The 137,998-nt window shown below is 51.9% G+C and overlaps 7 protein-coding genes across 14 annotated transcripts; 3 read left to right on the top strand and 4 right to left on the bottom strand.

Moving 5' to 3' along the window:
• Positions 1–1,954: 1,954 nt before the first annotated feature.
• On the bottom strand, positions 1,955–14,408 carry RAB44 (RAB44, member RAS oncogene family). Its single transcript, XM_051639178.1, has 16 exons — positions 14,196–14,408; positions 13,984–14,095; positions 13,548–13,719; positions 13,110–13,253; positions 12,666–12,756; positions 12,446–12,541; positions 11,947–12,134; positions 11,368–11,416; positions 11,006–11,091; positions 9,988–10,370; positions 5,935–6,507; positions 5,374–5,455; positions 4,469–4,583; positions 3,336–3,437; positions 2,493–2,569; positions 1,955–2,042 (listed from the first exon to the last, which is right to left on the bottom strand). Exons 1-16 carry the CDS (start codon positions 14,406–14,408, stop codon positions 1,955–1,957), a joined length of 2,571 nt encoding a protein of 856 aa, XP_051495138.1.
• A 5,182-nt stretch (positions 14,409–19,590) lies between these two features.
• On the bottom strand, positions 19,591–24,218 carry CDKN1A (cyclin dependent kinase inhibitor 1A). 2 transcript variants are annotated; one of them, XM_051639309.1, is made up of 3 exons: positions 24,188–24,218; positions 21,492–21,902; positions 19,591–20,962 (listed from the first exon to the last, which is right to left on the bottom strand). In XM_051639309.1, the coding sequence occupies exons 2-3, from the start codon at positions 21,892–21,894 to the stop codon at positions 20,898–20,900; spliced, it is 468 nt and encodes a 155-aa protein (XP_051495269.1). In that variant the 5' UTR covers positions 21,895–21,902; positions 24,188–24,218; the 3' UTR covers positions 19,591–20,897. The 2 variants fall into 2 exon arrangements, with proteins under 2 accessions (XP_051495269.1, XP_051495268.1); XM_051639308.1 differs by lacking the exon at positions 24,188–24,218 and adding an exon at positions 23,559–23,711.
• An 11,116-nt stretch (positions 24,219–35,334) lies between these two features.
• Positions 35,335–41,480, bottom strand: SRSF3 (serine and arginine rich splicing factor 3). Of its 2 annotated transcripts, none has more exons than XM_051639303.1 (6): positions 41,363–41,480; positions 40,338–40,545; positions 39,623–39,757; positions 37,314–37,352; positions 36,464–36,550; positions 35,335–36,196 (listed from the first exon to the last, which is right to left on the bottom strand). In XM_051639303.1, exons 2-6 carry the CDS (start codon positions 40,541–40,543, stop codon positions 36,169–36,171), a joined length of 495 nt encoding a protein of 164 aa, XP_051495263.1. In that variant the 5' UTR covers positions 40,544–40,545; positions 41,363–41,480; the 3' UTR covers positions 35,335–36,168. The 2 variants fall into 2 exon arrangements, with proteins under 2 accessions (XP_051495263.1, XP_051495265.1); XM_051639305.1 differs by lacking the exon at positions 41,363–41,480 and adding an exon at positions 41,116–41,311.
• Positions 41,481–53,491: 12,011 nt separating this feature from the next.
• On the top strand, positions 53,492–70,751 carry STK38 (serine/threonine kinase 38). Of its 4 annotated transcripts, XM_051639230.1 has the most exons (14): positions 53,492–53,624; positions 55,366–55,498; positions 58,863–58,914; positions 59,520–59,642; positions 60,870–60,953; positions 61,156–61,279; positions 62,090–62,244; positions 63,286–63,388; positions 64,057–64,118; positions 64,615–64,732; positions 65,332–65,455; positions 66,186–66,281; positions 66,535–66,629; positions 67,491–70,751. In XM_051639230.1, exons 2-14 carry the CDS (start codon positions 55,368–55,370, stop codon positions 67,619–67,621), a joined length of 1,398 nt encoding a protein of 465 aa, XP_051495190.1. In that variant the 5' UTR covers positions 53,492–53,624; positions 55,366–55,367; the 3' UTR covers positions 67,622–70,751. The 4 variants fall into 4 exon arrangements, with proteins under 4 accessions (XP_051495190.1, XP_051495192.1, XP_051495193.1 ...); XM_051639232.1 differs by lacking the exon at positions 60,870–60,953; XM_051639233.1 differs by lacking the exon at positions 66,186–66,281.
• A 274-nt stretch (positions 70,752–71,025) lies between these two features.
• KCTD20 (potassium channel tetramerization domain containing 20) lies at positions 71,026–99,530 on the bottom strand. Of its 3 annotated transcripts, none has more exons than XM_051639252.1 (8): positions 99,492–99,530; positions 80,411–80,607; positions 79,445–79,712; positions 78,249–78,351; positions 77,584–77,704; positions 76,171–76,368; positions 75,263–75,373; positions 71,026–74,377 (listed from the first exon to the last, which is right to left on the bottom strand). In XM_051639252.1, the coding sequence occupies exons 2-8, from the start codon at positions 80,556–80,558 to the stop codon at positions 74,085–74,087; spliced, it is 1,242 nt and encodes a 413-aa protein (XP_051495212.1). In that variant the 5' UTR covers positions 80,559–80,607; positions 99,492–99,530; the 3' UTR covers positions 71,026–74,084. The 3 variants fall into 3 exon arrangements, with proteins under 3 accessions (XP_051495212.1, XP_051495211.1, XP_051495213.1); XM_051639251.1 differs by lacking the exon at positions 99,492–99,530 and adding an exon at positions 87,651–87,773; XM_051639253.1 differs by lacking the exon at positions 99,492–99,530 and adding an exon at positions 86,999–87,020.
• Positions 99,531–100,141: 611 nt separating this feature from the next.
• Positions 100,142–106,848, top strand: ETV7 (ETS variant transcription factor 7). Its single transcript, XM_051639281.1, has 8 exons — positions 100,142–100,208; positions 102,154–102,271; positions 102,545–102,709; positions 102,980–103,087; positions 103,979–104,170; positions 104,981–105,123; positions 105,273–105,373; positions 106,120–106,848. The coding sequence occupies exons 1-8, from the start codon at positions 100,203–100,205 to the stop codon at positions 106,223–106,225; spliced, it is 939 nt and encodes a 312-aa protein (XP_051495241.1). The 5' UTR covers positions 100,142–100,202; the 3' UTR covers positions 106,226–106,848.
• Positions 106,849–120,193: 13,345 nt separating this feature from the next.
• PNPLA1 (patatin like phospholipase domain containing 1) lies at positions 120,194–126,650 on the top strand. Its single transcript, XM_051639322.1, has 6 exons — positions 120,194–120,395; positions 123,462–123,694; positions 124,757–124,822; positions 125,461–125,673; positions 126,364–126,424; positions 126,511–126,650. Exons 1-6 carry the CDS (start codon positions 120,194–120,196, stop codon positions 126,648–126,650), a joined length of 915 nt encoding a protein of 304 aa, XP_051495282.1.
• Positions 126,651–137,998: the final 11,348 nt, after the last annotated feature.

The raw sequence follows: 137,998 nt of genomic DNA, 5'->3' as shown, positions 1-137,998 counted from the left end.
TGCTTGGATTTATATGATTTTAAGATAAAATAGGAAAGAAGAAATAGTGAGGGTGAGGCCAAACAAATAAATCTTGTTGTTAGATACCCTAAATACAGGCACAGCTCTGAACTCAGACACATAAACTCTTCCCAAGGAGCTACAGTCTCCAGGCTTATCCCACTGCCCCACCAGTAAAACCATTTTATAAGGAGATATGGTGAAGAGGGATCAGCATGGAATGGGAATATAAAAGTATTGCATTAAGAAAAGAAAGCCTTTTAAGGATAGACTCAAGGGAGGGTGGCTTGTGGCAGGGGAAGACATGCAAGGAGTTGTAGGACAGAGGTGCTGGAGCACTGAGGTTGGGGTGGGCAGGGGAGATAATTCATACCCCAAAGGCTTGGAAATTCCTGTGTCATTTGCAACCTCCAGCTGAAAAATCAACATCCTTGCCCCCTGTCCCAGTTCAGGGGGGTAAATCTGGGAGCAGCAGAAGTGAGAAAGCTCTTGCCTGGCTCTGGGCCTTGCAGGGCTCTCCAGGGGAGATTTGTCGTTGCCTGATAAAAATGAAACTGCAGTTTTTCCACCAGTAGAGATGTTAATCAGCCTCAGTTAATTAGGCCTTTCTTCATAAAGAAGTCACAATGTAGCTTTGCAGTTGTTATCAGGGACTGAAAAACCTTTGGACACCAAAAAGATGGATTTTTCCAAACAGGAAAAGAGGGAACAGATACATAGACATGGGCACCAGGAGCTCTTAAACCTTTTTTCTTTGGAAAGCTGAGCTGGAACAGTCAGAAACACTCAGAACTATATACTTTTTAAAAAATACATAGTGTTTATTAGAAAGCCAACCCTTCTTGTCACTGTATTTTTGTAAAGCAGAGACTGGCTACTATTATGCTTTGCCATAATATACATATAAATAATAATGGCAGCAAAAAAGTAAACCTGTCTGAGCAAAATTATTCCCAAAAACCTGCTTGTAAGCACAGTCTATAAGTGCATCTGTTGAGCTGCTGGGGGATGAGGCAAGGAGTGTCATATATTAAAATACTACAAAACAAGACTTGTATTCTTATTTATTTAGCCTGTAGGTTTTTCTCTGCAAAAATATAGTTCTCAAGCTGTAGACAGGGAAAGAAAAAAAACAACCACCTTTGAAGTTGTGACATGTGCTTGGTTGGATGTTTCAGGCTGGGTTTTAGAACCAAGCCAGAGCTTCCTAAGGAAGCTGTGGAGGTTGCAGGAGGCAGGAGCCTGCCCATCCCTGCTCCATCCCAAGATGTGCTGCAATAGTGCAAAAAATCAGCAATGGATTGAAAAGGGCTCTTTATCTGATGGTATATCCCACCTCCCAGGTGCTCCTTCTATGATCCTGGGCTTTGGGATTTCTTTTGGGCTGGCTTGAGTAGCTTTCTGTGGAGAACCACTCCTGCACAGGAACCCAGGGAAGAGAACAACCTTTATCTTGCCTCAGTAGAGATTGTTAAGAAGAACATTTAGGATATGCTGCAGATTTCTTTCTTCCAGATCAGACTGTAAAGCCAGAGCAAAAAGTCACCACTGCACAGCAGCCCTGATGGCCCTAAACCCCCTTGGTTTTACATCAGCCTTTGGGCAATCCCTGGATTTCATTTCTTTTATCCCAAGACTCAGTTTTGCTCCCTGCTCCATCCAGCATCCAGTCAGATTCCTTTTCTGCCTCTTTCCTGAGCCTGCCACAGAAGAAAGTGAAGTTTCCCAGCAGGTATTTTTTGGAGGGCTCACGTGCTGGGGGGTCAGGGCAGCAGAAGGGCAGGAAGGGGCTGGGTGGCAGCCAGCTCCTCCCCAGCAACTTTTGCCCTCAGGATCTGAGGAATATCACCAAGGCAGAGACACAGGGAGCAGAGGTGGTGCCCAAGGGTTATTTGGATGCTTTTCTGGCTGTCACTGCAGTTTCAGCTCACAAAGGGTGATGAGGTTCTGTCCATCACCAGCAGCAGCCCTTTTTCTTCTGGGGTGGCTTTGGTACCTCTGCTGCCTTATTTTTCAATTCATCCTCACGAACTTTGAGCAACCTGGGAGAAAAGGAAGCAAATTAAACCAGTGTTTTCCCCCACATATCTTTTATTGCTTTGCTATTTGTCCTGACCAGCCTTGGGGAAAGGAGGCTCAGCTGAAAGGAGTGAGGAGCCTCCCCAAGCTCAGTGTGATTTGAGAACCACGGGCTGCTAAAAAACCATCAACCTAAATCAAATCACAGCCAGAATTGATTTCTGTCAACCCAGGTAGGAATCCACAGCATCCCGAGAGGGGTTTTATTCATCTCCTTGCAATCCTAAATATTCAGGAGACATCTTACAGCACTTGGGCTCATCCCACCCATGCACGTGCTGCTCTGAGTTTTCCCTGACGTTTGGGCACGTGGAGCCTCTGGTGACAGCAACACTCCAGCCCTGGGGGTTAAAAAGCAGGGAGGGAGCCCAAGAAATTCAGGATGGCTGGGAAAATCCAAACACATTTCTCACCTGACTAAGCTGACCATGGCCTCAGAGACGTTGTGGCCCGAGGCAGCGCTGCACTCCAAGAACATGAGCTGATGCTCCTGGAAGAGCCAGAGCACGACACAAATGTCACATTCTTGCACTGGAATAGCTTCACATGGGAGTAAATTGCCAAGGGACAGTCAGGACCAAGGGGAAGCAAGGAGGGATGCAAGGAAACAGGAACTTAGGGACTTGTTTACTGGGATATGAGGGTGAAATCCAGCTTTTCTGGGAGCTACAACACGATGGACTCTGGTTAGTGGAGCAAAGAAAGACATAACTGATGTTCCCAGGTCTTTCACACCTGCCAGGGACCGGTTTGTAGGACCAAAAAAAAAAGCATATAACCCCTTTCCTTGCTATTTCTATTCATAAAACTGGCCTAAATCCCTACATTTTGAAATTAGGTTGGTAAAGGTGAGATTCTTCCCACCTGGTTTTTATTAGCCATCTACATTTGAAGATATTAACTGTACTTGCAGCATTTCAGTATCTCTGAAACAGGGTAGGGCTTGGTGCTTTGATTGTTTATATGATTCTGGGAACATGCACAGGAAAGATAAGCAGAGCTGAAATGGTTTTCTTTTACAGATCCAGCTTCATAAATTGTTTTACTGGGGCACGAGGCTGAGTCAAAACTTGAAGGGCAAAGGGAAACCGAGGCAGGGGGTGGTGGAGGATGAGCTCAGAGGTCACTTTGCCACCCACTGGTGCAGGAAGGGTAAGTTCAGGGCTTTCAGCTGGTGGTCCTCAGGCTGGTGGCATCCAGCCTTGGCTGTCCTTGCCCTGGGTGGGCAGGACAATTGAGCAGGGCCATGTACCCACCTTGGCCAGGAGTTCCCCTTCCGAGGTCGGGACCCGTCTCTCGGCAGCACGGTCGGTTTTGTTCCCCAGCAGCAGGACAGCAGCTCCATCTCCTGCTGCCTCCTGGGCAGTGAAAGAGGGGAGCATCAGGGAGAACATGCCTGGGTCTCCCTTGAATCACAGCTGCCCACGCTGCCCAGACACATCCTGGAGCACCAGGAAGGATGTCGAGGGATTTGGGCTGATAACAAAGCTTTCAGTTCTTAAACTAGCTTAAAATAACTTAAAATAGGTGTTGGAATTGTTTGGTTTGGGTTTTTTCCCCCCCTTAAATAATCCATCCTGGTCTATTAACAGGGCAGAGAACTGGCCAAATTACCCTTCTAGTGAATTCACTTTGTGTTTGACTTCAGCAGCTCAGCAGCAGGTGCCCTGCTTGGGATTTACAGGCACATCCCATTTCCTTCCAGTGTTTTCAAATCCTGATGTTCCCCTCAGCTGGAAATCTCTGACAAGAACTTTTTAATAGGATGTGAGCTACCTTCCTTTTCCCAGGACTCAAAGGGGACTATTCGTGATCTAAACACGTTCTCAGAAGTACTTTTAATGTCTCCCATTCATCTGTATTTGTTTTTAATTAAAAAAAAAACTCAAAGTGATAATTATAACGATGCTACCAACAAATAACCTCAGGAAACACTGCAAATAAAAGTGAAAATGATCAGTATCTGAATTTAAACCCTCCACGAAAAATTATTTCCTCACCTAAAGGAAGAATCATGGGATGGTTTGGGGGAGAAGGGACCATAAAGATCATTTAGATCCAACCCCCTGCATGGGCAGGGACACCTCCCACCAGCCCAGGCTGCTCCAAGCCCCATCCAACCTGCCCTTCAACACTGCCAGGGATGGGGCAGCCACAGCTTCCCTGGGCAACCTGGGCCAGGCTCTCACCCCCCTCACAGCCAAGACTTTCCTCCTCATCTCCAACCTAAATTTCTCCTCTTCCAGAACACCCACCACAAGGTGCTTGGCCACCCTTAGACGTCCATCCCCGACCGGTGGCAGCGCCCAGGTGAGAAAATGCTGCCTTTTTCTTTTTTTAGAGCCAGTTCTTGGACCTCAGGGACAGAAGGACATCCTGCTTCACCCACCTGGATGCAGCTCAGCCAGTACCTCACGTCTGAGAAGGAATACTCCGAGGTGATGTCGTACATCAGCACCACCCCGTCCGCCTTCCGGAAGAACTGCTTGGTGACGCTGCGGTACCTGCGGGGGGTTGCAACGGTCACTCTCAACAGGATGGACAACAACCAGGATACCAGGGCAGCCAAGCTGGGGGGAAGGCTCTGGAAAACAAACCTGACAAGGAGCAGCTAATGGGAAGCTGGAGAAAAGGAGGCTGAGGGGAGACCTGACTCACTGCAACTCCCCAGATGGAGGTGGAGTCAAGGGGGGGGGATTCGGTTTCTTCTTCCAAGGAACAAGCAATAGAACAAGAGGACATGGGCTCAAGTTGCAGCAGGGGAGGTTTAAATTGGATGTTAGGAGAAACTTCTTCACTGGAAGGGTGATTAAACACTGGCCCAGGCTGCTCAGGGAGGTGGTTGAACCCTCATCCCTGGAGGTGTTTCAAAGCCACGCAGATGTGGTGCTGAGGGACCTGGTTTAGCTCTGGACTGGGTAGAGTTGGGTTAAGGGTTGGACTGGATGATCTGAAAGGTCTTTCCCCAGCCTGAACGATTCTATGGTTCTATGATCCGAGGAGGTTTCCCCAGAAGGGATGTGAAATCCCCATGGGAATGCATGCCTGTAAAAAAGACAAGCCCCAGATTTTGCTCCTGCCCTGGTGGCACAGGCCATAGAAGCAGCCCCAGTGCTTATTTTTATCTGAATGACTTCCTTTATTGCCCTTTATCAGGCCACGCACTGTACAGAGTCCCTCCTCAAACAGCCCCTCCTTTGCTTAGCAGAGCCAAGAACATTCATTTCCACCAAACCAGCAGGAAAAGAGGGAAGCACGGGTTGTTCTGCTTCAGGAGGGAGCTCCACACCTCACCTTTCTTGCCCAGCTGAGTCCCACAGGCGCAGAGCAAAGCACTTGTTGTCCACCACGAGGTTCTTGACCTGATAATCCAGCCCTAGGAGACACAGCAAGGAGTAATTGGGTACTGTTGAGTCCATCCCTGTGACAGGATGGATGGAGCTGGTGAAGGTGTGGTCTGAAGAAGCAGCTCAAAGGGGCTGAGTGAACCTCTGGCTTTTAGATCTTTAATGGCTGGATTTTTGGGAAGGTCTCTGAACTCATGATGGATAAAACCAGGATGGTTAAGAGAGGAGGATAGGGCTGAAAGGCAAAATAAAGAGGAAAACACCAGGGCCATTGATATAGGTGTGCTGGAGAGGGTGAGGGGGACCAGCAGTGCCTGCTCAGGACCGTCCAGGTGTGTGAAGCTGGTGGCCCCATTTGGTCCTTGGTGACAGGTTGTCCTGCCTGCTCGGTGGGAGCTGTAAGATGCAGGTAAAGACCAGCAGCAGCTGGTGGGGAAGAAGGAAAAAGATGCAGGGGTCACCCTGGGGGGTGCAGAGCTGTGCTGGAGAGGAGCTGGAGGAGACCTACCTACGGTGGCAGCGAGGTGAGGGTTGAAGGTGTCGGCGCGCAGCCGGTGCAGGAAGGATGTTTTTCCCACGTCTGAGTCCCCAACAAACAGCACGTTGTAGAGATGGTCTGGGTCCAGGCAGGCTTCAGGAGGACCCCTTGGGGCAGCTCCTGCCCCAACCACAGCTCCTGGCTCTCCTGGGCTGGATTTGCCTTCCCGGCTCATTTTCTGCCCGACCTCTTGCTTCTTCTCCCCTTGGCCAACATTGGGGTCTTCTCCCAGGAGCTGCTGTTGGGGCTGCACGTTGCTGTTGGCTGCACCCCCCAGGGAGCTGCCTCCAAGGACTGTCCCCAACTGATCATTCCCAGCATCTTCCTCCTGCTGGACGCTCACGTGAAGGGCTGAAGCTGGTGGCACCTCTTGTTTTGGAGGTTCAGCAGATCCAACAGCTACCTGCTCTGTTTCCATCACACGTGGTGGCTTCTCCTCCAGCTGCTGGGAAGCAGCATGAAGCCTCACCTCATCTGCCTGTGCTGAGACCTGCCCCTGAAGATCACTTTGGGCTGCCTGTGCAGAAGAGCCTAGGCACACATCTGGAATGAGAACATCCTCCTGCATCATGGTTTCCAGCTCTAACGTGTTGATTTGTAATGTTACCCTGGAGGCTGGGGGGGCCATCACAGATGCACCATCATCGTGGTTCTGCTTTCTCCCTAGACTCTGAGTTTCAACTAAATTCCTCCCCCCTGCCTCCACCCTTCCTCCCTGCACCACTTCCAGACCTTGAGCCCCATCCAAAGGTCCCTTCTCTGCATCCATCTTCACTCCCTGCATTATTTCCAGGGTCTGGGTATTCTCCAGGATCTGCCCATCTGGACCAGTAAGAGCTCCCAGCAGTGCTTCCAGACCAGGACCCTTAGTGGCCATGGCATGCTCAGAGTGCCAAGAGGCCTGAGCAGGAGGGGACACGTGAGCCCCAGCTGCCTCATCCCACACGTCTGTGGTGGGAGCTGCACACAGACCTGCCTCCAAACTCTGCCTCTGCTCCCCTTCCCACAACCCAGCTGCACCCAGGGCTGCCAGACCTGCCTCTGTGCTCCCTCCTGGGGCCAATTTCAGCTCCTCCACCTCTGTCATCATCTGCACACTTCCACCAGAGCTCTGGTCCTCCAGCAGGTCCAGGACCACAGCCTCCTCCCATGGCTGCAAACCTGCTCCCACCTCTCCTCTCTGGGGGGCTTCTGGGCTGAGATCCCCTCTGAGACCCATGTCTGCCTGAGCACCCTCTGTCTCCAATTCCCCCAGCCCTGGTTTATCCACCCAATCCAGGGGCTGCACATCTGGAGCCACACTCCCTCCCTGCTCTGCATCCAGGGACCTGACCTCACTCAGGGGCTGCAGATCTGCCTCTGTGCCCCTTCCTTTGAGCTCCTCCACCTCTGCCCTCAGCTGCACGTTTCCACCAGTGCCCTGCTCCTCCAGCGCATCCAGGATCACAGTCTCCTCCTCGAGCTTCACACCAGCTCCAGCCCCCTCTCCCTGCCCAGCTCCTGCTCCCTGCAGATCGAGCAGGGGCTCCTGTGGCAGCTCCTGCTCACCCTGGCCTTGTGCCCCATCCTCAGCCTCCTCCAGGAGCTGAACAGCTGCCTGGCTCTCCTCTCCCTGGGGGGTTTCTGGGCTGAGACCCTCAAGCAGCTCCGTGTCTTTCTGCTCATCCTCTAGCTCCAAATCCACTAACTCCTGGTTATCAGTGGGATCCAGGGGTTGCACATCTGGAGCCACACTCCCTCCCTGCTCCATTGCCGGGGAACCAGCCTCACTCAGGGGCTGCAGACCTGCCTCTATGCCCCTTCCTTTGAGCTCCTCCACCTCTGCCCTCAGCTGCACGTTTCCACCAGTGCCCTGCTCCTCCAGCACATCCAGGATCACAGTCTCCTCCTCGAGCTTCACACCAGCTCCAGCCCCCTCTCCCTGCCCAGCTCCTGCTCCCTGCAGATCGAGCAGGGGCTCCTGTGGCAGCTCCTGCTCACCCTGGCCTTGTGCCCCATCCTCAGCCTCCTCCAGGAGCTGAGGGGCTGCTCCATCCTCCCCTTGCTGAGGGGTTTCTGGGCTGACACTCCCAAGCAGCTCCATCCCTGCCCAGGAGTCCTCTGCCCGCACCAGTTCCAGTCCCTGAGCCTCAACTGGGAACATCCCACACAGCTCTGGGCTCCCCACAGGGGTTTCTGCTGGGGACAGACCCTCCCTGTGCACCAGCCCAGCAGCACCTGCTCCCTGCCCTGGCCCTAACCCTGGTTTATCCTCCTCCTCATCCTCCTCCAGGGGTTGCACATCTGGAGCCACACTCCCTCCCTGCTCCATCCCCGGGGAACCAGCCTCACTCAGGGGCTGCAGATCTGCTTCTGTGCCCCCTCCCTTGAGCTCCTCCACCTCTGCCCTCAGCTGCACGTTTCCACCAGAGCTCTGGTCCTCCAGCAGGTCCAGGATCACAGTCTCCACCTCAAGCTGCACACCAGGTCTACCCTCTCCTCCCCATGGGATTTCTGGGCTGGCACCCCCAAGCAGCTCCCTGTCTTTCTCTTCATCCTCTAGCTCCAAATCCACTAACTCCTGGTTATCAGTGGGATCCAGGGGCTGCACATCTGGAGCCACACTCCCTCCCTGCTCTGCATCCAGGGAGCTGACCTCACTCGGGGGCTGCAGACCTGCTTCTGTGCCCCCTCCAGGGATCAATTTGAGCTCCTCCACCTCTGCCCTCAGCTGCACGTTTCCACCAGTGCCCTGCTCCTCCAACACATCTAGGATCACAGTCTCCACCTCAAGCTGCACACCAGCTCCAGCCCCCTCTCCCTGCCCAGACCCCTCTCCCTGCAGATCGAGCAGGGGCTCCTGTGGCAGCTCCTGCTCACCCTGGCCTTGTGCCCCATCCTCAGCCTCCTCCAGGAGCTGAACAGCTGCCTGGCTCTCCTCTCCCTGGGGGGTTTCTGGGCTGAGATCCCCACCGAGACCCATGTCTGCCTGAGCACCCTCTGTCTCCAATTCCCCCAGCCCTGGTTTATCCACCCAATCCAGGGGCTGCACATCTGGAGCCACACTCCCTCCCTGCTCTGCATCCAGGGACCTGACCTCACTCAGGGGCTGCAGATCTGCCTCTGTGCCCCCTCCTTTGAGCTCCTCCACCTCTGCCCTCAGCTGCACATTTCCACCAGTGCCCTGCTCCTCCAGCACATCCAGGATCACAGTCTCCACCTCGAGCTTCACACCAGCTCCAGCCCCCTCTCCCTGCCCAGCTCCTGCTCCCTGCAGATCGAGCAGGGGCTCCTGTGGCAGCTCCTGCTCACCCTGGCCTTGTGCCCCATCCTCAGCCTCCTCCAGGAGCTGAACAGCTGCCTGGCTCTCCTCTCCCTGGGGGGTTTCTGGGCTGAGACCCCCACACAGCTCCATGTCTTTCTGCTCATCCTCTACCTCCAATCCCACTAACTCTGATTTATCAGCCTGGTCCAGGGGTTGCACATCTGGATCCACACTCCCCCCCTGCTCCTTCCCCTGGGATTCCACCTCCCTGGGGGGCTGCAGACCTGCCTCCACCTCTGCAAGCAGCTGCTGGTTGGCATCGCTGCTCTGGGGCTCCAGAGGTTGCACATCTGTCCCTGCTCCACCTTCCTGCACCTCAGCGTGTGGCACAGTCACTGCTACCCCCACAGTCCCCCCCAAAACCATCTCTCCCCTCACAGACCCATCACCCGAGGCCTCTCCCCAGGGATTCACCTCCAGACCTCCCTGCTCCTCCTCCAGCATCCCGGGGCCAGGAGCCACCATCACCTTGGGGAGAACACTGTCCCCCTGGGCTGCTCCCCTTTCTGCTTCGCCCAGGGATGGTGGCTCTGGCTCCAGGGGCTCCCCAGGCTTTATTTCAAGTTTCTGGGGGACCCCCAGTGCTGGGTCAGCCTCTCCCCCCAGCCCCATGTGCTCTCCTAGAGCTGCAGCCAGGCCAAGCCCACCCATGGGTACCTGCCCTCCCTGCTCTCCCCCTGGCTCCTGAGCCCTGTGGTTCCAGGATCCCAAGGACCCACCAGCCTGTGTCACATCTGGAATATGGAGCTTGGCCATGGCTGGTCTCTCTTCCAGGTCTCCTTCCAACAGCTCGTGACCGAGGTGGGTCCCTGGCAGGACCCCAGGGGTTGTGCCACGGGCTGTGGCTGCCTCCAGCCCCCTTTGGGGCTCAGCATCATCCTGGGGGTGCTGGGCAGTGTCTGGGGGTGCTAGGGGTGTCCCCAGTGCCTGCGACTGCAGCTGTTTGCTCAGAGCTGCAATTGCATCATTCATCTCTCTTAGCAAAGAGCTTTGGTCAGAGGAGTGTTCCTCTTTCAGAGGTGGGAAGGGGTCCTCTTCCATGGAGCTCACTCTTGGCCGGTCTCCCAAATGGCTTGTTTCTGCTGGCAGCATCTCCCAGACCCTGGAAATGGCAGAAAATTGGGGGGGTGGGAGGTCAGCCCAGTCCCCAGGCTGAGCTCCAGCTCCATCCCATCCACCCGGGCCAGCACCAGAGGGTCTCTGGTCTGCCAACCTCAGCCCTCCACCCCTCACCCCTTTCCCCTCTGGGTGTCCTGGGGGTTCACATGGGCAGTGATGGGGACAGGGGATGCACAACTTGGGGCCATATCATGGAATCATGGAATGGTTTGGGTTGGAAGGAACCTTAAAGATCATCTAGTCCAGATCATCTAGTCCAGATCATCTAGTCCCAAACCCCCAGCCCGGACAAGGACACCTCCCACTAGACCAGGTTGCTCCAAATCCTGCCTGGCAAGCAAGTGTGCTCCTTCCCAGGCTCCATCTTCACCTTATTGGAGATGAAAAGAGACAAGTCCTGGTCAGGAATGGTGAGGGTCTGAGGGAAGGATGCAGGACAACGAGCTGGACTGGGAGATCTGATCTCCAGGATGAGAGATGGGTGGGTAGGAAAGGAGCACTGAAAGGACTAAATAACTTGTTTTGCTTGGGGAAGGTGGAAGATTTGGGTGCTTGGCCCCAGCTTGCAGACCTCGGGGGCACCAGCTGAAGCAGCAGCTGTTGCCCAGGAGCCCTTACACTTGGTGGGAGCCCTTGGCCTGGGGCTCTCTGCTCCGGGACCCCAGCCTGATCCGCATCTCCGAGCGGTGCCTCTCTGGACTCATCTGCAGCCAACAGGGTGGGAAGAGCAGAGGGAAAAGGACTTGGTGAGGGAGTGGATCCAGCTGGAATGAAGCTGAGCTCTCCAGCAGGTATCTAGAATTATCCCCCGGAAATCCTGGAGGTGCCAGAACTCAGGTGCTGCTATCCCTGCCCCCCTCTCCCTTCCCAGGTGCCTGTGAGGCACCACGAGCACCCGGTTTGGGAAAGCTTCCCCAGCAGTCCCAAACCACATGGAGCATGGACACCCTGTCCTCTCCCCAGCCACCCAGCTGAAGTACCTGTGGGGACGTGGGCACCTCACCGGGAAGCTCTGCCACTGCTCTGTCCCTGCAAACACAGAGCACAGGGGTCAACGTGGCAAGTGCATCCTCTTCTTCACCTCCAGCCCTGCCCCAGGGTTGTCTCCAGCTCCAGAGGCAGCAGGACAGCAAAACCCACAGCCCTTGGACCAGTCACACAGTGGGTCAGGGTTGGAAGGGACCTCTGAAGATCATCCAGTCCAACCCACCTGCTAGAGCAGGGTCACCTACAGCAGATCACACAGGAACAGGTCCAGGTGGGTTTGGAAAGTCTCCAGAGAAGGAGCCTCCACAACCTCTCTGGGCAGCCTGTCCCAACTCAAGCCAATCCTGGCTGAGTCCTTCTGGGTGAAGGATGTCCCCCTCTCTGCTGGGGACACACCCAGTGCAGGGTGCTGACAGCCCTGGCCTTTTTTTCCCCCCCCCCTAATGCTTTTCACCCCAAACCAAGATCCATCCACCCCACGGAACCCACCGGCGGCCGAGACCCACCAAACTGATCCCCCAGGAGGGAACCACGCAGGCGCAGCGGGAGGCGCGGGTCCCTCAGCTGCTCACCCGGGTTCCTCCCTGTGCTCCCAGGCTACCGAGGCCCTGGTGGTCCGCAGGTACCCTTGGGTCTGCTGGAGCTGCTGGTGGAGATGCTGCAGGTGGTTCTCCAGCGCCCGGTTGCTCTCCTCCAGCTGCCGGTTCTCGGCGCTGGCCGCTCGCTGGGCGCTGCGGAGGCTGCGGCATCGCCTCTCCAGCTGTGGGGCAGCAACCAGGGCACTCACACCCCGCCTGGAACCCCAGGAGACAGACCCATGCCCGAGAAGGGTGGAGAAGCTTCTCCTGTATAGCCACCGGGCTGACCGTCCACCCTCCCCTGCAGGGGATGGGTGGGGAAACTCCACTGGGGTGGGTCTGGAGATGGAGGGGAGCACAGGGACGGGGGTGGCAAAGGAGGGTCCAATGTGACCACCTACACCAAGGGCTGGTGGGGACAGACCTGGGGGTACCACAGGGTGTTCCTGCCACAGGCAAAGCCCCCGAACAGGGGGTGATGGGGCCAGCTCACCTCCAGCTGTGCCGTCACCAGGCGCTGCACCTCCCTCTCGCTGGCATCCAGGGCTTGCTGCAGCTCCACGCTCTGCTGGTGGCTCCGGGCCACGCTCTGGGGTGACAACAAGGACATCAACACCCCCTCACCCACCCGGGAGCTGCCACTGAGAGGTTTGGGGGATGGGGGGGGGGGCTTGGGTCTCCTCCCAAGGGGAGGGAAGCAGCTGGTGACCCACCTCCCGCTCCAGCCGCTGCTTTTCCTGCTGGATCTGCTGCTCCAGGGCCTGGCAGAGCTGCTGCACCTCCTTCTCGTGCTCAGCCACACGTCTGCTGGGGGCAGCGAGGCCAGGGGGGTGCTCAGACCACCCTGCAGTGGGTGCAGGTCCCTGGGACCCCGCGTTGCCCACGGGACCTGCAGGCTGCAGCCGGGTTTGCCCAGAGGGCTTCTTCCCCCAGCCAGGACGTGCCCGGCAGTCCCAGCACTTTTGCCACCCCACGTGTGACTGTGGAGGGAGCCCCAAAGGTCCCGGTGGAACCTCTGCTCCCACCACTGCTGGAGGTGCTGGAGCTCTCTGGTTTCTCCCTCCTTGGGTGCATCTCCATGCCTGGCGTTGAGCAGGAGCCTTAGCCCTGTCCTCATCCTTCCCATCCCTTTCCACTGCCCTGGGGGGGGGACTCACTTATTCAGGGTCACCTCCAAAGCCTCCTTCTTGCTCCTGGCTTCTTGGATACGGTGCCTCATCTTGGCCAGGAAGTCCTCCAGGTTGCCCAGGAGCTGGGGTTCATCCTGCCGGAGCTTCACCCAGAGCTGCCAGATCTCCTGCCTGCTGGCAGAGGAGGGTGCTTGGTGGGGAACACCCCCCCCAGAACCCCCCAAAGCTCGACCAGAGATGGGGCCCCGGGTCATTTAGCTCACACCATTCAGGACAGGTGGTCCCGGGGGATGGAGGAGCGTTGGGGTGACCACGATCCTGTCCCTGCACTTGGGATAAAGGCACTTCCAAACCATTTCTGGCTGCCTTGAGGGCAACACCCTGCCCTGCCCCAAGCCTTTCTCCCTTGGGCAGCTCTACCCCACCCCTCAGGACACCCATGGGTGCTAATCAGGGTGGCCTTACTCTTCAGAGGCGTCGTCTGTGCCCAGCTGGTCCAAGAAGGCTGTGAAGTGTCTCTGCTCCTCACTGTCCACCCCTTCCAGCACCGGGCTGGGCAGGACCAAGCGGACCCTCCTCGAGGCCGTTTTCCGCCGGTGCTGGACCCTGGCAGCTTTCTGGGAGCTCAGGAACTGCCCTGGTGACAGATGCCCCAGACCCTCAGTGCCCAACCAGGGTGACAGCAAAGCCCAAACCCTGATGCTTCCCCCCCCCCCCACGACTTCCACCGGTTCAGCACAACAAGGACCCCTCTCCAGGGGCTGAGACCTGGGCTTGGGGACACTTCTTGGGCCATCATGTGCCACCCAGCAAGGGCACCATTCCAGGTCCCCCTGGGACAGCACCGAGGCCACGTCCAGGATCAGCCCAGGGGGCTGGGATGCAGCGAGCCAGGACTTACGGAGCCCAGCAGTGAACTCCTCAGGGCTCAACTGCCCAGTCCTGGTGGTGTCCAGCCCATCAAACAGGAGCTCCAGCTCCTCCGTGCTGCACGGGATGTCCTTCTGCAATTTCTGAGGACAAAAACAAACCAAGGAATAAAGACCTCCTCCATCACCCAGTCCCCAGCCACCCCGGTGGGGCTGGACCCGGGAAGACATCCCCGTCCCTTACCTGCATATCCGAGCGGGTGACAAACCCCGCCCGGTCCTTTTCCTGCTCCCTGAAGAATTCCTGCACCCTCTGCACTATTTCTGATGCCCATTCCAGCTCCTCACCGGGCCCAGGAGCTGGTGCCAGTGCTGGTGTCTCCCCGGAGCCCTCCCGGAGCTGCTTGCGGCGGCTGGAGCCCAAACGCCGGCCCTTGGCTGCCCGGCGCTCGGCCATGGCCCCAGCTCCTGCAGGGACCCCTGCTGGGGGCCTTCCTTGCTGGGAACCTTTGCTGCAGTGGGAGGTGGTGGAGGAGGACCCAGCTGGAAAGGAGGTTTTGGTGGGGGGTGAACGGGTTTGGCAATAGGAAGGGGAGATGCTGAGCCCCGATCGCGGGGCACGAGAGGAGACTTGACAGCAGCAGCAGCTCCTCCTGCCTCCAGCCAAGCCCAAGTGTCCTGCCCAAGCCCCCAGCCCAAATCTCCAGCCAAGACCTGATCCTAAATCTCCTGCCCAAGCCCCCGGCCCAAGTGTCCTTCCCATTCTTGGCAGCTGGGAGAGTTGGGGTGTTCAGCCTGGAGAAGAGAAGGCTCCAGGGAGACCTTAGAGCACCTTCCAGTGCCTGAAGGGGCTCCAGGAAAGCTGGGGAGGGACTTGGGACAAGGGCAGGGAGGGATGGGATGAGGGGGATGGATGAAAACTGGAAGAGGGAGATGGAGGTTGGACATGAGGAGGAAATTCTTTGGTGTGAGGGTGGTGAGAGCCTGGCCCAGGTTGCCCAGGGAAGCTGTGGCTGCCCCATCCCTGGCAGTGTTGAAGGGCAGGTTGGATGGGGCTTGGAGCAGCCTGGGCTGGTGGGAGGTGTCCCTGCCCATGCAGGGGGTTGGATCTAGATGAGCTTTAAGGTCCCTTCCAACCCAAACCATTCTGTGATTCTCTGAATCACTCCAGTCAGTGCACACACGGATCTCCTACCAAGACCAACCAGTGGCCCATGTCCTCCTGGTCACCCTCCACCTGTTCAGCTGGAGAGGAGGAGACTGAGGGGAAATCTCATCAACCCTTGGCCCAAATGTCCTGCCCAAGTCCCCAGCCCAAATCTCCTGCCCAAATCCCTCCACACTCCAGCCTGGCCATGGGAGGATGCACAGAGCCCCAACACGACTCCAGGGCCACCCAGGAGGTGACACTGGCAAAGGGCCAGTCCAGATGATGCTGGAGGCCTGAGCAAACTCTGGTGGTTCCACCTGCTTTCTGGGAGCTCAGCAGCAGATTTTAAAATTCCTCCCCCAGGTTTCACAGCCCTGAGTCACCTCCTGGGAGGTTTGCAGCACACCTACGTGCTGGCTGGTGGGTTCTGAGCTCAGGACCCCTTGCCCTGCTCCCCTCTCCCCATGCTGGGTGGGTGGCAGTGTCACCCACAGCCACCAGACCATCTCCAGGAGGTTCTTCTCCACGTGGCAAAGCCAAAAAAAAAATTAGTGAAGGGAACCACAGCCGTGGAGAGCTGGGACTACACCCCAGCCCTGTTTGCCTGCCTGCCCATCCATCCATCCTCCTGCCTCTGGTCACATAAAAAGGTGGCTCTGCCAAACCCCAGGGTGCCCCAGAACATGGGAACAGACCCCCAGAACATCCCCTGAAAGCAACAGGGTTTGTGGAGCTGCTGATGTCCCACAGGACACAGGGACTGGGAGTAGAAACCAGGTGCCTTGATGGGGGTCCCAGCCTCTGAGACAGCAGAAGATGGAGTTTGGGGAGGGGGCTGAGGAGGCATTTCAGGCATGAGGAAGCCCCCAGTGACCTGCCCCGGGGGGGGGAGCTGAGCCCACCACACAAAAGAAGGGCAGAACAAGGTGGGGGGGGATGAGATGGGATCCCCGCCACCCCCAGACCCCCTGACCAGGGCCTCCCCACCCCATCACTGACTCCCCCCCACCCTGCCTCCCCTCCCAATCCCCCCACCCAGCAGAAAAAGCCCCTCCCAGCTCACCAACAACAAGACACCCCCCCCCCCTTATTTTCCATGCTCTTCTACCTTGCCAAGGTGACCCAAGAACCATCCCCGGAGCAGCACAACTTACCTGTCCCGTCTGCCCAAGAGGGACCCTCAGTTTCAGGGGGTCCAGGAGGGGTTTGGGGGGTTCTGGAGGGATGTGGGTCCCCACTCTCCTGGGGCTGCCCTGTGCCCCAGCTCCCTTTTCTCTCTTGCTCAAGGCAACTTCCCGCTGCGGGTGAGACTCAACCGCCGGCGCTCGCACGTTTCCTGTTTGCCACGTTACAAGTGGGGTGCAGGGAGGGCCCATCCGGGGGGTCACTGCCCCCAGAAAGCCTCCCCCAGACCCCAAAAGCAAGGCCACCCACCTCCCTTCCTCATTCATAACGCTCCAGCCAAGGCTGGATGGGGTTTGAGGTCTGTGGGGCAGGGGGGGGGAACATCAGAGAAATGGGAAATGTTATTTTTAGAGTCTAAAGAACCCAAAATACACAACTATGTGTGACACACAGATGAGAACAGCCTACCAAAGGCAGAACAAACCTGCAACCCTCCCCCCCTCTGTGGAAGCCTCTTTGGCCCTCCAAAGGTTGGAGATCCCACCCTCCATCCTGCTCTGCTCACACTGATGGTTTTCCTGAGGCTCCTGCTTGAGTTATTAGCTTTAAAGGCAGCCCCAAACCCACCAGCTGCTCCTGATCTGCTCCCACCCTGATTGCAAGGGGCTTTGGGAATTGGATGGGCCATGGAGATTTGATGGGCTTTGGGAACTGGATGGGCCACGGGGACTGGATGGGCCACATACAATTTTTTTGCCCCATTTCAACTGCAAAATGGGTAGAGATCCCAAGGAAAAGGAAACCCCAAACTCTTCTCTCCAGGTTCTAACTAGAATGAACCCCCAGAGGCTCCCAGCGTGGGCTGGAGCCCCAGGTCCTGGGGCAGGAGCTGTGGGTGGAGGTTGGTGCCCAGCCTGGCTCTCCCCAGGTTAAGTCACTGGTGGGAACTGGCTGTGCTGGTGCCCTGCCCTGTCACACCCACCCACAGCCCAGCCCTGCTCGTTTGCTAATTAACCTAATGAAGCAGCAGCCAGCTCAGGTGCAGCCTGGGGGGGCAGGTCCAGGATCTGCTGCTGCTCCTCTGCTCTCCCCCCTTTGCTGAAACCCCCCCTGAGATGACTTTTGTCACCACTCCTCAGCACCCCCAGGACTGTTGGCTGCTGCCTGCAGAAGGCTTTGCCTTCCCCTGGGGGTGTTTTTGGGTGGGAGATGCTAAATATTCCCAGGAGAGCCCATGGACTGATCCCTCTGCCCAGCAGGGCTCCAGCTGCAGCCTGTCCTGGGCTCAGCACCAGCACCAGGAGGGCACCATCCAGCCCCACAGCACCAAGGGCCATTTCCAGTCCTGAGACGGTGCTGGGCAGGACTGGGCAAAATGGGATTGAAGATGGAATGATTGAATTGGTTCTGGTTGGAAAAGAGCTTTGAGATCCTCCAGTCCAACCCATTCTCCCAGCCCTGCCAGGGCCACCCCTGCCCCATGTCCCTCAGCACCATCTCCAGGGCTTAGAAACCCCTCCAGGGATGGGGACTCCACCCTGGGCAGCCTGGGCCAGGGCCTGACAACCCTTTCCAGGAAGGAATTATTCCCAAGATCCAATCAAAACCTCATCTGGAGCAACTTGAGGCTGTTCCCTCTTGTCCCATCCCTTGTTCCTGGGGAGCAGAACACGACCACCCTGGCTCCAACCTCCTCTCAGGCAGCTGCAGAGCCAGCAGGTCTCCCCTCAAGCTCCTTGTCTCCAGGCTGAACATCCTCAGCTGCTCCTCAGAGGTTCTCCAGACCCTCCTCCTGGTGCTCCAGCCCCCTCCCCAGCTGATGCAGGGAGGGATGTGGGGGGAGCACCCACCCCCTGCCCCAGCCCCTCTCAGCTGCCCTGGAAGGTCCAACCCCAGGACCCTGTGCTGAGGCCAGGCTGGGATGGGAGAGCAGCAGAACAGCCCCTGGGCTGAAAGCACCAGGTTTCCATCCCTCCCTCAGCTGCTGGAAACCCACCACCACTTGGGTGTCCCCAAAGCTGGAGGGGGGACACCATCCTCCCCCTGCCTGGATGAGGTGGGTGTGGGGCTCCCAGGGGGTGCCAACCCCCTCCCTGGCTGCCTCAGCACCCCCAACACAGGGACGAGAAGAGGAAAGAGAAATATGCTGATGTATTTCTCACTTCCTCCACGGCCACCACTCCTGACAAGCAGGAGGTGACAGGAGGAGGTGACAGCAGGAGGGAGCAGCTGGCACCAGCTGAGGGGGCTGGAAGGGCTGACGTGAGGGGCAAGATTAAAAGGGCTAAATCTGGAGGGCTTGACTCAGCAGCAGCTAAAAGGCTGGGTGATGGTGCCCTGAAGGCATTTCGAGGGACACCAGGGTGTGCTGGTGTCACCCAACACCACAGGGATGGGCAGATGCTTTAGGGGTCCTCAGCTGAAGGCTGGCACCACCAGGTTGTGCCCATCAGGACCTGCTGGGTGCTCTGTCACTCGGGGCACCCGTCACGTTGCCCATAACTTGAGCTCAGCCCTTGGAGGTGGCAGCTGGTGGTGGAGACATCCCTGATTCCCAGGGGATCTCAGCCCTGGCACGAGGCAGCTCCAGGCTCAGACTTGCTGCTCCATCTTTTCATCACCACGTGCCCTTACGTGTCCCTGCCCCACAACACGGGTCACCCCCTCTGGCCCGGGCACCCAGGACCCCATTAAAGAAGGGGTGGGAGATGGGACCAGCTTGCCCCTGGTCAATGGCCACCAGCTCCACAAAGCTCCAGGGCTGACAGAGGGGCAGGGACACAGCAGGGGAGGGGGAAGCACGTGGGGAGCAGAGGAACTAGGTGTGGGAAGAAACTTCTTCACTGAAAGGGTCATTAAAGAGTGGCCCAGGGTGGTGGTTGAAGCCCCATCCCTGAGGTGTTTCAAAGCCATGCAGATGTGGGGCTGAGGGACAGGGCTTAGCTCTGGACTTGGTAGAGCTGAGTTAATGGATGGACTGGATGATCTTAAAAGACCTTTTCCAACCAGAAGGATGCTGTGAATTCACACAGTGAAGGTGGGCAGGGGACACCAATCCTGCACCCATGGCTGCAGCAGACACCTGCCCCAAGGGACAGGGGCAGGTTTTGCCCCTCTCTGCCCCCCCAGGCCCCTCCTTGGACATCTCAGGCTGCAGAGGAGTCACCCAGGGCTGCACCAGCCCCTTCCCACACCAGGAGTTGTGCTGCACGCCCAGATTGACCCCCCCTGAGCAGCTCCAGCTCAGGGCTGCACCCCCAGAGTGACCCCCAAGCCAGGCAGGGACCCAGAACCTCCTTCCCCCCCCAACCAGAACCTGCTCCCAGCCCAGTGGTTCCCATTAACCCAGAGACACCAGGTCCCCTTCCACCAGACAAGGGTTTATTCAGAATTAACACTTAAGGACAAACAGGAATTTCCTCCTCCCCTCCCCCTACATTTAATAGCATTATTATCTCTTTTATAAATAAACATTTAGTGCTGGGAACTCTGCCAGCTTCACTGACAGCAAAGTGCTTCGTGGTGCAAGGTGGGAGGTTGACCCCATCCCTTTTCTGCCCAGGACCATCTTGCACCAGTTTCCAGATTCCAAATCCAGCAGAGCAGCAGATGAACCCCATGAAAGTGCTGAGATCAGACAGAGTCACATCCCTGGAGAGCAGGGACTCATCCTTCAGTGCTGGGACCAAGGAGCCTGCACTCCAGGACATCCCTCTGTCCCAGAGTTGACCCAAAGCCCCTGGTTCTGCAGAGCCAGTTGAGGGTCCTCCCCTCTCCTCCCAGCCCCAAAGGAAAAAAAAAAAACAAGAAGTCCAGGAAAAAAAGCTACCATCTCATCCTTCAGTGTCATCCTTGCTGGGCAGCAGGACTCCTTCCTTCCCAGGGCAGCCCAACGTGGCCAAGAACAGGCAGGTCCCCAGCCTGGAGTTGGTGTTGAAGGAGACGAAAATCTGGGGGCAACCACCACCCAACAAGCCAACAAGGAGGTGAGAAGGTGGGGTTGGGGGGCAGCAGGGTCCCCAAGCCTCCCAGGCAGCGTTGGTCCCACAAGGAGCTCGGTGCTGGGGATCTGCAGTGGGTTTGTCCCCATCTGCAGCCTGTGCAGGGGGGGTGGCACCAGCGAGTCACCCCAAGGAAGGGCTGTCCCAGCAGCAGCTTCCTTTCCCAGCCCCTGGGACCCTCTGCTTCCAGGCGTGGATGAAGATGATGCCACTGCTGGGACAAGAGCCACCACCACCGTGTGCCAGCAACCGGGCTCTACAATCCATGTTGGTGACCCTTTCTTAGGGATATCTGGTGCCAGCAGGTGGCTGGGACACAAGTGTCCTCCGTGGCCAGGCAGGAGAAGGACCAGGATGGTGCAAGGAAGATGCAGATGCTTGGCCCCACCAGCACAGGGCAGAGGACACTTCTCTGCAGGCAGAGCAAAACCTTAGTCCCACCTCAGTTCTCCTCCTTCCCCTCCGTGGGGCTGGAAGCCTCAACGTGGGCTACTCCTACACATTGCACACCATGAAGGTCCCTCAGGACCTGGGAGCTACTCATAAATAGGGAACTACAGACTATTTTGCTTCATACAGGCAGCTTACACAGTACAGGGTGGGGGAAAGGGCCACAGACACCCCCAGGGGACACCAGCAGCTGTCCCCATGGCAGAGGAGCTGAGCCACATCATGGCTTGGGCTTGTCAGGCTTGAGCTTGTCATGGACAATCCTCCTCTTGGAGCTGTAGAAGTCTGGAGGGCAGAGAAAGAGGGTTGGAAAGTGCCTTCAGCCTGCTGGGAGCAGTGGGGCAGGAAGAGGGAGGTGTCCCCAGGAAGGCACCTCAAAACCCAGCCCAGGTGAGCTCCATCTCACACCCACCCACCCAAGGTTCCTGCAAGGAAGAGCATGTAGGTCTTCACCATCCCTTCCATTCTGTTTCACCTCAGTTTCCAGCCCAGGCCCTGCTCCTAGAGGACCTCAGGCCATGGGAACTGAGGGTGATGAATTGTCTTGGGTCATCTTCAGCTAGAAGACCCAGAAGCCTGATGTGAACCTCCTGCCTAAGCCTCAGCAACTAAAAGGCACCCAGTGTGTGGCCTTTTCCCCTTGGAAGATGGGCTCTGCTCCTCCAGGAGAGAGATGCATGGAGGGTGGTCCTCTCCTCACATCCAGGCAGGGCTCCTGCACCCAAGTCCCCTCCATCTGGCCCTGCCAGGAGAGCCAGGACACCAGCAATGCCACCAAGCACACATGGAGTGGCACCAAAGCTCCAGCACTCACCTTTGAGGGTGGTCTGCCCACGTTTCAAGCCCTGGGGAGAACCAGCCCTGTAAACATCTGAGCTCTGCCGAGACCCCTCGGGGCAAATCCTGTCAAGATGGTCCATGGAGGGGACCTTGTGGACCAAGGAGCTCCTGTTCTCACTGGCACTGGCCCTGACCAGGCTGTGGACCTCCTGGGCTGGCTGCTCAGCCAGGAAGACCCTCTCCCACGTGAAGGGTCCTTCCAGGGGAGTCTCCGTCTCAAAGTCGAAGTTCCAGCGCTGCTGAGCTTCCTCCAGGTGCTGCCTCAACAAGTCCTCCAGGTCATTCTGGAGCTGCTGATGGTCCACGGGGCCGAAGAGGTTCCTGCACACTTTGCTGCTGCACGGTGTCTGCCCAGCCCTGCTCTGAGACAGGGGCATCGTGGTGGCTGGGAGGAAAGCAGAGGGTTACTGGGGTGTTGGGCAACCTCTGAGCAAGCCCCAGGGCCAGGACCATTTGCTACCAGGACCAAGCACATGGTAGCCAAGCTGGGACAAGCTGGGTTGGCCCAAGGGGACCTCCATCTGCAGGGCAGCAACACCTGGGTTGGGAGTGGTGGCTTGGGCAGAGGCTTGAGCACGAGCGAGGTCAAACCCAGCCTGGTGTGACACAGAAAGACGAGGAAGGTGCAAAATGTTGACGTTCCTCATCCCTCCTCCAGCAGGTAGAGCATCCAGCTGCCACCAGCTCATCCACAGCCACCCAGGCATGAGGGGGAGTGAAGCAACGGGATGTTTTGGTTTTTTTTCTGGCCAGTTTCTTCACCTCGAGCACCCAGGCCCAGTGGCAAGGAAAGCACTGAAGCAACTGCAAGAACATGCCACAAGCTCCACCACCGAGCCAACCACCCCGTGAGCTGCAAGAAGCTGTTGGGAAACCAGAGATGAGCCCCTGTTTTGTTTGTTTAGTTTCAAATCGGTGCCCAAAGCCTTGACCAAAGGCTCTTCCTTCCCCACAGGCACGTGTGGGGCAACTGGATCCCTCCACCACCCCTGGTGAGGAGGAACCTCCTTATCAGAGCAGAGCAAACAACTCTCTGGGATTTGGTGGCTTTTCAGAGCCAAGGTTTGACCCTGCCTGAATCACCAGGCTCCTAAAAACCTGCTTCAAAAATAATCCCCAGAAATCAACCCCCTGCCTGCAGGGCAGCTGTGTCCCTGCCCACCCACTCTGGGACCCCCCCCCCCCCCCCAAAACCAGGGACCACAACAGATCCCCAGCCTCCTACCCCCCAAAACACCCCCAGGACGTGGGGTGTTCAGCCTCCTGCAGGGAGCATTTCTCCCCCAAAATTCAGGCCCCTCAGCCCTCCTGGATCTGTTGTGCCAGGTTACCGGGTGCACCTCGGGCACGGGGTGCCGAGTGTGGGGGGGGGGGAGGCCACGCTGTGCCCCCGGGGACACCCCCACCCTCTGCTCTGCTCCCAGCCCAGACTGAGCATCCTCGAGTAAAAATAGCAACCCAGCTTCCTATCTCCTGGCACTGGGAGCGCTGAAACAGGGTGACCTCATCACCAGGCAAGTCCCAGCATGTCCAGGCAAGCCCCGGCAGGTAGAGGTTGCAACACCCTGACTGGACACCCCCTCCACGCCCCCCAAACCCACCCACCCAGCCCCTGTCAGGCACAAATCACCCCCCCCGGGCCCCACCTCCCCATCCTCGAGCCGCCAGCACAGCCCGGGGGCCGCCCGGAGCCCCACACCTCGAGAGAAGAGCTGCGCCCTGACCCCTCGGCTGCAAATCGGCACCAGAAGGGGAAGGGGCAGGGCCGGGGTCCCCCCCCCTCCCCCGCGGGGCCGGCGACACTTCTGGCCCCGCCAAAGCTTCCAGGTCTCCTGCCACCCACAGGAGACCCCCCCCCCAACCCCCGAGACTTGAGCAAAGAGCCCGAGAGACTTGGATTGAAGGCGCTGCCGGGGACACGCACCCCCCGCAGGCACCTGCGGCACCCGGGACCAGTTACACCAGTTGGGGGAAGAGCAGGAGGGGCCGGGATCCGGGAGCACACACACACACACATACACACACACACACACACACACACCCGTCAGGGGCGGCTGGAGCCGCTGGGACCCCGCGCAGAGAACGGCCGGTTCATCACACCCGTGAAGCTCTTCAAGCTGCGGGGGCTGCTCCGGAGCCCTCGATCCCAGAGACAGGTGGGATGTGCCGGCCCAGCCCCCCCGGGCACGCAGGGATGGAGGGAAGGAGGGACAGGAGAGAGGGCAGGAGGGGCAGGAGACGGACAGAGGGACGGACAGAGGGACGGACAGAGGGACGGACAGAGGGACGGACAGAGGGACCGGGGCTCCCGGCCGCGCCCCGCACCACGTCCCGCCGCCACCGGGGGGCGAGCGCAGCCCGGACCGGAGCCCCGAGTCCTCCCGGGGGGCTCCCCCGGGGCGGTGGGGGGTGGGGGGTGTTCCCCATTGCCCACCCCCGCTCCCAGACCCCCCCCCCCCCGCCCCGCTCCTTCAGGGACGCGACCACCGGGGCGGAGCCGCCTCCCGTTCCCCGCCCCGAGCCCCGCACCGGCCGCGCCGCACCCGGGAACCCCCGCAGCCCCGGGAACACCCCCGGGAACACCCCTGGGAACCCCCACCCCGGGTGACACCCCCCGGGCAGGGCAGGACCGGCCCGGCCGGACCCCCCTCCCGGTGCCGCCGCACTCACCGGTCGCGTCGCTTCTCCCGGTGCCCGTCGCGTTTCGCCGCCCTTTATACCGGGGGGGGGGGGGGGGCGGGGCCTCCCCGCTGCTCCCCGTTTCGCCGGGGTTTCCCTCCCTCCCGCCCCGGCCCGGCCCCCCCGGAGCCGCCGGGGTCCTCTCAGACCCCCCATCCCCGTCACCGGGCCCGGGAGTGCGGGTGGGCGCAGTGGGACCCCCCCCCAACCGGGTGCGGGGACCCCGTTCCCAGGGGGGTGCAGGGTTCCTGTGTCAGGGGATGCGGGCACCCCCTTCTTAAGGGGGTGCAGGGACCCCCCCCCCGAGTGGGTGATGAGGGCATCTCCACATCAGGGGGTGCAGGGGCCCCGCTGTGAGGGGATAAAGGGACCCCCCATCAGGGGATATGGGGATATTTCCCCAATTAGGGGATACAGGGACCACCTTCCTAGGGGGGTGCAGGGATCCCCACTTCAGGGGGTACAGGGAACCCTCCTAGCACAAGCTGGAGGGATCCCCCATCAGGGGATACACAGACCCCCCCATCACGGGATACAGGGGTGCCCCCTCCCCCTGGGGCTGCAGGGACCTTAGGCAGGGGGTCTTTAGCTGGCTGGAGGGGGGGGGGGGGGTTGTCCCCATCCCAGCCAAGCTTTCCTGCCCACGGGGTGACTAGTGAAGAGGATTCTAGTGGGAAAGGGGGATAATGGGTTCAGGAAGGGGTGACTTCCTCTCCCCCCACCCAAGGGTGCCCACCTCAGAGCCACCCCAGGATGATGCCCCCTGGTCCCCAGGCACTGCCCGACCCCATCCTGGGCTGCACAGGCCACCCCTGGCTGCTCCTGCTGGATTTTTCTCCCGGGGATCTGGCTCTGCTGGGTCAGCTGAACCCCCAGCACCCAGAGAAAAGCCTTTGGGGAAGGATCTGCTGGCCTGAGTCCTGCAGGATCCTGGGCAGCGATGAGGAGGAGGAACAAGCCCGTGCATGTCCTGCATGGAGAAGGTTTGGAGGGATCTCTGGCATATCTGGAAAACACACCCAAGTCCACAGGCAGGAAAGGTTTGAACCCAGGGCAGCTTCTGCCGGGGTCAAACTGCCAGGCTGGGGGCACAGAACACCCCCCCCCCCCATGCCTGGGTGGTGGGTCTGTCCCTGCCCCACCAGTGAGAGCTGGTGTCCAAAAAATAACCGACAACATGGGGGGTCAGTTCTCCCCCACCCTCGGGGGGCTGCAGCACCCCCAGCCTGGCACCTGCTGCCTGGGTAGTGTGGGCATCCCAGCCAGGATGGGAGCACGGGGGGTGCCTGTGGGCCACAAGAAGGTGACAGCAAGTGACAAAGACCAAATTAAAGCAGTCCCTTGGGAGCAGCAGGCACCCTCCAAGACCCCTGGAGCTGGTGGGGGGTGCTGAGCAAGACCCTCGGGGGGCAAAACATCCCTGCACTTCCCGGCTGGACCAGCAGCTTCTCAGCAGCCCGAGCAGCTGGAGAATATGTTTGGGCATGTTGGGCTGGAGGCTGCCACGTCCTGTCCCCTCCCCACGGGGAGAAGAAGCTTCTCTTTGGGTCATTGTCACCCCCTCGGCTCCCTCTGGACCAGCAGGGTGGGATGAGGAGCAGGAAAGGGGTGAAAGGAGGATGGGGAATGTGAGAGCATCCTCCATCAACACCACACGCTGCGGGAAACCCATCCTGGCAAAGCCAGGGATGCTCCCGAATTCAGCCTGTCTTTCCATTCGTAATACTCAGGGAGGGGGCGAGCTGGAACAGGGCAGCTGGCCCTGCTGTTTCCGTGCGGGAATGGTTTTTCCTCCTGGTTACCAAGCAGAGCTGGCGGAGCCGCGCTGCGGAGGGTGGGTGCGTGGTGCCTCCTTTCCTCCCCTCCTGCTCCGGCTGCAGGTTGTTGGTTCCCTCCCTCTGGATGCAGGGAAGTTGGTTCCTTCCCTCTGGATGCAGGTTGTTGGTTCCCTCCCTCTGGATGCAGGGAATTGGTTCCTTCCCTCTGGATGCAGGTTGTTGGTTCCCTCCCTCTGGATGCAGGGAATTGGTTCCTTCCCTCTGGATGCAGGGAAGTTGGTTCCTTCCCTCTGGATGCAGGTTGTTGGTTCCCTCCCTCTGGATGCAGGGAAGTTGGTTCATTCCCTCTGGCTGCAGGTTGTTGGTTCCTTCCCTCTGGATGCAGGGAAATTGGTTCCCTCCCTCTGGATGCAGGGAAGATGCCAGCGGCACCAGAGGGAAGACACACACCCTGGGCATCCCCCCCGGGATCATCCTGCTGGGATGAAGCAGCATTTTCTGAGGGGACGTTCACTGCTGAAATCAGCTGCTTTCCACCCCCCACCCCCCCACCCCACCCCCTTTATTCCCATTCAAGCCCCCCGAGGACACAAAAGGGAATGGGAATGTCAAAACCGGCGGGGGAAGGAGCTTGGGGGAAGGAGCTTGTGCAACCGCAGCCAAACTCCAGGAGCTGCTGATGCAAGAGAGAGGGATTGAAATAGCAAAGTGATGCGAGATAAGGAACCAGCCCTGCTTGAGAGAGTCACCCAGTCACCCCCTTCCAGGGCAAAACCAGCTGGAAAAGAAATCAGACATGGATTTTTATTGTTAGCAAAGTAATTCTAGGATGATCTCTGTGATTTTTTTGGTGGGGTAGGGGTTTGGTGCCTGTGTCCTGGAACGGGAGAGGGGGCAGGTTTTTTGGCTGCTGCAAACTCTGTTCCTGCTCCCCTTCCCCTGGAGCTCAGCACTGGAGGAGACCTCAGCAAAGCGGGTTACTGGAAATGGGAAGTGGGGAGAGGAATGGCAGGCAGGGGCTGGGTCAGACAGTCCATGGTCAAGTCTGCATCACCAGAAAGAAGAGAAAAAAAAAAGGGGTGGGGGGGAAAGTGTGATTAATTCAGAAGGCGGGACAGGAACTGCAAGAAAAAAAAAAAAATCCCAAAGGTGACTCATGAAGTTCAGCCCCAACAACACGGAGGAAGAGGAGGAGGAAGAGGAGGAGGAGGTTGGAGGCACTGGGGCTGGGGACCGGTTTCCTTCTCACCATTTATAGCCACACTGTGGGAGTCACCACCTCTCCCATCCCCAAGGGATGTCCCAAACCCTTGCCCAGGAGGGGTGGGATGGTGGGAGAATCAGCCCTTTGAATCTGCTTGGAAAAACCCAATCCTAATGCCTGGGAAAAACAAGCAAATCAAGGGAATATCTTCAATGACTGCACGTGTTGTAGCCTTCATAGTGACCTTCTTCCCAGCACCAGGGGCACCTCAATCCTGGGGCCTCTTGGGAGTATTTAATTCCTGGTGGATCTTTCCAGGTGGGTCCTGCAGATGCTGAGAGGGAGAAGAATCCAGTGCAGACGTGGATGCAAATAGGTTATTCATGGTGGGCAGAGCTGGGGTGTGAGTCAGCCCAGCCTCAGTGCCAGCACGGCCGGGGTTTCGTCAGGGGAACCTGCCCGGGCATATCCCCTCTGACACCAAGTTTCATCCTCTCCAAGGACACTGGGAGCAGCACCCTGAAAATCCAAGGAGATGTGGGTGGCAGCTTCAGGGTGGAGCAGGGGGTGGTTTGGGTTGGGTGGAGAAATCAGGGTTTGGGTGCCCCAGCCTTGGGGGAGAAGGTGGAGAAGGGGGAAAAGTGGCTTCGTGGAGCCACAGGACATGATCCTGATCCCAAAGGGAAGAGCCAAACGTGGTGCCAAGGAAGGATCTCAGCATGTTTGATGGGACTTGTTTGCTGAGGTCCAGCCCGTGCTCATAACAACTATTTTAATTACCCTTGACCACCTACATGGAAGGACTTTATAAAGGCTGAACACAGAATGTCGTTCATATATAAGCACAGGATTCACCTGGGAATGTTTTCCCAGACCAAAACCTGCCAGAACTGACCTCAGAAATGAAGTGATCCACGTGGTTCCTCAGCCAACCCTCCCTGGCAGCCAGCAAGGTTGGAAATTTGGTGGGTGAAGATGTAGGTGAAGTGGGTTGGTTTTTTTGGGGGGAAGATGTAATATTCCTGTTAGATCAACCAGTGTAGGAGGATGAAACAGCAAAGTGTTGGGCAAAGGGGCATCCTTCAGGGCTTTTGGGGTGGAGCTGGGAAAGATCAGGCCCCACTGTGTTGTTTTTCACGGTGGGGTAAATGTCAGCTCTGCAAAAATCTGAATTTCTGCCCAGGGAAACAACCTGAGAATGGGGGAATTACTGGGACCTCCATCCCACGGGGAGTGGGGATGTGGAAATGGGGTTTGGAGTTCAGTCCTACAGCCCAAAGGTGAGGCCTGGGGCTGTCACCCACCTCCCCTGGGTGACTCCTTCCCTCCTGGAACAGCCTTTTCTGGTAGGAACACCCCAGGCAGGTCTGGAACCTCAGGAAAAGCAGGTTGACAGGCACTGGCTGGAGGTGGAAGAGGCTCTGCTGGAGACCCAGCCTCCAAACAAAACCCTGCAGATTCAGGCAATAAAACCCCTCTTCAGCAAGATTCAAATCTCCAAGATTTTTTTTATTCCTTTTTTTTTAATTATCTCTCCTAACAAGCTTTTTTTTTCTTTTAAGTGGGAAACGTGAAGGCTCTTAATGAAACACTCACGCTCCAGCAGAGCCTAAATGAACCCAGTGTTCGGCTGAACGGGCGTTTATATCCCAGCAAAGACTGTTTTCCCATCAGCTCTTTGAAGTGCCCAATTAAGTGATTTTCTCCTAATAGGATTTTCCCAGGAAAGAAAGACAAGAATGACAAAACGCTGAATGCTTGATTAACTCTGCCCCTAAAAGAACTCAGATCGTGTTAATTGACTGTTTCCCTGCCATATACAGCCCTTGTTTGCTCCATTTATGAAGGCATTTTGATGAGACACCAGGCCCAGCAGAGTGGAAACATGAATCCCACCAGGCACAAATGGGGGATGAGACAGTTCCTCAAACAAGGCCTTTGCTTACTGGAAATATTCCTGGATGGGGGAATCGGTCGCTTCATTCGGCCCCTCACTCATTTTCATCCAAGATTGTTTTTTAGCCCCATTCATGGTCATTAACGTAATTGCTCCACTGACTTTCCATGAGCAGCTTGGAAGCTTCGGGGCTGGTTGGTTTGTGGGATTTTTTTTGTGTTGGTTGTGGTGGTTTGTTTTATTTATTTCCCTGGCAGCAAAGGACCTCATTGTTGGGAGCCCGGCGAGGATGGCAGGGAGTACCTGGGGCTTCCAACCTCCCTCTGCCTGTTTATTATTTACTTGTTGCTCCACCTCGTTGCCCACGACCCAGGAGCAAGGCAGGATCGTGCAGATGGGTGGTAACCACAGAGCAGGCACAGATGTCCCACTGGGAATTGGGGCAAATGGCTCCAGGCTTTTTGCAGGCTCCTCATGGGGAGTATGACCCATCTGAGATATCCACAGGTTGGTTGGTTTTCTTGCAGTCAGGTCTTCCCCCCGGGGCTTCTTGGCTTCATGCTTCTCATGGAGGTGGCAGTGGGCAGGGGGAGGACAGGGATGGTTTTAGGACCACCAGGATTCAAGGCAGGATTCACCAGGTGGGTGGGGATAAGCAAGTGGAGTTGGGGTTTGTGCAGCCTGGTCTAGTAAGAGGTGTCCCTGCTCATAGCAGGGAGGTTGGAATCATGGAATCATAGACTTGTTTGAGTTGGAAAGGACCTGAAATGTCATCTAGATCCAAACCCCTGCATGGGCAGGGACACCTCCCACCAGCCCAGGTTGCTCCAAGCCCCATCCAACCTGCCCTTCAACACTGCCAGGGATGGGGAGCCTGATGATCTTTGGGGTCCCTTCCAACCTTAACCACTCCATGATTCTCTGAGGGGCAGAATCGCTCCTGGGGGTTGGGACTGGATGATCTTCAAGGTCCCTTCCAATCCAAAACACTCTGGGATTCTGTGTTTCTATGACCCCAAACCCCAAACCTGTGGCTCTGGGAGACACATGCCCACCCACTTGCCCATCCCAGCACCTGCCAGCACTGCCAGGGAATTGCTCAGTGTGTGTCAACATCCCATGGGATTTCCCCACTCATGTTTTGGGAATCCCATCACCCCGGGGTGAGGTGGCTGCAGGGTCATGATTCACTTCACCCTGTGCTGGGGTGGGGAGCAGGGCCTGGCCTGGGGCAGAGGGAAGGGACAGAGGCAGGATCAGCCCCAGGGCACCAGGGGGAAGGGATGCCTGGAATGGCACCTGGAGAGGGGCAGCAGCCCGGGCAGGACACACAAAGGCAGGGGGACAGCCACCTTGCACAGTGACTCAGGCTGCTGCACGGTCCTGTGTGGGGCAGAGGTAATGGGAGGGGACAGCTGTGTGTACAGCTGCCAGTAAAGCCATGGGTGACAATGTGACAACGTGACAGCCGCCACCTCCACGCCGGGGTAAGGGTCGATCACACTTTCCTAAGTGTCGGGCAGGGAGAGGAGGATTTCCTGGAGCTGGGGGGAAGGAGCAGCTTTCACCCCACCCTGAACCTCCCCTGGCCTTGACACCTGGCGAAGGGTCCACACGCTGTGGTGGAGCTCTGCTGGGTTCCACCAAACGGGAGCTGAGTTGTTCCTGGTGCCCATAAAAACCTTTCCTCTTTGGGTTTTGGCCACCCTGGCTGCTTTGTCTGCCTCACCCAGAAGAATCCACATTGCACCATGGAAAGGAAACTGCTGAATCTTGGAGGTGCTGTCCATGGGCTGCAAACAGGTTAAACATGTCCCAGGTGTCACCCACCAGCAGTGACCCTTCCCACCTCCCATAACCAACCTGTCAAAACAACAGAAGATTCCTAGATGATCAACTGCAACATGCCATGAAGAGAGCAGGAAGGAGGCAAAAAGGAGAAGGAGGTTGTGGACCATGAAAACCTGAAAATGTAAAAAAACACCCCACTGCTCCCTACCAAACTGACCCTGTGCGGGGGGAACTCAACTCCAAATCTGGTGAACATTCAACCACGGGTTTCTGAGCAGGACGTGTCAACCAGGCGGTGAGAAGAATTGCTATTGGCAGGAGAGGCTGAGTACCACGCCTGGAGCTTATCTCTGCAGCTGGGGCAACCTCCTCCCCAAAAGCTTATAATAGTCAGGCATGAAAAGCTGATCAATCCCCCGTTTGCTGGCACCAGGAAGCACAGCACCCAGTCCAGCCAAGGGTGCTCAGCAGTGAGGGAAAGTGTTTTAATGTGATGGCAAATACCGTTGGTGTTGGTCAGGAATGAGTGGCTGCAAAATATTTCATAGCAGAGACGAAGGGGGAGTGGAGGAGCAGCTGGGCAGGGGGGCTGCCTCCTCCCCAGGACACTGCTGGATATTGCTGAATATTCATGGGCAAAGCAGCCCTGCACGTGGTGGAGATAAAAGCTTCTGGCTCACAGCTGGTGGCAGAGATCTTCCAGCCAGCTCCAAAGTGACACCCAGGGTGACACGGCGCCTCGCCCTGATACGGCTGCTCCGCCCTGATAGCCCAGGGAGGGCTGCAGCTTGCCCAGGGCACGTCGCTGGGCTGCTCTGTGGGTGCTGTGGGGACACCCCAACCTGTCAGCGTGGGCCTGTGGTGTCCAGTGATGTCCCCAAGGATGGGACAGTCTGACTGGAGCAGGAGGAATCCCAGGATACCACAGGGAGGCTGGGGATTAGCACCACTGCAAGTGGTGGCAGAATCCAGCTGGGGAGGAGTGACATTTCACTTTCCCAGTTGGGATTACTCCCACAGAAAATCTGAAATTCTTTGGAGGACCAAGCAGAGACACCACTCGAATCAATGTGCAGATTTGTTCAACCAAGAGTTATGTCAGCTCCTAAATTATTAAATAATAGATGACTGAATCATCGGGGAACATTGCGTTCCTCTCGCATCGTCTCTTTTCTGTTTGTCTGGACCTCGTGTTTATTTTAGTCCACAACAGTGTTTGTTTGAAGGGCACTGAGAGAACGTAACTACTGGCAGATTGTAACTCATGAAGGGAAACTTCAGAAATGAATGAGGAAACACAGAGGGTGACAGTGTTTCTAGGAAGCCAGGGTGCTCCTCGCGTGGGCTGGCAGGCCGGGACGCTGCTCCAGCAGCCGCTTTGCCGAGCGGCTGCGAAGGTTGCCAAGAGAAAATGGTCTTTATTTTGCCTCTTTGTGGCAGGCTGGGGTGTGAAACGGGAGGCAGCTGCGTTTCAGCACCAGGGTAGATGAGACCCCGCCTCTTTCAGGCAGGTCTCGGGTGCCGTGAGGGATCCAAGGTCGAATCGGAGCTGCTGGAATTGCACCCCTGCCCTCGGGCCTCTTGTTTGCAAAAGGGGCTGATGCTCCAGTTTTTCCTTTCCTCGCCAAGCAACGCTGCCCTGCATCAGCACCAGAGGACAGCTCAGGATGGGGACTGTCACTCAGGTTTTGGAACAGTGTTTCTGTGGTGGGATTTGAACACGGTTTACAGGGACTAAAACCAGCAAAAACGGGGGGAAAGTTTGTCTGACGTTCAGATGATCCGTGGATCTTCGTGTCAGGAGATATTGTGACATCTTGTGGTGATGGGAGCATCAGGAAAAGCACAACTGGGAACTGCAAAGAGGTGATGCAGCAAAGGAAGAAACTCCGCCCTCCCCGGGCTGAATCCTGCTGGCAGGTCCCCCTGAGCATGGAAATGGTCAGGGAGAATAGGCATAAGGTGCTGGCTGCTGCAGGGAGACCTCAGGGCCTGGCTGAAGGTGGGTGGAAAACACCCCAGTGACAGAAAGAACGTATTTCACCTCTCCAAGTAGGAGTTACATTCTTCAAGTGATGGTCTCTGCCAAAGAGCAGCATGTACATAAAAAGAAGAAAAAACCCAGCCATTCTTCACAAACCCATTTGCACACAATGCTGTCCCCAGGGGGAGTGTGAGAAAAGAACAAACCACACAGGAAGAGGGTAGTTATGTCAGTCATCTAACTGGTGTGTGACGCTGCTGCAGTGGGTGTCTGAGGACCTCGGGTGCTGTTGCCCTCAGGCTGCTTCTGCTGGGCAAACACCCGGTGCAGCCAAACCCATCCCCAAAAGGGAAAGGCAGCTGAACGTGTGAGCACCATAAACCCAGCCCTGCAACAATGAGGAAGTAGCAGCCAGCAGAAAGTCCCATCAGCTGGGACTCTTGGGGTCAGGGCTGTCACTGAGGACAGGGTGTGAGCCACCTGGCTCTGCCACAGGACCTGCTGGCTGGCGTCCCTCTGTCCCCATCAGGCCACAACAGGTTGCTCAGCAGCTCTTCCTGCTTTAAGAATCTTTAGGGAGAGGTGAAGGATGCTCCCAGCTTTAAGAGGGTCCATGCAAACACTTCCTGGTGGTTTTAATTTCAGAGTAGACTTTTTCAACACCAGCTACAAGGCTCTACCTTGTCAGCTGGGCTCCCAGGCTGGTCACCCACTGGCAGGAGCAAGCTGGAAGCCTGAAAGCCATGAATGTGTTGCTGCATTAAAAATAACACTGCTAATTATACCCTGGGAGAAGGGCTGCTCAGTCAGTAGTTGCACATTTCCCATCCTTCACTACAGGTTCCTAACTTTGTTCCCCATCAAAACCTCACCTCATGATGTAAACCCAGCAGTCTGCAGTGAAGCAGCAGTTCTGATCCAGACAACTTCTTCATTCCACCGACTACACCACAAAGTCAGAAACCCAGAAACTTATTCCCAGTTCTGCAGACTCCTTTGAGCACAAAAACCACAGCCTGCTTCACAGAATGGCAGGGGTTGGATGGGACCTCTGGAGATCTTCCAGTCCACCCCCTTCCAGCACACCACCTCTAGCACTTCAGGTTTCTTTCCCTCCTTTCCCTCAGTACTTGGAACTCCTGCAGGCTACTTGTCCCCCACTGTGGAACCACAAGAGGAACTGAGGTGCCAGTGGAGAGGCTGGTCCCCAGGCAACCAGAACTGCAGTCCTGCCTACAACCCAAACCCCACCAGATCACAGTAAAAAAGGGAACGTGGCTGCGCGGAACACACGGTGTCACCTCAGCCCTGGGCTGCCTTCATGGAACACAAACATCCCCGGAAGAATCTGGCAGTATTTTGAGCCCAAACCTGACTGGGAATGAGCAGGACGGGAACCGGTAAGGCCGGCAAGGCCACCCCGACCCCTGCTGGGGAGCTGTGACAATGCACGGTGGCGGTCACCGCGCCGGCAGCCACTGCCAGCAACGACCACGCCCCGGCTGCTGCAGACAGGCTGCTTTCCGGGAAGAGCCCACGGACAGGACTGAACCTCCCAGCTCCACGCCAAGGACCACAGGCTGACTCCCCCCGAGCAGCAGCCGGCGCAGTGGTGTCCATCATCCCAGCCAAGTACATCCACCAGGAGAGGGAGTGGCTGTAGCTGCTAAACTCCCAGAAGGGCTGTGTGCCCCATACAGCTCTCCCAAGAGGCTGGTTATGCTCACAGCCCAGGCCAGGAGCTGCTGAAGTCCTGGGCAGCAGTGCCCAGTAGTTAAAAAAATACATGAAGACAGTACAGCTCGGCAGCCAAGGCAGCAACACCTCTGATCCAGCCACTGTTCATGTCCTCTTTTCAGGCTGCCTGTAAAGCAGGATGTCTTTCCATGACAGCTTTGCCAGTCTTGCTCCAGCCCAGACACCACAAGTGAAGGAAATCAAACTACAAGACTGTTCAGCTTAGTTGATTTAATCTAAATACACAATGCAACCTGCTGTAGCTCATCTGCTCTTGGATACAGGAAGGAGCCCTGCAGCAGCTTGGGAGCTCCACTCACACCACAGCATGGCTTTACACTCCAGGGAAAACCTTTAATGTTTCCAACCCACATCTGGGCTGCAAACATTGGGAACCCCTCAATCTCTCCAGCTTTCCTCAGCAAGCACTACAGAGCTCACCCTTAGAAGTCAAGCCAGTACCACCCACTGAGCTCACCCAGGCTGCCTGTGTAGGGCAGGGATTTGATGGCAGGGACAGAACCAGGCCCTGCAGTGAGGAGGGGGATGGCCCTGGGCATGGAATGGTACCAAGTCACAGGCAGTGACCTCCAGCATCTGGACAGTCCATAGGTGTGTCACACTGTCACCTTACCCTGTCCTGCAGAGCACATTTAACTTGACCCAAGCTGAACCACAAGCCCCAAGCACACGTTCTGCAGTGCCAAGGTACCCAGCAGGTACTCCAGTTAAATACTGAACAACAGGTTGTAACCAAAACTTTAATCCCAAGGATCTCACAAAAGACATTTTACAAGTGACATGAAAATTCTTGTACAGTAAAGAAATGTTTAATTCATAACTTTTACAATGTACCATTACACACTCAACACATCCACTCCAGTTGTCAGTTCTGCTGTGTATTTGGTCTGTTCAGAGGTTCTGGAATAGATGGTTGATCCAACAATCATCTATGTAGGAAGTACTCTAGTCACATGAAGTACAAAATTAACTGACGCTACAGCTAAAAATTTATATTTCACATAATATAAAGTAGCTCAGTTCCAGGGAATGGAAGTCAGAACTGGAGCTCTGGGCAAAACTGCAGCTCAGTCCTTCCCTTCACACCCCACTGGCTCGACGTTCCTGACTGTTCCAAGAACTGCACTGGGAAGCACCTGCGTCTTGTTCTGCACAGACAAACCTGCTCACAGCCACGCTCTGCAATGAACACAGCTTCATTGCACCCCTCCTTCCTAAAGCTGAATCCCAGCAAAACACACCCCAGCAGCCAAGGCCAGAAGCATTCTTCTATGCAAGACAAACTGCTTGTCACTCAACACAAACAACAAATGATGTATGATGGTACATTGTAAAGTGATTAATATTACAAATCATATGATCTGCTCAGAACCATATACAGATTCACATCTTTACATTTGCCACCTGTTACAAGATACAAGGAACAAAGCAAGTTCAACAGCTAAAACATTTTAAAAATGCACCAAGCTTTATGAAGTTTCAAAACAAAATGATGTTCTGTACATACTCCTCCTGTCATCAGATCTAATGACTTCCTGTACACAGCTCCTGCTCACAGTCCTATTTCCTCTCATTTGACCTGGAGCGACTGAAGAAGAAAAGACATGTTAAGTTTCCAGGTGCCAAGAGCAAATTTCACCTCAGTCCCCCCAGCTCAACTCAGTACGTGACTTTTAAGCATTTAAAACACTGTTCATTGAATCAAACTGAGTATTTAATTCCTCAAGGAAATGAAGAAGCTCCCAAGACATTTGAGATGATTCACCACCACAACCTATTTCAGTATTTCCAAGGCATGGAAACCATTTTTCCTGATGTACCCAAAATGCACAAACCATTTTAAGCCCCATCCTACCTGCGAGACCTGGAAAAGGAACGAGAAGGCTTGTGATTCCTCTCCCGTGACAGTGACCTCTCTCTTCTTCTGTCTCTGGAGAGGGACCTGTTAAAGATTACAGAGCAAGATGATTACAGCATCAGAGCAAAGCTGAACTAATTAGGTTAATGAGGCTATCTGAAGAGCTTCCCTTCAAGAAGGTAAGGTTTTTAGCTATTCAACCAGGGGAAACCTGTTAAAAGATGATGGTATTAGCCTTTCCTTCAGGTGAGAATAATCAGCTTGAGCCACACAACACAGCTTAAGTTGTATTGTAAATCCATCCATCCCTTTGCAACAGTCTCAATCTGTTCAGTCAGACTGCAAGTGACAGTGCCTCAGCTGACACAGCACATCCACATACAGGCACACCCGTGCAGTAACAAGGGCTTAAAGATCTCTTGTGAACTCTGGAAGCTCACAAGACCCTAACACAGGACTGTGCAACATTGTCCCGTCTTTGCCACCTCACACTCTGCAGTATGTGACAGAATATACAGTGTATTTATCATCTCTACTTGTGGCTCACAGTAGCTGAGGAGAGCAGCACATGACCACAGAAACTCTGTGAAACACTGGCAGAAAGCTCAGACAGCTGCAGGACAGAGACACCAATTACTTCCATTCTTGATTTTCTTTAACTGATAACCCTGGGATCTCTCTTAGCTGTGCAAGTAACTCCAAACAAGCAATATAGCAGGAGCAAACCCCTTTCCTCCCTTTGATCAAATGACAAAGCCTGCCCTGGAGTGTATGAATGCAGACAGACCAAAAATTAATCTGTTTTCCTTATTTTTAAACCTCCTAGACACAAGCAGCTGGTGCTTACCTGCTGCGGCTGCGAGAGAAGCTTCTCCTTCGTGGTGATCTAGAACCAGAAAAAGGAATGTGAGGTTTTTGATCAAATCTTTCAGCATTAACGGGGTGAGGCATTTCCCAACTTGTCAAACTCACTGTTGGGCCCAGAGAAAGTGCCAAGAATAACTGGCATCCATCATCCAGTAAAAGGCATGGAAAGATTAGGCAAAAAAAAACCAAACCAAAACAAAACCAAAAAGCTCAGTGTGAACAGCACGTTTTCCAACCACGAATTCACTTTAACTAAGAATGCTTCACAGCAGAGTTGTCCAATGCAACAGTTTCCATTTCAACTAAATACACTGCCCAGAACACCACACCAAAGTCCCACAAGTGGTTCCAAAAATAAAAAAAATAAAAAAATAGCACAGACCAAATGGTTTTGGAACCCATGCAAGCCAAAAAGGTCCATGACAAGACATAAGAGATACCAAAGTGGGAAAAAAAAAGTGAAAAATGCGCTCAGTGTCAATACTGCTAATGCCATTAAGTGCTACATTAGAACTGCATTTTTGTGATTTGTCATTTTTAATGCCATAGAGTGTGTTTAGACTACTTTCTTTAATCAAAAACTTAAAAATAACCTTAGCTTGGCCCAGTTCATCCCAAAAAAAGTCATTGTTTTTAAGTTTTGAAAACTGTTAGTAAAACCATTTAAAGGTGATAGGACTTTTCTGGCAAGGAAAAGCTACATTTGTTAGAGCTGTATTAAAAAAAAATTCTTTAGTTTGGCATCTCACATGCAAATATACTGGGTTTTTTTAAGTTATTCACAGTGTAAGAGCTTCCGTATCACCCTTAAAAGTTTTCTCAAGCAACATATGTACGTTACCACTCAATTATGCACAGCCAGCCTTTGATTGAGAAAAGTAATTACTTATAAGCCGCTTACTCCTTATTTTAACCAGCAGTAAACTGTATAAGCAGGAAAAACTTACTAGTTTTTGGTTTCAACAAGCTAGAAATGGTGAGGTGAGGCTGCCGGACTGACTGCCAAGAAGAATTTGCTGAAAAGGTTTTGCCAGATGTTGCGTTGTATTTAGTTGGTTGGCGAAGGGGGTGTTGTGGATTTTTCCTGCTTTTTTGTTAGCCGAAGGCTGCTGCTGTAGTTGTTGTGAAGACATTTGGTAAATAAACAGCTGAGCTGATTGGCCGGGAATGTGTGGGCGGTCGAGGTGGCTGCTGCCGATTTGGTTAAGGTTGGAGAGAAGGCTGAGAGAAAACAGCATGCTCGGGAACCCAAAGGGCGGTGCAACCTGACGACTGGCCATGCCTGGGTCATGTGAAACGACACCAGCCAAGCTGCGTGGGGCGCGCTGGTCACATGACGCCGAAAGGGCTTAGTTGGCTAATGCAGACTCAGAGGGTGGTGAGAAGAGACATGATGGTGACTCTGTAACGGGTTCATTTTTATTAATAGATGGACCAAAAAAGCATAAAAAAAATGAAAAAAACAAAAAAACAAAAAAAACAAGCCATCAGTACAACCGTCTATTAGCTAACAAATACTCCTACTGTGTTATTTCTTTTTTTTTTTTTCAACAGCAAAAGGGTAAGCTCCAACCCCTGACCTGGGAGGACTTCACTCACCTGCAACAGGTGAATTCAGTCCTGCAAAAACCACGCTGCAGACTTACACCTAGTCTGGGTCCAAGAACCTGCCAGTTACCAAAAATCCTGCTACATTTTAGGGCTGGGTTTGCAAACTTCAGGTGACAGGATTGTCACACGATGCTTTTAAATTCCAGCCTACCACCAGAGTGTCAAGATTCTAGATGTTTACAAAGCAACTGTTCCTTCAAGTATTTATCATTCAACAGCTGCCTGCTTGGGAAGTATTTAAATTGTGCAAACAAAGCGGAGCAACACATCTGCATGGAAATGCTAAGCTGCTGTATGTCATGTTTTGCCATTATGGAATACAGGAAAGGAACAGCCTAAGTTGAGGTATGGGGAAGAAAGTGTGACTAGAAGATGAGCAGATTTTTAGGAGGAAGGAGAGTAAGTTCAGGATAGAGGGCACTGACTACCAACTTGCACAGTGACCTAAGGACCAAAGCCAACATTCAACACAACTTAAGTTCACCTTGATTTTGTGGGGTTTAGGTTGGGGTTTGTTTTTTTTTTGGTTGGTTGTTTTTTTTAGCATTTACCATCTCCAAATTGTGCTCAGACAGATGAACGTTATCCATCAACATGCTTTTAAAAAAAAGCCTGCTTCTAGGATGCTAAGTGGTAACAGTGCCAAGAGCTCTAGGAGGGTACTTAGCCCCAGGGTACCTGCGGCGAGGAGGAGGACTTCTCCTGCGATAGTCATCTCGAGGACGTCTGCCCCAGGATGGAGGGGGACCACGGTTCCGACTCCTCTTCTCCCCATTGGAGAGCTCCACTCTGACACGACACCCACAGAGAGTTCTGGGAAAAGAGACGGACCTCAGTTAGCCTTTCCAGGGACATGGCTGCCTACAGGAGAAAACTCGTGGGATCACTGAATCGTCAAGAGTTGGAAGGGGTCTCTCTCTGGAGACCACCTAGTGCAGCGCCCAAGAGAGGGGATTGAGAACGAGGGGAAACACATTCCACATTTACACATAAACAGGATTTGGCCTAAAAAAGCAGACTCAAAGGTGACAGCCAAAAGGTTTGGCCACTTCTGAAGGCTTGTCAGGCTATTAAAGCAGGCAGAGAAGGAACCACGGGGTCTCCCTGATCAGTTTTGCCTCTTTATAGAAGCACCATCGAGAACATAACACACACACCAGGAGGTGAGAGTCATCTCGGCACTTGGCAGCCCAACTCCAACACAAAAATTAACTGTCCCAGTGCTATCCCTGCTCTCAAGACCAACCTTACACCACCCTACAAAGAAATACTGCACAACTACTGTGTCAAGCCCCTGGTTTAGCAGTTGAAGATTTCCAAATTCAACTGCCCCACTACCCACGATTTCTCTTACTTTCACCAGGCAAGTCAAGAGGCAGGGATCTCATTTTACCTTCCATCTAGTTCTCTGACTGCATCAGCTGCATCTCGTGGATCTTCAAATTCCACAAAGGCAAAACCAGGAGGATTTCTTGCCACCCATACACTGCGCAGTGGTCCATAGTAGCCAAAAGCTCGCTCTAACTCAGTTTTGTTGCCATTGTTTCCAAGGTTACCCACGTAAACCTTGCAGTCCAGAGGACAAGAGTCACGATGCATTGCTAGGACAGGGAAAAAAAAAAAAGCTCACATATATTTAACACACAGCAAGTTGTCTATTCGCCTACAAGGTAAATAATTCTGTTGGTTGCGTTTTGCAGAAGCTTCAACAGCGGTATGTTCTCACATTATATAAATGTAAGCCTGTGTGGAAGGGGCAGGGACCGTGTTTAAATCCAACACAAAACCTAGCTGCTAGAGCGTATTTGTGATTAAAATTCACCACTTCAGGGAAATTCGTTTACTTTTAAGGCTCCCAACTTTGCAGGGAAGTGTTCCTCTGCGTCCCTCCTGCCTGCCCCTCGGTCCCAGCGGCGGCCGGGCCTGCAGGGGGAGCGCTGAGCGGGAGAAGAGCTCCATTGTTCCCGGAGCCGGGATGCGGGAGAAGCTGCACAGGCCGGGGGAGGAAGCAGCGCCATCATCGGCAGAGGCCACGCTGGCAGCGCTCCAGGAATCCCTCTAGAGCGTCTCCTCAGGGCTGCGTGAGAAACCAGCGCTCCCCCGGAGCAGGCGGGGAAAGGCGGCACACAACCCCCCCCCCCCCGCCCCGGCACCTCCCGGCTCAGCCGCACCTCGCCTCGCTGGCCACGGAGAAAAACGGGCGAGCTGGCTTCTCGAGGCAATCCGCGGCCTACCCGCCTTCTCCCCGCCCGGCTCTCCTCAGCGCTGCGGCAGCCACCGCCCGCGGCCCAGCTTTACAAAATGGCGGCCGCTCTTTGTTTGCCGCCGCCGGGCCCCGCCGCTTCTATCCGCCCCTTCCGGGCACCGAGACCGCGGGCGCCGCCTCCCCCCCGCGCCGTCCGAGGCGACGATCCTCACCGCTGCTAAAGAAGGGAGGGCGCGCGCTGGAGGCCCGCGCTAAGCTCCTTGGCCGACTCGACCCCTCTACGAGACTCCCGCTCCGCTTTTCTTCACCGGACAAAATGGCGGCGGGGGCCTCCCCCGCCCGACCTTATATCCGGGCAGCCCCGCCCCCACGTGACACCGCCCGGCAGCGAATCGGAGGGCGCCGTTTCGGTGATTGACAGCTCGCCGCGTCTCGCGTCCCGCCCCCCCCTTCCGCGCGCGCGCTTCTCCTCAGCGCCGAGGGCGGGAACGCGGCGGCGGCGGCTCCGCCGTCCCGGCCTTTCCCGGGCTCTTGTAGAATCATTGAATCATAGAATCATAGAATCATAGAATCCTAGGGGCTGGAAGGGACCTCGAAAGACCACCCAGTCCAACCCCCCTGCCAGAGCAGGGGCACCCAGAGCACATCCCACAGGAACGTGTCCAGGGGGGTTGGAATGTCTCCAGAGAAGGAGACTCCACAGCCTCTCTGGGCAGCCTGGCCCAGGGCTCTGTCGCTCTCACAGTAAAAAAAAAATATCTGATATTCACCTTAAACCTCCTATGCTCCAATTTGTATCCATGACTCCTTGTCCTATCACTGGTCACCACTGAAAAAAGCTTAACTCCATCTTCTTGACACTCACCCTTTACGTATTTGTAAACATTGATGAGGTCGCCCCTCAGTCTCCTTTTCTCCTTCCCCCCCGGTATTTCCACTTTTACCCCCTAAACATCCTGGGGAGACTCCAGATCCCTGACAATCTCCAGTCAGGCAACGGCCACACCCCCCCAGGGAGGCTGTTTTGCCGGCTAAAAAAAGAAAAATAAGCTTTCTTTTCTTCAGTCTCTCTGCCCCGCTTGGGATACGTTCAGGCCACGTTTTTTCTATCATCCCCTCTTCGTGAAAGTTTTACACGTACGAACATTTTTGAATCGCTAACAGCTGCTTCTCCCCGTGGACGGCGGCTTCCAATAAAAGCGTTGAGCAAACTGGTGTGAAACCACAAGTTTTTGGTAACTTTTACGCCTGGGCACTCAAAACGAGAGGGTTCAAACCGAGTTATTTTCAGTGACGGAGGGCATTGTTAGTGGAGTCGATGTGCTAAACTCTTATTTTTTTTAGCTAGGAACTACAAAATGGGCTTCAACGTGAGTTAAATGAGGGCTTGGAGCAACCCGGTCTGCGGGGGGTTGGAACTAAATGATCTTGAGGTCCCTTTCAACCCAAACCATTCCATGATTCTGTGATGCCCTTCTGACACATAAAAAGCACATCCTCCAAACATGCTCCGTCTTCAGTTGGTTTTTTTGGCGCTGCGAAGACATTCCAGGTGACACGTCACCGTGACGAAAGGCAGAGAGGTCAGAACAGGCAACTCTCTTCAGCCCCAAACCCACAGCAGCAGGTTTGAGGACGCCCCAACACAACCACCCAGCACCTCAGACCCTTCAGAGTCAGCGTTTCGATTGTCCTGCAAAAGATGATCCCCTGAAACCAGCTGAGTGTCACTATAGATGGGCACCTACGTACATAAGAGAGCTACACAGTGTTAGGTTACTTTCTTCCTTAGCCCAAGTTGACCAGATGGTGTTTGAAAAAAAATCTTGGTTGTAACTCTCCGGCTTTCTCTGTGAGAAAATGCCATTGCTGCCCAACATTTATGAGATGTACAGAACATTGACAGATCTTTAAAAGGAAGGAGAGAAAACTGACCTTACAAACAAGAGCAGATCTAGTGGGAGGTGTCCCTGCCCATGCAGGGGGTTGGAACTCAATGATCTTTAAGGTCCCTTCCAACCCAAACCATCCCATGATTCTATGATTTCTACTTGAAACAGCTGGGATGAGAAGAGATTGAAAGGGCACCTCATGCCTGCACGTAACAGTGGGTCACAGTTAACATATGGACCAGAATCCATGACCACACCAACATGAAGATCTTCTATTCAAGCTGCCATCGTTGTTTCTGAGATATAAATGAAGATATTCTAACTATTATGATTTGGAAAAAAACACATCCACCTGAGTGAAACTGAACAGATGCTTCATAAAATAGACAATGTTGAAGGACACTTCTACCAGCAATAGCATCTCTTCGAGTTGTTCCTCAAGCAAAAGTGGAAATTATAAAAAAAATTTCTTTAGTGGCATGATTCTACCCACAGGAAGGTCCTTTGGTAGGAACTGCCATTACACAACAGGAACTGGTCTGAGGGGACAAGCCTTTACTTCAGAATAAAAACCTGGCTGGACGTTGCCACATCTCAGCTCGTGGCTTGTCAAGTTCATGTGGATTCTCCCCATTTTCACATCCTGCCAACAGACTAACCCTGATGAAGGCTGTTTTCAAAAGAAAGTGACTTACACTTGTCTGATCTTTAGATACGTTGCAACCAGCTTGTCTAAGCTCTTTCTTGACTGGGTTCAAGTCCCTGTTCCTTCTTCCCTCACTTTTAAAAAACATATTTACACTGTGAAAGGTTTTAGCTGCACCTCAGACCTCAGGTAAAGGGAAACAACAGGGTATAATTTACACAATATAGACCTAAACTAAGGCACAGAGAGCATCCAGTGCAGGGACACAGCATGCCCCTAAAGAAACAGGAAACCCAGACAAACTGGCCAATTTGGTCCTTTCAGAAACACCTTCCTGGTCCCCCAGACTGGGCAACCTCACCAGAAAGCCCTCTGTTCTGGGGACAAGATACCTGACTCCTGGGTAAACTCAGGGCTGCCCTACTTCTGGGGCAGGATTTAGGGGTGCCCCTGAGCTGGGGTCCCCACCTTGTCCCCCGGCCCAGCCACCCCGAGGTGTGGGCACCAGATGGTGGCATCTTCTTCCTCTCGCTGGGGCAGACCCCAGAGAGCTCCTTCCCGGGCAGGCAGCCCCCTCAACCCTGGAGGAACCTCCTTTTAATTATTTTTTTTTTGCTCAGTCCAGGTGCTCTGCAAACTTCTCCTGGGACCCCGCAGCCCTGCCGAACCAGGGAGAAGCTGGGAGAGCCCCAGTGGGTGTTAGAGAAGCAGCAGAAGGGAGTGGAGAGCTGTCAGCTTCACCTGGATTTGTTTCACACACGGAAAATACTCCATCCGGAGATTATTTCGGGAAGAATCAGCCCCAGACTTGGCTCCAGGGCAGGTTTTGCAGGACAGGACACACCCCACTGTGTTCGGATAGAACTGGGAGTCTCAGACATTCCTCTACATCTGGCTGGAAATCAGTGGATGGAAAATTAAAACAGGCAGCCTGACCCACTGCTGCTCAACTCGATTTTAATTCTCTGGAAAATGGGAACTGTCTCTGGGATGATGCAGGAAGGGGTAGATTAGGGACCAGGGTTTAACAGTGGCCATGCAGTCCCGATGCTGGCCCTGGATCCTACCCCACAAAGCCCTCTCTGGGCTGCACAGGACTGTCCCCCCAGCAAGAAGGTGACCCAGAAAAGTGATCAGCTCCCAAGCCTTGGGGAAGCCTGGAGCCTGCTCTCTAAGGAGCTGAATTTCATCTCCTTCCAGTGGTTACCGGGGAGGGTGCAACTTCTGGCTCCCTCCTCCCAGGGCTGGTGATGGCCCCCGAAGTGCCAAGGGAGATGGGAAGGGGGCTGCAAAACACTCCGTGGCCTCAGAGTTGTCATTTCCTCTGACCTCTGAATGAGGGAGGCCGGGAAGGGCGAGCAGCCCTTCATGAGCAGCTGCTGCACCAGCAGCTGCTCAGGGGAACTATATTTACCATCCAAGTGTGGTCAAACAGTTTCCTCTCAGCAGGGCGGTGTCTCGCTTTCCACACAGCACAGCTCAGACGAATTTTAGCCTGTTAGGCCAAGAGCAGTCAGGAGGAAAAAAACCCTCAAATTATAATAATAAAGAAGTAAGTTTTACATTAAGAGAAGCACGAAGCCTTCTGGAGCCCTCCCTTCTGTTACTGCTGGTTAAGAGAGGACAGCATGTGGAAAAAATTCATCAGCTCTGTCTGTCCATCTCCCTACAGATAGAGGATCCCTTTGATGCTGTGCAGTCTTTGTCCAATTAACTTTCCAAATCCCAGGCAAGAAGATCCCCCTTGCCCAAACCATGATATTTGCACATTTTCTTTCTGTTCCCTTCCCCCCCTGTTCCTTCTTCCCCCTCAACTGGGCCCCCAGGCTTTCTCTTTCCTTTTTCTTTCATGCTCTGCAGGAGCCATATTCCCTTCCTCCCCCACCTGGCTCCCTGGGGAGAGGACTGGGAAGCAAAACAAAAGACTCACTCACTGGGAAACCTTAATTTGCACAGCCCTGCTCGCTCAAAGGCTCCTGCTGAAAAAGGTGATTGAAGAGCACAGACACCCGCGAATGAAGTCAGGCCTTGGGGCCAGGAAAAGCTGGAGGGAGGGAGAGAAGGCTTTTGAAGCCGAGGCTAAAACCTTTGATGGCTCCAAGTGTGCTCTGGAGGGAGACCCCGAGGTTACCAAGCTCTGGTCAGCTGCGTTTGCTGGTTACCTCCCTGGCAAAATGGGCTTTCATTCAGCTCCACTCTGGAGAGGCCTCTTGCAGAGATTAATCCAGACCAGCTGAAAGTATCACCTGGTAGTGCTGCTCCTACAAGTTATCCTTGTGAAATTAGCAGCATTCTCATTGTAGTTAGAAACATGAACTACTGTGGTATAAGCTGTGCAACCAAGACATTTTATACTTCCTTTAGAAACACTGCAAACTACAGGGATCAATCCCTGCAAGCATCTCTTCCCTGCTGCACTGTTAGTGCCAGTCGTTGTGCTGGATGCTTCTCATAGTCATGGGATGGTTTGGGTTGGAAGGGACCTTCAAGATCATCCAGATCCAACCCCCTGCATGGGCAGGGACACCTCCCACCAGCCCAGGTTGCTCCAAGCCCCATCCAACCTGCCCTTCAACACTGCCAGGGATGGGGCAGCCACAGCTTCCCTGGGCAACCTGGGCCAGGGTCTCACCACCGTGTCCTGGACCACATCACCAGCAGCGTGGCCAGCAGGTCGTGGGGGGATTCTCTCCCTCTACTTGGCTCTCATGAGACCCCAGCTGGAGAACTGTGTCCAGTTCTGGAGCCCTCAACAGAAGAAGGACATGGAGCTCCTGGAGAGAGTCCAGAGGAGGCCATGGAGATGATCCAAGGGCTGGAGCAGCTCTGCTCTGGAGCCAGGCTGGGAGAGTTGGGGTGTTCAGCCTGGAGAAGAGAAGGCTCCAGGGAGACCTTAGAGCACCTTCCAGTGCCTGAAGGGGCTCCAGGAAAGCTGGGGAGGGGCTTGGGACAAGGGCAGGGAGTGAGAGGACACTTTGCTGCAGTCCACCCTCACATCCACCTCTCCAGATGTTCCAAAGTCACCTCCAGGCTTATTTTGACTTTTTCTAACTCCTTGGGCAGAAAGCAGTACCTGCTGGCAGTGTAGCCCTGGTGATGCTGTTCAGCCCCTACAGAATCCTCCCCGGGCCCGTCTCCCCACCCCGCAGTCACTGCCATCAATGTTCCTTCTGTTGGAGATGCTGGTTCCTGCACTCAATGCAAACCCACCACATAATAGAGACTGGAAAAGTTCAAGGAGGAATTAGACCAGATGTTTTGGCCATGACTTTGGGCAAGTGCTTATTAGTCCTGGATAGAGGTAACTAAGAAACCTCGGTGGCACAGGCAGATAATTCAGTGTAACCGCAGCACAAACTGCTGCCCGGGAAACCAAGATGTGAAGCACAGCCCTGAGCAACCAGCATTTAACAAATGTCACCTTTAATTGCTGCTACACTGCGTTCTCTTTAATGAGTGACACTCTCCTCAACAATTGGGAGTCAGGTAATGAAGCCAGGAACTGTTCTTTGAGTGCTCTGAAATAGCGGGGCTCAAAAGAAGCCATCACGAGGAGTAAAATCAAAAGCAATTTGCTGCCCCTGGAAGATGCCAGGCTGGGTGAGGAGGTGTGAGCACTGCTAACTGAGCCTGTCTGCCTCTGGACAGGGGGGCTGCAATCCCCTCAGACTGGGTTTAACTGGAAAGGGTGACTGGGTCTATGTGAATCAGTAGCTCCTGGTCCCACTACACAAATTCGCTTTTCAGGGTATTTTTCCTCAGAGAAATACAAGCACATTCACTTGCTTTTCACTTGGTAGAAACTGGTGCCCTTCCACAGGCTGGTGTTTCAGACCATTGTGCAGCCACACCCCCAGTAACCAAATTAGAGAGCATGCAGTGACTATCAAACCCCACAGGGCATCAGCTCGTGGGCTTCCAAAGCACATCCACATTTGGCTTTTTGCCTGAACTATTACTTCCATTTTTATTGTTTAGGCAGCTGATAAGTCCTCTCCGTATCCCTCCAGTTCCCAAGATTTAAAATACTTATGTTTACTGTCCCATCAGTGGAGTTCAATTAAATTTGTACTCAACATTAACATCCAGTGGGATCTTATTTAGCAGCTCCTCCCATTTGCTATAACTGTCCCATTTTGCTGATTGGCATTACAGAATTCCCAAGTGCTGTTGATTTAGATTCCTCCTACACAATATTAGTGTCCTATCCCTGGGTCCATGAGGACTGCAAAGGAGGGAGATACTAGAGACATTTTTCCTCATAAACCCTGGACCAACAGGTTTGAATATCCCTTTTCTATCATCTTGGGGCACAGGGATGCTGCAGGGAATAAAAAGTTCTCACAAAACAGGGGAGACAGAAAAGCAATAAGGAACTGTCCACAAACTTGTGATTGTTTCCTTAGTCACGGCTGAAGAGAACATTTTAGAATCAAGATTTATTATCACTGGAAACAGGGACCTGTCTCATTCCAGTGACATGAGAGGAAAGGTCTTAGTCACAGTGCTGTCCAGACCATTTCATTGTTTCTGGGCAGGTATAAAAGCAGGTGAAAGGCACTTGTTGTCAGTGCAACCGGAACATCAGGACAGGACTGGTGAGAAGACTCATCTGTGCAGGTCAGAACTTCACTGTGATCTCCACAAGACTCTCAGTAAGTAGATAAAGTTGCTTTTGTAATTGGGAGATGCTTTTAAACTGATACATCTATAGCTTAGCCATGATGTATGAGCAGGAGCTCTACATGAGCCTGACTTAAAACTAACATAGCATGAAAATAGACATAGATCCCTGTGGATATTTAGGTGTACATATATTTAATACAGAGCATTTTTAATCAGAACTAATACCTATTTGTTCTTTCATGTCTAGTTTAATCTGAATGTATTGCCCAAGGAAATTAGAAATTAGTGAAGGAAAGAAGAACAAGCTTAATTTTTACAACCAAATGTATGACACAATTTGCCTTTCTACCCAGTCAATGACAATTTATTATTCAAATTAGCAGAAAGAAGAGTCATTTGAGGAGCTGCCGAGCTTCTTGTTAACCCAAACTGCTGCAGCACAAAAAGAAGTTACTTCTTCCAAAAATGACTTGCCTCATTATACAGGGATGTACCTTTGCTGGTCTTACAGAAGAATTTAAGTGCTGCAGCTTTTGTTCTGTTGTTTGATGCAACAGTTAATGTAGGATTTGGCAGTGAAGAGGTAAAGGGACAGGCTGGAGCCAATCCTAACAGCAGAGTCATTAATGTCAGAAATGCAGGAATTTTAGTGATAGATCTGGTGCTAAAGAGCTGAAAGGATGGATGGATAGAGGTGGAGCAACACCAGGAGCAGATACAGAACTGACTGCAGTTATAATTTAAGATTACAATAATAATTGCACAATTGCATTTCCTGGTTGTCTCTTCCCTAAGCCAGAAATCCACTTGTTTACAGAAAAGAAATCCTGTATCAGTCTAATACCTCCCCTGTGCAGGGGCAGATTTGGATGTCAGCATTTGTGTTGCTCATGGAAAAGGGTCCAAATCCCAGGGCTGTGAACACCTTTTCACATGATCCCCATGGTCCAGTCCTAGACTCTCTTTGAGTTTTGTGACAGATTTCTTAGCAATCCTGAGCTTTTTGTCAAGTTTCTTTTTATCAGGAAGGTCCCTGGCTAGTTGTAAATGGCATCATCTCCTTTGCTTGCAAAGGCACAGGAGTGGGAAGTAGTCTATTGAGAAGCAATAGTGGGAAAGGGGATTTAGGAATCTTGGAAAAAGAGTTTTAGGAATCTGTCAGGGAAATGGAAAAATATGCCATGAAATCTCTTCATCTTTGTCTGGTGCATGTTACAAATCCACACGTTGGATGTTCTGGGAGGTCCTGGGATGATCAACCACAGCACAATGCTCTGCTTGTACCAGTGCTTAAAGGCTGCAATTCCTTTTGTCAGGTGAAGGAAAAAACAGAGGAAAAAGGATTTCTGATCCCACTGTCAGCTTCTTGTCTTGTGGAGCAGATTTCAAGAGGAGAGAAAATGTTCCTGCCCCTGAGATCTCTGCAGATGGTGACATTTTTGGCAATTCTTTTTTTTGCCTGTTTTGCCAAGTGTCAAGACACTGAAAAGTAAGAAATATCACCCTGTTAGCTACTGTCACTGCTTGCCTTTGATTTAATGGGCTGTGTTTTCTACCTCCAGGGCAGAGGTAGAAGGGAAATTCTGTACATTTGGGACAACACTTCTTTACATTGCCCTCCATGCAGTAGAAAACTAGAGCCATTGCATTTCTAGATGTGTAATTTATACCCCATTTCAGCTGGTGCTTTTCAACACAGTCCAGGAAACCATGTAAGGATGCTCAGCACAAGCCATGGAAGGGGCACATCCTAAAATTCCAGATCCAAATCTGCAGTGGGAGCCTATAGCTGCAGTTACCTGTTATCTAAACAGCCTGAAATCCAGAAAGATTTGCATCCCAGAATTAGCCTGCCCACCCTAGTTAGTATTTGGCTCAAAATATCTTGGTATATCTGAAGAAAATAAACCTTTTCATTTCATGGATACCACTGGTTTCAGTTAAATGAAAGTGGCCTCACCAGTGCTCCTTCCTCAGCTTAAAGAAACACCTCATGGTCTTGGGCTGTGTCACCAGCAGGGTGGGCAGCAGGTCAGGGGGGATTCTCCCCCTTTACTCAGCTCTTGTGAGGCCCCACTAGGAGAACTGTGTCCAGTTCTGGAGCCCCCAACATAAGAAGCACATGGAGCTTCTGGAGTCCAGAGGAGCCACAGAGATGATCTGAGGGCTGGAGCAGCTCTGCTCTGGAGACAGGCTGGGAGAGTTGGGGTGTTCAGCCTGGAGAAGAGAAGGCTCCAGGGAGACCTTAGAGCACCTTCCAGTGCCTGAAGGGGCTCCAGGAAAGTTGGGGAGGGGCTTGGGACAAGGGCAGGGAGGGATGGGATGAGGGGGATGGATGAAAAGTGGAAGAGGGAGATTGAGGTTGGAGATGAGGAGGAAATTCTTTGCTGTGAGGGTGGTGAGAGCCTGGCTCAGGTTGCCCAGGGAAGCTGTGGCTGCCCCATCCCTGGCAGTGTTGAAGGGCAGGTTGGATGGGGCTTGGAGCAGCCTGGGCTGGTGGGAGGTGTCCCTGCCCATGCAGGGGGATGGAACCAAATGGTCTTTAAGATCCCTTCCAACCCAAACCAGTCCATAGTTCTATGATCTAAGGCTGATGGATGCAAACTCTTCACGTGTGAAACAGGAGCTTAGATCCAGCTGTGTGGCTCCTGACTAACTCTTTCTTCCCCTTGCAGTAAAAGAGCAGTGACTGAGCACCAGCTCATGCATGACAAAGGGAGGGCATTTCAAGGGCAGAAGCGCCTGATGTGGCTCCACAACGCTCTGGGGAGCGTGCACACAGCCAGCAGCAGGGATATTTCACTTTCAAATGCCCCGTGGGATTCACAGAAGAGCCAAGACCCCTCAGATCTCTACAACAGCATCAGCAGAGACCAGACTTCGAGCCTGCTGAAGCAGCTGGTGGAAAAAGAGGAGGGTTTCCTCCCATTAAATCAGCTGGATTTCCTGCAGAAGAGCCCAAGGGGGAACTGGAACCCACAAAACCTTTTTGACCTCCTTCAAATGAAAGAGCTAGGCAGCAAGAGAAACCCGAGTACCCAGCCACAGAACTTTTCCCACTAGCCTCAACCCAGCTCAGTCCAACCATTGCTTTACACGTGTGATGTGGTAAGGAAAAGCTCTGGCACCAAGGTGAACTGCAAAACCAAAATCCTCTCCATTTGGTCCATTAGCTACTCCTAGATGTTGAACAGAGCCCCCCCTGAGGAGCCAGGTTCTCTCCAGAGCTGCACTCTGAGCCTGTGAGTATGAGATTGTTATTAGGGACAACAAGAGGGGGTCACTTGTCAAGGGGCAGAAATCTCTCCCTGCCTGTTGTTGATCCCTTAGAGCTGTGGCAGTTCTTGGTGGCTCTTGTAGCCCACAAGCTACAGGAAGTTTGGATCATTAATCTGGCTACTCACAGGCTCACTTGCAGTCTCATGTTTTGCCTCCTGAAGCAGCAGTTACCTCCTCACACCATTCTCTTCTGTCCCACACCTGCCTGCAGTTCTGCCCTATTCTGTAGTGGGAACAACTTTCCTTATACTTTAGGTCTAAAGGTTTGGTTTTTCCTGCTTCTCCAGCACCTTGGATGGTTTAAGCCTCTCATCTCTCAGCTGTTACTTCAGGGCAGCAAACTTTTACCAGGCAATCCCCACCCTCCCAGCCAAAGCCCCAGTTCTGCTGGTGGAAGAGATAAGAATCAGCTTCCAGGGTCCCTTTTTGTGCCTTTAGTTTCCAGACTTCTTACCCTTTAGTTTCCAGACTTCTTACTTTGTCTTTGTTCATGTGAAACCCTCTCCAGCAGCTCCAACTGCATCAGGTTTCCTCAGCAGAAAACCAGATCATCTGTGTTTCCTGAAAGAGGCAGCACAAGATTTTGCTCTTCACCTTCAGGATCAAACTGACCAGCTCTGTCTCAGCAAAGCAAGGACCAGTTTAATTGCAAAATGAGTCTTTCAGAAGTTAAATCTCTTGTCATGTGTGTTACAAATAGCTCAGTGTTTCCATCATGTAAGGACTGTGTTAGACACACCATTTAAACCCTGAAATTCCTCTTGTTGCTGATAAGACTTCAACTGCATGTGCAGAAGGTATTTCTAAGCTATTTAAACCCAAGAACTCATTGATGTCAATAATAAAACCCCCTTTTCTCCCTCTGAATTGCACTTGCCTTTTTTTTTTTTTGTAGAAATATAAATAAAACAGAGCAAAATCCTCTTTTGCCAGCATCTCATAGAACAGTTAGGGTTGGAAGGGTCCTTAAGATGGATGAGTATGGAATCACAGTTTTTTCCTCATGTCTTTCCTGTGAGCTTCATGTTGGAGATTCCCAAGGCCAACCCAGCCATTACAGATGTTCCTGAAGAGCAGGTGAAGGACAAGGATGAAAGGGGGTTATACTGCCCAAGTGACAATTGAGCTGGGAGGTGGGGGAGTCCTTCCTCCCCCAAACCTGCCTCTAGGCTGTGCCAGACTTAAGAGCGGGATGAAACCCAGGGAAGCTGCCCCAGAGCAGCTCACACCTCTCGAAAATCTGTGTCGTGCCCCGTGGATCAGCCCTTGGGGACGCGGTTCGTTCCCTCTGGGGCTGAGGGGCCGTTTCCTCAGCCCTGGGGGGGCTGCGGCGTCTCGGTGGCACCTGAACCTGGGTCCCCCTCACCCCTCTGGGCACCACACGGGTGAGGGATGAGGGAAAACCCAACCCCTCCGCCTCAGAAAACAACCCCCCACGCCTCACAAACCAACCTCCCCCTCACAAAACAACCTCCCCCTCACAAACCAACCCCCTCCCTTCACCCGGCGGGGCGAGGCCGCACCGCCACGGCGGGGACAAAGCACAGCAAGGCGCGGGCCCCGCGGGCAGCCTAGCACCCTGCCGCCCGCCCCGCGGCTACCGGCGGCGCAGCGAGGAGATTTCAGGTGAAAAAAAAGCGGATTTCAGGTAAAAAACCCGCGGCTCCCCCCCCCGGGCTCCTCCGCCCTCCCCCCTCCGGAGGGCGGGAAGCGGCTCCGCGCATGCGCAGGGAGGGGGCGGAGCGCGGGGGGCCCCCCCCCCGCGGCAGGGGGGCGGGGCCGGCGGGGATGGCGGCGCATGCGCAGTGCGGCCGCCGCGGGTGCTGGTCCCGGCGCGGGGGGCTCGGGGGGTCCGGGGGGTCCGGGGGGTCCGGGGGGTCCGGGGGGTCCCGCTCGTCCCGGCTCTGCTGATCCGGGCCCGTCCCACCAGCCGCCAGCCCTGCTCCGGGCAGCCTCTCCTCAGCCGCGGTACCGGGATCCCGCCTTGTCCTTTCGGCTCCTCGCCGCCCCCCCCCTCCCCGGGGGGCTCCGGTAAGCCGCTCCCGCCTGGTTGCTATGGCGACCCCCGGGATTTCCCCCCCTCCCCACCCCCGCCCGGTGCTCCCCATCCCCTCCCCCCCCCCCCCATCGGGGCCGTTTAGCCACAGAAGGGGCGGGGGGAGCAGGGAGCGGCTCCCCCCCCCCCCCCCCCAACCCCCCCCACGAGACCCCGGGTCCGGTGAGTCTGGAGGGGGGTCCCCGGGGGCTGGGACACCCTGATCCCCCTCGCTGGGGGTGGCTCGGGGCTCTTTGTCTGCCCCCGGTGATGCTGCCGGGCCCCCCCCCCCCCCCGGGAGCTGCCACGACCCCCGGGGCCGGAGCCTCCTGCCCCATCCATCCCATCCCTCCCATCCATCCCATCCTATCCATCCCATCCCATCCATCCCATCCCATCCCATCCCAGTCCCCTGCGGGGTGTCGGTCCCCGTGGGCAGAGCCCCCGAGCACCCGCAGCCCCTTTGATCCCCCAACCGGGTCTTGTCTCTTTTATCCCCTTCCCCCCCCCCGCCCCAAAGCCCCTCGTTCCCTGCTCCTGACACAGAATTCCCCACGTTTCGGGTCTTTAGGAGCTGGAAACCAGAGGTTTTCACACCCGTGAGCTGCCATCTCCTCAGGCTTGCTGGCACTCAGGGCTGCTCCTCCAGAAAGTCACATTTCTGTCCCCAAAAACACAATCCCAGGGTGGTGGGGGGCGTTGAGCAGCTCCCAGGTTGTTCCAGTTTCTAGGAACCAGCCTGTAAAAAAAAAAAAACAAACCCCAAATAATCACCGTCCGTCCAGGGTGGCAAAAAAAGTCACAAAAAAGCTGCTTTTGTAAAGAGCTGCAGAAAATCAACAGCAAATCACGACCCCTAAAGTGCCCCTGGCACTGGGAAAAAGGGGGAGTGTGTGTGTCCCCCCTGTGCTCGTTTGTCTGCACCTTCTGGCTGTGAAACTGGGTTACCTTCCTGCCAGTCCCTCCCTCACCAGGACTCATCTCCAGAGGGAGTTTTAAAGCTTGAAATCCTGGGGTTTCCCAAACTTAGAGAGTTGTCAAATAGGCCCTTGCAGGTTTGGAAGTAGCATCATCATCATCATCATCATCCCGTGTGGGGAATTCACACTGGAGGTGGTTGGGTTGGATTTTAAATTGCAGCTGGGATAAAAGCCTCTGGATTTCACCAGGTTTTTGGTGTGGGCAGGTTTAGGAAAAATGAGAAGGGCCCAAAATGCTGTTTTTTTTTTTTTCCTCTCCTTCCTCAGTTGCCCATGGGATGGGGCTTCAGGATTTTGATAGATGTCACAGCAGGCAGCTGGGTGGGGGGTTATTTCTCCAAGAGTCCTGGGAAAAACAGCTTCTGGAGGAGATGCTGCCCTGGGAACATCTCTAACATTCCCATTTATTAAAGATAGAGAGAAGGAACAATTAAAGATTGGGAGAAGGAAACAGCAGCAGCACGGCCTGAAATGGTGGTTTTTGAGGCATCGGGTTTCTTCAGCTTCCTTCCCTCTTATTTTCAGATCAAAAATGTTCAAAACAGGAAGCTTGACTTGTACCTTTTATTTTGTAAGACTTTTCCTTGCTCAGCCTTGGTTGATACGACGTGGGGAGGGGGGGTGGGGTGGTGTTTGTTGTTAAAATACCTTCAACTCTGTGAATTCAGCATCACTTCATGGATTGCAGCTCTTGTTTGAAGGTGAATTTGGCATTTAAGAGTGGTAAAAGTTGCCTCCCTGTTTTCTTTCCTATCAGCCATGGCAATGACAGGCCCAACTCCATGTTCTTCCATGAGTAACCACACCAAGGAGCGAGTGACCATGACCAAGGTGACCCTGGAAAACTTCTACAGCAACCTCATTGCACAGCATGAAGAAAGAGAGATGAGGTAGGAATCTTCCTGGCTGCTTTTCCAAGCTGGTTAAGAGCCAAAAAATACCTGTTTGCTGCCTTCAGTTTGCTGAGAGCTCAAGCAAAAAACTGACCATCTTTGGGGATCTGAAGTCCTGGGGTGGGCACCTGGATGGGCATGAGCATCCAGAGGCAGCTGCTGGGTTTCTGAATCCAGTGGTAGTTTATGCTGGAGTTTTTTGGAGTTCCTTTTGAAAAGAATTCAAACGTGCTTGTAAATGCAAAAGGGTTCCTGAGTTAAAATAATAATAATATTTGATTCTTTGACTAAACAGAGTTAACTTTTGGATGTGCTTGGGATGATTCAGGTACAGTCCTGAAGGAGAGAGCCAACATTTACAGATGTTTATCCTCTTCTGTTACCTCTTCCCACTTCATGCCCCAGGTTTTAATATTGACAACTCATTTCAGGCATCACAGGATGATTCTGGTTGGAAAAGGCCTTTAAGATCATCCAGTCCAACCATTAACCCAACTCTGCTGAGTCCAGTGCTTAAACCGTGTCCCTCAGCACCACATCTACACACCTCGGAGACACCTCCAGGGATGGGGACTCAACCTCCTCCCTGGGCAGCCTGGGCCAGTTTTTAATAACCCTTTCAGTGAAGACATTTTTCCTGATATCCAACCTAAACCCTGGTGCAATTTGATCCTGTTTCCTCTTGTCCTGTTGCTTGTTCCTTGGGAGAAGAGACCAACTCCCACCTCACTCCAAGCTCCTCTCAGGCAGTTGCAGAGAATGAGAAGGTCTCCTCTTGGCCTCCTTTTCTCCAGACTAAACTACCCCAGTTTTTCAGATGCTCCTCACAGGGCTTGTGCTCCAGACCCTCCACCAGCTTCGTTGCCCTCCTCTGGATTTGCTCCTGCAAAGATTCAGTTTGGAATATAAGGTGTGATCAAGGCAGCTGATGAAGGAGGATCATCTCAGAGGCAGGGAGAGATTCCTGTAAGGACTCACTTAATTCTGACTCCTCCTTTGTGGCTAAGCTGAACCTGTGGCAGCTCTTCAAAGGTATTGGTCAAAATCATAGAATCAGAGGGGTTGGAAGGGACCTCTGAAGATCAAGTCCAACCCCCCTGCTGCAGCAGGAACACCCAGGGCAGGTCACACAGGAACGTGGCCAGATGGGGCTTGGAAGTCTCCAGAGAAGGAAACTCCACCACCTCTCTGGGCAGCCTGTCCCAGGGCTCTATCACCCTCACAGGGAAGAAGTTTCCCCTCATGTTGAGGTGGAACTTCTTGTGTTGTCACTTGGTGCCATTTCCCCCCATCCTGTCACAGGCACCACTGAACAGAGACTGGCCCGTTCTTGACACCCACCCTGCAGATATTGATAGACATTAACAAGGTCCCCTCTTAGTCTTCTCAAGACTAAGCAGCCCCAGGTCTCTCAGCCTTTCCTCATATGACAGATGCTTCAGTCCCTTCATCATCCTTGTAGTCTTCACTGGACTCTTCCCAGCATCTCCCTGTCCCTCTGGACCTGGGGAGCCCAGAACTGGACACTGTTCTCCAGATGTGGCCTCACCAGTGCAGAGTAGAGGAGGAGGAGAACCTCCCTTGGCCTGCTGGCCACACTCTTCTTATCATCTATAAAATCTAACAAGTGATTTCCCTGCAAACTATGGCTTTAACTTTCCCTGGAACCCTCTAATGAGCTGAATAGCCACAAGTTGTAACGTGGGGACTTCTGATCTTCTCCCAACTTGCCACGTCCCTGTCATCAGAATTTTCAGCCAAGGTTCAGTGCTTGTTCACTTGCAGATTTGCTGCCCCAAAAACCTCACGAGGCCCAAGAGAAATGCCTGTTAAACTGCAACAACTGCAGAAATGAAGAAGCAATTTAGGAATAAATACTAACTCCCATCCATATTTGCTTCAAATTAGCAGTGAGGGATGCAGGGCTGGTCCACATGAAGAACAGAATGGATTTCATTCCAGGCTTTCTCTTGCTTTTTATTACAAGTCCTATTGTCCCCTCCCAAAACCTCAATGACAGGGTTTTGTTTTTTTCTGCTTAGGATCAAGACTTTGCACAAACACACTGGACTTTACAAGTTATGTGGGTTGTTGGGGGTTTTTTTTTGGCAATAGATGTGTCTGTGGATGTGCAATTTGGAGCTTAAATGGTGGTGATAAAATGTACACTGAGCCCAGACAGGACTTATGAAGGAGATTTGGGGGGAATTTCAGCATCTCTGGGTGGTGCTGAGCTGTTGAATTCTGTGTGTTGTAGGGGTTGTGGTTGGAGTCAGGGCTTTGAGGGTGAGATGGGATGGTTGGGCAGGGCTCCTGGGTACTTCAAGAAGGGCAAAGCAATTAAAAAAGTGCCTGAATGTGGAATCATAGGATCATGGAATCATAGGAACATAGAATGCCAGGTTGGAAGTGACCTCAAGGATCATCTGGTCCAACCTTTCTAGGTTCTACTAGAGCTTTTAGGATGTGGTCCAGCATCCTGGAAGCAATAAACCCAACTATTACCACGTGGCAGCAGCTCCATGGTGGTACAGGAGGCAGGAGGAGAAGCTCACCAAGAATGATTTCCACAAAGAGAAGCAATTTTTAGTACATTTGGAATGTTCTACTAAAAATCACACCTGTGGAGAGGAAGAAAAAAATCTAGAACACCAATCCCAGTTCAACCAGTTAATGTGATCAGTGCTGGGGACACATTCCCAGAGGGTGACCATGACAAATGTCCCCTGAAACCACCTCCCTTCTGAAGGTTTTTTTCCCCTTTCTTTGCTCCCATTTTGTACTAGGGCTGTAAACCAGACCTGATCCTTTCAGAATGTTTACAGACATGGATCCTCTGCCCAAATATTTTAAGTATCTCAGGCATTAGGAAATAGACCAAATATTCTCATTTTGCACTGGATGAATCTGAGATGGAGAGAAATGAGAATACAGGCCCACAAAGGTGCTCAGAGAGCCAGTTCTCCCTGGAATAAGTGAGATTTTGGTGCTGAAATATTGATGATGGCTCTGGCCTTAAGTGACTCACCCAACTGTCAGAGAGAGAGACAAGAATTGAACCCAGAGCTCCTCAATCCATGTTTGTATACAACAAAACCAGAATGGAGTAAGATGTGAAACTCAGGGCAGGTTCATATTGTCAAAACTTGGAGAGGAGAAGGCTAGAATGGTGAAGCTGTAATGCAAAATTATTCTAAATTAATTTCATGTTTAATTCTCCCTTTTATCTCATGGACACTGTTACTTGCTGGCCTTACATCCTCCAGAGCAAGCACAGGCCAGAGGTGTTGGGCATGTGCATGGGATTAAGAAACAAATTCAAGATACAACCTATTTTTCTCTTAATTTGTCTCTGCTATAGACAAAAGAAGCTGGAACAAATGATGGAAGAAGAAGGCTTAAAAGATGAAGAGGTAATGAAGATGGGAAAACTACCTTCCTGGTTAAAGCCATACAAGTGATTTTCTTTTCACAGAATCATGGGATGGTTTGGGTTGGAAAGGACCCTAAAGATCATCTAGATCCAACCCCCTGCATGGGCAGGGACACCTCCCACCAGCCCAGGCTGCTCCAAGCCCCATCCAACCTGCCCTTCAACACTGCCAGGGATGGGGCAGCCACAGCTTCCCTGGGCAACCTGGGCCAGGCTCTCACCCCCCTCACAGCCAAGAATTTCCTCCTCATCTCCAACCTCCATCTCCCTCTTCCACTTTTCATCCATCCCCCTCATCCCATCCCTCCCTGCCCTTGTCCCAAGCCCCTCCCCAGCTTTCCTGGAGCCCCTTCAGGCACTGGAAGGTGCTCTAAGGTCTCCCTGGAGCCTTCTCTTCTCCAGGCTGAACACCCCAACTCTCCCAGCCTGGCTCCAGAGCAGAGCTGCTCCAGCCTCCATCTCCCTGGCTCCTCTATTTTATAAATAGAGATCAGGCATCTCTACTTGGAGCTGCTGTGATTGATCCCTAAGGAGCCCACCTGCAGAATTCTCACTGTGGTTTCTTTCTTCTCCCTTGAACTCTAGAAGAGGATCAGGAGGTCAGCACATGCACAAAAGGAAACTGAGTTTCTTCGCCTGAAGAGGACAAGGCTGGGACTGGAGGACTTTGAGTCTTTAAAAGTAATAGGCAGAGGGGCATTTGGAGAGGTAAGTCCAGAAAAGATGACTAAATGTTTTTTGAAATGGCAGTGGCATTTGTTACAGACCTGCATAGTTGACACAAATGAAGGATAAATGTTGTCACTCTTGCAGATTGATTTGTTTGGGTTTTTTTTAGCTTGTCACCTGCATCTGTCTTCCTGTGCAATAAACACTAGTTTAAAAACATGGGCAGGGACACCTCCCACTAGATCAGGAGCTCCAGAGTCCCCCTTGCAGTACTGGGGCCATTTCTGGAGCCCCCAACATAAGAAGCACATGGAGCTCCTGGAGAGAGTCCAGAGAAGCCACAGAGATGATCCAAGGGTTGGAGCAGCTCTGCTCTGGAGACAGGCTGGGAGAGTTGGGGTGTTCAGCCTGGAGAAGAGAAGGCTCCAGGGAGACCTTAGAGCACCTTCCAGTGCCTGAAGGGGCTCCAGGAAAGCTGGGGAGGGACTTGGGACAAGGGCAGGGAGGGATGGGATGAGGGGGATGAATGAAAAGTGGAAGAGGGAGCTTGAGGTTGGAGATGAGGAGGAAATTCTTTGGTGTGAGGGTGGTGAGAGCCTGGCCCAGGTTGCCCAGGGAAGCTGTGGCTGCCCCATCCCTGGCAGTGTTGAAGGGCAGGTTGGATGGGGCTTGGAGCAGCCTGGGCTGGTGGGAGGTGTCCCTGCCCATGCAGGGGGGTGGGACTGGATGATCTTGAAGGTCCCTTCCATCCCAACCTGTTCTATGAATGCTGTTAAGAAGGTCTTGCTGAGCAAGCCCAACACAAGGGCATCATTGTGCTTCTGTTACTTTAGCTGTGACCTCCTGGGGCTGGCCTGATGGGCAAGGGAGAGCTGCAGGGCAGTTGTCTCTTCTGGTGGCCTTCTTTGGAGAAAGTGGCTTTGGACCTTCAGCTGTGGGTGTATGATTGCTCAGTCTCTTAAAATGGTTTCATCTCGTAGAGTGAACAGAACTTTCTTTGCCATCACTGTGCAGGATGTAAAGCTTTTGTTTTTTATAACCTGATGTGATTTCACAGAATCCCAGAGAGGTGGGGGTGGGAAGGGACCTCTGGAGACCATCTAGTCCAACCCCCTGCTAGAGCAGGATCCCCTAGAGCAGATCCCACAGGAACAGGTTCAGGCTGGTTCCATTTCATTCAATGGAAGCCAAGGGCTGGATACCCAAACTTGGCCAGAGTTGTGGTGATCAAAGTGTGTTTGACTTAAGTTCTTGCATGTTCTCCAGGTGAGACTTGTCCAGAAGAAGGACACGGGCCATGTTTATGCCATGAAAATCCTAAGGAAAGCTGATATGCTTGAAAAAGAGCAGGTGAGGAGCCACCTCAGGTAGCAGTGTCACCATCCATGGCTTGGGGAGGTCACTGAGATGTGTAGAGAGGAGAGGACCATCCCTGCTCTAGGTTTATTAGCTAAAATATGATGGTTTCCCCCTTTTAATGGAGAAAACAGGTCAGAAAAATGCATGTAATGAAACGTCACTTGTAATTAATCAAATGTGTGTGTGTCTCCAGGTTGGCCACATCCGTGCAGAGAGGGACATCCTAGTGGAGGCAGACAGCTTGTGGGTGGTGAAAATGTTCTACAGCTTTCAGGACAAGCTAAACCTCTACCTTATCATGGAGTTCCTGCCTGGAGGTAACTATCTGAGATCAGAAAAAAACACAACCTGCTTTCCTCTTGCTTGTGGATTTCTAACTTCTAAATGGTTAAGTGTAGTTTGGGATCAGGTTGTGGTGCTGGGTGGGACTTCCTGAGGGAACAAGGCACTGAAAAAGCTTCCAGGAGTCAGGTGCTGAGAGTTGGGTCAGGCTCCAGGTGACTGCTTGGGCCTTCTCACTGCAGATGGTTGAATCTTGCCCTTGATTCTCTGCTAGTTCTTACCCTTGGTATCTGGGGGCCCATCACGTACCCAGCTGGTGATTTTCTGACCTTTTGCTTTTAGCTGGGTTGCAGCAACAGCAACTTCTAGGGGACCTTTTCAGCCTGGAGAAGAGAAGGCTCCAGGGAGACCTTAGAGCAGCTTCCAGTGCCTGAAGGGGCTCCAGGAAAGCTGGGGAGGGGCTTGGGACAAGGGCAGGGAGGGATGGGATGAGGGGGATGGATGAAAAGTGGAAGAGGGAGCTTGAGGTTGGACATGAGGAGGAAATTCTTGGCTGTGAGGGTGGTGAGAGCCTGGCCCAGGTTGCCCAGGGAAGCTGTGGCTGCCCCATCCCTGGCAGTGTTGAAGGGCAGGTTGGATGGGGCTTGGAGCAGCCTGGGCTGGTGGGAGGTGTCCCTGCCCATGCAGGGGGTTGGGACTGGATGATCTTGAAGGTCCCACCAGTCCAAACCAGTTGGGGATTCTATGATTAAACAGCTGAATTATTTTCTTTGCAAACGTCTTCACCATTAGAGTGGAATGAGTGTGTTTGTATTTACCTTTGCAATTTGTGGGGTGGCTTCTAGGTGACATGATGACTCTTTTGATGAAAAAAGACACTCTCACAGAAGAAGAGACACAGTTCTACATAGCAGAGACTGTGCTGGCCATTGATTCTATCCACCAGCTGGGTTTTATCCATCGAGACATAAAACCAGACAACCTTCTCCTGGACAGCAAGGTGTGTACTAACCTGGGTAGGAGCAAAAATAGGTCTTTTAATTCTTAATATTGCCCTGAATTAAGGTTGACAGTTGAGAAGGATGATGGTGCTTCTTTCTTAGCCTTGTTCCTTCTGGTTTTGAGGGCATATTTGTCATATTGCTGGGGGGAAACCAACCAACCAAGCCAAGAATGAGCTCTCCACCTCCAGCTGGATTCACACTCTGCTTAGGATCTCTCCTCTGACAGTTGTTTCAGCTATTTTTGGTTATTTCAGCTGCAATTTAAAACACATTTTCAGTTCTTCCCCTTCTTGGTGAAAGATGTTTCTTCTTTTTGGTCTCACATCTGCTACTCTCCCCCCTGCCAGCTCTTGGGTAGAAGGTCAGATCAGAAGTGATGGATGGAGATGCTGCTAATTAGTGAGACTGGGAACTAAGATACCATCTGCCTCCAAACTGGGATGTGTTTAGGAAGGCTGGCCAGGCTGCCTGCTTGCTTCTAGATGGTTAGTGGAGGCAGTTGGTAGAAGCCTTGGTTGGTTCACTGTCCTCATGTTGCTTGGTACAAGTTTACTTAAGATTTAATGCTCCTTTACCACTAACCAGCTGCTGGTGCCCTGCTGGAATTACTGGTGCCATCCAGCCTGCACCAAATGTAACTCCAGTTAGGACTTTGAAAAGTGTGGCTGGTTGAGATGCACACCTAAAAATGACAGACAGTGGGTGTGGCTGCATGTTCTCCACTAGGATGGATCCAATCCATGAATTTAAGGTGTTTCTCCTTCTCTGTTGGGGATCAACACCCAACCCAGGGAGTACAGCTCCCTCTGGAGCTCTCACCCTGAAGAGGTCAGGAGAGGAGGGTTTGTGCAGTGAGTAACTTCCTCTGTGCAGTAGTGGTGGAAGTATTAACAGCTTGATTCTATTTACACATCCAGTCTTGGGCTGAAACAAGGAATGCAAAAAGAGGGCATCTATTATCCAGAATAAAAGGAGGGGAAGAAGTAGAAAACTTCATTTGCTGGGATTATCTGTCTTCTCTTTCTCTTTGTTTCCAGGGCCACGTGAAGCTCTCAGACTTTGGTCTTTGCACTGGGCTCAAGAAAGCCCACAGAACAGAGTTTTATAGAAACTTGAACCACAGTCTTCCTAGTGATTTCAGTAAGTGATTTGGCTTCGGGGGGGGGGTGTATCTGTGCCTTTCACACTTCAGGGTGAGGTTAGAAGGCTGCAGAAGGGGAGTTCTAAAAAACCCACCTTGCACCGTGAGGTGTGATGCTGATTTTCTGCAGACCTCATGCCTAGAAATAATTGTAGTTACTTTAATGTACATAAACACCTTCATTTCCAAAAGTCTGAAGCAGGCTCTGTTGGAGCCTCTCTTTGCATGTGTAACAAGCCTTGACTGAAAACTCAGTGGGATTTGGGAGGTGCCAAGTGTGTTATTTCAATCAATAACTGAGCACAGTCTGAATACTCGGTCGTTTGCTCCAGGGGAATAACTTGGATCATGGAGTTCAAAAAAAACCAACCCCTGCCAGTTTTGATGAAAGGTGAAATGGTTTGAAAGGTTGATGAAAGGTTTTAGGAAAGTTTATCAGTGTTAGAAGTTGCTGCTAGGTTTAGGGGATGGACAGATGAGCCTTATCTTCAGTGAAGTGATGAAGGTGCCCCCACAGCTCCAGCTTCACCCTGGTGATAAAACAACCTGTCCAGGCCCTGGCTGCTTTTTGTTTTGATGTCATCAAAGAGATTTTTAGTGTAATGATCATGGGGTAAAGGTGTATGTTGGGTGACCAGCCAGTCCCATGTATTCCCATCTCCTTTAGCTTTCCAGAACATGAATTCCAAAAGGAAAGCAGAGACTTGGAAGAGGAACAGGCGGCAGCTGGTAAGTATGTTTCAGCTGCTTGGAGGTGGAAATGACATGAATCCATCTCAAGAGTTCTGAACAAGGCTGGAGTAATAAGATTCATGCTTTTTCTCTTAAAAGGAGGAATGACTCTAGTTTGTCCTTCATCCATCTGGTGAACAGCTGGTGACACGTGTGCCTGATAGTGCTGCCAAAATGATTTGCACTGATGTCTGGTGCCTCCCAGCTAAAACTTAACAGTTCTTGGCACTCTCAAAGGGCTAATGACCCATCCCAAGGTGTACAGAGGCAGTGGAACCCTTCCAGATTTCCCTGCTGGTACTTTAAGACTCCTTCACATCAACATGTTGATTTTGTCTCTACATACCTTGGAATAAATGCTTTACACAACTTTGTTAAAGGATCTTAAGGGACAATCTGGTGTGTTCCTCAAAATAACCACTGTTGCATAAGTTCCCACTTCCATATGGGGCAGGTTTCTCTAAAGATACACAACTGGTGGTGTTTGTTGCAGGCTTTTTCTACTGTGGGTACTCCAGATTACATTGCTCCTGAAGTGTTCATGCAGACTGGGTACAACAAGCTTTGTGACTGGTGGTCACTCGGGGTCATCATGTACGAGATGTTGATTGGTAAGAATGGGGCAGTGCACAAGTTCTGAGCAGGGCTTGTGGGGTGGGACATCAGCTGTGCTGGTGTGCCTGGGGCCAGGTTCTCAAAGCACCTGTTCCTTGCATGGTTTGTGAGGTTTCATAGAGTCCCAGACTGGTTTGGGTTGGAAGGGACCTTAAGGATCATCTAGATCCAACCCCCTGCATGGGCAGGGACACCTCCCAGCAGCCCAGGCTGCTCCAAGCCCCATCCAACCTGCCCTTCAACACTGCCAGGGATGGGGCAGCCACAGCTTCCCTGGGCAACCTGGGCCAGGCTCTCACCACCCTCACACCAAAGAATTTCCTCCTCATGTCCAACCTCAATCTCCCTCTCCCACTTTTCATCCATCCCCCTCATCCCATCCCTCCCTGCCCTTGTCCCAAGCCCCTCCCCAGCTTTCCTGGAGCCCCTTCAGGCACTGGAAGCTGCTCTAAGGTCTCCCTGGAACCTTCTCTTCTCCAGGCTGAACCCCCCAACTCTCCCAGCCTGGCTCCATAGGAGAGGTTTGTTCTGGTGCACTGTAGACTACAGGAACTACTTTTTCTTTACACAAGGTTGTATTTGTCTCTCTTTTCAGGTTACCCACCCTTCTGTTCTGAGACCCCACAAGAAACCTATAAGAAAGTAATGAACTGGAAAGAGACCCTGACATTCCCTCCCGAAGTTCCAATATCTGATAAAGCAAAGGATCTTATTTTAAGGTGCCAACCATATGGCTCATATATTCCTAATTTTCTGGTCTTGCCAACTGTGCTGTCTCCCTCCCATGGGTTGTTTCACATGCAAGAAACCTGATGCTTGTGACATCCACACACTGTTGTGCACATGCATCAAGTGCTCAACTCCCTGCTCAAATACATTTGTCTCTGAGAGGTGATTTAGTGGAGCCCTGAGTGAACTACCCTAAAAAGGAGCTCCCGTGTTTAAGTGCTGCTGGTCTGGCAGAATGTGGATGTTTCTGCTCTTTATTTTGTCTTGTGAGCTTCTGGTGGGAACAAATTCATCTTTCTGTCAGAGCTGGCTTCTTAAAACAGCAGTGGTTTTGTCTTTGTATGCACTGGAGCCTACAAATGGATCCCAGTGCCTGATGCCTCCTGCTCTTGATTTACCTTTTCAATCACCTGTCTGTTCTCAGGGCAGAAATATAAATGTCTTAACTCTTTAGGCTTTATATGTTCTGCTCTAGGCTGGTCCTGAAATAGAAAGGACACATCACCCTGTTGTGAAGGAATATCCCATCTTAATTGTAGCATTTGACATGACATTCCTGAGCATAAAGTTTGTGTCTTGGTTTTGCAGTGGGAGTTCTTGCCCTCCTCCATGGATGTGCTAAGGAACTCGAGTAGTACCAGTCCAGAAAGCTGTTCCATTTCTGGATGGAATGCTTTCCTTTTCATTCTTCCTTCATTTTCATTCTTCCTTCCATCCCAGATTTTGCTGTGAATGGGAGCACAGAATTGGTGCATCTGGTGTGGAGGAAATAAAGAGTAACCCATTCTTTGAAGGGGTTGATTGGGAACATATCAGGTAAGAGGCTTTGCAGAAAAGGAGGCTGCTCTCCCCCAGGGCCTGTTTAAAGCTAGTCCTGTTCTCCAGCAGGGAGCAGCTTGACTGGCATGTAGCATATCCAGGTGTGGGTGAGAGGATGTTGTTCCTGATCTGGAGCTTGCTAAGGTGGAGGTGCCTTCAGTCATTGATTCTCTTACGAAATGGGAAGTGGCTGAATCTCTCTTTATTTCTGCCTTGGAAATGTTGATGCTGAAACTGCTCTTCTTGGCAGAGAGAGACCTGCTGCAATTTCCATAGAGATTAAAAGCATTGATGATACCTCAAACTTTGATGAATTCCCAGAATCTGATATCCTTAAACCAACAGGTAAGTGCTTTGATCCTGCATGTAAAAACATTCCTTCCTTTTCTCCAGTAGAATAATGTAACTTTTCTGTTCATCAGAAAGCATCTGGCTTAGATGCTGGGGTTTTTTACCATGATCAGATGGTTGGTTTGTGGTGCAGGGGTGTGGGAGCTCTGGTTGGGGTTTCAGGAGATGGGATGCAGACTGGTGAGTGAAGCAGGAGCTGTTTGAGGAAGGACACCTCTGAGGAAGGGTTTCTCCAAGAAACAGCAGAGCTCCCAGAATCACAGAATCCCAGCATGGGAGGGGGGGTTGGAAGGGACCTCTGGAGATCATCTAGTCCAACCCCCCCTGCTAGAGCAGGATCCCCTTGAGCAGATCCCACAGGATCCAGGTGGGTTTGGAATGTCTCCAGGGATGGAGACCCCACCACCTCCCTGGGCAGCCTGTCCCAGGGCTCTGCCACCCTCAGAGTAAACAAGTATTTTCTTATATTCAGGTTAAACATCCCCTGCTCCAGTTTGTGCCCAGTGCCCCTTGTCCTGTCACTGGGCCTGTGAGCTCAGCCCTGTGAGTTCCCCCTGGAACTGGCTAATCCTTGCTGCCAGCTCTAACCCATGGTTTAGGGGCTTGAGAGGGGACAAAAGGGGACAGTAGATTTTGGTGTAAATCTCTAAAGAATCCCTGTATTTACATGTCAAAGCACATTCACACATTTGCTCCATGAGGTTGAAGAACAAACTTGAACACCTTGATTCACAGTCCTTCTTCCTTTAGGAACTCCTTCTTCTTTACAGTCCTTCTTCCTTTTGCTCCACTGCTTTCTATGAAAAGAAACTGCAGTTTCAAAGGATAATTTTATTTTTCCTCTGTCTTAACCAGTGGCAACAAGCAACCACCCAGAGACTGATTACAAGAACAAAGACTGGGTTTTTATTAATTACACCTACAAGCGTTTCGAGGGTCTGACAGCCCGAGGAGCAATCCCATCCTATATGAAAGCAGGAAAGTAATCCTTCTTTTTCCTGGGACAACTTCTGAGCCATGGAATTCTGTTCCTGTACCTTGGGTTTACACCCATAAAAGAACTAGTTTGTGTTTTGTTTTTTTTTTAAAGAAAACTTGAGGGCTAGCAACTCTTGGAGAAGACTTGAGGACCCTGTTTTGTTCCACACCCTGGTTGTTACTGAGGATTGTTTTTCTTCTGCACCATGGAAGAATCCCAGCAGTTGTTGGCATCATCTCTGCTCCAAGCACCTTTTGCTGCTTGAGGAGCAAGAGTTTTACTTTTTCACTTCTTTGCCAGATTGTACAGACCACCCAGAGAGGAGAGCAAACCTTCCCTTGGACATTGCAAAGCACGTGGTGTTGATAGGGACTGTTCTGCCAGTCCTTGCACTCAGTGACAAACTCCAGCTGCCAATTCCCAGCACTGCTCTCCCAGTCACTAAGGACTTGGGAAACAAAGCAATAATTAAAGCTTGAGATAAACAGCTCTCCAGTAAATGAGCAGAAGGACACCATTGGTATTGCCTTAACCCTTAGTTTGTAGTGCTGGTTTTTATAATGCTACTTGGAAGCCTCTTGAAGAGCATCTCTCAACCCTGGCACCGTGGCCTCCAGTTGCAGTGCACTTTACTTTTGGTACTAAGACCCTCAAGCCATGGAATATTTTGTTTCCAAGTTCCAAAATTGTGCAACACTTTTTCTTCTCTAGCCAGTGACAGGAGAAACGGGGCCACCTCCTCCAGCACCCACAGTTTTCAGTTGCTGTAGGAAAGGGATGAACGATGCAGAGGATAAAAAAAACTACAGCTGGTGACACGGGTGGATCTGGAATGAAGAGCAGAGAGGGAGGAAAATGCTTTTCACCTGATCCTTGCTGAGCATCGTGTGTCCAGTCAGCTGGGAGGCTTCCCGTTCCTGCTGGTGCCATCTCTTGGCCACTTGGAAGATCTGCTGCATCTTCATCCGTTTGAAGATGAAACCATCTTTGGTGGCCTTTTTCCCCTTGGTTTTGAGCAGAACAGGCTCAGATTCTCCCATGGACTTTGCTGATAGAGGCCTCCTTGGCTGTTCCTTGCAGAGCTCCTCTTGCTGTTGGGGCTGAACCATCTGTCCCTGTGGTCTTCCAAAGAGAAGGTGTCTCAGGGGGTCACTTTTGGGGGTCACTTTTGGGGCAGTGCAACCCCCACCCTTTGATTATTGCCTAATAGAATTTCTACAAGTACATGCAGCTGTGATGAGGATGCTCTCCAGGAGAGCCCCAAAGTGCCTTTCCTTGCCTAAGCAGCTCTCAGAACTTGGCTGCCTTTTGGGAGGGAGGATCCTGCCTGGGTTGAAGCTTTTTGGTAATTCCTTTTTATAACCATGAGCTCCACTTTGCACCTTGTCTGCAGTGAACTCAGCACTTCCAGGGGCAGGTGGCATTAACCCCTGCAGCTGCCTGGTCCCAGTCTTGAATTTCCAATTAGTTTTGTTTTAACAATAAATGTACTGAGGTTTCTAAAACTCACCAATTTGAACTGGCTTGGATTCTTGCAAACTTTTATTGGTGCTCAACACAAGCTCCCTAGCCCAGACAAGAAAAAAAAAGCTGTTTAGCAGCAAAGCTAGAACAGTGTTTCAAAGGAAGGCTTGGAGTTAGATTTAGTCCTAACTTTCTAGATTAGGAAATGAAAGAAAAGAGTTTGTAGTGAAGCTTTTTTTTTTTTTTAATAGGTGCTTTTAGGGAATTTTTACCTAGGTTTTGAATGGAGTGCCATCATGAAGGACTGATTGGGGGATTGAAAGTACCTTCAGTAGCTAAAAGTGGGTGACAGCTTGTTGGCATCCTCTCCCTCACCACCCCTGGGGCTTTTTGTATGTGGCCTAGGGAGTTGAATTCACTGCCAGCAGCAGTTTAGGTGCCTGTGAGATCCTACAAAGCTGAAATGCAAAAATAGCCTTCATGTGGTCAGTAGGGCTGATGAATAAGGGCTAATTGAAGTAATGATTTCTAGGGTCAGGCTTTTTATCAGCTAGTCAGTCTTACCACCTGCTCCCTTTTTTATGAAGGACTGATACCAGCTTCTCAAATTGCTCCATCTCCTTATCCTGCAGTTTCTTCTAGCCATTGGAAAATGTTGCCTTATAAACCAGTGGAAAAGGAAGAGGTGTAAATGCCAGAATGTGTTTTTAAATTCCTAACAGCTTAGTTACTGCCTTAAAATTGAATTAAAAAAAGAAAGAATAATTAAATCAAAATTCCTTAAAGCTGCTGTGAATTAGGAGTAAATGATTTTGAGTAGCTGCATTATTGGCCCTTTACTAAAAGGGACTGGAATTTTTATTTCTAAATACCAAAGATGAAGAAGCTCTACAATTGTAACACTGTGGTAACCTGCTGTGAAAAGACCCAACTCTACAGAATAATATATAGTGTGCATTTTTAGTGCACGTGTTTCAAGGTCTCCTGAACCCTCAGACTGTTCATTTTGGAGTGAAAGGTGAAGTTTTTTCAAAGGCACAAGGAGCAGCTGGGTACCTCATTCCTGTTGTCTTTCAGGAGAAGTTGGATGTCTTTGAATACAGTCCTCCTGGGGACACCTTTCCAGCTGTAGGTTGTGTGTCACACTCACTGCTTCCTCTTACAGTTGTTGACCAACACTAGGAGAAAAAAGTCCAGTGTCTTCTTTCCAGGATCCATACTTCTCTGCTAAGAGAGGAAGAGTTTTTTGTCTGCCTGTTCCACCCCCCCAGCTTAGCCAAATATTTTTCTTAGCTTGTCTCTTGAGGTCATATATATCTTTTAAGCTCTTTTTTTTAAAGCTGCAAACAGTTGCTGGACTTGTAGGAGTCATTCCCATCTGAATTTCCAGTGGATCTGAACATGAGTTATGCTGCCAGTTCCTCTCTGTGTCATGCTTAGCACAAAACTCTGCACTAGGTGTTTTCTAATCACTGTGCCCTGACTCTGCCTTAACCTGCAAGTTGAAAAAGTGTTCTGTAAATATTGACAAGCTGTTTAAAATTGCACTGTAAAAAAAAATTGGCAGGTGTAGTGTGTGTGTGTGTGTGTGTGTGTGTTGCTGGGGGAGCCAACTTTTTATGGAACCATCTTTTGCATTGTGTTGTGTAAATAAACTCCTCTTAGGAAAGCCAGTTTTGCCAGCAGGTTTTGTTTTTACAAACTGGGATCTCTCAAGTTGGTTGGTTTGGGGGTTTTTATTATTATTTTGGACTGATTTGAAAATAAAATCAGAATGCAGAGGCCCATGGGCTGGAGACTGCACAAGGTCCCTGCCCAAACAACCAGGTTCTGGTGGGTAAGACTCACCTTACAGAGCAAGGGAAGAAAAACCTTCTAGCAAAAGAAACCTCCTCCCCTCCCCCTTCATCTACTCCACATGGAAGTTTTTCAAAGAGCCAAACGAGCTGCATATAATTTATACTTTAATCCAGAAAAGAAACAGTACATCTGTAGCTCATACACACCACAGGGAACATTTCAGGAGATGCAGAACAAAACAAAACTTGACCTTGTACCTGGACAGTAGGTGACCAAGAGAGGAGGAAAAGCAAACAGGCTTTTTCAGTTTGGTTTAGTGTCCCAAGGGAACTCACTCTACTAAAACCAACAAAATCCAAAATTCACCTCTAATTACCTGGGAAAGCCAATTGAGTACAGGGACTTTTTGGAGTAGTAAAATCTGCCTGGAAATCACAGAGGCTGGATCCCTGCACCCCATGTTGAAGGTCCAAATTGATGAGACGAGTATCAACAAGCTCCTCCAAGGTATGGGTGGTCTTTAACCCTAGAAGCTCCTCCCAAGATACTGATGGTCTTTAACCCTAGAAGCTCCTCCAAGGTTTTGATGGTCTTTAACCCTAGAAGCTTCTCCCAAGACATTGATGGTCTTTAACCCTCAGGCAAGGGGCAGCTGCAGTTAAGTGCCTGGGGTTACTATTTCTAATCAGCTGGTTGAATCCTTCAAGCAGCCTGGCTGACACTGGGCTCAGGGCCAGACACTGGTGGGGTTTGGTGTGGCTGAAGATGGTATTTAGCTGTCACCCCCTGTATGGAGCTGTGGATGTGACACTGGGCATCTCCTGCCTTGACACTGTCCTGCAGGGCAGCACTCACCACACACCTGTAAGTCCAAGACACAACTTAGACTGCTGTAAAAATAAATCCACACCAAAAAAAAAGTGTCCATCATTGGATAAAAAGCTCCATCACTGCTGGGTGGACAGTGTCACCAGTGTCTTTGCTTGACATGGGGGCACAGCTCTTTACCAAGGCAGGCCATGGGTTGGGTCTGGCCCTTAACTGGGAGGTTAATGGTCTGTGTCTTCCTTTCTCTGCTACAAAAATAGAAATTCCTCTAGAGCAGCAATAGACAGTGACTGCACCCCACCTCTGTGCAGATACTGAAGGATACTTCTATGATCCAATGACATACAGGGAGGATTTTTCCAAAGCTGGCAGGTGGACCTGAGCAGCTGAACCCCTGGGACTCTCAGGAGGCCCCAAAGAGCTTCTGGAAATCTTCCCATAGGCACTTAAAAAAGAAGAAACCTATTTGCTGCACTTAGGAAAGAAGCTAAGAACAGAAACACTGCAAAGAATGGAACCTGTACCCATACAAATGGGAACTAAATATATCAGCAAGTATGTGCCTTGGCAGAGAGTCTGTTACTCTTCACTAAAAATGACTCATAAACCTTCAGGAAAAAGTCTGCTTGATATTGTCCTGTTCCTTACACTGGAAAAAACAACCATCCTTAGCAGCAAACAGTAACAAGTCTCTTCAGTGCTAAGGCTGCCACACACTTTGCAGAGGGTTGGAGAAGATTAAAAAACTGCTTGACAACCCTGACAACCAGGATTAAACCTGGAAAACCTACTCACTGAAACCTACCTCTGTTTTGCCCAGTGTGACCAGGTAACTCAGTGTGCAAATGGGACAGGTTTCAACAGCAGTCACCTGGAAAAGCACAACTGACCTGAACTTGACTTTGCAAAGGAGCTCTTTCTCTCTCTTTGAAAGGGCTTCAGCTTTTCTTTGCACCAGCACCATGTTGAAGGACTCCACTTTGGGTACATAAAACCTCTCCACAGCCATCAGGAAGGCTGGGTTGGTAAGGAAGGTCCCTTCTGGTCCATCTAGCAGGTGGGTTGTGCAGTACTGAACTTAAAAGTTAACCCTTGATTAACTAGGGTGTTAATTCAGCCTAGGGACCTCCACACAGCAGGAGCAGTTACCTATCAGAGCCTAGACGGTCCTAACCAAGCTAAACCAGCCTGGAGTGTGTCTTTGTTGGCCCTGAATCCAAAATGCACAGAGCCTTAACCAAAGACTAGGATAATACATATTCAGAGCAGCAAAGGAGAGTTGTTCCTAGGTACATCTATTTTTCTTTACTAAAAACTGCTTTCCTATCAGTATTTCTTACCTGCCTGACAGCAAAAAGGTCCAGTCAGTTCCAAACTGGGCAGGAAAGGAGCTGGCCTTTGAAAGCTGCAACAGCAGAGTGCTCCTTGGAAAGTCTACAGAAATTCTAAGGTTGATGAGACCAAGGGTTTTACACAGGCAGCAAACTGTCTGTACTGGGGGCTCCTCCCCTGGGGTTTTTTCATCTTAACAGGAGGATGGAGCAGACAACTGAAAGTCTTCAGCATGCACAGTCACCTCTAGAAAGCTTCTGACAACTATTAGGCTACTAAACAGATTTACTTTGTTGGTAGAACATCAAGTACAATATTTTCCTTTTGGCTTTTCCCTTCAGCATCATCTACTGGTTTGACTGAACTGAACAGACAACATCCCTCAAAACAGCTATTCCATTTTAAGGAGAAGTCTAGAAGGGAAATTCCTGGGAGCAGGAATACATGCTTCCTCTTCAACTCCTTTCCCTTTCCCTAGACCAGCAGTGCAACACGCTGGATGCAAAGCCAGGTGGCACTGCAAACAGTCCTCCACACTCAGGGTTCTGCTGTCATTCCTCCACACTCAGTCTTTTGCTCTCCCAACTTGTGCTACATTTCTGCTGGCTGATGAAAGAGGATCATCTGTCCTGCTTTCATGTGGGGTCCTTTGTAACTGATTATCCCAAAAGCAAAGCTAATTACCTCATGGTAAAGGAAAGCTTTGTTCTTGACAGGCCCAGATTTTCCTCTCTCTTGTCAAACAAGATGTTTCTAAATACTTCTGCTCCTCTTTTAGAAGTAAAATATTCAGCACCCATCACTCTGGAAGCCTTTGTAGTAGAAACAAACAGCCTCATTTCTTTCTGTTTGAGGTGATGTTGCTTTGGATTGCACGATTAGACTATGAAACGTGGCTCTTTATTAACATGCTTGGAAGATGACAAGGTAGTTAAGAGCATGAACGAGGAGAAAGCACCTTGCAGGAGTCTTGGGTTCCATCCCTTGGGATGAAACTAGGCTGAGATGTCCCCACATCAAGCAGGACTATCCACCCTGAGCCACCACTAATCCGGGAGATCGTTCACAGCCATCTGGGAGAACGGAGCGTTGAGCCTGTCGAGTTCATCTACTTGGGGGGGGTGATGCATCATCACCTCATGGTCCTCTGAAACATCATCACCCACAGTGACCAGGTTTGTTAGAGATTTGCTCCGGACACACTGGAAATCAACGTGACGGCTTTTGCCTTCTTCCTTTTCCCAGGACATCTGGATGAAGGGGCGCTGAACGTAGTTGTAGATCACTTCTGAGCGGCCACCAGGCCTCCTCTTCACCTTCTCCTTACAGGTGGGGTACCCTGAAAACACAGACAGTCACTTGCACAGCACAAAAAGGGACAACAGGATCCCAGAAGATAAGGCAGGAGTGATTATGGAGGCTCAGGGGACTTTGTAGACAGGCTGGGAGAGTTGGGGTGTTCAGCCTGGAGAAGAGAAGGCTCCAGGGAGACCTTAGAGCACCTTCCAGTGCCTGAAGGGGCTCCAGGAAAGCTGGGGAGGGACTTGGGACAAGGGCAGGAGGGATGGGATGAGGGGGATGGATGAAAAGTGGAAGAGGGAGCTTGAGGTTGGACATGAGGAGGAAATTCTTGGCTGTGAGGGGGGTGAGACCCTGGCCCAGGTTGCCCAGGGAAGCTGTGGCTGCCCCATCCCTGGCAGTGTTGAAGAGCAGGTTGGATGGGGCTTGGAGCAGCCTGGGCTGGTGGGAGGTGTCCCTGCCCATGCAGGGGGTTGGATCTAGATGATCTTGAAGGTCCCTCCCAACCCAAACCACTCCACAAGTCTATGAAATGCTCACATTCCACATTATTGCCTTGCTTTCCCCCCTGAGGAGACAGTGCAGCCACATGACCAGGGTCAGCCATTTGGTGAACACACACAGCTACTGAGAAACAAGAGGCTCCCAGGACAGAGCACAATGTTCTCAGAGCTTCCTAAGGGAATGCTTGGATCAGCAGGTGGAAACCTTTGACTCCCATTTCCTGTTTACTTGGTTCTCAAGAGACAAGATTTGCTGGTCCGTGATACGTAACTCTCATTTTTCCCTGAACTTTTAAGCCTCCTGGCCAATTTCAGATTAAAGATAAAGGAGGATGCCCAGCTTCATGGAAATAAATGCCTTAGGAAAGCACAGAGCAAACCAGGAAATGTCTAGAATCCAGAGGAAAACCAGGATACTTTACCCTCGATGCCAATGCGGATGTTTTTCAGGCCCCGTTCCTTCAAAACGGCTTTTGCCACATCCCGGTTCTCAATGTACTTGAAGAATCTGTAGAGCTTGGAACTGTAAAGGACTTGAGAAATAAAAAGGGTGATTAGAAAGCACAAGGTGGGATCTTCTCCCTGCTACATGCTCAGCTGTAGGGGTGCCAAAAAGCAGGTCTGGTTTCCAAGCACCACTTCAGGGGGCTCTTCTCATCACTGGGATGAGCTGCTTCTCCTTGGAGTGAGGGTTGTGAAGGAATCATGGGATGGTTTGAGCTGGAAGGGACTTCCAAGATCATCCAGTCCCACCCCCTGCATGGGCAGGGACACCTCCCACCAGCCCAGGTTGCTCCAAGCCCCATCCAACCTGCCCTTCAACACTGCCAGGGATGGGGCAGCCACAGCTTCCCTGGGCAACCTGTCCTAGGGTCTCACCCCCCTCACAGCAAAGAATTTCCTCCTCATCTCCAACCTCAAGCTCCTTCTTCCAGTTTTAACCCATCACCCCGTCCTCTCACTCCCTGCCCTAGTAAAAAGTCCCTCCCTAGCATGGACATTACAGGCTGGATGGGATGGGAGGTGCTGGGTGTGTGGAGCAGCATATTTGCTCAGTGAGGAGCCAGGAAAAGGCTGATGGGACAAACAACAGGCACAGATGAGGTGGGTGCTGTCACTGCCAGTGCAGGCAGGCAGAGCAAAGCTCTGACTAGCCCAGGTATCCTGCCTCTAGCAGCAACCAGTGCAGAAGGAACAAAAGAAAGGACTCCACGTGCCAGCATCTCCTCCTGGAGGAAACTTGCTGTTTGGAAAACAGGTCCTTTCCTCAGGGCCAGGTGTCTGGGTGTGCTGAACACAGCACCAGGAGCCCCCACTGCAGAGCCCTTACTTTGGGAGTACTCCTCTCCCATGGGAGGTGGGTGATCTTCATCCCAGTCCACGGTGTCCTCATCTGTTAGCACCACAATGTGGCATTCCCTCTCCCCCTTCCTGGCACTGTCCACCATGATAGGCAGGATCAGCTCCTCCAGGTAGCTGTCAAACTGCTTGTGAGCACCATCGTTGGAGAGCTCATGTAATAGAGCACCTGAGGAGACACAAATCACAGGATGAGCTTTTTTTTACACAGCATGGAAAAATCTCTCAGATCTACACATTCCAGACACACTCCAGAGCTCAACCCACATTCTTCTGCAGACAAATTCCTTAACATATGTTCAGATGCACCACGAGGCTCCAGCTCCAGAACTGGCTAAATCAGACACATTTCAAATGGGATGCAAATTACACTGTAGAATCCTAGACTGGTTGGGGTTGGAAGGGACCTTCAAGATCATCTAGTGCCAACCCCCTGCATGGGCAGGGACACCTCCCACCAGCCCAGGCTGCTCCAAGCCCCATCCAACGTGCCCTTCAACACTGCCAGGGATGGGGCAGCCACAGCTTCCCTGGGCAACCTGGGCCAGGGTCTCACCACCCTCACACCAAAGAATTTCCTCCTCATGTCCCACCTCCATCTCCCTCTTCTAGTTTTAATCCATCCCTCTCATCCCATCCCTCCCAGCCCTTGTCAGGTAAGGAAAAACCATTACCATTAAAACACACCCAGGTCCAATCAATCCAGCACAACAGTAGTAAACTAATTAATCCATATGACACTTAACTTGCATTTCCAGCAACAGCTTCTGTTCTTGAAAGCACATTTTCTGCCTTCTCTCTGCTCACCCATCACAGGACAGGATAGGAAATCAGACTCAAGGCCTGGGCTGTGATGCCACATGCCCCATATCTCAGTGTGGGGCCCTTCCCAGATATGCTTATGTTAAAAATACATTTTTGCCAGCACACCCACTCAAAAAACTGCTCCCAGATCAAATCCTTTCATGACTAGACACTCTTCACTTTCCTACTTTGGTGTCTTCAATTCCTGCTCTTCCCACCATTCTGCTGCTTAAATTATTCACTATTCTGTGGTACATTTTAGATGGGAGTTCTAACCCTGCTTTTAGCCTTCATTTTGTTTGGCTGTAACAGCAAGCTTTTTTCAGCCTCTGTTACAAGAGGAGACCAGAATTTTTGCCATTTCAGTTTGCTTTTTTGAGCCACGTGTCTGCATCTGCAGGACTCAGTCACTTCACTTTGGATTGATGCAGCTAAAAAAGGCAACTGTTTACATGCACCACAGACAGAAGCCCTGGTGGAGTCAATACCTTCATGCTTAAAAAAATGCACTGAAATCCAGAGCAGAGAGCTCAACACCATGCAGGTGGTGTCCCTGGAGCTGATGTGCCTCCATACTTACTTAAATCTTGACATTTGATGGTGTTGAAATCAAAGTTTATGCAGAGGTAATCACAGGTGTCTCGAAGGTCTGGGATGGAAATCCCATCAGGGCAGTTTATGACTCCAGTTTTGTAATAATCCTGCAAATAAAAGGATGGGTTTGGGAGAGAAAAGAACATTTAGAATAGCTCAAACTCTGATCCTTTTAATTTAGTTGTTTTGTAAGCAATTTTTGAGAGTTACAGAGGCTAAACAGAGCTCTGTGAACAGTAAACCCAGCCCTGCTTGTCTGAGAATCTACATCTGTTTGCAGATGCTCTTGGGTTTGATCATCTGGGAGCTCCAGTTAGAACTTTTCCCACAGGGCTTCCTAGCATCCCAGATGGAATATGCATTTATATGCAACCACGAGGTCAGGAACTGTAGTGACATGACAAGAAAGGTAAAAAGGCAACAGGAGCAAATACCTCACAAGATGATTCGTGCCAAAGTCTGTTTTTTTTATATTATGTATATAAACTTATAAATTATGTTGTGTTGTTTTTTTTTAAATCACAATGCAAACCAGCAATGAAACATGTCCCAGGGGCTGTGCAGCTGCCTGGGAGATGGCTCAGTTTTGCACATGTGACAAACAGATTGGTTAGTTGGGTTTTTTTCCCCAGTCTGCAAACACCTCCTTACCAGCACAGTCCGGAACACAGCTGAGCTGATGCCTTCAGCAATTTCATATTCTCCCTTCTCATTTGGCCTGGTGAAATTATACTCTCTTCCTGGTCCAAACATTCTGAAGAGATGAAAAAAAAATAATTAAAAAAATGTAAGTGCACAAGTAGACTTCAATGCCTGAATTCTACAGACCAGTAGGTGCCTTGAGGTTAAACAAAACCAGCAGGGACATGTACACAGAGTTGAAATTGATACTGAAATCTCTTCCACAGGGAATAAGCACAAGGGCTGGCTCAGCTAAGTCCTTCTATAGCTGGAATCTGGATTGGATGGGACAAGCTGCAGCTCAGAGGAACAGCCCATTCAGCCTCCAGTCAGAAAATACTCTAAAAAAAAAAATACAGTAAAGCCCTTTCTCTGAGGCTGTGCAAGACAACTGCCTGGTGCCTTCTGATCCCTTGTTTTACACAAGGACCTGTGCCAGGGTCAGTGACCCACCAGGACCTGGCTCCCTTCAGCAGAGAGAGGTGGAAGTGCTGGCAAGACAGCAAATGGGTGCTGCTTGTTGCAGCAACAGGCCCTCCAACCTTTAAGCCATGTTTACTGGGAGCCAAGTAGTTTCTCTTATGGGAGAGTGCCATGAGATAAGGGGAGGGGGATGGAGCATTATCATTTTCCCCATTCTGGGAGGTAATTTATCAGCTGTGGCCAGATGTACAACTTGCAAACAAGGCAAAGACTTGGAGAGAAGGCAAAAAGCAGGGCATGTGTAGCTGGAAGTGCACATTGTTTGGAGGAAGGGAGAATGTTATCTAGAGAACTGCCACCTCTCTCCACATGTGGTCTGGTCTGCAAAGCCTCACTCACAGCCAAGTTCTGAACGAGGTCAGCTTTGCCTTGCTTGTGCAAAGAATCACAGGATGGTGAAGGTTGGAAGGGACCTTAAAGATCATCAGGTTCCAACCTCTCTGCCATCAGCAGGGACACCTCCCACCAGCCCAGGCTGCTCCAAGCCCCATCCAACCTGCCCTTCAACACTGCCAGGGAAGGGGCAGCCACAGCTTCCCTGGGCAACCTGTTCCAGCACCTTAAGACCCTCATGGTGAAGAAAACTGACATGAGGGGTTTGTTCTGTTTTAGCAAACACTTGATCTTTCTAGCAAACACTTGATCCCCTTTGAGGCATCTTGAAAATGGTGGAAATCACCCACCTCCCCAGCATGGTGTCAGGGTGAGCAGTGAAAATCTGTGGATTCACTGCAAAGCGAGTGCCATCTACCACAAGGGTGACTTTCTCTGGAGTTTGGGAACTGATGCTGGAGGACGAGGTGCAGCACCCGTGGCGTTCCTGGCTGTTAAAATATTCTGCCTGTCTCTTACTTCCCTCTGGGAAGTGACAGCTGTGGGTGTCTTCAGGAGCAGACAACACACTACCGATCTGGGGACTCAGCAGGCAAGCAGAGCGTCGGCATTCAGAGTCTAAACATGAGAGAGAGAAACAAACATTGCAAGGGTAAGAGAAAATTGCCTGAAAAATGTCATTTCATAGCAACACTTCCCACTGTAATGAGGAACCAGACACCCAGTAACCAAGGATGTCAATAAACGTCACTGTCAGGTAATATTTTATGACATAAAACTAGAGTGCATTTTCATATTGAGCCAGCAGTTGGATTTTGGATTGAAAATTCTCCCTGGTGTTAAAGAAAGAGGGATTCAGGGGGTAACGAGCAGGGGCACAGGAACTAGATCTGGCCAGAAATACAGACACAGACGCCTGGCACTGACAGCTGCTCTCCCAGGAAAGCTGGAGCAGAAGCACACAACATGCTAGGGGTGGTTTAAGCCAGTAGGGCTTGATGCCTGGTCCATGGTGGGCACACAGCTCCTGAGGAAGGTCTCCAGGTGCTTTCAGATCATCTGTTCAGGGACAAGCTCAGAAAGAGCTGCAAGGTGGCTGGCCAGGGCATATCCATGTGACAATCTTACCCAGACAGCAAGACCTTAAACTCTGATGGGGACCTTTGTCCTTCACACCAGCCTGGCAAAGGCAGGATACAGACACTCTGCACTCTCCAGTGCAAACTGCCATGGGATGCTGGAATTTTTCCAACATGTAACACCTCAAAAAAAAGAAATGGATCCCTTAAAGACTACTATAAAGACATTATCCTTACCCTCTGTCCTGGGAACTGCAGCAGGGCTGTGACCTTCTAGCACACGACTTCCTTCTGACTCATGGACTGCTACAGTTATGTTTTCCACAGAACATCTTGACTCTGGATTTCTTGACCAGTCTGTCCCCCCAGCACAGTTAATGTTCATGCTGGGCCTCCGTGACTTGAGGAGATGGATGCGCTTCCTGAGAGAAGAGCTGGGACAGAAAACACCAGGTTTTTAGTTTTGAAAGAACTCCCAAGCCATGAAGCTCAAATCCCTGTATCTGGTACTGCAAAGCAAAATCCCTCAGGCTCAAAAGGCATTTCTTTGGATACTTCACTGGGATTCAGAGAGGCTTAGGATGCTGGTTATGTCCCTACACTTAGGTAGAGGGGAAAAAATGGTCTCACAGTAACCAGGGATCCATTGCATCTACAAACTTTTGCTTTTTTAAATGGAAGTCTAAAGCTGCTGATGTCTTCAGATCACATGTGTTCCTGCAAAATGCTTCCTAGTAACTGCCTGACCTCCAGAGCACTCAGCCCATTAAAATGTTTCTGTATCTCTTCATTCCCAGCACTGGAAAACCAGTAACAGGGGTATAAATGGAACATTTTCCCCACTACCAGCCCAGGCATTGCCTCCCAACCCCTCTGAGGTCTGACCAGGAGGTTCACTCTTCCCAGTCATTGTGCTTTTTAAATTTTGTCTCCCTCCTTGATGTATCCCCTCCTGTCACACAGTCTTCACCCCAGTATTTAAACTGACATAGTCCTACAAAAATGACTGTGTAACACAGAACAGCCCAGACTGCAGCAGCCTCACACCACCTGGGCTCAACAGACATGAGGGTTAATCCAAGGCCATCCCAACCTTAAATGTTCTCTCAGCACGTGCAGAGTCACACCTTCCATTTCTGCTCTTTGGCCATTTCACTCCTCAGTGAAATTCTTCTTCCCTGTTCCTGACTCACATCCCTCCACTCCTTGGTACCTTCTCACTGTTTGCTGTCTCATTCTCTCTCTTGTGCTGCTATTGCCTTGGACAAGAAACAGCTCTCTCCTCTTGCCTTTAAGTGTTTTCCTTTCACTCTCCCAAACATAAAACACCAATTTCCTCATTAATGAATTTTCCCAATTTCTCCCCTGCAGAACAATTGTCCTGTGTCTTTTTCTTGGCTGGGTGAAGACTCCAAGGCCTGCGGGTGCTGTTTGTGGAGCACAGCAGAACAGTGACACAGCTAGATACAAACCAGACAAAATACAGCACTAATCAAACAGCAAAATGCCAAATAAGACTTGGCAAGTTCTCTGGCCAGGACCTGCTGAGGATGAAGGCACTTAATGAGCACTTCAGTGGTGGGTTTCAAACCCATGGTTACTGGCAGTCAGAGTCAGCATTCCATTCTTAATTAGAAATTTAAAAAAGGAATAACAATTCCTTCCTCTTGTTCTGTAAAACCAATACTAAGTTGCCAGCATTATTGTATCTGTGTATTTTTAGATGCTTTCACATCATGTGGTATTAATCAGAAGGAAAATTTCTGGGTTTGGTTTCTTATTCTTTAAAGGCTCTGGCTGCTGGTAGGAACAGCAACACAAGGAGCCTACCAGGGTCACATAAGTTCCAGTAAACTTAGCAGCCCACAGTGCATCAGTGTCCACTCTCCTCTCACCAAACCATAGAATCATAGGATGGTGAAGGCTGGAAGGGACCATAAAGATCATCAGGCTCCAAACCCCCTGCATGGGCAGGGACACCTCCCACCAGCCCAGGTTGCTCCAAGCCCCATCCAACCTGCCCTTCAACACTGCCAGGGATGGGGCAGCCACAGCTTCCCTGGGCAACCTGTTCCAGGGTCTCACCACCCTCACACCCAAGAATTCCCTCCTCATCTCCAACCTCAATCTCCCTCTTCCAGTTTTCATCCATTCCCCCTTGTTCTCTCACTCCCTACCATTGTCCAAAGTTCTGGTCCCTGCTGTACAAAAAGGATGGGGACAGGCTGGAGAGGGTTCAGAAAAGGATGATCAGAGGACTGGAGGACCTGTCAAGTGAGGAGAGGCTGAGAAAACTGGGTTTGTTCACCCTGGAGAAGAGAAGGCTCAGGGGAGACCTTATTACCATGTTCTAGTACTTAAAGGGTAGCTCCCAAGAAGATGGAGACTCCCTATTTTACAAGGAGTCACATGGAAAAGACAAGGGGTCATGGGCACAAACTGATCCTGGGAAGACTCCAGTTGGGACACAAGAGGTAAATTTTTCCCCATGAGGAGAGTCCAACACTGGAATAGTTTCCCAAGGGAAGTGGTGGATTCTCCCACATTGGACAATTTGAAGTCTCAGCTGGACAGGGTGCTGAGCCACCTCATATCAACTAGTCCAGCAACTTGAAAGGTTGGACCAGATGATCCTTGAGGTCCCTTCCAACCTGGTGTTCTAGGATTCTATGAAATGAGCAAGGATTCCTTTAGCACATCTGGCTGGTGCAACCAATACCCAAAGTGGTAATTTACCATGACAAACACATTGCAATCTCACACACATCCCAGTAGGGAAACTAGTACATAAAGACTTCAGAAGGCCACACTCCAGCCTGACCAGCTTACAAATGTCCTGGTTTCTTTTCATACCTAAGGATCAAGGTGAACTACCCATGGTGAGAACGAATACCTATAAATAATAATTAGCACGATTCATCTTCAAAGCTTTTTACAGATATTAATTGCTCATTGGCCCTAACAGCCCTGGGAAGTACTGCAGGGGAGTCTTTTATGAGAGAAAAGAGAGACACCAAAAAATAGACATGATCTTCAGGAGCAGGCCCACTAACTAGGTGTTACAGTGACTTTCAGCACGTTTGCTACTCGAGGTTCCAGGCCACGCACCAGCAATTATCCTGGGCTTAGCAGGACAAATACTAGCAGGTTACCAGCTTCTGAGGTCTCTTCCCATTCATGTTTCTACCCTCTGGTGAGCACAAACTGGCTGGTACCACAGAATTGATCACGAGCAGTAAATGAGCTCCCTGATGACCTAGCTCACGTCTCAGTACCTTGTTTGTATGCTCAGATCCTGAAGGATCAGGTAGGGATCAGCCTGCAGAGGAGCTGAAGGCTGGCAGCTGGTGGACAGCTGGATTTTGGGAGCTCATGAATATCAAAAGGCCAGTGCCACATTCAGCACTAAAGAGCTTTTTTGGAAAGGAAATGAGTATCAAAGTAAAAAAAAAACAAGACATATAATAATCACAATTCACATCTGACTCTGGCCTTTGGCTTTGCCATGCTTGGACATTCTTCCTCCCTCCAGAACATGACAGTGCTACAAATGAGCTGTTCAACTGAAGAACCATCTCAGTTCTCAAGACCACAGCTGATGGTCCTAGTGAAGTCACCTTTATTTGAACTTGTTTAGAGCCAACGCTTTTGTCGACAGGAAAAACAGGAAAGTGATGTTTATTTAAAAACACAAACCTGAAATGGTTTATTTAACAACACATCTTCGACACAATCAATTTGTGCTGCAAACCTTCGGCAGAGATTAAGAGGCTGAACCTTGTTCTATCTGGTTCTCAAGAAAGAAGTGGCCTGGAATGCAAAAAGGCTTCAGCACATTATCCTTCCCCACCCTAACGAATCTGAGGCACAACCAAACCCACTTCCCAAGGTACACAATTCTCACCCAGCTCCTGGAAGGAGCTGAATGGCTTAACTTGTACAGACCAACAGAAACAGTACCAAGAAACTCAAATACAACATGTCCAGCAGAGAAAACCCATTTAGATGCAGGCCATTTGGTTATGCAAAAGAAAAGCATCACTACAGTTTCTAACTTTTTATTGTACTATCCTTCTTCCTTATCCTTCCCCTTAGGATTTTTTTTTTAAGAGACATGATGAAAGTGTCAAGTTTGCAGAACTTCTCAGAAACCTCCAAGAAAAAGAACTAAAAGATGAACTGTTGAAATGCATCGAAGAGTTGGCTGCAACATCTGACACCTCATGCACAGCTTCAGTGTCATCTGCCATGACAAGGAGGGAGTCAGAAGAGAGTAAAAATACCAGTGAGTAACTTGACTTCACCACTGGGGTTGTGAGTGACAAAGAATGAGGAGCACACTGAGGAGTGACTCAGATGGTTTATAATCCTCTCCCCTTCCTACACCACAGCGTAACCACCAGGACTGAAATAAAGCTCCAACCAACTCATTTGGAAGGTGACAACACTCCTTTAAATCTACAGAAACATTCCCATGTACAATTATTCTCAGAAATATGAGCCAGCAGGAAACCCTAGGCAGGGTGTGCCTGACCTAATTCTACTGTCTGCTCCTTTAGAACAAGATTTATTTCTAATATCATTGTATGCCTTTCACAAAAGTTCAGTCTTGCTTTCGTATCTTAAAGGATATCCATGGAACATGCCAAAAAGTCTCTCTAAACATAAAAGCAGAAAAAATAAATTAGCAGTGATTGAATTCCTCCTCTGGAGAGAAAAAGGGAAATCTCCTGGGCTTAAGATAAATCATGAGAAGCATTTCCTGTACGTAAGGATTAGGGAACCAGAACAGGGACTATGCCTAAAGCACAAAAGGGAGGGCAGCACAGAGATATCCAAGTCAGGAGAGATCTGCTGGCCAAGGCTTTGCTGTGCTGCACACAACCTGTGGATGTGTCTGCTGAAGGAGATGTGGTGCAGCTGTACCAGCCCTGCACCAGGCTGGGTTAGTGACCTCTGTCATGTCACACATGCCACTCACACTCAGTTCCTGGAGCTCCCAACATAAGGAGGACACAGAGCTCCAGGAGAGAGTCCAGAGGAGCCACAGAGATGATCCAAGGGCTGGAGCAGCTCCGCTCTGGAGACAGGCTGGGAGAGTTGGGGTGTTCAGCCTGGAGAAGAGAAGGCTGCAGGGAGACCTTAGAGCACCTTCCAGTGCCTGAAGGGGCTCCAGGAAAGCTGGGGAGGGACTTGGGACAAGGGCAGGGAGGGATGGGATGAGGGGGATGGATGAAAAGTGGAAGAGGGAGATTGAGATATTAGGAATTCTTGGGTGTGAGGGTGGTGAGACCCTGGCCCAGGTTGCCCAGGGAAGCTGTGGCTGCCCCATCCCTGGCAGTGTTGAAGGGCAGGTTGGATGGGGCTTGGAGCAGCCTGGGCTGGTGGGAGGTGTCCCTGCCCATGCAGGGGGTTGGATCTAGAAGATCTTTAACGTCCCTTCCAATCCAAACCAGTCTATGATCCCTTGTGTTGGGGGCTTCAGAATTGGATGCAGTGCTCAGGACAATGTGAGAGTTGGCAGGTCTGAGGTTGGCCCCTCGCTGGCACCTGCAGGCATTCCTGTGCCACAGGAGGACAACATAAAAGTGCATTCATCTGAATTGCATCAGATACAAAATCCACCTGGGGCCTCTAACATGCTTCTCTCATACCTGCTGCTGATCCTGTTTTGATTTTTTGCTACAGACACCAAGTTAACCAGACAATAAAAAGTTGATTTATAGGTGGAACCAGCACAGGCACGTTACAAAAAGCTTCTCCCTTGTTATGAAATGATTCTATCAATCTTCAGTGGATCCATTTTCCATCTGGCCTTGAAATATAAATGGAAAATCATGTCCAGCAGGACTGATGCAATGCAGGACAGCCTGCAAATTCTGGCAAGAGACAGCAAGGAGGCTGATGAAATGCTCAATTGTTTGCTCCTATTCTGTGCATAGAGCTTCACTGTTAGCAAAGCTAATAGACCTTCTGGTTTGCTGGAGTCTTAACAAAAATCCACTGTTTCTACAAATGCAATTCAAAACTTTCAGTCTGAAAAATGGTTTAACACTGCACACCCACATCTAGGTTTAAGATTCAGGGTTCTCCAGGTTCTTCCATAAATGCCAGCACTTGGTTTACACCCCAAAAGCTGGTGCAGGTGGCACCAACCCACCTCGGTGCCCCACACTGACAGCATCACTTCTTTTTGCCAACCTACAATCAATCACCCAGACTAACATGCAAAAAACCTGCTGAGATGTACTAACCTGTGAGGGTGGTGAGACCCTGGAACAGGTTGCCCAGGGAAGCTGGGGCTGCCCCATCCCTGGCAGTGTTGAAGGGCAGGTTGGATGGGGCATGGAGCAACCTGGGCTGGTGGGAGGTGTCCCTGCCCATGCAGGGGGGTTGGGACTGGATGATCTTGAAGGTCCCTTCCCACCCAAACCAGATTCTATGTTTCTATGAAAACAGGAAAGTTTTATCATGGCAGCCTCATCAACTGGAATAGATGAAGTTTATCCACTATTGTCCTACCACTGGCTGCCTCAGAAGGGAATAAACCTGATGAAGTCAATAGGTTAATGCTCTGCTAGGGCTACCACCCTCCCTGTGAGGCTCAAGGTACTAGTGTTAAAGAGCACAACCAAGCAACCTATAAAGGCTGGTTCCACTATTCACACTAGTGGGTTTAAATGACTCATCCGAAAAACTACAGTTCTTAGATTTATTTCTTGTAAAGAACCTAACGCTACAGGAATGGCAGCTTTGCTCATGCTCCCTGATCAAATTCAGCCAGCAATTTCAGTAAAGTTGGCCACACCAATATAGAATATATACCTCCTCTCTAGGCAGAAGGATGGAGTAAGCAGACCTGACCAGGGTGAGGGGAAAAAAACCTGGTGAAAGATGAGCTGTAGCAAATATAAGCAGGACCATCCTCTCTAGAGACAGGAAAAACAAATGTTCCCCTGCTGAAACAAAGAATACTGAGCAAAATAAAAAGCTTTAAGCCAGGTGACACCAAGTTATACTTTGTTATCACCTGTGTCAGATGAAGCTTCAAATACTCATGTAGAAATTTTCAACAGGAACAGCAGCAACACACCAGGGTTTTGCTCTCTCTATTCCACAGGTTTCTACAAAACTACTTAAAAAGCTTTCAGAAAAAAAACCAACAAGTTTTAACAAAGCATAAAAGACCTACCTTTACCTGTTAGCATTTAAAAATCTATTTTCTTTCTTAGGCAGTTAATCTAACTTTCAAATCCACACCAGTTCCTGCACTACAGGAAGTCAAGCTGCTCCATGATAAGCTACACAAAAAAGTAAGAGGACAAGAGCATTTCTGGGAAGGCTCTGACCCCAAATCCAATGTGCCTGCAGCAATCCCAACCTCTGAACAGAAAAAATCACCCCCTTTTCCTACTGGAACTCTGGAGCAAACCCTCCAACAAGAACCCCCTCTCAAACACCACAGCTCCTTACTTACTGGCGGCTCATACGTTCCCAGTGCTACCAGCACCAATATCCTGAAATCCTTCTCTCACAGAGGGAAGCACCAAGTCCCAGCAAAGCTTGACAGTTTCAACTGTTTGTGCAGCAATGGTCACTCCCCCAAACCCCAGATGTCTGATTCACTGAAATATTTCAGTTTAAAAGTCCTGCCTCGCCTCAGCTGATTCATGAAAAGTTGGAATTGAAAAATCTGTCTGGTAACAAACAGCTTCATTTTAGGACTCCTATTTTCAGCAAAAGTCCCCTCCCAAAAGAAAAAAAATTAAAAAAATCTCTCCCCAGAGTCCTGGTTCAGCCTGTTTGGGCAGGAATTGTCTGGAGGAAAAGGTGCAGTTTTATTAAACCCTTGATGCTGCCTGGTTCAAAACCCTCCTGCCACTCATCTCTGAAGCAGGCAGAAAGGAATGCACTCCCAGAATTATTTCTGAGTATGTACATAACTGTGTGCACCCACATTCCCCAGTCCAGAAGACCTTGGACTTGGGCTCAAATTTACAGGAAGTGAGGATAAAATCAGTTATTTTGATGTGTCAATGCCCATAAAATGCATTGCTAAAGAGCCCCAGTAAAAAGCAGGAGCTTCTCTCAGTGCTGGGTGCCTGAGCACAGCCTGGCAGAGCCATTACACATTTATGTCACCTGGAAATGCTACCCTCTGTCAGCTCAAATATTAAATCCCCCTATTCTGTGCTTCAAGCTTTCCCCCAAGATACACCTGGATGATTCAGAGGCTCCTCCAAACACAATTCCGCAGAACAATGGAATTAAATAGACCACATATCATCAATAACAGATCATTTTTAATGCAAACAGAACCTGAAGAAGTAGAAAACTCTTCCTCCTGAGTCACACCAGTGATAAAGTGTGTGCTGATGAGTTCTGAAGTCTGATCATTACGTAGCACCTGATTAAAACCAAACCAATCAATCCAACATAATAAAAACAACTTGTCACTAATTCATGACCTCACTCCTGTTTATTCTGTATGTAGGTACAATGTCCTGCCAGGACTGGTTATTACATTTGAGGGCAAGCTTTTAATCCTTCAGTGCCCAATTATCTAGTCTGTCCAGATCTGGGTGCAATAAAGCACTTGTAGCCTGTTAAGGAGGCTGGGGATGTACAGAAAGAGCCTCTGACCACCCTGTGCCCCCCAGGGGGAGGCAGGCTGCCATCATCCAGGACTGTGACCACCCACACAGAGCATGGGATGCTCAGGGGCAAGGCAGCTTGTTGCATTGACAAAGCACTCACCCCAAAAATCAGCAAGGAGGAGCCAGCAGGGTGCAAATCAACACTTCAGCTCACAACGGAGGGGCCGAACACACCACAACCCCTCCTGTCTCCTTCACCACAGAGGCCCCAGGAGGGCCAGTAAAGCAGCCAGGCTCTGAAGCCCAGCAGTGGAGCTGTTGCCACCATCACCTGCAATGCAGGGTCCCAACACCCAGCCTGCAGCACCAGGAAGGATGAACTTCCCTCTCTGCTCTTCAGACAGCAACCAGCCAGTGTGGATCCACCAGAGATGAGAATTAGTGTGTTAAGAATCAGTGTCACTGAAACACAACAGTTTTACCATAAGTGGATTATTTCACAACAGAACATTGGCTGGGAGCATATTCAGACTAAACCAAAATTCCTCTCCTCACTTACTGAGCTTTTAGGTTCCCACAAAAAGTGACTTGATGTTTCACCCACAGCAAAAAGCACCTACTTGCCTTGACTTTTATTTTAGAAAGGCTGTGAGCAGCTTAAACTCCACCTTCCTTCCCTGGAAGGGTTCCCAACAAGTAACTGCTAAATCATTCCCAGCTCATCTGCTACAACTGCCATTCATTTTTAACCAATTGCAGGGGAGCAGCTTGAAAACTAACAATAGGAGGCAGAGGTTTGAAAGTTGAATGCAGTTAGAGTAGCTGTTCACCAAAGAGATTTCAGAATAACAGGATAAACGGGGGAAAAAAATAAGAAACAACAAAAAAACAACCAGGAAAGCTGCAAGTGATTTATGAAATGCAGTTAAATTTCAAAGTAAATATTCCAGTCTTGGTTCATCTGTAGCTTAGTCAGGAGGAGCTCAGTGCTTAATGATGGACCTGAGTGAGCTCTGATCTACCCTCCATCCACCTCTGCCTCTGTGCTAGGCCCTGAGGAGGGCTGGACCAGAGGGACAGGGATGGGAAGGGCACAGCATGACAAGCCAGCTCCTTCATCCCCAGCACGGGGCCCTGGTTTGGTCACTGATCTCTTGTCCAGCAGCAGTTTGTGTCCAGTGTGGCAGAGCAGGCTCAGGCTTGGCAAAACTCAAGTGTCATAACCCAGCACAGGAAATCTTTCTAGCTTTGGTAATAAGACAGGCTGGGATGGGACCCCTGCCAGGCACCCACCTGGGAACCCCACCAGGCATGGCCATATCTCACCACCACAGCAGCACGAGTTGCTGGAAGCCACCTCAGATAAAGCCCCTGAAGCTCCAGCTGTCCTGAGGGGCTGAGACACCCGAGAGCAGAGGCACCAAGTGAAGACCTGTCTGCAAAACAACTGAGCCCTTTGGATCCCCTCTAATTCACGTTAAGACACGGACAATAACAAAATCCAGACCAAACACGAGACCTGCCTTCTAGAGCCACATAGTAAAATCTGCACCTAAAGTAATCCAAACCCAAAATAAACAGAAGAGTTTTATTTAGCACAATTGCAGCTCTTCAGGAAGGCTCATCTTGATTTATTTTTAGGGAAGCAAGAGCAGGGGCTAACATTTCAGTTAGGTAAAGCCAACTATTAGAACTCTGTTAATTTAAGTCAGCAGGGAACTTGACACCTTATTTTCAAGAACTGAAAAACATCTTGCTCAAGACTTCAAAATAACTAAGGTTTATGATAGAACATTGGCACCTCCTGCTTTGTTTACATGTCTGGATAAATATTTTACATGTCAAGCATAGTTATAACACTTTCTAAGAATATTCCATTACATTCTTCCTTATGTGACTAATAATTCTTGCACAAAAATATTTGGCTAGTGTCGTGTTTCAGCAAATTTAGCCAGGAACTGTAGCTGCACTTTGTGGCAGTTTAATAAAAAAATAAAGGGAAAATACCACTAAGAAAAAGACAAAATTAAAAAAGCAGAGACCAAGCCTATTTCAACACACATAATGAAATGCTGGTGCAGAGGAAAGGTGCTCATTTGGGCACCGAATAAGGTCACTCTTGAAAGTGGAAAGCTCTAAAGTGGAAAGACATTCCAGAAAAATCCACCCCGGCTCATTTTTAATTTGACAAGTAAGCAACCCATCAATATTCTCGCCAAAATTGCAGCTGGCTTTGTGAGTGTTTATCTCAAAGACAACAAGAAAAAGAAAAGCTGGGGTTTGTAAAAAATCATCTGTTTCAAGGAAACAGACTTCAAAGTCTGTCCTTGTGAGGAATATTCAACTCCTCTGCTGAATAACGCAAGAGGTTCACAAATAAATTAGCATCTTCCAGTCATGGAGCTTATGCATTATTTTAATAACCCCTTAACAAGAAGATGGGACTTAGTGCAGAGCCTGCTAATTAAAGGGTCTATTAATGTACAAAGAATCTCCCTATAAAGCTAGGATTTCAACTCAATCCCGATCAGACGTGATCAAAACTGTGACATTTTAGAGCTCTTGATGTGGACGGCATGAAATGAGTTTGTTTGCACTTGTCAGGATGGCCCTCGGCGAGACAAGACATGGCCAAAAATCAGGGAATCACAGGATGGTTTGGGTTGAAAAGGACCCTAAAGATCATCGAGATCCAACCCCCTGCATGGGCAGGGACACCTCCCACCAGCCCAGGTTGCTCCAAGCCCCATCCAACCTGCCCTTCAACACTGCCAGGGATGGGGCAGCCACAGCTTCCTTGGGCAGCCTGGGCCAGGGTCTCACCACCCTCACAGCCAAGAATTCCCTCCTCATGTCCAACCTCAAGCTCCCTCTCCCACTTTTCATCCATCCCCCTCATCCCATCCCTCCCTGCCCTTGTCCCAAGTCCCTCCCCAGCTTTCCTGGAGCCCCTTCAGGCACTGGAAGCTGCTCTAAGGTCTCCCCGGAGCCTTCTCTTCTCCAGGCTGAACACCCCAACTCTCCCAGCCTGTCTCCAGAGCAGAGCTGCTCCAGCCTCTGGTCATCTCCATGGCCTCCTCTGGACTAATCACTGGCCCAGGTTGCCCAGGGAAGCTGTGGCTGCCCCCTCCCTGGAGGTGTTCAAGGCCAGGTTGGACGAGGCTTGTGCAGCCTGGTCTGGTGGGAGGTGTCCCTGCTCACAGCAGGGAGGTTGGAACCTGATGATCTTTAAGGCCCTTCCAACTTTCACCATTCTATGATTATAAGAAATCACCATCACCAAGTGAACCTCTTGGTGACAAACCCAGACCAAAAGTCACTTGGGCAGAAGTCCCTCAGCACACTCAGCACCAGTCCTGTCTGCAGGACACCCACGGGGGTGCTGGGTTGCTCACTGCCAGGGCTCCAGCTCCCCTGGGGATAAGCAAAGCCTTGAAGTCTCACAATTGTCAATCCGAGTTCACAGGAATTGTTTCAAATTGTTATTTTTAATTCAGCTGTGACAGTCTCCCAGTTCAAGACAGCACAAAGTGTCTGCAGTGCACAGGGTGAGAGACTGGAGATGAGTCTGTTTCCTGCATTAACAACCATTTCATCTTTCAGAAATGCAATAACTCTATGAGAGGTGAAATGGAATTTCTCACAGTTGTCCACAAAACCTTTAAAATGGTCTTGGAATGACATACCAGCACCAAGACAGATAAAGATGCCACAGCCCTGGCATATTAACTGTCTGAAAACAATGGAGAGTTTCAAAACCAGCTTTTAAAAGGAGGGGCTCAACCCCATGATCCTGGCAAAGAACATTTTGTAATAGGGACGGCTGACAGACAAGGTACCATTTAAATATAGCACAGCCCTAATGCACTGAGCTTTATAATTACCAGTAAACAGAAATCGAGCTTCCCTGATGCTCAGCCAAGACCAGGTACCAGACAGAATTAGACTGGTTTCACCTCAGTATCTTGCACAGCACATTCAAAGCCAACCAGCTGTTTATCACTGCTCCTCAAGCGTGCCAGAAAACTGCATGTAAATGTATTTCCTCACTAGCAAACACCTTTGTTGAGGTCCAAGGGAGACACATCACACAGGGGAACACAGCAGGCTGGGAGCAGTGATGCAGAGTCACAACAACCTTTTCATACCACTGACCAGCAGCCAGCACTGCCTCACCTCTACACCTGAATCAGGCTGGTCTGGGTTGGAAGAGACCTTAAAGATCATCTAGGTTCAACCCCCTGCATGGGCAGGGACACCTCCCACCAGCCCAGGTTGCTCCAAGCTCCATCCAACCTGCCCTTCAACACTGCCAGGGATGGGGCAGCCACAGCTTCCCTGGGCAACCTGGGCCAGGGTCTCATCACCCTCACAGCAAAGAATTTTCTTCTCATGTCCAACCTAAATCTCTCTTTTAAGCCACGAGGTGGCCTGCAGAACATTTCTGTCAATGGATTAGGGAACTCATTCATAACTCCCAGCTGCTACAGCAGATAACATTCCAGGCAGATGGAACCTCTTCCATGGCTGGAGATTATGCAATGCTCTGATTTTTAATCTACTCACCCAGAGGAAGAAGCAATTAGCAAGTATCATATGGTTACAGCTTCCCTAGGCTGCTTTCCTCCATTATTTGCTCCAGTTGTGATGAACTAGCAGCTGATATTAACTGCCCATGAACTGAGAGACTTGGAAAATCCACCCAGCTAATATCCTATCCTACTGAAAACCTCTGTTGCTGGAGAAGCTGCAGTTCCTCCCTGACTTTTCCCTACTCACCTCCCTTGTGAACCTTTCACTCCAGCTCCTCCAAGTTATCAGAACACCCCAAACAAGAACTGCAGTCATTCCAGTTATAAACCAGATACCACTTGGAGAAAAACCATCTCAAAGATTCTTAAACTGAGAAAATCACTAAAGTTGGGGCATATTCTTAATAAAGACTGCTAACAGGGCATCCTACAGCATCATATGGGCTCACAGGTTAATTTTGGAAACCTAATGAGCTGTTGTTCCAGTGGGGTGAGCCATGGAGCTCAGCTCCAGGAGACCCAGCTACACTTTCTAGATCCAGAATTATATTTATTGAGGAAACCCTTCTTTTATTCAATATGGCCTCACTATTTGTGCCTCTCTGATCTGATTTTCAAACTGTGTCGACAAAACTTTACAGCCAAGCAGCAATTACCTGGCAGCACTGAGCACAAGATCATGGAATGGTTTGGGTTGGAAGGGACGTTAAAGATCATCTAGTCCCAACCCCCTGCATGGGCAGGGACACCTCCCACCAGCCCAGGCTGCTCCAAGCCCCATCCAACCTGCCCTTCAACACTGCCAGGGATGGGGCAGCCACAGCTTCTCTGGGCAACCTGGGCCAGGGTCTCACCCCCCTCACAGCCAAGAATTTCCTCCTCATGTCCAACCTCAATCCCCCCTCTTCCATAAAGTATTACTTTATGAGACCCAGTTGGTGGTTGCATTCACATCCCTGTTTTTGCAATACCCATTTCTGCCACTCAAGTGTGACTCATGATCTTTAATCCATATTATTTGTCCACAAATTGCCAAACCAGACCAGACTCACAGAGTTCTGCTCCCACTTCTCTATCTTTACTAGATTTCCTTCACCCCTTATTTTATTTTTTGCTTCTTTTGGCTATTTCAGTATTGGATCCCAGGCAGTTCTTTATTCTCAGAGTAAACTGCTACCTAGTACTCCTGTAACTCTGACTACAACCTGTTCCAGTTTAGAGTTCACAAGAGTATTGCCATATTTGTGTGGTCAGCAGCATAACCAATGCAATGAGTGATCATTCCCACCCTCAGGAGCAATCACTGGATTAACATCATTTTTATTAGCTGCACAAAACACATGTAAGATTATCCTGAGGAATAAAGCCAAGGAAAAAAAAAACATCCCAGTCACTGAAGACAGAATTACTGAATGTTGAACTTCAGTGACTACAGCCCATGGTCAAAGCCTCTTCTAACACCAACAGCCATGAGTCTACTTCTCAGTCTCAGGCCTGTGCTCACCAAGAAGCTGCCCTCCAAACCCCCCTCTTTTGTGCTCTGACAAGTGGAGCAAAGAAATACCCAGGCTAGCAGATGATCTGTGCTCAGAGGACACAACATGACTGAAAATCAGAACTGGAACACAAGACAGGAAGAGAAATGACCACAAAAGCTGATGAAATGAGAAGTCCCAAGACTTCAGCTACTTACTGGCTTACATGTGTCATTATTTCCCTGCAACAGACTCCTAAAACACACCCATGTGGAGGCCCTCTCTGCTCTGCCTTGGGTGCTTCTGTCACGTCACAACCCAAGCTGGGTTTCCAGTCTGCAAAGGAATCCCAGGCACCAGCTCCATGGCAACAGGCCAACAGCATCCTGATAATAAGAAATCTCCCCACCACTTCTAGACCCGAGACCACAGGCCACGTCCCTCTGCCAACCTCTTATAAACCCCCTTCTCTGGAAAGCTGGATACCCTTTGAGCCTCAAAACCATTGCTCCTTAGCCTCTCCTCCCACCACACACAGACACATCCAGGGCTCCATCTCAGCTGGAGCTGCACAGGGAATATTGCTGCACTCCCCCTTTTCCCTGGAGCCCAGGGGTTGGGCTCATCTGCCCTGAGCTGCCTGGATTACAAAACCCAGCTTCCCTACACAGACACTGGGAAGGAAGCAGCACTGGAAGGTGATTCAGCTCTTCAGAATCCAGATGGGATCAGTCTGGGCTATGGGACAGAAGAAATTTGGGAATTTGGCAGGCTGTTCAGTAGACAACACTTCACCTGGAAAGGCCATCCAAAAGCCAGGGATCTAAAATTGCCCTGACCTTGGCAAATGATGGTCCACAAGCTCTAGCCAACTGTCCTGATGGAATCAGCAGGGATGGTGGGATCAGAAATCTGAAATCAGAGCTTCCACGAGCAATCTGGCCAAGCCCCCCAAAACAACAGACCCTACAACCATCTTGCTTCTAGAGAACATGTCCATTTTGCCAAACTGGTAATTTCTGCACTCATCCTTAGCTCCGATTACGCTGTTTATGAACCAAATAGAAGACAAAATAGTGGTGGCTCCTCATCCCTTCACATTTCCAAACAAAAAGGTATTTCCTACACTTCCTGCCCAGATCCAGGTTAAATTAGCCAGTAATGAACTGATCCTCTAGCTAAATTTACTTTCTATCAAGCAATTCATTTAAAAATCAGGAGACCCTTTAGACAGCAGAAGTGGCCTTTAGAAGCAGGCACCAATTCAGCATTTTTCCTGCAAAGAAAGAGCTTATTGTCCATACACTCCTCTGGGATCTCTAAGCAGCAACAGCTCCAGAATTCATTCCCAAGCAAACGTTTTAGGGAGGCTTGTTTTGCATTTATATTCTACTTCTAGTTGGAGGAAGAGTTTCTGACACCAGCCTTGGCAAGAACATGTAACTAAGAGACTGCAAAGGTAGGTGTTACTGCAGGTAGCTCTGCAAATCTCTTTCCACCAGTTCTCTGGCTGCTGAGCTGGTCTGTCATCATGCAGTGACTTTCATAACAGGACTGCAACGCTGGGATGCAATCATTAAAACAGTGCCATTACTCCCTGCTGCTTGGCCAGTATTCCTTTATTAAGGGCTTGGAGTGAAAGGATAAGGGGGAATGGATGAAAACTGGGAGAGGGAGGTTGGACATGGGAGGAAATTCTTGGCTGTGAGGGTGGTGAGAGCCTGGCCCAGGTTGCCCAGGGAAGCTGTGGCTGCCCCATCCCTGGCAGTGTTGAAGGGCAGGTTGGATGGGGCTTGGAGCAGCCTGGGCTGGTGGGAGGTGTCCCTGCCCATGCAGGGGGTTGGGACTGGATGATCTTGAAGGTCCCTTCCAACCCAAACCATTCCATGATTTTATGATCCCAGCTTTTGGCAAAAGGGGACAAAGGTGGTTTTAACTGTTATACAGTATTGAAGTCTTACTGCAAATTCATTGCAAAGAATGAAAGGTTATTTAACTAGGCTCTACACTTCAAGTTTTCTCCTTATGGGTTTTCAGCCATTTCAAGTGGAGTTAGCAGCATTGTTTTTGAACAAGATTACACTCTGCTTCCTTTAACCACGCTGCTACACCATGAGCTAAACACTTGGCTGCCTGTCACGGGCACCTGGAATGAGTTCAAGATGAGGTTGAGGGACAAACACATCCTAACATGCCCCAAACTTTGTGCTGAGACCATCAACTAATAAAGCCAGGGGTGATTCTTAGTCCTCATGACCTGTAAAGACAGCCTGAATCATCACACTAAAAATGTAACAATATCCTGAACAGAAAACTGAAAGTGGGTGGTTATGAAACCTCTTGGATTCAGAGCAGGCAAGAGTGAACATGCCAAGATATGAAGGCACCTCAAAGAGACCTGAGGTAAGATCAGATTTATGATCACATAATTAATAAAAGAAGATTAAAAAAAAAAGAAGAACATCTCTCCATTCTGATGGTTCAAAATACTTTGGGGAAGGAAATAAAAGCTTTCTGCTGTGTTTAGCTCAGGCAAGGCTGCCTCTGGAGCACAGAAAATGGAACACTGAGTCATTTTATACTGGCCACATCCAAGTGGATCTTGGACAATACATTCCTGTTAGCACAATTATGACCAGTGATGAGGCTTCCTATTTCTGACTCTCTGGAATTACTGCCTTGCCTTCCACTCCAAAAACTGCCACAAAACATTTCCAGAAAAAAGCCAACCAACCCCAAAATAACCAACCCCTTTCCCTGCCTGTAGGTACATGCAATTTACACCAAACAGCTCAAATGTCTTTGCTGTAACTTCTCACCACTGCTGAGAAGTATCTAAATCACCAGTTTGGTCCTTTTGACTACAGCTTCTTCCACGTGGACACCTGCAGCTTGGCTGGGCTCACTGAAGTCCACTCAGCTTCATACAGAAGAACTACAAATCAGAAAGCTCCAGAAACAAACACCAGCTAACTCAGCACACACCTTATTTCCATGAAAGCACAACTTAACTTCAGCCTCTTCTTTACTGCTTTAGGATAAGCTGGAATAAGTTTGGATACAGTTTCCTGCAGTTTTCTCTTAGAATTAGTCTGCACAAACTGCTTCAGCTCTAAGATCAGACCCTTTAACCTGGATGTTCTCTTCAAAAATAAAGACAATTCTGCCACTATAAGGCTGCTTTGCAAATGAGCATTTTTTAAAAGTGACATAAGTACTCAGAGGTTGTAAACAGTATCAGTCTATTTGTTTTAGTAAAACATGACTGCTTCCCTAAATATCTTGTTCCCCTGTAATAAAGGCATGTGTAAATCTAGTCTGAAGAATAATAATTAACACCTCTTGCAAGCAGCTTTGCCTACAGACCAACCCACAGGTTTTGAGCCAAATAATTCCCTGTTTTGATGCTTATGTCACTGAAAAGGCTCCTATGAACCCAGAGTATTTATAACCCTGAAAGCCAGCTGACTGACAGTCCCACAGTCCAGGCACTGGGGTAAACAAGGACACAGGTCAACAGGGAGAGCTGAGCCTTTCTGCTGATTCCTGACACGACCTCCTTCTCCTAGCAGTTCTTGATTGCTGCTGATGCCAGCAGGAAGGATTGGGACTTTGTGGTGAGGATAAGGCAGGCACAGGGAGCACAGGTGAATTTTCTGCCTTGCAGCAACCCTGGCAAAGTAATTTAAAACACTCTAAGAGGTGTGCTCTCAGCCTCCCAGGTTTATACCCAAGACTGCATTGTTAACCCTCTCCTGGAAAGCCCAAGGTCACTGAGCAGTCAGCACAGGACCAGAGACAGGGAAAGTCATGACACAAAACGGTGCCTACGAGGCAGGCTGAGCTCTCACCTACTGCACCTGAGAAACTCCTCCTGCCTTTCAAAGCACAGCAGGGCCAGGAAGGAGGGAGGGAAGGGAAGGCAGACTCAAGCCTAAGAACATGTTTCAGAATAATAACGAACCAGCTGCAGCCCCAGGACAGGCACAGGAGGGCAGCGTGACCAACCCTGCGAGGAGGAGGATGCTTCCTGCTCTGGGGGGGCTGCTCATACCTGGTAGCCTCACCAAAGGGCACTGGGCACAGCCCTTCGAGGGCTCCCACACACGCCAGGGGTTACGTGGGGTAGCGTGTCCCAGTCCCAGGGATGTACAATTAGCTCCAGGGATAACAGTCCCAGCCCCCTGCCAAACACACAGTGTAGGAAAGGCCCCCAAAGCCTCCTCTCCGAGCGCACACAGGGCAGGGGGAGGCACCCCCAGCCCCACAGACCTTCGTGTCCTTCGTGCACACAACAAGGCCCCTGAGGAAGCTCCCGAAAGGCCCAGAGAGGGGCAGCTCCCCCCCCCCCCGGCCCCACATCCCCTCCACAGCCCATACAGAACAACGGAGCCCGCTCGAACCCCGCCGACACCCCCTCGGCCCCACAGAGAACCTCCCACCCCACAGACACCCGCAGGGGGCAGCGAAACCCGCCCCCCCCCCTCCCCCCGAGGCCGCCGGGCCCGCTCCCCGGAGCACACAGCCCACCCCTTGAGGCCCAGAAACCAGCCTGGAAGCCCCGAGAGGCGCGGCGAGGCCCCTCACGGGGGGAAAGGGCTCCCACCAAACCCCACGGAGGGGGAGGAAAGGCCCCACAGGCCACGCCGGGCCCCACGGAGGGGGAGGAAAGGCCGCGACCGCCGCCCCCCCCCCCGGCCCAGGCCTCGCTCACCGCGTCCCCGCCGAGGCCGCTCCCTCAGGCGGGCGGAGGGCGGGGCCAACCCGAGCGCGGCGGGGCCCCGCCCCCAGCGCGGTCCGACCAATGAGAGCAGAGGAGGCGGGGCTTAGCGGCGGTCGAGGGGGGCGGGGCTTGGGCGTGGCGGGAACGCGGGGCGCGCTCCCGCCACCGGGGACGCGCATCGCCCCGACCGAGCGGGGTGCGGAGCCTTCGCTGCATCCTGCCCCGCCTCCCCCCGACCCCCTTGAGTCCTTCCCGGCCCCCCCCGAGCCCCTCCCGGCCCCGCTGCCCCGTCCCGGCCGTGCCCGGTGGAGAAAAGGGATAAACCCAACTCTTCCAGCTGCTCCCCCGGGGTGTCGCGGGAGCTCCTCCCTCCTCCGGTAGCGCGGGATAGGATCCCCAGGGAGAACAGAGCACCCCCCCACCCCTCCCGGTGCTATCCCGGTAGTGGCAGGCAAACCCTCCCGAGCGGAATCCCCCGGGGCGGAGGTTGTGCGGGAGGGGACGCGGGGCCACGGGAAGGGGAGAAAGGGGAAGAGGAGGGAACGACACGGTCCCGGACGCTGCCACAACCTCCCCCCCCCCCCCCCAAACCGTTTTCCGGCCTCCCGGAGCTCCGGCCCATTTCGATTTCGTTTCCCGGAAGGATCGAGCCGAAGCCGCAGCGGCCGCAGGGTCAGGACCTGCCCGCACCGGGTACCCGGGATGCAGGTAACAGCCCCCCCAACCTCCCCACCCCAACCACGGGCTGGCAGCTGATGCCCCAGGGGTGGGGAGGGTGACCCCCCCACCCACCTCCAGCCGGGGGCTCCGTCCCCCCCACCCCGGACTGAGCATCTCGGGGGAGGGGGGGGGGGGGGACGACGACACACTCGTTTCCCACTCCCTTCCCCCCCCTCTCCCACCCCAACCCTTCCAAGGACATTTTTTCCCCCCTCTGGAATCAAGGAAACTCAGTCCCAGAAACGTGTGAGAGCAGCAAAGCCAGGAGAAAAAAACCCCACAGCAACCACCATAAAACAGGTGCAAAGCAATAAAAACCTCAGAATGCGTCTTTTATGCCCTAGAAATGTTTAGGAGCAAGAAAAATATCGAACCTTTGGTCTGTTTTTACAGTAAATCTCGTACAAGTCACACGGGTGGGAGGAAAAAAACCACAGCACCTTTGGAGAGCTCTAGATAAAAAATACACTGTGAATTTCTTTCTCTTTTATTTTTTTTCCCGGAGTTTCTTGCTTCGAATCAATCCCGAAGGCAGCTGGCCCGGCTGCCGAGCCCCTTTGGAGTTTATACTGGGGTTTATACTGGGGTTTATACTGGGGTTTATACTGGGGTTTATACTGGGGTTTATACTGGGGTTTATACTGGGGTTTCTCTGGTTGCTCTGCCAAAACCCCGAGGCAGCGATTCCACCGCTCCCACCCAATTAACTCTCCTCCTGGTGGAGAAAACCCCTCACCCTTCACCAAGCCCTGCGTTTCTCCTGCTTTCCTTCCCCCCGGGATCACAGGGAAGCATTTTTCCTTGGGAGACATGAAGCACTTTGCTCCCATACTCCCAGTTCTGGGAACATCAAAGGTGTCCAGCCAGTGGCTGCTCTGGCTGGTTTTCTTCACCACTGTTACTTGATTTTGGGGGCTGTTTCAGCTCCTCAACACCCTCCCCCCCCAAATACACAATCCAGGAGCCCTGGCTGCTCATATCCCCCCAAAAAAAATCTGCCTGAAGGGTGAACTGAAGCACCCAGAGTTGGCAACTCCTTGGGAAAATCCTACTGGGAGGCAAAAGTGTTAATTATCCAGAGAATGGAGCTGAGAAATTCCTGGGATTCACCTTAATAGGTTTGTTTTGTTTTGTTTTGTTTTTGGAGGAGAAAACATTCTGTGCTTGGCTCCTGGGAATGTTTCAAGATGTAAATGGGGCTGGAAGCTGGAGCTGAGGTCCATTCTGGCTCTTGTCTGGATGAAAACCTGGAAGCAGAGTTGGGGGACACCAATCCCCCCCCACCCCCAGCCCAGAGGTGCTGGGGCTGCTGCTCCCAGTATGGACCATCTCACCCCTTTGGTGAGGCTGGGGGGGTTCTGTGATGAGCAACCAAGAGCAAGGAGTAAGTTTTGAAGGGCTTAATGGCAGGAGAGCAGGAGGAGCAGCCATCTCCCCAAACCCTGGGATGACCATTTCCTGAATGATCACTGGGGGAAGCAGTTGGGAAATCTCTTCATGCAGCATTTTTTTAGGGCAAAATCTAAGCACTGTTACCAGCTGTGTTTTCACAGCTCTGAAGAACTGAAACATCAAACCCTGGGCACCCAACAAGGACCAGAGGATCCTCCAGGCTCTGCTGGTCTTGGCTCCATCTTCTCCTGCAGAAATGGGGCAGTGAGGATGGAAAACCCAGAGCCTGGCTGAGGGCAGGAACCTGTGCTAAGGAGAGGAACTGGAGAAAAAGGGAAGCTCTGGTTACAAACACTTTCTTGGGCAACTAGAGATTCCTTCTGGGGCTGGAGTAGGAACTAGAGCCAGGGTGGAGAACCTGCAGGCAGCACATCAAGTAGGAAGGATCTGAGGGTTCACTGTGGTGGAGGCACCTCTGAAGGAAAAGCAGGACCAGAGCTGGGAATTTCCCCCCCTGATGTGTTTGATCTCTTCTCCCCAGGGTAAAGGGGCAGGCAGCTCCTCCAGCCCCGTGGCTGCAGCTTCGTTACCACCCCTGGCCCAGGCCAGACACCCGCCCATCAGCGAGGGGGAGATCTTCAAGCTTCCAGGCAGGCTGAGTGAGTAGATGTTGAGCAAATCAACACTGCTTAAAAAAAAAAAAAGGAGCTCCCACAGGGTGGGACATGGAGGGTACAGCCGTGGTGTCCCACCCAGGGACCATTCCCTGCTGCCTAGATTAGATGGACAAGATGGATCAGGGTTCATCATCTCTTTGGGGTGTTAACACAGAGGGAGAGTTTGGTGGTGGAGAAGCCCAGTGTCCCCCCCCTGGCCCTCAGCAGCGTTGAAGGTAGAGACTGAGCTGTTTCAGAGGCTGCCCCTGGTTTCAGGAATCCAGCCCTCGTTGTGGAGCAAGGAGGACGTGATCCACTGGCTGAGGTGGGCAGAGGCAGAGTATTCCCTGCGGGAAACTGACGGCAGCAGGTTTGAGATGAACGGCAAAGCCCTCTGCATCCTCACCAAGGAGGACTTCAGACACCGAGCTCCCAGCTCAGGTCAGACCGAGTCTGAGGGTCTTTCTTGAGGACCCTCCAAGTGCAGCACAAGCTGTGCTCTGCTGCCAGGGGCTGGAGGGGTCCCAGCAGCTTTAGCTCTGGCCAGTTGGGTGCTGGAGACAAGGACAACCCCTTCCTTTAGTTCTTCTGGACTGCAAACACTTTGGGATGGGGAGTAACCTCTGGAGCAGGGAAATCTGAGCACCAGCATCAACTGCCAGAGCCTTTACCAAACCCAAAACCATCTGAGCAGACTTTCCTTCCCCACAGGTGACGTGTTATATGAAATACTCCATTACATTAAGACTCAGAGAAGAGCCCTGATGTGCAGCCCTTTGCTCAGCTCACCCTTCAAGGAAGCAAGGACCACTGAGGAAGGTATGGTAGCACAGGGCAGCTGTCCTTCAAGCAGAGCCTGCCCTCAGCTGTCTAGGGCTTGAAGCTCAGCCAACTGAGCCCATCCCACAGTACCTGAGCAAGGTAAGCAGGACAGTCCTGGAGGTGGCAGCCAGGTCCAACAAAGTCCAGGTCATCAAGGAAGCTTGTGGTGATGCAGCAGGTCTGGTCAGAATCAGGACTAAGGATCAGAAGGGGGATCCATGGAGGGTCCAGGTGGATCCATAGGCAAGGCTATGGCTGCATTAGGGAATGTATCTGCAAGTTAAGGGCTGGTTTGGGGGGGTCAACAGCCAGGCAAAGGCACAGCCCTGGCTGGAGACTAGTCCTGCAGCATAGCTGGTGAGGGCTGAGGAGCCAGGGCTGAGCTTAAATAGACCTCCTGGGCCCAAGGGTGGAGTGAGAAGAGGCTCCAGGTGAGGCTTGTCAGGGCTATTGAAGCTTATTAGTGCTCTTGGGGGGGCTAGATAGGAGTTAGGTTGAGGAGGGGTTGGTACTTGTTGTTGGCTTTGCACTGAGGTGGATCTGGGAGGGCTTTCCTGAGCTCCTCTGCTGGCTCAGCTGCAGGGTGATGAACATGCCCCCAAGGGTGTACAAAGGAATGTCTGTGCTTTGGGGCACTCTCCTGTTCCAGCTTCTCCTCTGTATCTGACCCTCACTCTCCTTGTCATCTCCTCTGACCCCCCTGGACCTTCTGCTCCTCCCACCTCAGGGAAATCCTGGGCTTTTCCCAGCACCTGCCTCCTCTGGCTGGGCTGGTGACCACCCTGGGCTGGTGACCACCCTGGGCTGTCCCTCCCCCTTGTATCAGGACTTTGGAAGATCTCCTGGGACCTGCCATCATGCACCAAAGAGGTTGGTTTTGTTCTGCAGGGACAGGCTGTGGTTTCCAGGCTGCCCCAGGTGCTGGTTCCTCCTGCCTGGGTTGTGCAGGACAACCCGTGTTCCACAGCCACGTGGAGCCACTGAACCTCTCCCACCACAGCTCAGAGGACAGCTGCCAGCCAGGGGCCATCTGCTCTTTTCCTACAGCCCTGTCAGCTCCAGTGGATGGGAAAATTGCAGGTAAGTATGAATTTATAGCCTGGTTCCTTAGAGAAATGAGACTTTGCTTCATCCCATCTGTCTCCTCCTCTGTGTTCCACACATCAGTGTGTGCTTCCCTGCCTCAGTTTCCCCACCTGAAAAGCTGAAGTTCCTCCTGGAGTTTTGAGATCTGGCAGTTAAAATGCTGTGTATGAGCTCTGGACTCATATTAATTATCATCACCACCTCATGCAACCCTGATGCTGACCAACCCTCCTGGAGCAGAGGTGGGAGCTCTGTGACTATTTGGAATAATCCCAGAATCATGGAATAGTTTGGGTTGGAAGGGACCTTCAAGGTCATGTAGTCCCAACCCCCCTGCATGGGCAGGGACACCTCCCACCAGCCCAGGCTGCTCCAAGCCCCATCCAACCTGCCCTTCAACACTGCCAGGGATGGGGCAGCCACAGCTTCCCTGGGCAACCTGGGCCAGGCTCTCACCACCCTCACAGCAAAGAATTCCCTCCTCATGTCCAACCTCCATCTCCCTCTTCCACTTTTCATCCATCCCCCTCATCCCATCCCTCCCTGCCCTTGTCCCAAGTCCCTCCCCAGCTTTCCTGGAGCCCCTTCAGGCACTGGAAGCTGCTCTAAGGTCTCCCTGGAGCCTTCTCTTCTCCCACAACAAGTGGTGGATTCCCCCACATTGGACGCTTCTAAGACTCAGCTTGACAGGCTGCTGAGCCGCCTCACTGGAAAGATATAATTACCATAAAGGTTGGACCAGGTGATCCTTGAGGTCCTTTCCAACCTGGCATTCCATGGTCCTGTTTCTGCTCCACTGCCCAGACTGCAGGTTGCTGTGGGACTACGTGTACCAGCTCCTCTCCGACAGCCGCTACGAGCCCTACATCAAGTGGGAAGACAAGGAAGCCAAAGTCTTCAGGGTTGTCAACCCCAGTGGACTTGCCCAGCTCTGGGGGAACCACAAGGTAAATGCAGCTGAGAACTAACCAGTCATTCCATAGAGAACCACCTCCAGTGTCCCACACGTGGTCCTGCTGCAGACAGACCCAGACTTGGTGTCGGTGCTTCAATTTCTTCACCCCTCTCCATCCAGTTTTTCCTTTTCTCCTTCCAGAATAGGATGAACATGACCTATGAGAAGATGTCCCGAGCTCTCAGACATTACTACAAACTCAACATCATCAAAAAGGAGCCGGGGCAGAAGCTGTTGTTCAGGTGAGATCATAGAATCCTAGGACCATTCAGGTTAGAGTTCCACCAAGTCCAACCATCATCCCTACTCCCTACAAAGTTCTCCCCTAAACCACATCCACCAACATCACATCCAAATGACCCTTCAACACATCCAGGTGAAGCAGACCAGTGAGAGGAGCTGCCTGGGACTGTGCAGATGGGACAAGGGAAGGTGGGGTGGGCTCCAGATCTTGGCAGCTGCTTCATCCAGATCCAAAACCCTGGTGGGTTTGTGTCCAGGCTCTGTCCTGTGCAAGCTGGGGGCTGGGACATCAGGGCTCCAGGTCCTCCAATGCCCTTTCCAGGGCTCTGGGCCAGTAGCTTGTCCCAGGGCCAGCATCCAGCTGTTCTCCTGAGTGGGGACCATCTGCTGATGGTGGAAATGTCCCTGAGTCCACCCAGGCTGGACAGGTCCCTCCTATGTGACACCAGGTCTGAAATTCATCTCCAGACAGGAGAAGGGGTGGAGTTAACCCAGGAGCCTCCTGTTTTCAATGCTGGCTGCTTCCTGGGAACTAGTTTGGACTTAAAATGCCAGGACTGGGCTGGTGAGTCCTGAGCTTTGTCACCCTGGGTGCAAAAGAGGAGCTGGGATCCTCAGCAAAGCCCAGGGGTGGTTGCTGCCCTCAGGTGAGCTCCAGAGCTCAGCTAACAAGGATGAGGGCTCCAGCTTGGGTGGAAGCCAGGTTTGGACATGCACTTAAAGCCACTAAAAAAATGAATTGCAGGTTTTTGAAGACTCCTGGGAGGTCCATCCAGGAGAAATCCAGCCAACTGGAGCAGCTGGAGAACGAGGAGCATTTCAAAGATGACCCACTGGAAGTTTCACCATAGGAAATGTTGAAGGTGGCATTTGTGGTGCTTGGCAGACAGACCCGTGCTCTGCTGGGAAGTGCTGGTATCTCTTCCATCTCCTGGATAGGAGACCACTGAGCTGGTCCTGGGTCTCAAAACCTGCCCTGGGCCAAAGCTGTGACACCTCTGGGGCTTTGTTAGCAAAACACACCCAGAAACTGTCCCCCAGCCCTGGAAATGCAGGTGAACGTGGGGACTGGTCTTCTGCTCACTTCTCTTCTGCCCTCTGGGAGGGAATGGGAAGTTCTTGCTCCAGAAGGTTCTTGCTCTTTAAGGTTCAAACCTTCTAGTAGAGAGGACTGGAGCACCCAAGCTGGGTCCAACATCTCCCCAAGGGCTCTTCTTCTGGACTTGAGTCACTCCCCTGGTGGGAGGACAGACCCAGGCTGTAGATGTGAGTGACACTGTGGTCTCTCTGTCTCCCAAGGCCTTGCTCCTGGGATGAAGGGTGGGAGTGTTCTGGAATACCTGCCTGGATCAGGCCTGGCTGGAGCTCCAGGCTGCTCAGATGCCCTAACCCAGGTCTCATATTAACTCCTCTCACTCCGTGTGATGCTTTTTGTAATCAGCTGCCTAAAGAAGGTGAAAAGAAGCCCAGCCAGTAATGACCATGACCACACTCCTTGTCAGACACCTGCTTAATTTGCTTTGAGTCCCAAGCAGGAATTCCTAGAGGATTCCAGGGAGGAACAATGTCTGTGTGTGTGGTTTTTAAATCCAACCCTATTCACTTACATTTCTCACTGAGGAAATAAAATCTTGGGCCTGTGCGTGGTTAAAAATCCCACTCCTTGCTGGCTGAAGGTCTGAAACTGGGAAATCCAAATCTTCCTCATTTCAAACCAGCTCCTGTGGGCACCTGGATCTTCTCCCCAAGCTCAGCAGCCCCCAGAGCAGAGCACAACAGCCTGAGGTGCTCAGCAATGGGAGAACATGGTGCAAAACCATGAGGGTCTGTAGCTACGTGGACAAGCACAGATGCAGGTCGTGGAGCAACATCATGTTTCGTGGCTGATGGGAAAAGTTGAGTTCCTTCCAGCCTTGGCTTTGCACCACTACCAAAATTATCCTGCTGCCTCATATCTGTGCTCTGGACCCTTGTCCAAGCTGCCATCTCAGAGCTGCATCACCACCACTCTTGGGGCAGAAATGCTGTGAGTGGGTGTGGGAGCTCTCAGTCTTGTCAACAGCTTTGGCAAGGGTTGGGGACTGAGGTTGCCCCCAAAACTGGTTGCTCCCAACCTGCAACTACAGTCCCTGTGACTGTAACTGGTGTTGCTTCTCCAGAACTACTTTATGTCTATTAACTGGAGAGCCTGGAGATGCTGGTGTGGGGTTGTAGCCAGCAAGAGATGGTGGTGGGACACATGGTGGTTGGCAAAATGTCAGCAGCACAACATCGCTGGAAGGGCTGGCTGAGAAGTTTCACTGCCAGAAGAAAGCATCTCGTTGGCAAAACCCAAGTGCTTGACAAGTGAAGTGATGGAGGAGAAGGGAAGGAGAAGCTCCAGTGGGGTAGGGAAGCATAGTGTCACAGCCTTTGGGAGGTCCTAGGTAGGAAAGGAGGCCAAAAGCTCTGCTAGGAGAGGGGCTGGAGCTTCTCCAGCACCCAGCCAACCTGCAGCCTGGAGATGGACCTTACCAGGCAGGTGCAGTGAAGCACCCAGAAGTCAGCCTTTCTTCCACAAAGGGTGTTTATTCTCCCAGGGAAGACTAAAGCCAGATCTTATCTTGGGGTGAAATCCAGCAGAGTCAGCGTAAATCCTGCCCAGCCCTGAGGAACAGCTTTGGTGGGAAAGCAGACCTCATTCATTGGAGTCTGCCCCATCCTGGCCCTGCCTCTTTCTTGGGACACACACCCATGGGTGCATTTTTCCCAACGAGCCATCCTCTCACTTTCTTCATGTGGAAAAAGCCCTGATGGCTCCTGAGCATCCCACCCCAAGCCTGGCTGGTTGGGTTTGTTGGAGCAGGTGACTGTTGGTGACCTTGGTACCCAAAGGGACCGTGCCAGGTGCCCTCTCTTCACCTGGTTTTCCTTCCATGACTCAGGATCCTGTTGGACTGGAACGGGGATTTCCTCTCCTGCTTGGGAAGCTGCCCAAACCACCCAACCCTCCTGGTGCCGGCTCGTGCCGCCGCTCCGGAGGGATGAAAAAAATCAAGGGGGACTTTAAGGATGGGTTGGAATGACCAGCTCTTTCCATCCTCTTCAGGAAACCCTCGTGTCCTTCTGGGAGTGATGTGGCTTTTCCCCCCTGCCCTAAGCAGAGGCAGGAGGGATCTAAAGCTGCTGCTTTCCTGGAACCAGGACCCAGCCCTTTCGGTAAACAGCCGAGGAGCTGCCACCTGCGCCGGGTGTTTGGGGTGGGTGAAGGGACAGCACCCAGGAACTGGGGACTTCTGTCACGACTGAAGTCCAGGGGTGGTGGCAGGTGTCCCAGATGAGGCTTCCCGAATGTTTGTAGGGTGCTTTGTTTCCTGGAGGCCAGCAGCCCATGCCTCAGCAGCCCCTGGGCTGGTGGGATTTGAGGCTCAACAATCACCTAAAAATCAGCCCTGGGGCTGGAGGAAAAGGATCACAGAATCACATGGAATCCCAGATGGGTTTGGGTTGGAAAGAACCTTGAAGATCATCAGGTTCCAACCCCCTGCATGGGCAGGGACACCTCCCACCAGCCCAGGTTGCTCCAAGCCCCATCCAACCTGCCCTTCAACACTGCCAGGGATGGGGCAGCCACAGCTTCCCTGGGCAACCTGTTCCAGGCTCTCACCACCCTCACAGCAAAGAATTTCCTCCTCATGTCCAACCTCAGTCTCCCTCTTCCATCTTAAAATCATCACCCCTTGTTCTAACACTACGTGCCCTTGTATTGATACCACCAAATTAAGATTAGTTTTGGGGGCTGGTGCCCCTACCCTCTTGGATGAGGGGCCCCACACAGCCAAGCTGGCAGGTTTCCACCAAGGCCACATGTTGGCTGTCCTGTCTGTCCCAGCCAGAGCTGGTACAAGGAGCAGTGGCTGCCCTCAACACCCCTCTTCTGGTTCTCCCATGAGGTTTGAGCATGTCCCAAATCACAGAAGGGATCTGGAATAAGGTCAGAGTCCAGAATCACAATTCAAGTCAAGATTTTTCCTGGAGTCACTTTGGGTACCCCATCTTCAGGCTGTGTCCAGAAATGGCTGCTACAAAGAGGAACAGCCAGCAAGAAGCCACGAGTCAACCCTGGTCCCCAGTTTACAGAATCACAGAACCCTTCTGTTTGGAAAAGACCTGTAAGATCATCAAGTCCAACCATTAATCCAAACCACTGAATCATGAGAAGTCCTCCATGAGCACCAATGATGTTTGGACTCAGCCTTGGACGATCTCCAGTAGCCAGATCTCCAAACTTGGACATGGCCAAACTGTGTGCCCCATGGCCAGAGCAGATGTGGCTTAATTTTTTAATGTCTACTGCACAGAAAAAAACCCAACACAACAACAAAACTGACCGTGAAACTTCTTCTCATCCCCTGGAATCAACCTGCTTATGAAAGGACGTGGTCACGAGCTCCTGATGGATGGTTTAATTATTTATCAGAAGCAGCTGAGGATGCTGAAAAACAAAGCCAGGTGCTTCCTAATCAATACTGGACTCTGATTCATCAACGTAGGCTCTGGAAAAGCAGAGGGAAATGGGTTGGATCTCGCCCAGGTCTAGGAAATTATGACACAGAAAGTTTGATAGAAACCGAAAGAAAACGATCCCCGACTGGTTAGTTGAACCCATCAGAGGGAAAATAATCCTTTGTATCCAGGAGGGACCCGGGCAGCACTTCACCCTGAAAACTAGAGGAAATGCAGCACTGGGAATCTTGCCGAGGGGTTTTCCAGAGCTGGCAAATGCATCTGGCAGCAGCTCTGTCCCCGTCCCCGTCCCCGCAAGGTGCAGTGCGAACTGTCACCATCAGATGGCAAAGTAGGGATGAGGATGGTGGGCAGGAGCCCGCAGGGGTGGAAGGGGGTGCGTGTGGGACCTCGTTTACCTGAGGAAGTTAGGACTTCTCCTTAAAAACCCCCCCAGAGAAGCCCAGGTTCGGCATCGCACCCGTTAACAACCACACACCAGAACAACACACCAAACCCACCACGCAAACCCAAGAAAACAAACCCAGAGCCCATGCCGAGCAGCTGGCTGGGGGTGTCAAAGGGCAGCTCTTATCCCAGGTGACAGGTGTGGGTTTTGTTTTTTTTTTTTAATGCTGTTTTGTCACTTGCCATAAGGAAGTTGCTGTTTTCTCCTCCGGCGAAACTCACGCGCGCCGGTTTTCCGCCCCGAGGGAGGCGATAGCGGGGATGGCAGGAGGAAGCGTTGGCTGCTCTCCTACCTGAGTGGCTGCTAAAAATAGGTCTTAACTCAGCCAGCACTAGCCCAGGGTATAAAAAAGGTGACTTCCAGGAGAGCCTGACAACCCTTAGTGCCCGTGGCCGAGGAACTTGTCTTGTGTCCAACAGGGCAGAAATGGAAAGGTAAATAGCAAAGGAACGAATAAAGGATCGTGAGGCCGATGCGGTGGGATCAGTCAGGGTGGGATGGGGGGAGGTGGCTTGGAGGGGATTAAATCCAGTTGGATGATTTGTTATCGTGTGGTTTTGGTGTTGGCGTGGCTGTAGGAAACTTGCCTTCTTGATCCACGGAATGGCCAAGTTGGGGTGGGTGTTGCTGGTGTGTTGGGATGATGCTTGGAGAGCCTGAGCAGGGGCTGGTGCCCTGCTCCAGGGTGGGTTGTGGCATAGGATTGTGGAATGGTTTGGGTTGGAAGGGACCTTCACGACCATCTAGATCCAACCTCCTGCATGGGCAGGGACACCTCCCACCAGCTCAGGCTGCTCCAACCCCCATCCAACCTGCCCTTGAATACCTCCAAGGACGGGGCTTCCCTGGGCAACCTGTTCCAGTGTACAGCCCAATGTGCTGGGTTTTGGCCTTGGCTTCCCCTGTGCTACCCAGTGGTGGGGAGAGTCTGGTCCAGGTCTGGTTCTCTAAAGGGAGAAAGAGGTTCCTGAAGTCAAGCCAGGACGAGGAACAGATGTGACACTTGTTTTTCCATAGCAGCATCTTCTTGCAGCCCCAGGCTGGCAAGAGCTCACAGAGAGGCTTCCTCATTGCAAGGTGCTCGGCCAATACTGGCAGTGACTGAACATATTTCCAAGAGGCCACCTTGCCCTTGGCCTCTCCAAGGACTGGAAACACCCAGCTTTGCTGGGAAATGGGTTTTGGGTTCTTATTGACAGCCAATATTTTAAGGGGAGATACTAAATAATCCGTGTTATGTGATTCATGGGGGGCAGGGACGGTGCTCCCAGCGTGTAGTTTTTCATCATAATATGGGACCACGTTACCACAGGACTGTGGTACCTGGATGATATCCTGGATGAAACCCTCTGGATGATAGTCAGGCCCTCCCATGGAGATGTGTCCAGCTCATCTCCCTCCTCCCTGCAGTTTCACTTCGTCACTGGTGTCTATTGCCCCTCATAAAACCCTGCGTGTGCAGCCCGTGTAAAGAGCACCCAGATAACAACTATAAACGGGGTTGCTCATTTACTGGGCACATGAACAGACACCCAAACCAGCCTTGGGTGCCAAATGGGGCTGATTTCCATCATGCCCAACCTGATAATGCAGTGGAAAGCAAAGCTCAAGTGGAAAATGTTTCTCTCTGCAGTAACGTGCGGGCTCTGCCTGTGGAGAAACTCCAGTGGGATGTGGGGATGGAGGCATCAGGCAAGATCCTCTCTCTGGACAGGCAAGAGGCCAAGAAAGTGCTGGAGGTCTATGTCAGGCGCTCACTGAGCTGCTGTGAGAACTCCATGGTGGCCAAGAAGAAACGTCAGGAGAGAGCCAGGAGGCAGGGGAGGAAGGCAGATGGGCCACAGCGGTCGAAAAGTGACATCTGCAAGAGCTCATGTGCCAAACTCAGCACCAAGAAGGACCAGGAGGAAGGACTCAAAGCAGCAGACCTGCGTGAGGGTCTGGATGATGAGAGCAAAGCTCCTGGGGAGGTCCCTAAAGAGGAGCTGAAGCCCAAGAGGAAAAGCTCCAAAAACTCTTCCCAACGCACCTGGTTCAAAAGTTTCTTGAATTTCATCTTCAAGAAGAGTCCTGAGGAGCAGAAGGAAAACGCGGGGCAAAAAGCAAAGGAGAAAGATGCCAAAGCTCCTCACAGCTCCAAACAAGAAGGAGCTAAAAAGCCTGGAGGGGACTCGAGCATGTCCCCACCACTGGGCAGAGCCCCGAAGAGGAGACCCAGCCTCAAGAGGGTTTTCTCCTTCAAGAAGCACACGGAGGAGGAGCGGGCAGAGGCGGCAGCCGGGGCGAGGGCCAAGAGACCCAGCTGCCTTCCCCTGAGGCACATCCAGGCACCAGCCTCTCCAGGTGGGACCCACCACCCCTTACCCACCCCTATCCTACTCCTAACCCACTCCTAACCCACCCCTATGGACAACGAGGCCTCCATGGGGCTTCTTTTGGCAAAGCACCAGTGCTTGGTGCTGGTTCCTGCCCCTCAGCATCACCCTCCTCTTGCTTTCTGGGGTCAGTTTTGGAGACTCTGATCTCAACCTTCTGCCCCAGGAGAGGGTCAATCAGCAGGTCATCCCACCCAGGCAGAGGTTTTCCTCCCCTCTGGCAAACAAGGGATATGGTGGTTTAGTTGGAAGTGGGATTCAATCTCGAGCCACTCTGGGGACAAGGTGAAGCTGCTCTGGGTTTGCTGCAGGGAATCATAGAATCATTAAGGTTGGAAGGCACCTTGAAGATCATCAAGTTCCAAGCTCCCTGCCGTGAGCAGGGAACCCTCCCACTAGACCAGGTTGCACAAAACCTTGTCCAAAGGTCTTCAAAACCTCCAGGTATGGGGCACCAACAACCTCCCTGGGCAACCCGTCACAGTTCCTCAGGGTGCAGGCACATCCCGTGGGACACCCCAGTCCCTGCTCCAGCCCTTCTGCTGACAAAACGCTGGCAAAGAGGATTTCTCTGAAGCTTTGGGGGATTCAAAGTCCCTCACGGGTCAGAGAGCTCAGCACTGACCCAGAGTGGGCACCAGCACCTCCTGGATGTGGCCACCACCAGGGTGGCTGCTTTTCCCTTTCAAACAATGTCAAAAAAAGAGAAGATTAAAACCCCCAAATCTCGTTGTTTCTGAAGATGTGTTGGGTTTTCCTTTTCATTTTCAGCAGACGAGGAGCAGCCTGATGGTTACTACACACGAGTCTCAGAAGAGGTTGGGCTGCTGGTGCAGGGCAGTGAGGGCCAGGGGGGCAGAGGACGTGGGGAGCAGCCGCCCAGCGACGACGGGGTCGGTGAGTGGTGTCCCCTGAGGTGCTTCATCCCCAGGACGTACAGAAACCATAGGGGAGACACTTGCCCCCTGTACAGGACCCCTGCCCCACTGAAATGCTGTCCCAGGGGCTTCTGTGACCCAAACAGGGACCCCAACCCCACTTCAACCGTGTCCCAAGAGCTTCTGTGACCCAATCAGGGACCCCAGCCCCACTTCAATACTGTCCCAGGGGCTTCTGTGACCCCAACAGGGACCCCAGCCCCACTTCAATCATGTCCCAGGACCTCTGTGACCCAAACAGGGACCCCAGCCCCACATCCATCCTGTCTCAGGGGCTTCTGTGACCCAAGCAGTCATATGGAGACTTTGGGGGAGGTTTTCAGCATCAGGGTTTGTTCTGGGGAGAGAGAAATTCCAAGGCAGGAGGGTGTTTTTGCTGCTCACAAGGCTCTGGGCAAGAGGCTGGAATGGGTTTTGCAGGGATGGACACAGGGTGCTCAGGGCATTTTTCAGAGGGGGCTAAAGAGACAGTGCTGCCCCCTAAAGTGTCTGGGTATGGGGCTGGGAGAAGGGGCTGGAATAATGTGGGATGTCTCCCTGCAGAGGAAGCCATCAAGAGAATCGTGGCCCTGCTCCAGAGTGCAGGAGATGAGCTGGACAGGCAGGTGAGAGGAGAGCTCCCCTGGGGGTTGAGTGGATTTGGGCCAAGTTCTGTGCTACTGTGAGACCTAACCCCACCCCTGACTCCCCTGGGGCTGGGAAACACGCCGTAAAATCAAGGAAATGGAACCTTCTCATTCCCCGACGGGGTGTGATCGTGGCTGCCTGTCTGTCCTCCTCCCTAGCGTGGAGGGAAGGCACCAACCCCAGGGTGACACACCAAGTTCTTTGCTTCTAACACGTCTTCTCACTTGCTCTTCCACCAGATGAAGGAAGACGCCCGGCTGTGGATGTTCTTCAGAGACATGTCCTACAGCTCCTTCAAGAACCTGGCTGATGCCTACGTCCAGCAGGAGCTGACGGGCAGCAGACCCAACGTCAGCCCCCAAGAGATCCAGTTTGCCTTTGCAGTCCACTTCACGGCCAAGGTGGCAGGCATCTGCAACCAGGCAGTCAACAGGATCATGGGCTTTGGCACCCGCTACCTGGAAGACTCATTTGCACCCTTGTCCTACAGCAAAATCCTCCAGGTAGGGAGGAGGAACCCAGGGTTGAGCTTCCAGCAGCAAGTTAGGGCATGTGGGGTCATTTTAGGCTGATGGAGAGACCTGGGTGGGTAGCAGTCATGCTGGTTTATACTGGGAGGGTGAGTGGGTGCTGGATTTTGCACCGTGCTGGTTGAGCTGCCTTTGCCTTCCTCCAAGATGAACATGGTCCATGCACACCCCAGGAGCAGGACTTTGCTCCCTGCATCTCCACAGCTGGGAGGTGCCTGGACCTTGCTGTGACCTGGTGGAACCGCAGCTTTCCTCGGGGAGAATTCCCTCCTAAACCCATCCAGGAGACCAATAACCCCAGCTCAGTGTGGGAGAGGGACCTGATGGATGTTTCCTTCTGTCCCAGCAGAACAGAGGAACATTCAGCACAGACAACAGCGACAGCCCTGACTGACACCAGCTGCTCTCAAGGGCCTGAGGTGCCAGGAACCCAAGGACGTGGATTTACTTGACAGACCCTGTTGGTCACCTGGACGTGGGGTGATCTTCAGAGCTGTGGGGTTGAAAAAAACCTTCTCAGGAGAACCACAGCAAGAGCCACAGTAGCTTAGACCCCAGCTGGCTGGGGGCAAAGAGCCTGTCAATTAAAGCAGCCCCAGATTTCACCCTGGAGTTGCATTTGAGCTCTGACCAAGGTAGAACCTCGTGGTTTGGTTGTGTTTGTCTATTTACCTGCTTTTCTACACCCCTCTGTGAATGCACAGCAAGGACTTTTTGTAGCTTCTCCTGCCAGCCAAGTGTCCACTTGAGGAAAAAAACCCCAACAAAACAACACCCTAAAACTCAAATAAACTGGTCCCAAACTGGCAACCAGCCTTGTCTACTGGGTGATGTGTTATCCAGGGATAACTTTGCTGTTATGGGCTGCTCCTTCCAAGCCAGATGCCAAGTGGCAGGAAGAAGAGTCTTACCACAGACACATGGTGTGGTCCTGCTATTTTTTCCTGTCTACAGCCATTCCCTTTCCAGAAGAAGGAGACTTATTGACCAAAACAGCTTGAGCTGACACCGAGAACGGGGCAAAGCTCGTTACCCCAGGGGTGCAGACCTGCTGGTTCCTGGAGGACCGAGGGGATTTACAGCTGTTAGGGTCTCACCTACAAGGCCTAAGAAGATGTGAAATGTCAAAGGGATTAAGTTCTAATTGTTGGGAATGTTCCAAGCTTATCTTTGCCCAGGTCTCTAAGGCAGGTCACAGATTAAGGCAGCTCAGGGCTGGGGACGTTGCCAGCGCTCAGTGTGGTGCCACCAGCGGGAGCATCTCCCTTGCCAAGGTCAGACCCACCCTAGGTGGTCTGAAAGGGACAACATTTTTGGGGCTTGCAGGGTGCAAAGAGGTGGTGGGGTTCAAGGTGATGATGGGGACAAAGAAAGCTGCAGGTCTGGCTCAGTGCCATGCATGGGGTGACAGTCCCCTCTCGGCCACCAGTGACAGCTGCTGTCTGCCCAGCTTCTCCTCTCCTGGAGGATCTGGTCTCTTCAGTCCTTGAAAAACCCAAAGTAAAACAAACTGGGGAAGCAGAGCCCAGGGCAGGAGGAAGCAGCTCCTCCCCACACTGCTCAACATCCCCTGTTTGTGGAGCCTTTCAGGAAACATTTGATGGAGCTGCTGAGGGTTGAGCCACCAGCTGCCCAGTGCCCCACGGAGAGGGACACCTTGCAGGGGCTCTGTCTAACTGAGGGTAATTAGGACTGTGAAAAACCCACTCCTGGGTCCTGCCCAGTGATGCCAGCAACAAGCAGGTGCCAGCACTGGGTTTCCTTGAGGCCAGGAAAACACCTGGGACGTTTTTACTGCAGGAGAAACTGAAACCACCCTCGTCTGTTTGCTCCCAGGGGACTGGGACCTGGGCAGGGCGAGCTGGGGACGTGGTGGGGACCTGGAGGGAGGATCACATAATGTCTCTGTTTGTTTTGCATGGGAGCTCCTCTGGTGCCAGGTGGGGGGTGGGATTTGCATGGAGCAGAAGAGGGTTTTGTCTCCTCGCTGGCCTCCCGAAGGACACTGTCCTTCCCTCAGCGTGTGGGATGCACCTGCCAGGCAAACCACTGCTGAGAAAAACTGCTCATCTCCCCCTTTTTCCTTCTCCACTGCTTTTCCTGATATCCTGGCTGAAGCAAATGTCCTCCCTCTGTGGTCGCTGGGTCTTCCCCCACCCATCAGGGCAGCAGTGGTGGAGAAACCAGGAGCAAAACCTGCAGGAGCCTCTTGCTCCTAGTCCAAGAGGAACCAACCCCAAGCAAGGATGTGGCTCCATGGGGATGGGAGCAGCCACAGCTGCTGTCACTGCAGCAACCCAAGGCTGGTGGCTCTCAGAGCCCAGGTCCCTTCTCCTGAGCTACTCCAGCATCTTGGCTTAATCTCTTGGTTATAAAATTGAGACCCTGATCGGCTGTGGCCACCAAAGACATTAAGAAGGTAATAAAGAACAACATGTTCTTAGCCCCAGGATTTTGATCGGTTTCCAGCTCTGGGTATTACCTTCATCCTTCCCCAGACACCCTGTGGTGGCTTCAGACAGCCAAGACAATCCCTCCCCTTGCCTGAAAATCCCTGGGATCATGGACACTGGCCAACTGGGCACAGATCCTGTCCAGACCCAGTGCCCTTCCCAGCCCCCTGTGAGCCAGGGGGCTTCTCCTGAAAGCATCTCAGGCTGCTTCTGGGCTCTGGCCTCCCCAAGCCCACTAGTCCTCCCTAATCCTGCTCTGCTGAGCACCAGGAGGTGGGGGGGGGGCAGCTTAGGAAACCAGCCCAGCACTTAATGAGCCAATTAATGCAAAATTTGCTGGTGCTAAGAGGATGATGACAAGGTTTCATCCCATGGGAGCGTGGCCCCAGGCCAGGGAGGATGTTGTCCCCTGGGACACTGTCCTGGGCCCTCAATGTTGGCAGTGGGGGAGGATGTGGAGCACAATTTGTACAACCCCTCCCTGCACCTCCCTGTAATTAATTGCAGAAGGGGGTGATTTGTGGGATGTGGCTGCAACAAACCTACCCCAGTGTGACCTCCTTGGCTGGTAGAACCAAGGGCACAAACAGTTGGATTCGATGGTCTTGAAGGTCTTTTCCAACCAAGGTAATTCTGGGATTAACCCCAAGGTGGGTCCCCAAAGCCCAGCTCCTCTTGGGGTTTGAGGATCCCAAGGAGAGCCTGGGGTGCCTGAGCATGTCTTAAAGTCCTCACAGGTCTGAGCTACCAGCTTTTGGGGGTAAGGAATCTTCACCATGCACCTCCCCATGGAGCTACTCACTTGTCTCCATGCAGGAATAACAGCTCCTTCATGGCCACTGCATGGTCCTTCACCCTCTGGCTCTGGAAACAGAAGATCTCATAGGATGCTTTGCTACGTGGCAGCTGAAAGGGAAGAAATGATGACAAGATGCCCAAAGGAGAGCCTGGGGGGAGAACATCTCCCAGCTCAGCTTGCTCAGGGTTTGCACTCTGGAGATGTTCCTGGAGCACCACGTTTGGTAGCAAGTCCAGCTCCTACAGGGAAACTGTACACTGGATGGAGGAGCATGTTCCCACAGGTCCCATGGGATCATTTCCACCTTTCCCTCAGCTGGGGCCCAGGAAGTGGAGGAGCTGAGTGAAGCAGGACATCCCACACCTCTTCCAAGCAGTGCCTGTCGAATCCCCAGGGGAACTGATGCCCACCAGTGGCAGAGAGAAGATGGAAACCATTTCTTCCTCCATGTGCTTCCGAAGCATCCCTTGCAGGGAGAGAGGCAACTTCTTGCCCTTCTCCTCCCTGCAGCTCTTTGCCAGAGCTGGGTGGAAGGGCTTGAAAAAAAATGAATAAAGGAATTTGCTCTCCCAAGGGCTGGAGGTGAATGAATCACCCAGATCCCAGGTCAGATACCACCAGAAGGTTGTTTGAGAGGCGGGGTGTGTGGGAGGCTCACCCAACAAGGGGATAATGTAAAACCAACAACAAATACTGGAAAGGCAAGGAAGGAGAAGACCAAGCCCAGTCAGGCCCTGGTCACCCACAGCCGCCCCATTTCAAGCAGCTCTTCACCTCCAGGAGCTCTTCACCTCCAGGATAGCTGAGATCCCAGTTTGGTACATCTATAAGCTGAGAACTTGCTACTGCTTGTCCTGTCACCCACAGCCTTGGCCACGCTGGGTGACATTTATCTCGGGGGGGGGGTTTGCAGGCAATATTCACCTGCTGATGGGCACCCACCAGCAACACTTCACCCTAGGGACATTTGGGGGGGTCTCTGACCTTGGGTTATCACACAGGACTTGTGTGGGGACCCACAAGTCTTGTGGGGACCCAGCACTGGCTGGAGAGGCCAAGGACAAAGGGGTGAAACTTGGGGTAAAACAGAATTGCAAAGGGTGTATCAGGGTGGTGGGACCATCCCCTGGTTTCTCGGCCAGGCTGATGGAGCAGCACAGGGAACAAGAGCTCTCCCCTCCAGCCTCTTGTGGTGCACATGCCCAGGCTATGTGTTGTCTCTAAGTATTTGGACAACCTAAGGCACGCAGTGTTGTGTAATATTTAATAAATACATCTGTTAAAAATGGCAGGTTTTATTCTGAACGTTGGCAGCAGCAGCAGGTTGTGAAGGCTGGAAAGACAGGAGAAACCTACTGAATTTCTCCCTCTCTTTTAGCCACCCCCAAGCAATGAAGACACCCTGAAGGCAGCTTGATTTTGGTTCAGTGACCCCAGTCTCGGGGAACCTGCTGCTGCCACAGGCATCTCTCTGGGGAAGAGAAAAAGCAAACCCAGCTCCTTGTTTTCACCCCCTCAGAGGATGTCCAAGAGCCAGGGGAGGACAAAACCCTAATAATAGGGAGCAAATGAAAGGAATCTTTCCAAACCTAACCCAGGGGACCGCCCTGCATCCACCCCTTGTGTAACACCCTCTGGCTTCAAGTGTCTTATACAAGCCTCTCCTCACTCAGAACTGAGCTGTGCCTAAGCTGGGATTGATGGGGAATCCTATTTAGGCTAACACCCCTGAGGAGGGGAGAACGAAGCAAAGAGGAACTCTGACGTGGATGTTTCCAAGTTGGATGGGATCAGGAAGGCAGGGAGCATCTCTGGGAGGGCTCCTGGAGGACTTCGGATCCCTTGGGCTAAAAGGGGAGCCTGGATTCAGCCCTGAGCATCAGAGCTGCCTGTGGCTGAGGATTACAAGAGCTGTTTTGATCACAGGAAAACTTCTGTTTTTAGCACGGGCAGTAATTACATCAGCTCGTGAATCTGACCACCTCGAGGAGCTGCCCTAAAGGGAGCTGGAAATCCATCTTCTGGACTCCTCCGCAGCCAGAGATGAGCTTGGAGAAAGCAAGAGGAGAAGACACCTTGAGTTTCACCCGGTGAAAAGGGACAAGGGGAGACATCGAGCCGGACACACCGATCCGATCTGGAGATGGCTGAGGAGGATCTGAGGGGTCCCAGCACCCGTTTCTCCCTCTCCTTCTCAGGCAGTGGCTTCCTTGCCATGTACCAGGTTGGGGTGGTGCAGTCTCTCCTGGAGCTGGCTCCTGAGCTCCTCAAATCTGCCTCCAAGGTCTACGGCTCCTCCGCCGGTTCCCTCATCGCCGCCGCCGTCGTGTGCAACATCAGCCTCGGTAAGAAAATCACTGCCCAGATCTCCTGGCTTAGAGATCTGGTTGGTTTCAAAAGAGAAAGAGAGGAGCTAAAAGCCCTCAAAGCACCGGTGGAAAAGGAACCTGCACTTTTGGCAGCCACCCCAGAGCGGGGCTGGGTGGTGTAGGCTGCACAAGCTGGTTGTTGCTGTCGGAATGTGACCTCAGATGGTCAGGCAGATAGTGCAGGGGGAAATGTGGCCATACCTGAATGGAATTGCCTCATTTTCTTGCTGAAGAAGCAGATCTCTTTGTTCTTCTGCGAGGCCTAGGGAGTGGTGAGATGTGTCCCAAAGTGAGGCTGTGTGGTTAGAGTTGGGTGGGTATGTCCACGGAAAGGCTCCTTGTCACCCAGAGAGCAGCTCCCTTGGCGTGCTTGGCTGTGAAGGGACACGAGTGGCAGTCACAGAGGTGTCTCTAGAGCCAAAAGCCCTGTCTGCATGTGGCTTTGGGTTATCCCACCCAGCCTTCCCAGCACAAGGGAAGATGTGGCACAATTCCCATTTTCAGGTAGTGGAGCACCTTTCCCCTTGGGCTCACCAGCAGGACGTTCCTGGGGGAACAGCAGTCCCTGCTCCACCCTGGGGCTGCTCTGGCTGCTGTAAAAGAGGTTTTACCCTCAACCTCTTTAAACAATGTAGAAACAGGTCCCTCTAGCAGTAAGATCCCAGAATCCCAGCATGGCCGGGGGGGAGGTGTTGGAAGGGACCTCTGGAGATCATCTAGTCCAACCCCTCTGCTGAAGCAGGTTGCCCCCAGAGCAGGTTTTATGGGCTCATGTCCAGGTGGGTTTTGAACATCTCCAGAGAAGGAGATGTCAGAACCTGTCTGGGCAGCCTGTTCTGGTGCTTGGTCATCCTCAGGGTAATAATCTATGTGTAGAATTAATTCAGAGTGGTTAACCCACTTCTAATAATCACATCCTCCCCTACTTCTAATTAGTGTAAACAAGTGCACACAAGACTTAAGTCCTCAAGGTCTGATCCAAGCCCTGCTTTAAGCAGTGGGGACATTTAGGAGAAGTTCAGGGGTCCAAAAAATGGTGGAGGAAGCAGGGAGGAAACATGCAGTTCCTAAGACCTCTGGTAGATGCTGGAACTGCTCTGCTAGAACTAAAAATAATTTAAAGATGGTCAGACCAAGCAGAAATGAACCTTTCTGCCCATATGGGAATGAACTCCTCTACAAACCAGGAAAGGCCCCACAACTTTCCTCTCTGATTCTCTTATGCTGGTGGAACTGGGTGGAGCTGGGGCTGTTTGGGATAAATGATTTTGGGAACTGTTCTTGCTGTGGGCACCACTGCTGAAACAGGGGTCTGCTTCAGCAGGGGTGGCATCACCATCCATGCTGAGATGATCTGGTGCCCAAAACATGTTCCCCCGAGGAAGACAAGACCTTGTGGGTAGTGGGAACTCTGGCTGGGTTTCTAATAAGGCAAATGAAGGTGGCACAAAGTCTGTCAGGTTCACATTGGGGCAAAAAGAGACTTAAAGTTGTGCTTGGCCACTGCTGGTTTGTCCCATGGGGGGGCTGTGGTTGTGTTCCTGCCCCTGTCCTGACCTGGGCAGCATGAGGAGCTCTGAGCTCTCCAAGCCAGGTTGTCCCCTGCCACAGGTCACCTCCTGAGCACAGGTTTGTCACCAGCAAGCTGGTGCAGGGGGAACAGTCCCAGCCAGGGTCATCCCTCACTCACCCCAAGTCAAAGCCCCAAAGCTGGGGTTGGTTTTCACCTCCTCCCCAGCAGCTTGAGGGCAGGTTTACCAGCTTTTCCCCCAGTTCCAGGTCACAGAGCAGCCAGACAGTGCCTGGCAGGTTCATCCCTGGTCTGGAGTGTCTCTGGGTCTTTTGGCTTCCCCGAGGACCCTGCATGAACCCCTTGAGCATTAATCACCACAACACATGGTCTGAACATCCTCTCAAACATCTATAACCTCTCTTAATGCCTGTCTTGCTCCACTTGCCTTCGGGACACTCCATCTGATCCATCTGCCCGTGGTTTTGAAGCATGAGACAGCCTGGAAACCTTGGCACCTCCAAAGCCACGGAGCTCAGGCAACCCCCCCCCAGCCTTGTGCTGGGTCCTGGGGAGCCCACCCAGCTGCAAGGTTGGCTCTTGGCAGCACTGGGAGCCAGAGGAGACTTCTGCTGGCAGAGTTTGTCTGCCCCAGGTGGGGTGTTCCCCACACCAGCTCCCCACTCCAGCAAAGGCACCGAGCTCCCTCCCCGGGGTCAGGCTGGGAGCAGGGTTTGCTGCACCCCCCGTCCCTGGGCAGCCTTTCAACTCTGGTGTCTCCTGAGCCCTTGGGCAGGGCTCTGCAGCTCTGCTCCTTTAACCCAGCTTTTTGGATGTGCAGACACCTGTAATGACCATTAGTCCTGGCTGCAAGGTCCCCAGGGGAGCTCCAGGGGCACCAGGGGAGGTTGGATGCAAAGGGAGTCCCAGCTCAGGGCTGGGTTTGCAGGAGAGCCCTGAGCAGAGGAGGTAGGATTCTGCTCCTCATCCCCACCCTTGAGCCATCCCAGTGGGAGCTGGGAGCTGGAAGGCAGGAGTGGATTGTGCAGGTCACACTGGCACTGGGACCCTGGTGGCTACCCCTGTGCCCGGGGCTCTCCGGAGCTTTTCCCTGATCCCTGGCCATGCACCCATCTCCAGGCTGGGGACTTCACCAGTGGGGTGTCCTTTGAGGACAACCTGGGGGTGATCTCCCCCTTTCTCTCCTCACACAATGTCCCCCACTGCACCCCGGGGTCATGCCCAGGAGGCTTTATTTGTGAGGAGTGTCAAAAGTCACGGAATCATCACAGAATCCCAGACTGGTTTGGGTTGGAAGGGACCTTCAAGATCATCCAGATCCAACCCCCTGCATGGGCAGGGACACCTCCCACCAGCCCAGGCTGCTCCAAGCCCCATCCAACCTGCCCTTCAACACTGCCAGGGATGGGGCAGCCACAGCTTCCCTGGGCAACAGGATTTCAAGTGTAACTGTCAGGGCAGCAGGGACATCATTGACTTTCTTTCTCTTTGCCCCCCCACCTCTGTGTCAGATAACTTGAAGGAATATTTCTTTACCCTGACCACGGAAGCCAGGAAAACCATCCTGGGCCCTCTGTCTCCCAAGTGCAGCTTGCTGGCCACTATCAGGGTCTTTCTGCAGAGGACGCTGCCAGAGGACTCTTACCAGGTGGCTTCAGGGAGGCTGCACATCTCGCTGACGCGGGTGGTGGACGGCCAGAACGTCATGGTCTCTGAGTTCAGCTCAAACGAGGAGCTCATCCAGGTAAAGGGACCTTCCTCTGATGCTTCAGGAAGATCTCCACCTACTGCTTGAGGTGGAGGTACCTGATTTTAACTGCACTCCCTTCTACCCAAGATGGGGGGACATTCAAGAGCTTCACTGCGGTCCCACCACAGTGAGCTCCATGAGGCTTGGGGGGAGGGAGGAAGAGGTGAGCTCTGCAGTCAGGCAGGAATAAATCATGCTAAAAAAAAACAAGCAGGTTTGTTTCCAGCCTCAAAAAGCTGATGCTGAGGTGCTGGCCAGCTTTAATAAGTGCTAATAACTCTTTGCAAAGAGCTGTGTTCATGCTAACGTGACCCTTCAGCTTTCTGGACAAGTGTCTCCTTGGCCACGTCCTGCTGGCAGTGATTCTTCTCACTGCCTCAGCACTTGCCTGGGAGGAAAGAGCTGGACACAGCACCCGTGCTGCCAAGCAACAAGCAGCTGATTAACCAGGAAATTAGCTGCTGCAGAAAGGATCTCAGGGTAAAACCCTCAACAGAGCTGACCACGAGGCTTGCTTGTCCCTGGGAGCCAGTAGAGGATGGCAAAGCCCATGGAGATGTTGGGAGTTCACCCCGTGGTGCCTGCCCAGGAGCCTGGGATGCTCATTCCCAGCTGATGACAGTGGTGGAAAATGGTTGCAAATGGGCCCAGCAGTGGCTGGTTCATTGACAAATCCCAGCAGACTGAAAATGGACAGTGAGGACATGGTGGTTTTGTCCCAGACCCCACAAATAGAAAGAAAGGACCCCAAAGCTTCACCTTGTCACCATCAAAGGGCAGTGTCTGGTCAGTGGGATGTAGACACACAACCCCAATCCTGTTGGCTGCTGTAAGAATAAACCACAAAGAGCCTGCTCAAGAGAAGTGTTCCAGCTTCATGTTTTCCCCTTCTTGAAACCTTTCTTCTTGACACAGTCAAGTGCAAAATCCAGGTGGCACCAACTGCTGAGCTCCAGACCGTTAGTCAAGCCTGAATTTGTAAGCACCCAGTCAACAGCTTTTGTTCAGGAGAGCTTGGACTGGAACACTGACCTCTGCAATTCCTCTCCTCCCCAGGCTCTCCTCTGCAGCTGCTTTCTTCCTATCTACTGTGGATTCATCCCTCCATCCTACCGAGGAGTGGTGAGTGATACTTCCAATAAACACACACTCCCAGCAGGATGTTCTTGGCTTTGAACTTCACATTGTCTTGAGCAGAGAGGGATGTGGATGTCCAGGCTCCTCCTTTAGTTAACAAGCACCTCTGCTCTGGAGCCAGGCTGGGAGAGTTGGGGTGTTCAGGCTGGAGAAGAGAAGGCTCCAGGGAGACCTTAGAGCACCTTCCAGTGCCTGAAGGGGCTCCAGGAAAGCTGGGGAGGGGCTTGGGACAAGGGCAGGGAGGGATGGGATGAGGGGGATGGATGAAAACTGGAAGAGGGAGATGGAGGTTGGACATGAGGAGGAAATTCTTGGGTGTGAGGGTGGTGAGAGCCTGGCCCAGGTTGCCCAGGGAAGCTGTGGCTGCCCCATCCCTGGCAGTGTTGAAGGGCAGGTTGGATGGGGCTTGGAGCAGCCTGGGCTGGTGGGAGGTGTCCCTGCCCATGCAGGGGGTTGGATCTAGATTATCTTGAAGGTCCCTTCCCACCCAAAGCATTCTATGATATGATTCTATGATATGAGTGGGTAGATACATGCTGGGACTGGCCTGTGGCAGGAGATGTCACCTTGGCAGCTCCTTCTTTCCTCTCAGAGCAACCCCTCCCTTTTCCTCTTCCCCTCAGAGATACGTTGATGGAGGATTCACTGGCCTGCAGCCTGTCTCCAGCTTGGAGGAAGCTGTGATCACCGTCTCCCCCTTCACAGGAGAGCTGGACATCTGCCCACGGGATTGTCCTGCAATCTTCTTCTGCTTCCAGATCTTCAATGGCAGCATTCAGATCTCAATAGAAAACCTCTGCAGGATTAGCTATGCTCTCTTCCCACCTAGCAGCATGGTAGGCTCACCAGCTCTTCTTCCCAGCTTTGTGTTGGTTAAATGAATGCTGGACCTGCCTTCCCAAGCTTTAAGGTTCAGCTCCATCTCCATCGTTCATTGATGAGGTCTCAAGGAGAGGGTGCAGTGCTGGTTTTGCAGTGGGTTTTTCTGATGGACACTGGTGATGGGTGACCAAGCTGGGATGAGGTCCCCCCTGGTTTGACAACCCAAAAGGGACCAGCACTTGGGTGGCTGGAAACCAACCTGTGCTTGTTGCCTTCCCAGATGGGCCATCCCAACCCTCTGTGGTCAAACAGCCTTGGATAGAATCATGGAATGTCTTGGGTTGGAAGTGACCTCTAAAGCTCATCTGGTCCAGCCCCCCTACAATAAGCAGGGACATCTCCAACCAGACCACCTTGCTCAGAGCCCCATCAAGCCTCACCCTGAATGTCTCCAGGATGAGGTCCCCACCACCTCTCTAGGCAGCCTGTTCCACTGATCCACCACCCTCATATGAAAGAACTTTTCCCTACTGTCCAACCTCAATCTACCCTTTTCTAGCTTAAAACCATCACCCCTTGTCCTATCACTACATGTCCTGGTGAGCAGCTCTTCCCCAGCCTCCCTACAGGCCCCTTCCAGGTTTTGGATCCTGCCAGTGCCTGGATGGAGGGTTCTTGGGTGACCTCAGGTGCTTCTCCTGCAGGTCCTGGACGACATTTTCTCCCAAGGCTACCAGGACACTGCCCTTTTCCTGTACAGGAACAGTTAAGTATCACCCCAAGAGCTGAAGAGCAGCCTGGAAGGGTGCCACAGGTGCCACCATCAGCCCTTTCTTCCCCATCTCTCCCAGATGCCTTTGGCTTCAACTACTTCGACGGCAATTTCCGCTTCTCCATCATGTGCGGGAAGAAGGACCCGGCACGGCCCAAGGGGGGACACAGCCCAGCCCAGCTCCCTGCTTCCTGCCAGGTAGAGGATTTGGGGCACTGACCTTGGGCTTCGGGGCCACCCAGGGCTGCTGCAGTCAGGAGAGGAGCACGAGGATATTGAGGATTTTCCGGAGTTGCTGATTCTAGCAAATATTTCTAGATCTGCTGATTGCAAAGAGGTTTTTTTAAGAGCAGCTCCAGCTGGACTCCAGCCTGGGCTTCAGTACCTGTGGGCTGAGCTGCAAGAGCTGCAGAGCTGCAAGCCAAGAGCTGCTGGGCAAGGAGAATTATTGCATTTCTTGGGTTATTTCTAATGACTGGTCTTTATTGACTTCTGTGTTGTCATTCCCGGGCACAGGTGTGGCTCCCTGGAGGAAGCAGCAGGTGGCTGGACTGCAAGATCCACTCTCAAAGATCCTGCTGCAGCCCTACAGGCTGCCAGCTTTTGTCAGGAAGGGGTAAGAACATCAGGACAGAGACATCAAAGCTGAGAATCACAGAATCAATGAATTGTTTTGGTTGGAAAAGACCTTGAAGATCCTCCAGTCCAACAGTTCCCCCAGCCCTGCCAAGGCCACCCCTGCCCCATGTCCCTCAGCACCATCTCCAGGGCTTGGAAACCCCTCCAGGGATGGGGACTCCACCTGCCTTGAACCAGGGCCAGGGCCTGACAACCCTTTTGGGGAAGAATTTTTCCTAATATCCAATCTAAACTTGGTGCCAGATGAGCATGAGCTCTGAGCCCAGTGCTGGGGTGGTGATGGGCTGCAGCATCCTTCAGATGGCAGCTCCGTGGGACACACACAGGGCAGCCTCCAGACCAGGGCAAGCTGGTACCCATCTACTGCATAAAGAACTTCACTGGCACCCCCTTCCTCTGCAGGAGGATTGTATTCCCTGAGGACAAGCTCTCAGGGACACTGAGCTAGCAGGACCATCATAGGATGGCTCAGGTTGGAAGGGACCTTAAAGATCATCAGGTTCCAACCTCCCTGCTGTGAGCAGGGACACCTCCCACCAGCCCAGGCTGGCTTGGTTCTGGGACAGACTATTGCAGCCTGCATCTGCCACTAACACCCTCCCCCCTTTTGCTGCATTTACTGGGGATTAACATCTGCCTGTTTATTTTGTCTCTGCAGGATGAGGAAGCTGTGGGGGCTGCTGGAAGACATCAGCTCCATGGTAAAACAGTTCCAGAAGTGCCTTCAAACCGTGGTGCCTGGTTTGCTAAAGAGAGCTGTGGGCTCCCTGGCCAGGAGGTGAAGTGCTCGGGGGTTGCAAACCCTCAGCAGAGGGAGGGAGGGCAGGGAACCCCAGGGGACCTCACCCATGGGTCTAAAGTGGGGCTAAAGGTCCCAAATCCGGGGTCCACCAGAAGAAAAGCAGCAATTTTTTGTCCTTGGAATATTATGAGAATAACATCACAAAATGTCATGTTACCCTGAAGGAAGCTGTGAAGTAGCTTCGTGCTGCTTCCCTACTGCAACAGATTCCTGTTCCAGAGCATCTCCCTGCTGGGCTCAGTCCTGGCAGGACATCAGGCACATTCAGCAAAGATCCTGGGAGGTGGTTTTGGCACTAAACTCTCCAGGATTCAAGTAATTTAACCTGTCACACAACCTTTAAGCCATACCCCTCTGAGACCTGCTGGCAAGTTCCTTCACGTGCAGCTGGCAAAGCCTGGCACAGAATGGTGTCCTTCTGCAGGAGCTGCACCATTCCTCAGCCTTGGAAAAAAGTCCTTCTTCAGCATCCAAAGTCCCTGGGGCTACTTGGCCCTGTTGGGACACCAACCCTGACTCAACCAAGTCCCAGCTTATTCCCTCAGGTAACCATCCTGGATGGGCCCTGGAGCTCTCTGATGGTTCTGCTGCCCTGGGAAGCAGTGGGTGACACTGGGGCTTGTTTCCCACAGCAGCATGGTTGATGGTTTGGGTTTTTAATGGAGTTGTTGGGGTGTTCTTTGAGGAAAGCAGCTGATTTTGTTCCCAGTGCTGCTGCTGCAGTTTCTCTGCTCAGGCCTGAGCTGCTTTGACATGAGCCCTGAGCTGCAGCCTGTGCTGGGGAGACTGGGCATCCTGGAGAGCCTGGCTGCTGGTGTCCCTGGCCACTCCACCTGCTGGTCACTAGCAGGGTCCCTCCTCCTGCTTTCCTGCAGATCACAGGGCAGGCATTTGCCAGGAAATGTCACATTTTGAGTGTTTGCCTCCCACTCAAAAACTTTCAGAGAGACTAAACCATCAGAAAACAGGGAGGGGGAAAAGCCTTAGGGAGCACCACCCTGGGAAGAAGTCGTTTTTCTCCACTTCCCTGGAGTCATTTTACCAATTACCTTGAGCTCCATCATAGAATTATGGGATGGTTTAGGTTGGAAGGGACTTTAAAGATCATCTAGATCCAAGACCCCAGAGGGAGGTTTCATCCAAAGGGCTCTAGAGACTGCAGGGGCATGAAGGTGGGGAGGAGCTGAAGGCTGCATTGATGGGAACAGATCTGGAGCTGACTATGAATGCTCAGAGAAACATGGAGATAAGATGTGCTGCTATCTCTGGTTTTAATCAATGCCCTGGGAATATTTTCTCTGCTGAAAGAAACCCATATGCTTATTGACATTGGATCCATCAAAACCTGCTCCTGTCTCCCCCATTCCATCCTGGATGGATTTTTACCTCTCAACTCCTGCAGCCAAAGCTGCTCAAGCCCAGCCCTTGAGCTGGGACTACGTTCCTGCCACGGATCAGAGTGGAAAGGGTGCAGAGGGTACATCCATGGCTCCCAGGGCAGGAGCAGGGCCAGCCAGCCCTTCCTTTGCTTTTGCTCACACTGCTCTCCTGCTTTCCCTCCACTTCTGCACCAGCCAAGCCCCTGGTCCCTCCAGCACCACCCCTCCAGGCAGGATAGAACCATCCCATCCCAGTTGCACTAGCCCTCCTCCAATGGGAAATCAAATCCCCCAGAGAAAATACTCCTCTAGGAACTGGACACCCTAAGAAACCCACTGAACTTGTCTGCAAATATCAGCCACAAACAGGAGCATAGTTTCAAGTACCCAGTGCACCCCACCTGCTTGGTCTTAAAAAGTTAGTGAAACATTAAGGACTTGAACAAAAACCAGTCTACAAGGAGCACCCAAAACAAAAAGCTCACAACACCTGCTCCAAACCTGCAGAGATGGGCTAAGTATTTAATAACTCCTCATTCCAATCAGCTGGGTTTGCTTTATTAACCCCCCTGTCTCTTCAAGCAAACACACCTGGTGCTGTTCCCTCTGCATGAGCTTGGAGCTCATGGCAAAAGGAGGCTCTGCCAGGGGCAACGTTGGAAATCTCTTGGCTCTCAAGGAGGTTGTTTCACCCCCAGGAAGGGGAAGCCCAGCTGCACCCAGTTCAAACCAGCAGCAATAGGTGCTAGGTGGGTTATGGGAATCACCTGGGGCCTAGAGGGGATAAGAAGGGGGTTGTGGCTCTGCCTGTGCTGGTGACTTTGCTGCCACAAGGTGGTCTTCAGTGCATTTTGGGGTCTGTCTGCAGGCTGTTTGTTCTCTCTTCAAAACATGAAGTGACCCCACTTCTGCCTTTGGCCCCCAAAATGCTCTTCTGTGGCTGGAGTGGCCCTAAAGAGAGGAAAATCACATTGGTCAATCTGACAGGTGCTTCTGGCAGCTCTTGTGGGACAGACTGGATTCAGATCCCCCACCAGGGCTGTTTCCCTCCCTCTTGCTCTCTACAGGATAAGCAGGTTTGAGATCCTTCAAGCGTTGCCCTCACACCACTGTCCTGTTGCTTGCCCAGGGCTGCATCAAACCCAGCAGAGACATGAAGCCTGAGGTTGGATGGGATGAGTCTGGAGACAACCCAAGGCAGCAGGAGCTCTCTCAAAAGCCTCTGCAGATCCAGTGGGAAAGGGAGTCCTGGATCATGATCCATGCAGCCAAGCCAAATAAACAATCCTCTGTCCAATCCTGCCTGTGTCCTTGGCTGCTGCTGCTTTATGCCAGACTCTGCTTCCACTCCAGCTCCTCAGGAGGGTGCAGCTCATTGTCCAACTGTCCTGGTGGGCACTGGGATAACAAGGAAAATCCTTGTGGTCAAACTGCTAATCCAGCCCTGCTGGTGGGCAGGCTCTGCTGCAGCAGTGTCCCTGGGAGAGACTGATTTCCTCAGGAAACAGGCACAAATTGTTCACAGGTTGATACCCTTATTTGCTTCCATCACTGATATTGTAGTGTTGTGCAGATAAACAGTAAAATAGACTTTTCCTGGCCTAGATCATCAGGCCTTTTCCTTCCCAAACCTGATGTGGAGTCTGAGAGCCCTGACTCACCTCTTGGCTGCTCTCTGACCCAACAAAGGAGGCTTGATTCCTCCCACAGGTGACCTGAGGTCAGTGCAAAACGTTGCAGCGACCCAGCTGCAAACCAGAGGGCAGGAGACTCCTGGCAGCCCCCAGCCTGCCCAACCTCCAAAGAAACCTCCTTCCAACATCAAAATGGTGCTTTCAAAAGCTCCATGTAGCTCAGACTGGTGAAGCCTTTTAAAAAAACACCAAGTATGGAAGCAAACAGCCTAACACTGTCCTGAATTTCTACATTGGGCCTCTTCCCATGGGTGGAATTGTCTTGTTTTCAATGGAAATCTCTTCTTTGCTTTCTTTTTAAAGTCTTCCAAGCTTTTTTAGAGCTGGAATGTTAGTGGTCCTGTTGCTTCCCCTTTATGTTCCTCATTTGGTGTGTTCCTTAGATAGAGCAGAACAACATGTGGGGGTTTCCCCCCCACTTTTTCTTTCTGTAGCAACACTTAGAAACCATCCTCGTGTTGGAAAAGCTGTGGAACTTCTCCTAAGCTGACAAAGCCTGAAAGGTTGAAGGACTCAGAAAGAAGATAAAGAAGACTGAAAGGGATGTTGATGTCCAGCCCATACTTCTTTGTATCCAAGACAAACTGGGATCTGGAAATGCTGAGGGCTCACAGGTTTTCCATGGCAAAACTGGAATGGGAGGGGGCATCATTTTTGCTCAGGATTGCAGAAAATGAGAAGTTTTTTAAGCCATAGAAGGTAGGTGTAAGAAATGATCCAGGTAGAGCTTTTCCTGCATCTCTAAAGAAGCTTTTCCTGCACTTCAGGGTTTACCCACGGGCTGCACAGCAGAGTCACTGAGCAGAAATGTTGACCTGGCTGTTAGAGCCAAGCCAGCTCTGAGCCCTGCGATGCTGCTCCTTCCCTCACTCAGAATGAAGGGATGTGTGGGCAGAACCTGGTAGTACCTTGCAGGGTGAGTAAATGGCTTTCTTCTCAGCAAGACCTGCTTCTCCACCCCACCTGGCCACAGCCTAAGCCCTCAATCCTCATCCAAACCAAGTTCAGCAGGAGGTTTCGCTCATAACCACGGACACAAGAGGGAACTCTCTCCCATTCCTGATGTTCTCACCTACTGGAGCCTGGAAGAACAAGAACCCAGACAGCCTCTTCTGACTCTCAGAGCCCTGGACAAGTGTCATTTACCCCAAATGATGGGGTCCTCTACCTTTCTGATGGTGGAGAAGGTGGTGTGGGGCTTCCTCTTCCTCTTCATCTGCTGCCCAGATGGTCCCTGGATCCTCTGCAGTGACTTCCTCAGGATCTGTGGATCTGGAGTGGAGCTCTCTTGCTTCTAGCTGCAGTTTTAGGGTCTCTTCACCTTTCTGATATAATTCATTGGCCAATGAAAGCATGAAGTCCTTATCAACGTAATTGATATCAAATTTACCTGGTGGGAAGAGAATCCAGCTCTCACTGCTTGTCACTCAGCTCCCAGGTCTCCAGCAACACGAGGCATGGCCAGGCTTGACTGGAAGACAAGGGGGGCTGATGACCACAGTGCTTGGCTCATCTGAGTTGGGTTTTTGGGTCAGGATCACCAGCCATTGCTGCTTTGTGCACCAGTGGGTCCTCAGGGCACTGCAGCCTGTGTGCAGGACAGGGAAGGACACTTCCCCTCACGAGGTCCTGGGCACCTGCCTTCCCTGGAAAGCTCTGCCCAGTGTGGCAGAAAAAAATGGGACCTAATGTCTTCAGAGGGGAAGGGGTGAACAGGGACCTTCAGGGGAGGCCACAGAGAGGATGGGACTCAAGTAATCCTGGCAATCCAGGGATGCAGAGATGTCTCTGCCCTGGTCATTCTGGGTGATGCTCTGGCTGCATCTCTTACCTTCTGTCAGCAAACCAACCTGGTAAGAGAAGCACATGAACTGCTTGTTCCTCACTTACCCAGCCTCCTTAAGAAGGAGACTGCATCCTGGTAGCCATGGAGATACATCTGCTCCATAACCTGCAGGGGAAGGGGGCAGTCAGGGCAGATGGGCCAGCCAGAGGGGCCTCATGGCTCTGGGTACCAGTGGCAACAGCAGCTCACTTCATGTTTGGGAAGGCACAGAAGACACTGGAGGCGGCAGATGTTCCTTTTTGAGATCAGTAAAATACAGTCTGAGATCTGGAAGGTGATGAAGGCAGCTGGGCTCTCCTTGGGACAGATGTCGTACTCGCCAGCCAGCCCAGACACGGTGATGGTGGTTGGGGACAAGAAGTCAGCCTGCCACATGGCCAGCTCCCCATCAATGTACCTCTGGGAGAGAACACAAGGAACCTTCAGCCTCCCTCTCCTCAGACAGGAGAGTTCTGGCTCACACACCTGCATCTACCTGGGGCTTCTTCCCCACCCCGTCCCCAACCAGACTGAGGTACCAGGGCTACAGAGATCCCCTTCCAGGGACCAGCTCTGACCTCTGTCCCATGGGCTCCAGGTCTACCCCCACCAGCTCCTCTCTTCCAGTTGAAAAATGACTCCTTAATGAAAGTGGGGGCAAGGAGTTGAGCCAAGCCCGTGGGCAGGCTGAGGGGGGGATGCCTTTGTGAGAAGGTCACATCTCTCTGCAGTCAGGTCATGTCGTGGGGCACCCGGGCTCAGTTCCTCCCTGTGCAGACCCCGTGTGAAGACAGCATCAAGCAACTTTGGTGGCAAACACGGGTATAAACAACGCTTAAAGCCACCCCTGGAGAAAGGACACAGAGCAGGTGGGCCCCCAGCCTGACCTGGGGTAGGTTCTCCAGACCATAAGGCTACTCACCACCCCACGGTAGGTAGGAGGTATCAATCCAAAATACAGAGGGATGAAGCAGCTGCATGTAATGGCCTGTGGGTGAGATGGAAAGCCCAGAGGTGAGAGAAGAGCCACAATAACCTGTTCTTTCAGGAATAGGGGCTCATCTGTGAAGGCCAGCATGGGGACCCACAGCTGGGTTATTGGGCACCACTGGCTGTTGTGGAACAGACCGTGTCCAACCTCCACAGCCAGGGCTGGAGAAGGGAAGGAAACCCCTGAGATGCCTCACTTTGCTCCCTGTGTGCTCAGGCCTGTAGATACTTCAGCCACCAACCACAAAGGCTGATGAAGGGACTGGAACATCTGTCATATGAGGAAAGGCTGAGAGACCTGGGGCTGCTTAGTCTTGAGAAGACTAAGAGGGGACCTTGTTAATGTCTATCAATATCTGCAGGGTGGGTGTCAAGAACGGGCCAGTCTCTGTTCAGTGGTGCCTGTGACAGGATGGGGGGAAATGGCACCAAGTGACAACACAAGAAGTTCCACCTCAACATGAGGAGAAACTTCTTCCCTGTGAGGGTGACAGAGCCCTGGGACAGGCTGCCCAGAGAGGTGGTGGAGTCTCCTTCCCTGGAGACTTCCAAGCCCCATCTGGCCACGTTCCTGTGTGACCTGCCCTGGGTGTTCCTGCTGCAGCAGGAGGGTTGGACTTGATCTTCAGAGGTCCCTTCCAACCCCTCTGGTTCTATGATTTTTAAAGATTCCTATCAGCTGGTGATCCTGTCTGGCTTCAGAGGGTGGCAAGGAGAGAAAGGAAGCCATGGGCTGCTGGGAGGATCCCCACAGATGCTGTGGGGCAGGCAGCAGGTCCCAGGCAGCAGGTCCCAGGCAGCAGATCCCAGGCAGCAGGTCCCAGGCAGCAGGTCCCAGGCAGCAGATCCCAGGCAGCAGGTCCCAGGCAGCAGGTCCCAGGCAGCAGATCCCAGGCAGCAGGTCCCAGGCAGCAGATCCCAGGCAGCAGATCCCAGGCAGCAGGTCCCAGGCAGCAGGTCCCAGCAGCTCCTCCCGTGCTGCGAGTGCTCTCACCTGGATGAGCTCCTCCCTGGAGGCAAACTCTGAGACCACCATGCACCTCCAGTCACGCAGCCTGGTGAGGATGATGTGCAGCTTCCCAGATGCCAGCTGGTGGGCATTTGGAGGCAGGTACTTCTCTAAGGTATCCCTTAGGAATTTGAGAATTCTTCCTCCAGGAACAAACCCCCAGAAACTCTTGGGTAAAGCACTGTAGAAGTACTTGATCAGCTCATCTAAAGCAAAGCAAAGCAATCATTCCACATCCCTTACAGTATTATTTATGTGGTTTCTGGGCTGCCTTTCCACCTGGAAAAAGGTGGTTATATAAAAAAATATATTTCATATTTTATATAAAAATATAGAAAAATACCATGCTGGTAAATGCTCCTAAAGAGATTATTTTCACTAGGGCTGAAGATCTCATGAGTGAATCCAGGTTTTCCCAAGACCCTCAAGACTGCAGGAAGAAAAGTATTTTGGTTTCTTTTCCCATTCCTCCCCATTTCCTCCAAGATGTCATAAATTTTTTGGAGATATGGAAGAAAATTGGCAGGAAGCCTTTGAGTAATAGTTGCCTCTGCCTCCTAAGGTATTTCTCAGCTCTGTGACTATAACTTTCTTCTTTATTTCATGCAACAGCAGCACTAATCCTCTCCTAAGTCCATATTTTCATTCCCCCTCTGTGTTTTGGGGATCTTCTAACAACTGCAACTTGGGGAGGGTACTTCTGTCTCTTTAATTAGATGTGCTTATCATGAATTCAAGTGGATAAGATGCAGTGGCTTCTTGAATAACTCTACCTGTGCTTATGAAATGACTCATTTCCACTCCCAAAGAAGTCAATGAAGTAAAATTCTGAGGAATTAGCCACTGCTTAAGGAGAATAGAAGACAAAATGATCTTTTGCAACTCCAGAATGTCTGTTTAGACAGAAGTAAATGGAAGGGCACAGTCCTTACCTGTATCACACTCACACACGGCAAGTGTAGCCAGAACAGATCCTGAAGATGCTCCATAGATCCTGGATGCAGACTTCAGGATGGCAGGTGACAATTCCTTCAAGGCACTGATCACTCCTGCTTCATACGTGATCAAGAAACTGCAGCCCCTGATCAGTATAGTGAGAGGTTTTCTCTCATTTCCATCGCCCTCCATCACCTCAGCTAACACCAAGCACCCAAGCCCCAAGAAAGCAGCTGCCCAGGGGAGGTTCAGAGGTTTTCCCTTAGCTGTGGCTGTTCCCAACCTGCTTCTGCTTCTCACCACGCTCTTATATATCTGTTTGACACGGATCTAGGAGCCAAATGTCCAGTGAAACAGCAGCAGTGGGCAGAAGTGGGTGACGTGATGTCCTAGTACCTAAGGGCACTCATTACAATGAAATGAATCCTTTGCAATATGATTCTAAGGTGTGCACTTTGCTGCTGGGTAAAAGCCCCAGGTGATGTGGAGGAGCCACATGTCACACTGATGCCTTGGGGAAGTAGCCCAGGGGCTCAGGAGTGAGCCCTCCAGAGGAGAAAAGCTGGTTCCTCAAACTGGTGGATTGTTTTCCTGGTGACCTGGGGTCCCAGCCCAACTTTCCAGCCTCCTGGGAAGTAGGAACCAGCAAACATGCCCTGGTACACAAGAGTCTTGCAAGATGCTGCCTAAAACTGTCTTGCCTCATTTGTAACAGGTTACCAAACCCCATCCCAGGGAGTGGAGAAGGTGTTTGGATTATTAAAGAAAACACAATCCAAGTGGTTCTCCTAGTTTCACAATTTCAGGCTTCGAGTTTGTTTGGGGGAAAACTCCAGAGTCCAGGTAACAACTCGTGGCTTAATCTGCCCCCCTAAATGGCTGAGGTTTCAGTAGAAGAACCCATCAATAAATAAGGGGAAAAAAAGTCTGATACACAGAGTGATTTATTCTAGATTAGCCATCCAGAAAGGCCAAGCCTTTTTAGCCTTGCAGCTACAAGAATCATTGGGAAACTTTTGTGGGAAAAGCAGTCCTGAGAGCTGGGCAAGGTGTCCAACATGAACAGTAAGAGCTTGGGCAGATTTCTTTGAGATCCACAGAGATCTACCCCATGTCTCCAGATAACAAGGCTTCCAAAACCAGCTAGGAGAGGACTCTCCTCCTCCTGGCTGTGTGCTGGGGCAGTTTTGTGCCTGGATGCAGCCCTGTCCTGTGCAAGGGGCTGCAAAGCAAACCTGAGGGTCATGTTGGAGCTCTGCTGGACATGCTGGTCTCCACTAGACCCTTGTTGTCCAAGAACCATCAGAACAGTGTTAATCCAGCTGCAATTCCCAGTGGGAACAGTCAATGGCATGTTGGAGCTCTGCTGGACATGCTGGTGTTAACAGGGCTGTGGTCTCTGCTAGACCCCAAGCCCTTGTTGTCCAAGCACCATCAGAACAGTGTTAATCCAGCTGCAATTCCAAGTGGGAACAGTCAATGTCACCACCCAGCTCCACCCAGGAACCAAGGCACTAAGCTCCTTGCACACACAACTTGCAGGAGCGTCGCAGATCCCACAGCTGAACTGCAGAGGAAAAAAAGGGGCAAAGCCAAACTGAAGACTCCAGAAGAAAGGAAGAAATACATTCCAAGGCTGTTCAAGAGAAGAAATGGACTGGAAATAAATTTCCATCTAATCCTCAGTGCAAGGAACCCCTAAGAATTAACTGTAATGAAAAGAGTCAATTCCAGAAGCTGCTCTGTGCTGTTCATCAGGGGCAAGAGGAGATGATCTGAGAGTCCAGAGGAGCCACAGAGATGATCCAAGGGCTGGAGCAGCTCTGCTCTGGAGCCAGGCTGGGAGAGTTGGGGTGTCCAGCCTGGAGAAGAGAAGGGTCCAGGGAGACCTTAGAGCAGCTTCCAGTGCCTGAAGGGGCTCCAGGAAAGCTGGGGAGGGGCTTGGGACAAGGGCAGGGAGGGATGGGATGAGGGGGATGAATGAAAAGTGGAAGAGGGACATTTAGGTTGGACATGAGGAGGAAATTCTTTGGTGTGAGGGTGGTGAGAGCCTGGCCCAGGTTGCCCAGGGAAGCTGTGGCTGCCCCATCCCTGGCAGTGTTGAAGGGCAGGTTGGATGGGGCTTGGAGCAGCCTGGGCTGGTGGAGGTGTCCCTGCCCATGCAGGGGGTTGGATCTGGATGATCTTGAAGGTCCCTTCCCACCCAAACCCTTCCATGATCCTATGAAAAGAATGATGTGCCTTTGGAAACCCACCAGTGAGCCACACAAAGGGAGCTCTTGAGATGAAGGAA

Source organism: Apus apus, chromosome 23 (genome assembly GCF_020740795.1).
Source record: "Apus apus isolate bApuApu2 chromosome 23, bApuApu2.pri.cur, whole genome shotgun sequence".
Lineage (NCBI taxonomy): Eukaryota > Metazoa > Chordata > Aves > Apodiformes > Apodidae > Apus > Apus apus.
Note: the sequence above shows the minus strand (reverse complement) of the source record. Positions and strands in the feature narration are given on the sequence as shown.

Bases quoted from the DNA above. Each gene is read 5' to 3' on its own strand.
- CDKN1A (XM_051639309.1), bottom strand. From the start codon at position 21,894: ATGCCCCTGTCTCAGAGCAGGGCTGGGCAGACACCGTGCAGCAGCAAA. The intron at 20,963-21,491 runs GTGAGTGCTGGA...TCTGCCCTCCAG, and splicing joins TGGGCAGACCACCCTCAAAG to ACTTCTACAGCTCCAAGAGG.
- KCTD20 (XM_051639251.1), bottom strand. The intron at 77,705-78,248 runs GTAAGGAGGTGT...TTTTATTTGCAG, and splicing joins CTGTGTTCCGGACTGTGCTG to GATTATTACAAAACTGGAGT. The intron at 74,378-75,262 runs GTAAAGTATCCT...CTGTGTTTTCAG, and splicing joins CATCCGCATTGGCATCGAGG to GGTACCCCACCTGTAAGGAG.
- ETV7 (XM_051639281.1), top strand. The intron at 102,710-102,979 runs GTCAGACCGAGT...CCTTCCCCACAG, and splicing joins ACACCGAGCTCCCAGCTCAG to GTGACGTGTTATATGAAATA. The intron at 105,374-106,119 runs GTGAGATCATAG...AATGAATTGCAG, and splicing joins GGGCAGAAGCTGTTGTTCAG to GTTTTTGAAGACTCCTGGGA.
- RAB44 (XM_051639178.1), bottom strand. From the start codon at position 14,408: ATGGCCGAGCGCCGGGCAGCCAAGGGCCGGCGTTTGGGCTCCAGCCGC. The intron at 13,720-13,983 runs GTAAGTCCTGGC...ATCTGTCACCAG, and splicing joins GGAGTTCACTGCTGGGCTCC to GGCAGTTCCTGAGCTCCCAG. The intron at 10,371-11,005 runs GTAAGGGCTCCT...TGCCATTTCCAG, and splicing joins GCCAAGGGCTCCCACCAAGT to GGTCTGGGAGATGCTGCCAG.
- SRSF3 (XM_051639303.1), bottom strand. From the start codon at position 40,543: ATGCATCGTGACTCTTGTCCTCTGGACTGCAAGGTTTACGTGGGTAAC. The intron at 39,758-40,337 runs GTAAAATGAGAT...CTCTTTTCCCAG, and splicing joins GTCAGAGAACTAGATGGAAG to AACTCTCTGTGGGTGTCGTG. The intron at 37,353-39,622 runs GTACCCTGGGGC...TTCTGGTTCTAG, and splicing joins AGTCCTCCTCCTCGCCGCAG to ATCACCACGAAGGAGAAGCT.
- STK38 (XM_051639230.1), top strand. From the start codon at position 55,368: ATGGCAATGACAGGCCCAACTCCATGTTCTTCCATGAGTAACCACACC. The intron at 64,119-64,614 runs GTAAGTATGTTT...TGTTTGTTGCAG, and splicing joins AGAGGAACAGGCGGCAGCTG to GCTTTTTCTACTGTGGGTAC. The intron at 66,282-66,534 runs GTAAGAGGCTTT...TCTTCTTGGCAG, and splicing joins GTTGATTGGGAACATATCAG to AGAGAGACCTGCTGCAATTT.
- PNPLA1 (XM_051639322.1), top strand. From the start codon at position 120,194: ATGGCTGAGGAGGATCTGAGGGGTCCCAGCACCCGTTTCTCCCTCTCC. The intron at 123,695-124,756 runs GTAAAGGGACCT...TCTCCTCCCCAG, and splicing joins CAAACGAGGAGCTCATCCAG to GCTCTCCTCTGCAGCTGCTT. The intron at 125,674-126,363 runs GTAGGCTCACCA...CTTCTCCTGCAG, and splicing joins TCTTCCCACCTAGCAGCATG to GTCCTGGACGACATTTTCTC.